At 41.4% G+C, this 144,179-nt stretch overlaps 4 protein-coding genes across 4 annotated transcripts; all 4 read left to right on the forward strand.

Moving 5' to 3' along the window:
• The first annotated feature begins 5,776 nt into the window (after nucleotides 1-5,776).
• LOC120545198 (olfactory receptor 11A1-like) lies at nucleotides 5,777-21,840 on the forward strand. Its single transcript, XM_039779327.1, has 4 exons — nucleotides 5,777-6,707; nucleotides 11,181-11,660; nucleotides 20,930-21,043; nucleotides 21,803-21,840. Exons 1-4 carry the CDS (start codon nucleotides 5,777-5,779, stop codon nucleotides 21,838-21,840), a joined length of 1,563 nt encoding a protein of 520 aa, XP_039635261.1.
• Nucleotides 21,841-25,186: 3,346 nt separating this feature from the next.
• On the forward strand, nucleotides 25,187-26,107 carry LOC120545205 (putative gustatory receptor clone PTE03). Its single transcript, XM_039779339.1, has one exon. It carries the CDS (start codon nucleotides 25,187-25,189, stop codon nucleotides 26,105-26,107), a length of 921 nt encoding a protein of 306 aa, XP_039635273.1.
• A 19,058-nt stretch (nucleotides 26,108-45,165) lies between these two features.
• On the forward strand, nucleotides 45,166-48,096 carry LOC120545214 (olfactory receptor 11A1-like). The gene is made up of 2 exons (XM_039779352.1): nucleotides 45,166-46,102; nucleotides 48,005-48,096. The coding sequence occupies exons 1-2, from the start codon at nucleotides 45,166-45,168 to the stop codon at nucleotides 48,094-48,096; spliced, it is 1,029 nt and encodes a 342-aa protein (XP_039635286.1).
• Nucleotides 48,097-52,938: 4,842 nt separating this feature from the next.
• LOC120545220 (olfactory receptor 1-like) lies at nucleotides 52,939-58,230 on the forward strand. The gene is made up of 3 exons (XM_039779365.1): nucleotides 52,939-53,559; nucleotides 53,710-53,816; nucleotides 58,164-58,230. Exons 1-3 carry the CDS (start codon nucleotides 52,939-52,941, stop codon nucleotides 58,228-58,230), a joined length of 795 nt encoding a protein of 264 aa, XP_039635299.1.
• The last annotated feature ends 85,949 nt before the right edge of the window (nucleotides 58,231-144,179 follow it).

A 144,179-nucleotide genomic window follows, 5' to 3' on the forward strand; every position in this document is an offset into this window, starting at 1 on the left:
ATAATATGACAGACTGCATCACAGAATACATCAAATTCTGTGAGAACATCACCATGCCTCCCGGACTGTACGTCAGCCCCAGGGTCCTGAAGACCTGCGCCAGTCAACTGTCTGGTGTTCTCCAGTACGTCTTCAACCTTAGCCTGAGCCTGCAGAGGGAACCGCTGCTGTGGAAGACGTCATCCCTTGTCCCGGTCCCCAAGAAGTCGACTCCATCTGGCCTCAAAGACTACCGCCCAGTGACTCTCACATCCCCGGTGATGAAGGTGCTGGAGAGGCTGGTCTTGGCCTACCTGAGGCCGCAGGTGAGATCTTCTCTGGACCCTCTACAGTTTGCCTACCAGCCTCGTCTGGGAGTGGACGATGCTGTCATCTATCTTCTGCAGGGAGTTCATTTGCACCTTGATGGCGGTGGCAGCACTATGAGAATCATATCTTTTGATGTCGCCAGTGCATTCAACACCATCCAGCTACTCCTACTTGGTGAGAAGCTGCGGATGATGGGTGTTGGTGTGTCCACGGTCTCCTGGATCACTGACTACCTGACAGACAGACCACAGTTTGTCCGTCTGGACCGTGTTCTGTCTGATGTGGTGGGGAGTGGTACGGGGGCTCCACAGGGAACTGTGCTGTCTCCCTTTCTGTTCACATTATACACCACAGACTTGCAGTACAACTCAGAGTCATGTCACCTACAGAAGTTCTCTGATGACTCTGCAGTTGTTGGATGTATAAGGGATGGACAGGAGGGAGAGTACAGAGCGCTGGTGGACAACTTTGTGGAGTGGTCTGGTAAGAATCACCTGCTGCTGAACGTGGATAAGACCAGAGAGATGGTTATTGACTTCAGGAGGAAGGGAACGGCTCCGCAGCCCCTTTGCATTCTGGGTGGAGATGTGGACATGGTTGAGGAGTACAGATACCTGGGTGTCAACATCGACAACAGGCTGAACTGGAAAATCAACAGCACTGCTGTTTACGAGAAGGGGATGAGCAGACTCTATTTCCTGAGGAAGCTGAGATCCTTCAACGTGTCAGCAAAATGTTGGATATGTTCTACCGGTCTGTTGTTACCAGCAGGATGTTGGAGATGTTCTACCAGTCTGTTGTGGTGTTGGCGATGGTGTACCGGTCTGTTGTGGCCAGCGCTCTGTTCTCCTCCGCCATCTGCTGGGGCAGCAGCATCGGAGCCAGCCACACAAACAGACTGTACAAACTCATCAGGAAGGCTGGCTCTGTGATTGGCTGCAAACAGGACACATTTGAAGCTGTGGTGGAGAGGAGGTCACTGAACAAACTGTTATCTATCATGGATAACCCCGACCACCCTCTCCACCCCCCACACTGGTCCAACAGAGGAGCACCTTCTCTAAGAGGCTCCAACAGCTTCGATGTCACACAGACTAGGGAAACAGTTATACATTTTTGCTCCCCAACTTGCACATTAAGTTTATCTATATCTATTTAAACAGTTGTACATTTTATTTCCAAATTTTATATATTTAAAATATTGCTTGTGTAGTATTCAATTATTATTTCATGTATATTGTTTCCTATTATTTAATGTATACTCTGTATGTATGCTGTGTGTCTGATATTTTGTTGCTACAAAACCGTTATTTCCCATTTTTTGGGATCAATAAAAATCTATCTATCTATCTATCTATCTAATCATTTTTTTAGTTAACATATTGTATTAAAAGGTAGGACATTTATCATGCAGATGTCCACACAAACTTGATCCAGTCAGTGAAAAGGTGATCTGCTCTGGTTCACATCGTTATGTTCTTATTAGGGCTGTCAATCAAATACATAATACGAAAATCAAATACAGAAATACATCATCGCAATTATTTGCAATGTTGTCCAAAGAAGAACCTTTAAAAATAATAGTTTACTAAGTGCTTTGACAGAGGAAACTAGAACATACAAATCAATACACATATACACCATAATTGTAAAAGTAAAAACAGAAGGGTCCGTGTACTTTTTCGTTCATTCGATTTTCATTTCATAAACAATTTGATTTTCGTTTTAAAATACAACATTTGAAATTGAAATACAAGGCGTTTTTTCTTTCTCATGGTCGAAATAAGATAGGAGAAAGTTTAAAAATGCTTTAATTTTCATTTTCTATAACAAAAATAAAATCACTCGAAAACAGAAACGAAAAAAGTCTTGTTTTTTCATATTCAGAGACCGGATGTTGTCATTTCCAAGGCAACAGCGCCAGCCTAGCCTACCAGTGTTGCTTTCACCCCAGGCTAAAATTACTTTGGAAACCTATACTCTTGATAATGCTTGGGGGGAATTTTATTTCATAATGTCACATGTATTTATTCCCCTCTCTCCCTGCCTCCCTCTGACTCTCTGTCTCTACCCGCCGCAGACAACTTCTCCCCAATCGAACCAGCTGAGGAAATAGACTTTCAGTTCACGGCTGTAACGTTACCGTTACGCCACCGTTAACAATCCCAGCAAACCTTCTGTTGCTGATCTGGCAGAGAGTCACCGGCGGTTCGGGATCAGATCATGGGAATCAGACCTCCGGTGCTGGGTCTAATATTCTAATATTAGCTGCTGCTGCAGCTAGCTAGCAGCTAGCCACCAGCCCTGTGACCTCGGTCCCCGCGGTTTGCTTCCCGGGACGACTGACTCGATCTGGTCCGTCTGCAGAGCTGCGTTACCCGCTCTAGCTGAGCTGGGAATCTGCCGCGCTCGTGATTTATTCATATTTTATTTTATTTGCAGATAGTGATATGCTATGATGCACTTATATGCACTAGCTGCTTTTAGTCTGAGTCTGTGAGATAACCAAACTTCCTTTAAATATAACGTGCATATAAATAGATGGAATAAATAAAAGTCCCTCGAAATAAATATGTAAAACATACATGTATTTAGGCTATTTAACTATTATGACTAATATGTTCATGTGTATTTAACAGTCTATGGTATTTCCTCGTATTTCATGATCTATTTCATAGCCATATGTATATTTATGTAAAGGGGGGCAAAAAGCTACAGATTCCCTCAGCTGCAGCAGGGACATTCTAAAACGCTTAACGTGAAAAAGCTTAACTTTAATGTACCTAAACAATGATCAATCAGATATCAGTCAGTTATCAGTCAGATAACGTCCATGACTTGGGTTAGATTTTTTGATCACTGTTTAGGTACATTAAGCTTTTTCCTTACAATATCCCTTAATGAAGCAGAAACCCTTAATGTCAGCTACGTCCATTGGGTTAGATTTTTGACAGTTTTCAGTGGTTATGAGAGAGAAATTTGGTAATCCTTGATCATTGCTCATTGATCATAGAGCGGGTAACGCCAGCTCTGCAGAGTCAGTCCCGGGGAGCGAACCGCGAGGACCGAGGTCACAGGGCTGGTGGCTAGCTGCTAGCTAGCTGCAGCAGCAGCTAATATTAGAATATTAGACCCAGCACCGGAGGTCTGATCCCCATGATCTGATCCCGAACCCCCGGTGACTCTCTGCCAGATCAGCAAGCTTAACGGCAGCAACAGAAGGTTTGCTGGGATTGTTAACGGTGGCGTAACGGTAACGTTACAGCCGTGAACTGAAAGTCTGTTTCCTCAGCTGGTTCGACTCTCTTGGGGCGAAGTTGTCTGCGGCGGGTAGAGACAGAGAGTCAGAGGGAGGCAGGGAGAGAGGGTAATAAATACATGTGACATTATGAAATAAAATTCCCCCAAGCATTATCAAGAGTATAGGTTTCCAAAGTAATTTTAGCCTGGGCTGAAAGCAACACTGGTAGACTAGGCTGGCGCTGTTGCCTTGGAAATGACAACATCCGGTCTCTGAATATGAAAAAATAAGACTTTTTTCGTTTCTGTTTGAGTGATTTTATTTTTGTTATATAAAATAGAAAATGAAAATCAAAGCATATTTAAACTTTCTCCTATCTTATTTCGACCATGAAAAAGAAAAAAAGCCTTTTATTTCAATTTCAAATGTTGTATTTTAAAACGAAAATCAAATAACCATTCGTTTTTTGTTTTTTAATACCTGTTTATGAAATGAAAATCGAATGAACGAAAAAGTACACGGACCCAGAAGACAGGGCAGCTTTTAAGGACAGAAAATTAATGAAAATTGAATAAACAAATAAATGCAACAGGTGATAGGGGAAAAAAGACAGCATCACATGAAACCAAATCTATAAAAATGTGTTTTAAGGAAGTGATTTAAAAGAAGTCACTGATTCAGTTTACCTGTTTAACAATTTTATTCATCTGTTGTGAATGTAGGCCATAGCACAAAATTCTGGGCCCTGTAGAAAGGTATTCTCTAAGGGCCCATCCCTGCATCAACAAGTATTTATTCTAGCATATTTTTGGGACCTCCTCACATGAGGGCCATGAGGGCCCTGGGTTCTCAGTCCCATTTCCACCCCCAGTCCGACGCCCCTGTGAGACTGGACGTACTGTGGTGGTAACTCAGTTCACATCGACAGTACATGCAAATAACTTAAGTCTTGTGGAGAGAACCATCTAGAAGGGCTTTGCAACTCACCTCACCATTCAGAAGAGCCTTTCCTTATCCATTTCTGCTCAAGGAGCTCTGTTTCTGCTAACCATCCACATTACTGCTGCATCAAATCCTGATTTCACAAACTGCGGCATGGCCTGAGTGCTGTTTGTGCATTTGCACCAAACAAAGGCTTGTGTATTCGGTCTTCTATGAGACCTTGAGTGGAGTCTTGCATGGGGCTCCAATGGGTGACTCCATAGTTCTGCTGAGGGACTTCATTGTGCACGTGGACGATGATAGAGACACATGGAGAGGCGTGATTGGGAGGAATGGCCTCCCTGATCTAAACCCGAGTGGTTGTTCATTGGACTTCTGTGGTAGTCATGGACTGTTTAAAACGAACACCATGTTTGAACATTAAAATGCTCACAAGTGTACTTGGTACCAGAGCACCCTAGGCCGAAGGTCAATGATCGATTTTATAATTGTTTCACCTGATCTGAGGCCATATGTTTTGGACTCTTGGGTGAAGATACGGGCGGAGCTGTCAACCGATCACCATCTGGTGATGAGTTGGGTCAGGGGGTGGGTGAAGACTCTGGACAGACCTGGTAAGCCCAAACAGGTAGTGCGGGTAATTTGGACCATCTGGAAGAGGCCCCTGTCCGATAGACTACTCCCTACTTTTGTCTCTCTACATAATACTTTGTCTCTCTTCATACTATATCATCTTACATCTTACTTTCTCTGAACATGTAACATTATGTTGAATGTATGACATACAAACTCGAATTTTAAGTGATTCCACCACTTTAAATATTTAAATATTTCTTTATATTGCTTTTAAATGAAATTGTTTTTAACCTCCAACAAATGAAAATTATTTTCTTACCATCAATTAGAAAATCATTAACTGGTTTCTTTGATGATGACGTCAGTCTGCCGCTGTGGGCGTCCCCTGACTCTAAACGTTTAGAAGAAGCAGAGTTACAGTTCAGTACGGAGGGACTCACAGTATCATTCACACAATGTCACAAACTGTTTGTAGTTTCTCTCCTAACCATTGTGTTGACTTTAAATCAGAGTGGTAAGTTGTAAGATGTTTGTCACACATGATTCCTCACTCATTTGTTGACTGTAAGAATACTGTTTGTGTTGATGCTTCAGCTGCACTCTGTGATACATGTTAACATTTAAAACTGTTGCACACTTGTAACAGACAACATGTGACATTATAATACTCATATTGCGATAAAGTACTTTGAACCAGAAAGGAGAATCATGATAAACTCTTCAAATGTTTCATATTTTACACTTGCTGCTTACTTTGACATTGAGTTGTTTACATTTTTATATTTCTTCCTCATTTTGTCTTTGTATGTTTTCATAGTTTGTGCCAATCTTTTGCTGATTGTGGTTATCTGTATGAACAGGAGCTTACATGAACCTATGTACCTTTTTCTGTGCAGCCTGTTTGTAAATGAACTGTATGGTAGTACAGGGTTGTTTCCATTCCTTCTGGTTCAGATCCTCTCTGACATTCACACTGTTTCTGCTCCCTTCTGTTTCCTGCAGATGTTCTGTGTGTATACTTATGGCAGTGTAGAGTTTATTAACTTAGCCCTCATGTCTTATGACAGATATCTTGCTATCTGTTATCCTCTGCAATATCACGTACATATGACATCTAATAAGGTTGTTGTGCTTATTGCTGTAACATGGTCTCTTCCTTTTTTTGCTGTTTTTGTCACAACATTATTGAGTGCCTCCTTACAGCTGTGTGGGAACATCATTAATAGTGTTTACTGTGACAACTATTCCATCATAAAATTGGCTTGCTATGAAACAAGAGTAAATAATGTGTATGAACTCGTTGCAGCTTCTCTAACAGTCTGTGTTCCTGTATCTATAATCTTTTACACTTACATGAAGATCTTTAAAGTGTGTTTTTCTGGTTCTAAACAGACCAGACAGAAAGCTGTCAGTACCTGCACACCTCACCTCGCTTCCCTGCTCAACTTTTCTTTTGGGGTTTCCTTTGAAATATTACAGAGCAGGTTTGATATGAGCAGTGTACCCATGATGTTACGAATATTGTTGTCATTGTATTTTCTGACGTGCCAACCGATCTTTAACCCTGTAATTTACGGCCTCAACATGTCCAAAATACGCATCATGTGTCAAAGTCTGTTTTCAATTTCTGTTTTGGGAGGTCGCTTAAATTTGTTTTTATTCAAAACTGGATTTTCTAAAATGTGGTTTAGAAAAAGTATCATGTAATGACATGATGAATATTGTCAAAGAACGAACGTTTCTTGTTATAACTTGATAAAGTTGTAGCCTATGTTGTAATAACTTGAAAATATCTTGTTGTAACGTAATAACATGATATTGATTCTGTAAAAATTCACAGTATCGGTAATTTGGTTTTGAATGATACTAATGAAAAATTAAATAAGTCAAGAAATTAGAATTTAAATTTGAAGTTAAAAGAAAGCTTAACCTTCTATTCATGAACTTCTATAGAGCAGATTTTGATTTAACATGTCCAAAATATGCATTGTGTTAAACTCTGCTTTAAAGTTATATTGGGAAGCGTAGTTTTGTTCAGCTTGAGTAAAACAAATTGAGAAAACAATAAATGTTTGCTTTTGGCTCAATAGTGTCAACAGTAATTATTTCTTTTGTTGACATATTGTATCAAAAGGTAGGACATTTATCATGCAGATGTCCACACAAAGTTGATCCAGTGAGAGAAAGGGGATTTACTCTAGTTCCCATCTTTATGTTTTTATTAGGTCTGTCAACGAAGATAACAAAGACCCGATCACACAAAAACAAGCCTATTAAAATGTGTTTTAAGAAGTGATTGCAAAGTGACATGCAAATAAGTTTAGTCTTCTGGAGAGAACCATCTAGAAGGGCTTTGAAACTCAACTTGCCATTCAAAAGAGCCTTTTTCTTTCTGCATTCCTGCTGTAGTGGGAAGTGTCCAAAAAGGCTCTAAGGTCACACAGATCTGACTCCAGTTAATTAATACCCACGTCTTCTTTTATTGAACTTACGTTCACCATAGACAATATAAGAGTTACAACACAGGTGTGGGTTCACAAAACAGAGACTAAGTTTCCCTAGCGACAGACATAAAGTCAGGGCTTGGTCCATCAAGTTCTCGTCAGAAAGTGAGCCCCCATCTATTCTCTCTCCCTCCCAGCAGGGTGTCTTCTTGTTTCTAGGCAGAAACTTGTATCTTCACACACGCACGCACACACACACACACACACACACACACACACACACACACACACACACAGTTATTTGAACAAACGATTGGGGAAATAAACGCAGCTTGTCCGCGAGTCCCATTGATAGAGCCTGAGCAGGATGTAACCCGTGATTTGTAGCTACAAATCACTGATAGTTAGCTTCATTTTCGGCGTCATTTGAGTATATTTACAGTTTGAATTTCATCACGCCACGTATACAACCTCTAGCTAAATGTCTTATAAAGCTAACAACAGTGTCCGATTTCAAATTAATGAATATTTGTGAAGAGTAGGGCTTTCGTTAGCTGCAACTGTCCCTTCAAGTCCGATTTCAAGTTAATGATTTTTTGTGAATTTTCAGAGGAATTCTAAGAGGAGGCTAGCTAGCTCTCATTGATAGAGCTCCATCCAGCAGCAGGCTCCATCAATGAGACTCGCAGACAAGCGTACCTCATAGCAGGCCGGGGTCTGTGAAGGAAGGCAGGCGGGGCGCGAGGCAGCAACACAGGCAGCACCGGCGCTGAACTCCGACACACAGCCGGACAAAATTTGCAATTAGACATCCATTTTCGTAAAGCGGCCGATTTCTCACATAAAAAAGTTTCAGAAGTGAATTTTGTAATGGAATAGAGATCTGCGTGACCTAGCTAGATTCAGAAGACTACCTGATCTCAGGTCAGTTGTGTAGCCTATGTAAATGTTGGGGCGTGACCGTTCTCTTAATACACCCATGGGCTGACAAAGATTCCGGTTTTTGGGAGGTTGACGTCAACTTCCAGCTTTGTTGAGATTCGCCCGTTTTCAGCGGCAGTTTCAAAATATGAGATTTTCATAGTAAAGGGGTGTCAGTGGGACTTTGAGCTTCTATGTATGTCCTATTTACCCACCAAACTGTCGTTATTCAACTATGACAGGGTAAAATCGGTTTTGCATTCTATCACCCCTTTCAGGTCTTTGTAGCCCTTCCAGAAGCTTGGTAATCTGGCAGAGAAGACGCTGACTTTTCAGAGACTTTGCACAATAATTCCAGAGCGATAGTAATTCCTTTTGTGGGAATTACTGGAATTGTTGGGTCTTTGTAAATTATAGAGTGTGGTCTAGACCTACTCTATCTGTAAAGTGTCCTGAGATAACTCTTGTTATAATTTTATACTATAAATAAAAGTGAATCGACCAGCTATTTACTGTATTTAGTCATCTTTTTGCAACAAAAAACAATGTCTTTGTGTTAGCCGACTGCCAACTTTGATAGGGGGCACTTCGACTGACAGCTGGCTTGTCCAATTACATCGAGTCATTTTGGGGATCAAGTTCAGCCAGAGAGCCAGAGAGGCCCTATAGGAGGCTTTATATACTATGTCTGTGTGTATTGGAAAGTGTGGCGCCAGGTTTATGAGGTTAATGTTAATATTGAATATATATTATATTCATAGGACCCACCCATACATTTTAGTTTTCTTGTCTATTCATTATTTTTGTTATTTTAAGTGTAGTTACAGCTAAGAAAGACAGTCTCCAGTGGTGTAAAAGTCACTTGCACTCCTTGCCACTAGGAGGCGACATTGACCAGTAAATGGCAGAGTGAACTCTGAGGGCAGAACCAACCTGAGTTCTCCTTAGTTGTGCAAGAGCTTCAGCCTTTACGTTAGTAGAAACTACAGTGCAACTAAATGTCCTTCTATTGAAAAGACATGATAATCCGTTAGTGAATAGTGAATAGTGTTCCTGACGCGTGTTTTTGTAGTAATCCACTGATAACATCACGCATAATAACGAGGGTTAAAACCGATCTCCATCCATCCATCTTCGTCCGCTTATCCGGTGTCGGGTCGCGGGGGGAGCAGCTCCAGCAGGGGACCCCAAACTTCCCTTTCCCGAGCAACATTAACCAGCTCCGACTGGGGGATCCCGAGGCGTTCCCAGGCCAGGTTGGAGATATAATCCCACCACCTAGTCCTGGGTCTTCCCCGAGGCCTCCTCCCAGTTGGACGTGCCTGGAACACCTCCCTAGGGAGGCGCCCAGGGGGCATCCTTACCAGATGCCCGAACCACCTCAACTGGCTCCTTTCAACGCGAAGGAGCAGCGGCTCTACTCCGAGCTCCTCACGGATGACTGAGCTTCTCACCCTATCTCTAAGGGAGACGCCAGCCACCCTCCTGAGGAAACCCATTTCGGCCGCTTGTACCCTGGATAAAACCGATCTGTGATTCTCTGATTCTCAGTTCTCTGTGAAGTTAGCAGCAAGTGATCTAATGTAGCGTTTTATGTGGAGTGAGCAATGCGCTGTACTCTGTTTAAAAAATAGCCTTGTAAATGCATAACAGGAGAAGCAGCTTTAAAAGTGACATATTAAATGAAACATATATAAGAGCTGTGTGGTGGATCCAATTCATGCCGATGTGAAGAGTGGTTCATAAGGATTTGACACTTTAAAGTGTTGTGAACGGGATTTGATGTGGCGTTGACAGCACCCCCACACCAACACCCTCCCCGCCAGGCTAAAGCAGTCAACCGAGCCTTCCTTGGATAACTATAACGTGGATGACTCAGAAGCTTCACAGATATGAAAAAAAAAAAAATCTCTTTAATTTTGAAAATACACAAAATGTTGCTGTGATCTTTCTCTCCAGCACTTTGATCAAACGGAGCGTGCCTATGTTCCCACAGCCCTATGTTCCTACATTTCTAAGATTTTTTTTTACTGAAAATCAGGCCCTATGTTCCCACAGCCCTATGTTCCCACATTTGTAAGATTTATTTTTCAAAATTAGGCCCTATGTTATCACATTTCCTTTTTCATAGATTTGTATCAGATTGTACCCTCCTTTCTCCCAATTTGGTAGACAATTACACCCAACCTATTATCCAGTAGTAATGGACTACACATGTAATGTAACGCTAACCCTAACCCTAACATAGGGCTGTGGGAACATAGGGCCTAATTTTCAGTGAAAAAAAATCTTAGAAATGTGGGCACCAGTCACACTCTGGCATGTCAAGAATGAAAGGTCTGGCTAGATCTTATGTATGGTGGCCAGGTATGGATCAGGATGTGGAAAGGGAAGTGCAGTCTTGTGAAGAGTGTCAAAAACACCAAAAGGCACCTCCCACTGCAGCATTGCACCCATGGGAGTGGCCAGAGTCACCATGGTCAAGAATTCATGTGGACTATGCAGGGCCTTTCCTAGGAGAGATGTTCTTGCTTATAGTGGATGCTCACTCAAAGTGGATGGACATCTACCCGATGAACTCATCCACATCCCAGGCTACCATAGAGAAACTGCGTTTCTGAGTTTCAGTGTGTTTGGTCTACCAAAAATGTTGGTATCGGACAATGGAGCCTGTTTCACAAGCTCAGAGTTTGAGTCATTCATGGAGCAGAATTTAGAATTTTCAGCTTTTGACCTGCTCATGCCAGATGTGAAATCAAAAGTGCAGCAAAAGCAACTGAAACAGAAACAGACTCATGATGCAAACAGAAAAGTGAGGAGTTTCTCGCCCGGGGATAATGTTTTTGTAAGGAACTATTCTTATGGTCCTAAGTGGATCCCTGCTGTCATCCAGAGCTCATCAGGCCCAGTGTCTTATACAGTGATCATTGGATGTGGTCAACCCATGAAGAGGCACATGGACCAAGTGAGAGCTAGACTGGCTGACACTGTTCCAAGTTCTGAGTCTGAGGATGAAGAGGAAACCTTGTCGGACATGGTTGGAGGTTGTGTGGGCCCCTTGCCTACAAGTTTGAATGACAGAGGAGAACCTCCACCTATTGAGCCACAAGATCTTCAGCTGGCTCCTGATACTCGGGTCCCACCGGACTTGCCCATTGCATCAGTGGTGCGACGCTCTGAGCGGGAGAGACGCTCGCCTGGGCACCTTAAAGACTTTGTTAGACAGAGTGAGATCTGTTTCCTGAATGGAGCAACAATGCACTCTGATCTCACTGGAAGGACGAACCTTCCTAGTTTAACACATATATATATATATATATATATATATATATATATATATATATATATATATATATATATATATATGGGAGATGTGGTATCCTAACTGTAATATCCTAACTGTAATATTAACTGTTAATTACAAGAATGCTTATCTGTAAGCTATATCAGTTACTTAGCTATGAAGAATGATAGTTCATTTTCTTATGTTTCTGAAGTTAGCTGCTAATAACTGATGCTCCAGAAGGAGGCGCTATTACATTGAGTTCTGAATCAGAGTGTGTTCAGCTGACCGAATGTTGACCCTAGTTAAGAAAGACCGAAGAAGTTGCTTGCTAGCTGGAGACAGGTGAAAGTAACCTGTAAAGAAGTAATGCTGCCCATTGCATTAAACTTGCAAACATATGTGGATGTTGTGGACATTCAGTTCTTCATTAGAAGATACAACATCTACAACGTGAGACTATTTTTGCAGTGACACATTAAAGACATTTAGGCTTTTGATTAAATGTCAGTTGCTCTAAACATTAGCATTTTTAATTAACTGTATATGAAGTGTCAAACAACACAGGACTTTCATCCAGGAGACTGGGGTTCATGTCCTGTTTTGTCCCATGTGTCACATGAAGTGCCCATATTGTGAAAAAAACACTTTTTCTGGGATTTGGGCTGTTATTTTGTGTCTCTGGTGCTTCCACACGCATACAAACTTCCATGCTGTTTTGAATGAGATACAGTTTCTGAATGTGTCCTGCCTTCAGTCTACTGGTGAGCTGTTCAAAATCTGCAGGGTTTTCTACGTCAGTAGCCGAGATGAGGTAGCTAACCGCTAGCATGCTACCGCTAGCATGCTACTGCTAGCATGCTACTGCTAGCATGCTACCGCTAGCATGGTACCTAAAACACACACAAGTTCACCACAATCTACAAAAGAACTACTTACATGTCCCTGTTCTGCAGGTATTCCACGCTAAGTTGGAAGTGCGCCCTCGTTTAGAAGAAGTCTCCCGGCTAATCCTCCCTTGTAACTGACCGAAGTTGTAGAAACAGCAAGCTAGCTGATGTGATCTTTACCTAGCTACTGAGCATGTGCGACTCCTAACAAAGATGGTAAAAAGAAAATCAGATGTCTCACTCTGTAGCTAAAACAGAGACCTGAACACAGGGTGAAAAGAGGAGCTGCAGCAATGTGCAGTACAACAAAAATATGGTGTTTTTTGAAAATTAAACCATATAAACCTGTTCTGGTACAACCTCAAAATACAATTATGAACCTGAAAATGAGCATAATATGTCTGCTTTAAATGCACATCTTTAACCCTGCCCACGATCCCTGCACCCTGCATGTTGAAAAAATTACGCTAAATCGGTCCCTACACAGAGTCAAAAGGTGATGCCAAGAGTCTCAACCCAGAGCGTTGAAAAATAGACTGCGTCTGATTGAGATGCTAAAGGAGACTTTTTGTGTCAGTAAAAACAGCCAAAACACACCTGACCAAGCATAGGTTTTTGACACGCTTGGAGTGAGACTGTGTTGTGTGTTCGCCGCGATGTGAAGGTGCATTTCTGTGGAGATGCATGTCAGGCTACGGTGTAGGGTCATTATCAGTGTGTACCTACATGTGTTCCTACGTGCGCAATGCGCAATCCAGATTTCATGGAACAACAACAAACTTGGAACTAGCAAGCTACTGGTAAGAGCCGAGACACACCAACCCGATAATCGGCCGTTGGACAGTCTGGCGAGGTCAGTGACTTGAGTCTGTTCGGTGTGTCCCGTCTAAGGGGGTGTCGGCCTTCATTTTGGCCGACCTGACATGTTCAGTCGGAGGCGGGGCAGTCGGGACTCACCCGGAAATGGCGAGCAGAATGAGCCTGACTAGAGTCTCTCAAAATCTTTTAAACTGACCTTTGTTGAGCTGAAATGAAGACAGATTCAGCAGCTGCATGGCCTATTTATCTCTTAAAATTTTTTCAAAAACATGTTTCAGTGAACTATTTTAGTACAATATGAGACCGTAATCTGAACAAGCCGCCATGACAGTCTGGCTTTGAATTTCTTGAGAAAACAAACCCATGTGACGCGTTCTTCCAATCAGCTGCCGGTTTTAATTTCTTGGGCAACAATACAGAGTAGCGCCGCCTGCTGCTATGGAGACGTATTACGTAAGATGATTGAGATTGGTTCATAGAAATGCAAACAACCCAGAGTATTTTCTTCTATCCCAGAATGCATCTGTGGTGTAGAGACCTTCCTCCACAGCACTGTGGAGATAGAGCCAGCTATGAGAGACTAGCAGTATACCTTCCAAATTAATATCTGAATAGACCAGCCCTACTTATTTTGATGCAAATAATTGGAGCAGGAACAAAGCACAACATGGAAATGAAAACACTGGTGTTTATTTAACCCTAGTATTGTCTTCCCATGGACATGCCCCTGTTGTCCTCTGGTTTGCCTGTTTATGAAGCATACCATTTTCACCCAGTGGGCCCTATCTTGCACCCAGCGCAATTGCCTTTGTACACCGACGCATGTATCATTCCTATTTTGCACCCGACGCACAGCGGACTTTTCCCTCCACAGACGCACATCGGTAAAATAAGAAATGTATTTGCGCTCCTGGGGCGGTTCAGCGAAAAGAGGAGGCGTGTTCCGGCACACACGTTCCCTGGTGCTATTTTGCAGTTTCAGAAAACAATTCCGCCACTGACCAGGAAAAACCTGGTCTAAAGTCAGTGGCGCTAGTCTAAAGTCAGTAGCGCGTTATTCAGATGCTATTTTAGGGGCGCATGCTTGGCCATAATGTAGCGTTTGCACAACGCGCATACACTTCTCTCATCTAAATGGATTTTTGCAAACCATACATAATTACAAAGGAAAATATTACTGAAAATGCACTTCAGGTGTTTGGATAGATCAGGAGGCACTTTACAGTACAGTCCTCAAAAAGTTGCAGCATTCTTTGTGGCTTGTTGTGATTTATACAACATTTCCATGAATCATGGATGTGTTGATGACATAAATGAGGAAATATTAGAGGACTTAAGGAGACGTGATGTTGAACTACGGCAGGATCTGTCCGGGAGTAATGCGGGATGCGCTCCTGGTGGAGCGGGTGGACTGAGATGGAGTGGGGGGAGGAGGAAGGGGCACAACAGGTGCAGGTGGTGCGTTTGGAGGCGCCGCCCGGTCCATGGCTGCAGCAATCCTCTCCAGACTTGAGGAGATGCGCCCGAGAGGCCGCCGCAACATCGCCACCCGGTCAAAACAGGCATTTATTACTTTGCCGCATCCCGGACAGCTCCCGCTGGTGTGTGCCAGGCAAATCTGCCGTCATAATAGCAATCCGCCATGGAACAAGCGCACCTGCTCTTAAAGGGAATGTGAGATGACGCTCTGATTGGTTATTTTCATGTTACGCCCAAACCACACTTAGCTACTTCAGACCAACCCATTTAAGATTTGCGTTGGGCGCAAGACTCATTTATCCCGCCGGTATCATAGCAACAGCAAGATCCGCCCACAACGATACTTGCGTTTGGCGTTTCATACTTGCGTTTCAGATCGTTAAAATAGGGCCCAATATGTGTTACACCTTCCTGGTTACCTTCATTAGTTTTGCACTTTGTTTAATTCATGTTAAATAAATGAAATCATACCTTAATTTATGAGTTTGACAAGCAGAAATCATTCATTATTTTGAGTAAAAGTTAAGATCAGAGGGGTGTATGTTGATGGATATCCGTCAAAGTTTAGTCAGGATTCTATTTTGAAACCTTTACATGTTTATTATCACACCCGTTGTCCTCTCGTTAATAATTACCGAAATCTGTGGTTATTTGTTTGAAAGAAATGTTTTATCCCTAAAATCAATGAATACTTGCAGTAAATAATCGTGGTTATCATTTCAAGGCTGTGGAATGAATTGCCTCTGCATGTCACCCTTCACATTTTCAAATCATGACTTAAAACTTACTTTTATTCATTGGCCTTTAAACCTGCTTGAGAGTTGTATTCTGCATATTCATTTTCCAGTTTGTTACTTGTTTTAAAATTTTCATTTTGTTACTCGTGTTTTTATAATCTGTCCTAAATCATGTCAATGTCCAGCACTTTGGTCAAACTGGTTGTTTTAAATGTGCTTTACAAATAAAGTTGGATTGGAAAGTTGGATTGGATTTTGGCCATAATCATGCAGCCACACTTTCTTCAGGAGTTTGTTAACTAATCATCCAGTATGTGTTGTGACAGAGCGGTCTCACTGGTCAACAGCTCTGATTGTAATTTGCTTCAGAGGGAATTAGTTGAAACTGTGGCTAATGTGAAGAGACCTCAGGACAAACATGTTGACAGGCTGAAATGACCTTTGACCTGAGAGACTTCATCACTGAGGTGCGGTGATGTAACTTCCCCTAACACCTTTGAGAGGTCACATCACTTACAGATCAAAGTAATGTTAGTTTTATTAAGAAGCATCACTTTAGATTGTTTGTCAGAAGTTTAAAGCTCCATATTATAGACTGCAACAATCACTTTCTGGGAACAAATGGCCATAGATTTAAAATGTGAAAACTTGTTTTTTTCTGTTGTCATTTTCAGCCGTAACTGTAACCTTTAAATAAATATGGTTTAACACGAAGGTTGTGACTAGAGGTGCAAAGATTATTCAAATAGTTGTCAAGTATTTAATTAATCGCCAACTATTTTGATAATGGATTAATCGATTTATGCTTTGAACACTGGTTCTTGGATTTAATTCCCCCGACCTCCACAGGGATGCCAAAAAAGATAAGTCAGACAGGGGCCTCCTTCAGACATTCTCAGGTCACCTGCACTACCCTTTTGGGCTCACTATGTCTGTCCAGAGTCTTACCCCATCCCCTGACCCAACTCACCACCAGATGGTGATCAGTTGACGGCTCTGACCCTTTCTTCACCCAAGGGTCCAAAACATGTGGCCTCAAATCAGACAATACAATTACAAAATCAATCATCAAGATTTGGCCTAGGCTGCTCTGGTACCACACACACTTATGAGCATTATGTTCAAACGGTGCAGTGTTCATTATAGACAATCCATTATTTATTTCCACAATTTTAGAAAAAGTTGCTGCCAAACAGCTTTTTACGGTCACAACATTCTAGACAAATTTCAATCTGGCTTCCGTCAGAAACACTCTACAGAAACCGCTCTTTTTAGAGTGTCCAATGATTTAATGATGTCTTCTGATGTGGGTAAATGTTCTGTTTTGGTGCTGCTGGACCTTTGCACAGCTGTTGATACCGTGGATCACGCCATCTTGCTTGAAAGACTTAAGCAATGGGTTGGTATTTCTGAGAGTGCCCTGGACTGGTTCTCCTCTTATCTTTCAGATATAACCTATTCTGTGTCACTTGTTCCCTATTTCTCTGAAACTGCTGCCCTTTCTTGTGGGGTGCCTCATGGATCTGTAGGTCCGATTTTATTGACGTTGTATATGCTTCCCCTAGGCCACATAATTAGGCAATTTGGAGATATCCATTATCATTACTATGCTGATGATATCCAACTGTGTGTTTCTTTTAATCCGGAACCGAAGTCTGGGACAAACACCAACTCTCTGCACGACTCGATTTTGCAAATCCATTTTCCAAGTGTAAACGGAAAACACAAATGAATACATGCAGAGCAGAATCAGGGCCATTAGGCTTGTGCCGGCTGCAATCACATCATTTCTTGATGATAGAAGCGATGACTGGTGTTTGGTTTTCCCTACACTGATATTAAAGCGATTCTAACCATCATATGATCAGAACTAAGAAAATAAAATATAATCTGCGCTTGAGTCTTCATTAAGTCTTGTTTCTGGTGAAGCGCCAATTCCTCCTGAGTATTGTGAATCTGTAACATTCTGTAAAAACTCTCAACAAAGCTTTTCTCATCTGTTTTAATTGATATCATGAATTTGTATCACAAGTTTTCCTTCTTGAAGATGTATCTGTGTAAACCTACTTTGAATCAATCCTCCTTTCCTCTGGTGCATCTTTCTTATCTTTCTACTCTCACGTCATCCAAGTGAACAGAGCGATTTTATTGAAATGTAAGCATCCTTCTGTTTCTCATTAAATCTTCAGAACATTATGAACTCTTGGGACGCCTGGGTAGCTCACTTGGTGGGTTCAATTCCGGCCTAGAGCCCTTTGCTGCATGTCATTCCCTCTCTCTCTCACCTTTCAGTCTAAGCTGTCCTGTCAAATAAATGCCTACAAATGCAGAAAAAGAGAACATTGTGAACTGAATCCTGCTTCGTGTCGCTTTGTTCCCTGAGATCTCGTAACTGCTTTCAGAGTCAACTCACAGTGGATGAAAGGATACAAACCACAAATGTTTAATAATGATTGAATTTTATATATTGTTAACGTTAATTGCAAACCAGTTCTCCATCTCTTTTCCATGGATCTGACACCTGATGGGCTATGCTTCTTTTGGACAGTCACTTAGCCTCCCTGGCTTCCAACCTGGTGCCATGGCTATCGGGAGCTACATTGGAACAGCACAGACTACGTGCTGTTATTTAAGGGAAAATTCAAATGTCTTTGACTGTATTGTTACATATCTCATATAGCTTTGTCTATTAAAGTTTGGTCCAAATTTCTGAGTCTCAAAGTAGTCAAATCTTCCAAATTCTGCTTTGAGTTTCGCGTAATTACAGTTTGAAAACAGTCTCCCATCTGTTTGGTTTGGCGCGCATTTAGGCCAGCCAAACTTCATTGTGAACCTAAATTAATAAACGGGCCGGATCAAAATCTGAGATGGACCAGGTTTGGCCTTGAGTTTGAGACATCTGCTCTACTACTACTATTGGAATTATAGTCAACTTTCGGAATGTGTTCCAACAGCCCTAGATCAAACTGTAAAGTTAGGTGTGAAAGGTGCTAAGAGTGTCATGGAACATTCACTGATTGTCTGGGCCAAACGCAATCTGTGTATTTCTTTTACAGTTTTCAGCAGTGATTCAGAATGAAAAGCTGAGGAATTTAGATGACTGGTTTTCTGCTTGTGGTGTGTTAACATTCTGAGCTTAATTTTAGTTTTTAATCTGTGTAAACACTGCAAAAAAATTCTGCAGAATTCTGCATCCACAGATTTCGTGTTGTCCTGCTGATTATAGAAATTCTTGTAAATGTCTGCAAGATTCAACCCAACAGCGACCTCTGATTCTACACTTAAAGAATCTGAAAATTACAATTCAAATCCAGGAAAACTAATATTTTCTAATGTGTGTCTGTCTATCCTGAAGTTTGTAACAAAGCGGTCTGATGGGAGGTCATTACCTGCCAGTCTCTGAGGGCCGTGCTGATTGGTCTCACTAATTTGCTTCAGAGGGAATTAGTGGAAACTGTGGCTAATGTGAAGAGACCTCAGGGACAAACATGTTGACAGGCTGAAATGACCTTTGACCTGAGGGACTTCAGCAGTGAGATGCAGTGATGTAACTTCTCCTAACACCTTTGAGAGGTTACATCACTTACAGATCAAAGTAAAGTTAGTTTTATTAAGAAGCATCACTTTAGATTGTTTGTCAGAAGTTTAAAGCTTCATATTATAAACCAAATAACCGTGACATCGCACTAACACAACAATCACTTCCATGTAGACAAATGGGCGTTCTTGTCTTTTAATGTTTTTAATTTGTTTATTAATGTTTTTAAATTGTTTTTAATTGTTTTCTTACTGCTCTTTAATGCTTTATGTAAAGCACTTTGAATTGCCCTGTTGCTGAAATGTGCTATGCAAATAAAGCTGCCTTGCCTTGCCTTGCCTATTTCTGTTGTCATTTTCAGCCGCAACGGTAACCTTTAAAGAAATATGGTTAAACACGGAGGATCTGACTAGAGCTGCAAAGTTTATTCAAATAGTTATTAACTGTTAAATTAACCGCCAACTATTTTGACAATCGATTAATCATTTTGAGTCATGTTTTATGGTTAAAAGATTCCCTATTCCCTTCATCTTAAATGTGAATATTTTCTAGTTTCTTCACTCCTCTGTGACCGTAAACTCAATATCTTTGACAAAACAAGACATTTGGGGACATCATCTTGGGCTTTTGAGCAACACTGATCACCTTTTATGTCTTTTTTTAGAGAAAACATCTAATCGGTTAATTAACAAAATAATCAACAGATTAATCCACAATGAAAATAATTGTTTAGTTGCAGCGTAGATCTGTGCCTATTTTCTTTGTTGTTTTGCTAGCCTCTATGATTAACCAAAACTACATCTACTAACATTTCTGTACCGGTTGGACTGACTAAAGCGAGCGGTATACCCGCCGTTCCCGACCTGTCACCCGACAATGTGACATTATGGGAGCGCGTAACTATTTATACTTGCACGTGGTGGTCGTGACACTAGTTGCTGTCTTCTCCTGAACTTGTAGTCACTCTGAGAGTCTTGGAATCCGGTTCCCCTCAAACTCGTCCATGCTTCCTGTTTCCGCTTTGTCGTGCGCCGCTGAAAAAAATAGAGACCTCTGGTCGCACACTTTAACTCCTGGCACGCCAGCGAGATCTACGTCATTTTGACATCACATTGGCATGCAACAGGTTAGGAACGGCGACTGCAAAGAGGCCTTAAGATAGATTTGGTTGGTGTAATTTTCTTTATTCTGTGGTAAATTAGGTGTCCAACATAATGTTAATAAACATGTTGACATTTGATCAAGATCAAGATTAACTTTATTGTCCCACATTGTGGGAAATTTGTCTTGGGCACTCAACCCATGCTGCAGCCATAGTAAAAACAAAGAAACAGACAGCATGTACAAACAACAATTACTGTACAATACTATACCACAGGCCATACTATGGTCCTGATGGTGTATAAAAACCCAACATGGTGTCATGCAATACAGTGGTTAAACATTACTCAAAATAAATACATGAAATTAAATTAAAAAGAGAGATCACAAATACAACAATTACATATCTCTATATATGAAAGCTTCAAACATGAACTTTAGATCAAGATGAGAGTATATCCAGCTGATCCTCGTCCCTGTTTGCTCACTGCCCAATTTCATCCTCAGTTGAGGTCAACTGTGTCCCCTTGTTCTTGAGTTATCACCCCTTGAAGCACCTAAGATCTTTAGACCACAGCTCTCGCTGCAGCTTCAGCAATGGAAGCTTTGAAGATTGCCTACTTGGGTTTAATCCCCCCAACCTCCACAGGCATGCCAGAAAAGATCTGTCAACAGGGGCCTCCTCCAGTTCACCCGCACTACCCGTTTGGGCTTACTGTCCAGAATTTTTTTCCCATGCCCCTGACCCAACTCACCCCAGAAGGTGATAAATTCACAGCTCCACCTCGTCTTCACCCAAAGGTCCAAAACACACAGCCTCGGATCAGACAATACAGACTCAATTCAGGGTTTCCAAGAAGACTGAATACTCCTAGCTGAAGAGAGGTTTGTGTGTATCTAATAAACCTCAAGGCTGTGTTGCATGGAGCCTGGTGCTCCTGGGAGGGTCTCCCATTGCAAAGTGGTCTCAGGCGAGGGGCCAGACTAAGATTAAGGTTCATAAAGACCCTTTGAGTCAACGAGGAAGAATGACCCGGTCCGGAAGATCCAAGCTCAGATCGAGGGTTCATCAGCAAGTGCCTGGCATTGAGCCCGACACCACGCACAGCACGAAGAAGCTATATCTCCATCACATGGGCCCACCACCTCAGAATCAGAATCAGTTTTATTGTCACTACCATAATACACACTCAACATACATGGAAGCGAGATATCGTTCTCCATATCATGGTATGTTACAGCTAAAAAAGAAAAGACACATAATACGCAGAGACTAATATAAAATTAACATACATTGAACCTGTTGGAAGAACTGCTGGGGTCAGTTGCGCTGCCACACGGGTGCTTGAGGTGGAGCACCACCAGTTAGATCTGGTGGGCCTTACATCTATGCACTAGCCAGACAAGCCAGACTGGCTGCAAATTACATTTGCTGCCGCTAGGGTGTGTCCAGATTTTGGCATTAGCACTTTTTCTGTAATTCTCCTGATACGGGTTGCTCTATTTTTCTGGAGTTGTACAGGGGTCACCCCCAGCGAGCCCAGCTACATTGGAGTTTAGATGAGAGGGTTGTCTCCCTACCCCTGTGGGTTGTTGGGGGGAATATTCTGACTGTTGTGCATGCATATGCACCACACCACAGCTAGGAGTAATTAGCCTTCTTTAAGACCCTGAATGGAGTACTGCATGGGGCTCCAGTAGGAACTCCATAGTTCTGCTGGGAGACTTCAACGCGCATGTGCGATCGGTCGTTGTCACACTTCTGTGCTGGTCATTGATAGCCTATAACAAACACTATGTTCTAACATAGGGATGCTCATAAGTGTATCTGGTACCAGAGAACCCTAGGCCAAAGATCGGTGACCGATGTTGTCATCGTATCATCTGATCTGAGGCCGCAAGTTTTGACGCCGATCACCATCAGTGGCGGTTTTTGGCACGGGCGAACCGGGCACCCGCCCGGGGCAGCATTTTTTCATGTCACATGGGTGGCGGCACAAGAACTTAAAAAAAAAATAAAAAATCCTCTGTGCCGTGAAGCGTATTTCTGTTATCTATAATTTCACTGTGTGGGGAATTGGCAGATCAGCGTCCCCAGCAGCTGCAGGCGCCCTGCTTGCTGAGAGAGGTCAACACCCCCCACTTTCACAATGAAATGGACTAGTCCGTAACAGTGCGCCGCAGCACGAAAGATAAACACACGGTGACAGGAGAAATGGCAAGTAGGCTACACAGAGACGGAGCAAGATGAGTCTAAACCTTGTGAAAATGAAACAAAATTACCCAAGCTGCTCAAATAAAAGAAAAAAGCGAAAAGACATGTTTTCGGCAGTAGCAGGACCTTCATCAGCTCCCGTGCCCGTGGCCGATGATAGTGGTGCTGGTGTCGGCTACAGTGACCTGCACAGTGAGGAGGAAACTCAGGAGGAGAGGGACAGAGATGAGGGAGTGAGGCTACAACCTGCGGTAAGCACAACTCCCCTTGATAAAACTGAGTGGTGGACAAACTGTTGATGATAACACTACAACAATAAAAAAGTGGAAATGCTGTACTGTATGATTGCATAGTAACCTATATAAAAGTTGCACATCATGCAAACATTCTTAACGAGGATTGATGCTTTTCTATCTGCATTGACAGACAAAAATTCATGATAGACCTCTTCAAATTATAGCATAGGGCCTCTTGAAATGATATATATATAGCTTGTTTTATGATTTATTAGGAGTATACAGTTTTAGTGTATTAATAAATGGCACTTTGTTGAAGTATTTAATATGTCAACTCTCACTGATTCTTGCTTACTCATTACATGGCGTTAGTAGTTTTAGGAGTAGGAGATGGTCTACATATTCAGGGGAGCGCAAGAACGGGTACAGCTTTATCAATACTAGTTAAACAGTTGTACAGTTTTATTCCCAACGTGTATATATTTTAAATTATTTGTTCTCATATTCTATCCTATTATTATTTCATGTATATTGTATCCTATTATTTCATTTATATTCTGTGTGTGCAGCGTGTCTGATATTGTGCTTCTGCAACACTGGTATTTTCCCATCCCATCCCATATCTATCTATCTATCTATTTATGTATTTATTTATTTGTGATCTTATGTGGTGGGCCAGTCTGGGCCAAAATACCAGGGCTGACTTTTGGTCCCAGTCCGTCCCTGTCAGTCACTGTGGCTCAAGCAGAGAGGAGCTTTTCCAAACTAAAGTTGATCAAGTCATACCGGAGATCATGTCCCAGGAATGGATCACTGGCCTCGCCGTCATCAATATCAATCACTCAATAGGGGAGCAGATTTCATACGATGACATCATTGATGATTTTGCATCAAGGAAGGCCAGAAAGGTCAGGTTTTAGTTGCAGTTTGGGTTTTCTGTTCTTAGTGCTATATTCTAATAATTACATTCTCTTTTAGTGTGTTTTCACATTTGTGTGATGAAGGATTTGCTATTTTGAATATTTATTCTATATTGTGTCTTTTGGCAGTGTTGGAGGTAGAGATTGTGCACCTTAAAAAGAAAAACAATTGTGTGTGTGTGTATGTGTGTGTGTGTGTGTGTGTGTGTGTGTGTGGGCTTCGGATGGGGGGTCTTGCCCGGGGTGTCATTCAATATAGAACTGCCCCTGATCGCCATCCACCATTTCTTGTTTTAATATTATTCAATTAAACATCCATTGTTGAAAATATGAATGTGTGACGTGTTCATCAGGAGGGGCGAGGCCTCAGCTTTGTTGCTGTGTACCTGTCTGTGGGCAGTTTTTAGGCGTATAAGAGCTGCTGCTCGCTGACTCTGTTCTCCAGCAGCTCGGCAGAGTTTCAGCTGCTCGTGTCGAAACAAATCAACAGTTTGTCTCTGTTGTTGATGTGGCTTACTTACTGTTTCTTAACTTGTCCTGTTGATGATGTTACATTTATTCAGGGGTCCAAAGTGAAAGACGAGTCCAATCTGCAGTAGGTAATGTTAACTGAAGTCAGTGTCGGCCTTCATGCATTAACACCTTTAAACTCCTTTTGTCTTGTACCACGTCAACATCATTGTGACTCAGTTTTTATGCTTCTGATTAGTTCACAGAGTGAAATGTTGAAGCACTTTTGGTGTCTTTCCTTGTGGTTTGTTCAGCTGAACTGTTTAATTGTTTAATTTAATGAAAACTGTGTCTGAGGGTTTAGTCTGTTTCTCTAAAGCTTTGATCAAACTGATGACTCATGTTTCCTGATCAGTAGTTTTTCATGTTAACCCCACTGATGTTTTCTTTACAGACATGGAGAAACTCAGATTTAATGAACTATTGAACATATTACAATAGTATCCTTCCTTTGTTGTTGATAGTTGATTCTTGTTTGATGAGTTTTCATCTGTTGACTTGATGCTTTTCTGTTTCCCACCAGAGAAACAACTGAATTTTAAATGAACATTTTTAAACAAACAGCATCAGAAAGAATGAATAACTCAGATTACATTGTTGTCTACTTAATCACTGTGTTGGAGTGCTGATGTTCTACTTGTTCAGTCATTTCTGATTCCAGCTCTACCCTGTGACGATTTGTTTACAGACTGTTTACAGAATCACTATGAACTAAAGATGGACATTTTTGGTGCTGCTTCAGACATTGTATTTGGTTTTGGAAACTAAAATATGTTTGAAATTAGAAAGTGTACATTTATAGCAGGGCTGGCTTATATTAATCAATTCTCCAACTAAAGTCCATATTTGTTTAAATGATCTGATATGTATTACTAACATCTTAGAATAGATCTTTTATCTTTTTTATCTAAGCTAAACTGGTATTTACCTGAAATATCAGAAATGTATCGAATCAGGAACTTGTGAATAAGAGTGAATCGATTGGGGAAACCATTGGTGCTATCCAGCCAGTTTTGTGAGTTGTGATGGAGAATAACTCTGAGGTGGTGTTTGTGCTTCAGGGTCTGAACGACTCTCTGACAAACCGTCAGATGTACTGTGCCTTCGCCCTGGTGTCATACCTCTTCACCATCTTCGTCAACCTGACGCTCATCGTCATCGTCTGCCTGGAGAGAACGCTCCATGAGCCGATCTACATCTTCCTGTGCAGCCTATGTTTTAACGGTATCTGCGGAGCGTCGAGTTTCTACCCAAAGCTGCTTCATAGCCTTTTGGCCGACTCTAACGTCATCACGTATGCCGGCTGTTTGACTCAGATATTTGTGGTTTACTGTTATGTTTTCTGTGATTTCACCAGTCTGACCGTCATGTCGTATGACCGCTACTTGGCCATCTGTAAGCCGCTGCAGTACCCGATGCTGATGTCGGTGCAGAGGGTGGCGCTGCTGCTGCTGCTCACCTGGTGCTTCTCGCTGCTGGAGGCGATTATTGGTATCACACTGACCGCCAGATTGCCGCTGTGTAGGCACCACATCAACCAGATCTTCTGCACCAACTGGGAGGTGGTAAAGCTGTCATGCTCAGACACAACTGGCAACAACATCTACAGCTTTGTGCTAATTTTTACGCACACTTTGCAGACTGGACTCATCCTGGTGTCCTACACACACCTGGTCCGAGCCTCGCTCAGGTTGGCATCCAACCGCAAGAAGTTTGTACAGACGTGTGTGCCGCACCTGGTCACGCTACTCATCTTTGCAAGCTCACTGGTGTTTGATTCCATCTACTCTCGCTATGGCGGCGGCAAGCTACAGGTGTTGCAGAACCTGCTGGCCGCAGAGTTCCTGGTGGTCCCGCCTCTCATCAACCCAATCATTTACGGCATCAACCTGCATCAGATCAGGTCCAGGATCATCCACAACTTCTCCCACAAACCAGGGTTATAAAACCAACATTAAAGGGGTGATAGAATGATTATATAAAGTATTTCACACTGTTCCTTATGGTCTCCTAATTGGATATGTAACATTTGTTGGGCTGAAAATGGTCTGGTTGATATTTTATTGGCCCTTATGCATCCCTGTGTTTTGGCTTTATTTGTAACAAGAGCTTTTCTTCCAAATATGGTATGCTCGTGAATATTTAGATGAACTGCGCACTGATTGGTTGAGCGAATTGCCATAGGCAGACCTTAGAGATGCGCACTGATTGGTTGAGCGAATCCCACACACATTAGAGAAGCGACAGAATCTCATATTCCAGACACTGCAATGTTTCATTACCAAATTCACTTCTGAGACTTTTTTATGTGAGAAATCAACTATATAAAGCTCAAATATGAGCCGTTTTACGAAAATTGATGGCTAATTGCAAATATGGTAAGACTGTGTGTCGGACTTCAGCGGCGGTGCTGCTGCCTCGCCGCATGGCATGCCTTCCTCCACAGACTCGGTCTGCTGTGAGCTCCGTTAGGCTGGCAGCCCTGTCAGAGCTCCAGGGCCTGCAGCTCCTCTGTTCCTGCTAGCTAAATGGCCCGTTGTGTGAGAGTGAGAGCGCGGGCAGAGAGCTTGTTGCACCAGCAATCTCTTACCACATGTTACACACAATGTCACGCCACTTAGCTATACAACATCTAAATGTCTTATAAAGCTTACAACGGTGTCCGATTTCAAGTTAATATTTGTGAAGTTTAGCTAGGTGTTTAGTTAGCTGCGACTGTCCCTTCAATCCTATCTATGTGTAGCTACAAATCACGGCTAGTTAGCTTCATTTTTGGTCGTAATTCGAGTATATTTACAGTTTGAATTTCGTCACGCCACTTACACATCTAACTAAATGTCTTATAAAGCTAACTACGATGTCCGATTTCAAGTTAATGAATATTTGTGAACAGTGGGGGTTTCGTTAGCTATGACTGTCCCTTCAATCCTAGCTATGTGTAGCTAGCTACAAATCACGGATAGTTAGCTTCATTTTTGGTGTAATTTCTGTATATTTACAGTTTGAATTTCATCACGCCACTTATACAAGATCTCCCTAAAGGTCTTATAAAGCTAACAACAGTGTCCGATTTCAAGTTAATGAATTTTTGTGAACAGTGGGGGTTTCGTTAGCTATGACCGTCCCTTCAATCCTAGCTAGCTATGTGTAGCTAGCTACAAATCACGGATAGTTAGCTTCATTTTTGGCGTAATTTCTGTATATGTACAGTTTGAATTTCATCACGCCACTTACACAAGATCTCCCTAAAGGTCTTATAAAGCTAACAATGGTGTCCGATTTCAAGTTGATGATTTTTTGTGAACAGTGGGGGTTTCGTTAGCTATGACTGTCCCCTTCAATCCTAGCTATGTGTAGCTAGCTACAAATCACGGATAGTTAACTTCATTTGTGGTGTAATTTCTGTATATTTACAGTTTGAATTTCATCACGCCACTTATAGAAGATCTCCCTAAAGGTCTTATAAAGCTAACAACAGTGTCCGATTTCAAGTTAATGGATTTTTGTGAACAGTGGGGGTTTCGTTAGCTATGACTGTCCCCTTCAATCCTAGCTATGTGTAGCTAGCTACAAATCACGGATAGTTAGCTTCATTTGTGGTGTAATTTCTGTATATTTACAGTTTGAATTTCATCACGCCACTTATAGAAGATCTCCCTAAAGGTCTTATATAGCTAACAGCGGTGTCCGATTTCAAGTTAATGAATATTTGTGAATTTCAGAAGAATTCTAGGAGCTAGCTCTCATTGATAGAGCTCCATCCAGCCGCAGGCTCTATCAATGAGACTCGCGGACAAGCGGCGTTTATTTCCCCAATCGTTTGTTTAAATAACTCAACACATTATAATTACAAACTTCAACAAATATTAACTTGAAATCGTACACCGTTGTAAGCTTTATAAGACATTTAGATGTTGTATAGCTAAGTGGCGTGACATTGTGTGTAACATGTGGTAAGAGATTGCTGGTGCAACAAGCTCGCTGACCGTGCTCTCACTCACACACACCGGGCATTTAGCTAGCAGGAAGAGGAGAGCTGCAGGCCCTGGAGCTCTGTCAGAGCACCAGCGTGTAGTAGTCCATTATCCAAAAAACTGTGACTTTGCACGGGTATGGAGTGCTGTCGGCTGCAAGCTGTAACGGAGCTCCAAATTCCTCAGAGCAGGCCGGGGTGTATGAAGGAAGGCAGGCTGGGCGGCGAGGCAACAACACAGAGAGCACCGGTGCTGAACTCCGACACACAGTCGGACAACATTTGCAATTAACCATCCATTTTCGTAAAGCGGCCCATATTTGAGCTTTACATAGTTGATTTCTCGCATAAAAAAGTTTCAGAAGATAATTTTGTAATGGAATAGCAGAGATCTGCGTGACCTAGCTAGATTCAGAAGACTACCTGATCTCAGGTCAGTTGTGTAGCCTATGTAAATGTTGGGGCGTGACCGTTCACTTAATACACCCATGGGCTGACAAAGGTTCCGGTTTTTGGGAGGTTGACGTCAACTTCCAGCTTTGTTGAGATTCGCCCGTTTTCAGCGGCAGTTTCAAAATATGAGATTTTCATAGTAAAGGGGTGTCAGTGGGATTTTGAGCTTCTATGTATGTCCTATTTACCCACCAAACTGTCGTTATTCAACTATGACAGGGTAAAATCGGTTTTGCATTCTATCACCCCTTTAATGAAACAAAAAGTACTCTTAACAAAACAAAAACCACAGAGTTTCTGTATGTGGCAGAAGTTGGCTTCAGATTGGTGAATGGCATCTCAGGTTTTTCTTAAACTTTACCAATTAAGACAAAAACAAATCTGGTTTCTTCTTTTGTTCCTCAAGTCTTTCATATTAATGATGAACCAGATTTAAGTTCCCTGTTAACGGCCGATACAAAGTTATAGAAATGAAGACATAATCAGGAAGTCATTTGAGTACAATCTGTGTAAATTAAAATAAAATAAAGCAGTTTAAGACTTGACCTGCTGTCTGTTTGTGTTCAAGAATTTTTTATATCATATACAGTGGGGAGAACAAGTATTTGATACACTGCCGATTTTGCAGGTTTTCCCACTTACAAAGTATGTAGAAGTCTGTAATTTTTATCATAGGTACACTTCAACTGTGAGAGACGGAATCTAAAACAAAAATCCAGAAAATCTTATTGTATTAATTTTAAGTAATTAATTTGCATTTTATTGCATGACTTAAGTATTTGCTACATCAGAAAAGCAGAACTTCGTATTTGTACAGAAACCTTTGTTTGCAATTACAGAGATCATACGTTTCCTGTAGTTGTTGACCAGATTTGAACACACTGCAGCAGGGATATTGGTCTACTCCTCCATACAGATCTTCTCCAGATGCTTCAGGTTTCGGGGCTGTCACTGGGCAATCCGGACTTTCAGCTCCCTCCAAAGATTTTCTATTGGGTTCAGGTCTGGAGACTGGCTAGGCCACTCCAGGACCTTGAGATGCGAGTGGAATTTAGCTCTATGTTTGTCTCATCAGACCACATTCCTCCTCTGCATCATCCAGATGGTCATTAGCAAACTGCAGACGGGCCTGGACATGCGCTGGCTTGAGCAGGGGGACCTTGCGTGCACTGCAGGATTTTAATCCATGACGGCATAGTGTGTTACCAATGGTTTTCTTTGAGACTGTGGTCCCAGCTCTCTTCAGGTCATTGACCAGGTCCTGCCGTGTAGTTCTGGGCTGATCTCTCACCTTCCTCATGATCATTGATGCCCCACGAGGTGAGATCTTGCATGGATCCCCAGACCGAGGGAGATTGACCATCATCATGAACTTCTTACATCCCAGCCTTGTGCAGGTCTACAATTTTATCCCGGTTGTCCTTACACAGCTCTCTGGTCTTGGCCATTGTGGAGAGGTTGGAGTCTGTTTGATTGAGTGTATGGACAGATGTCTTTTATACAGGTTACAAGTTCAAACAGGTGCAGTTAATACAGGTAATGAGTGGAGAACAGGAGGGCTTCTCAAAGAAAAACTAACAGGTCTGTGAGAGCCAGAATTCTTACTGGTTGGTAGGTGATCAAATACTTTTGTCATGCAATAAAATGCAAATTAATTATTAAAACAATTGTACAATGTGATTTTCTGGATTTTCATTTTAGATTCCGTCTCTCACAGTTGAAGTGTACCGTAGGAAACAATGCGACCAATTCTACTCTGGCTCAAAAGGCCAGTCTTTTAAGAACCACCGGTTTCCCCTTTAAATATTGTGTTTGTTGAAAGGCAGACCAGGAAATGAATACTCAGGATTTGTTCAGTTAAACTATAACAATCCTTAGTAAAATGATATTGCAAAGATATTTCATATGCATATGGATCAGCCGCTCCTTCGAGACTTTCTCTCCCTGACCATCAACAAAGTCTTTCCGGGTCTGACACCGGACCTTCCTTTAAATATTGTGTTCGTTGAAAGGCAGACCAGGAAATGAATACTCAGTATTTGTTCAGTTAAACTAGTAAAATGATATTGCAAAGATATTTCATATGCATATGGATCAGCCGCTCCTTCGAGACTTTCTCTCCCTAACCACCAACAAAGTCTCTCTCGGTCTGACCCCGGACCTTCCTTTTCCCTTTTCTTTTTATTCATCTTCAGGTTCCTTCTCCCGCCATTGCGTCTGGGCCGCCAATTGGTTGGATATCACTCAGACTTTCTGTCTCCAAGAAGATAGAGAAGTTGTGCGCTAGCCTTGGGATCGCTCTCATTCTCTTCTTCTCTCATGACCTAAAGATTGTCTGTTCCTTTAAGATATTTCGTTAGGTGCATTCTGTTCCAAATGTTTATTAAACGAGCACTTTTGTTCCACTAAATTTGAACCCGTCTTATCTTACACATGCCAGACAGGAGGAGACAGTGAGGCCATCCCAGGCTACAGGACATTCTTATTCTAAACCCAATATATTTCTACAGTACCTATGATAAAAAATACAGACCTCTACATGCTTTGTAAGTAGGAAAACCTGCAAAATCAGCAGTGTATCAAATACTTGTTCTCCTCACTGTATATATATATATATATATATATATATATATATATATATAGAGAGAGAGAGAGAGAGAGAGAGAGAGATAGATAAATAGATATATAGATATATACTTGATTTATTCAGAAGAATATTAGGTTTCATGCTTTGTAAAAACATGGAGCGACAGTTGATCACCATGTGATCAAATACAAAAATATTATTCATGATGCCTCAATTTATTTAAGATGAAAAACTTGTACAGTTACAACGTTGAATAAAATATTTTTTATGTTGTAGTCAACAAAAATGTATACATAATAAAAATGCATAATGCAATGCAAAAGTAAAATATGAACACATTTTAATTCGCTCCTGGGAGGGTCTCCCATTGAAAAGTGGTCTTAAGCTGCTGACACACCAAACTGATGGCCGACCATCGGCAGAAAAGGCAGTTGGATTGATCAGTCTCCCAGAGGTCCTAAAAGTTCCTCAGAACACACCGAAGCGACGCTGACTTGAGCTTGTAATACGTTTCCATAACAGCAGGCGGCGCTAATCTGTATTGTTGCCCCAAAAATGAAAACCGGCAGCTGATTGGACGAACGTGTCACATGGGTCTGGTTTCTCTGGAAATTCAAAGCCAGACTGTCATGGCAGCTCGTTCAGAATCCGATCTCATATTGTACTAAAATAGTTAACCGAAACGTGTTTCTTAAAACATTTTAAGAGAGAAATAGGCCGTGTAGCTGCTGAATCTGTCTTCATTTCAGATCAACAAAGGTCAGTTTAAAAGATTTTCGTCAGATTTTGAGAGGCTTAGTCACGCTCATCCCGCTCGTCATTTCTGGGTTAGCACTCCACCAAGCAGATTGGTCATGGAGTCCGACTGCCCGCCCTCCATCGTAACATGTCGGACGGATGACGGCACGTAAAACACACCGAACCGACTCAAGTCACTGACCTCGCCAGATTGTCCGACGGCCGATTATTGGGTTGGTCTGTCACTGCCTTCAGGCAAGGGGCCAGACTAAGAATGGTTCAAAGAGACACTATGCAACAACAAGGAAGCCAGGGAGGGCTCATCGGCAAGATTGCAACATTGAGCAAACTTCGTGGAGAACAATTAGCGCAAAACAGCATCACTGATCTGTTTTAACCTGATGTAACCCACTCGAAAATAGCCTACAAACAGGATTGGGTTATTTCTAGTTTAATATTATATTAATGTATTCTTGTTTACTTGTGGTTATATTTTCTTTGCACACCATATTTGTCCAGTAGGTGGCAGTGGTGGCGCTGCATAGTGGGGAAAAATTGCTACACTGATTCTTAGAGAGAAGAAGAAAAATAAGGAAAAAAAAACTACGGAACGATAGTGAGCTGAAGCCATGTTTAAACTTTTCCACACTGAATGAACAAAGTTAAAAATAGCATTTAAGAGCTAGTTAAAAACGTTTTTTCCCACGAAACCTACTTCTAGGGAAGGAAAAGCAGAGGAAAGAGGGTTGAATTTACAACAAGGATATTATTTTCTTGTATTCCTTTTCTCCGGTGAGTGTTTTACACGTGTTCGTCAGTTGTGTTACTAGTAGACATAGCGTGATAGATCTGTTTACTGAGTCAAGCACGCAAAGTTAGCTCTATTTTTCTGCTGTTAATTCAGTTGTTTAATGCATTGTGTGAAAATGTATTTATGTGTACTGCGTAAGTTAAAAAAACCAATCGGAGTTGAACATGATTTGAAGTGCTATTCCATGCTATGTTGAAGCTATGTTACTACGTGGTATGCTAGTGCTTGAGTTCCATGTGTGTAGTGAAAATAAGAATTTAAGTTACTACAATTCATGAATAAGAGATTCCCAGATCTGGTAGTTATTGAGAAAGTAATTGAATATTGCCCTGCCCTGCAGGTTGTTTTTTTTTAATACATGATTTGAGAGAGACGAGAGAGAGAGAGAGAGAGAGGGAGTTCTATTGGACGTGTTCGCCATTGGACACACAAGGCAGAGGAGCAGAGGGCGTGGATGATCATCTTGTCTGCAACACGGACTGCTTCTACTCACCATTTCTTCTTTGCATTGCACAGATAAGCGCGAGATCTCACCACACGTTACAAAAAAAACATACTACCCGGGTAGATGGACTTTGGTTTATTATTTTGGGGTTATTTCATCAGAGCTCTGAGGTCATTTTATTTTTGTATTGTTTTTTTACTTATGTGGGAAAAAAAGTTGAAAACTAAGAGAAATACTGATTTTCACAACTAAAAGGACATTACAAAAGAAAAGAGAAACAAGGTCATACTGTTGGATAATTGATGTCTAATAAATGCCGGCTATATGTTCTGAGTAAACTATTTTGGTATCTTCTCCTCTTTTGAAAAGTTCCTTAGAAAGGCAGCACTTCCCTCTACATTATAAGTGTCCCTTACACTGATATTTTCTGGTCTAGTTCAGCTTCAAATGCACAATCCATCAACAGGATAACATGTTGTTAACTAGTGAGCCTGTTTGAAACCGGTAAGCTATCTTCACTTCACCTGTTCAACTGACTTTATCAGTTTAGATAACAGCCACTCGACTTTCCTTCTGTTTTTACAGACGTGAACTAACCACATTTGCCTCATTCACAAATTCACAGCAACACCGCTGCATAATGAATATAGGTCAAACACTGGAATTGATATTTGCAGGGGGGGCTAAACCCGAGCTAGTGCCAGTGTGCTAGTCATGGTATTGTCTATAATGAACACCATGTTCAAACTTAATGCTCAGAAGTGTACCTGGTACTAGAGCACCCTGGCTGAATTGTCCATGATTGATTTCATGACCAATTGTCTAAGCCGAGGCCACATGTTGTGGACACTTGGGTGAAGAGAGGGTGGAATTGTCAGCCGATCACCATCTGGTGGTGAATTGGGTCAGGGGATGAGGGAAGACTCTGGACAGACCTGGTAAGCCCAAACTGGTAGTGTGGATGAACTGGGAACGTCTGTTCAAGAGATCTTCAACTCACACCTCCAGCGGAGCTTTTTCGGGCAATCCTGTGGAGGTTGGGGGCATTGAACCAGACTGGGCAATGTTCAAAGTTGCATTGCTGATGCTGCAGTGGGGAGCTGTGGTCTCAATGTCTTAGGTTCCTCAAACACCTTGGTTGACAAGAGGGGGAAACGGAGAACCACCCAAGCTATGTGCAGTAAGGATGGGATGCTGTTACCTGATTTTGAGTTGAGCGTGCCCTCTTTGGTAGAGGCAGAGCTGGAGGATGATTTCATTCAGGTCATTTTCACTGGTGGAAGCCACTGGACGACTCCACAGTGGCAAAGCCCCTGGAGTTCTGTCCAGAAATGCTGTAAGCTTTGAATGTGGAGGGGCTGTCTTGGATGACACGCCTCCTCAACCTTGCTTGGAAGTCTGGGACAGTGCCAAAGGAGTGGCAGACAGGGGTGGTGGTTCCTCTGTTCAAAAAGGGGAACCAGAGGGTGTGTGCCAATTGTGATGTGATACAGGGGTATCACACTTCTCAACCTCCCTGGTAAAGGCTACTCCAAAGAAAGGAGGGAAGACGATAGTCAAACCTCAAATTGAAGCGGAACAATGCGGATTCAGTCCTGGTCATTGAACAATGGACCAGATCTTCACTCTCGCAAGGATCCTCGAGGGAGCCTGGGACTATAACTATCCGGTTTACATGTGTTTTGTGGATCTAGAGAATGGCGTATGACCGAGTCCCCCTGGGAGTTACTGTGGGAGCTGCTGCGAGAGTATGGGGTCAGGGGGTCCTTTTTCAGGGTCAACCAATCTTTGTATGTCCAAAGTGAGATCTGTGTCCAGGTTCTCGGCAGTACGTCAGACTTGTTCCAGGTGGGGGTTGGTCTCCGCCAAGGCTTCACTTTGTCACCAATCCTGTTTGTGATATTCATGGACAGGATATCGAGGCGTAGTCCTGGTGGGGAGGAAGCAGTTCGGTGGGCTGAGGATGTTATCACTGCATTTTTACAGATGATGCGGTCCTGATGGCATCATTGGTCCGTGACCTTCAGCACTCACAGCCAAGTGTGAAGCAGCTGGAATGAATCACCTGACTAGCACCTCTTAGTCTGAATATCGTCCTTTTCAGAATAAGGGCAAAAAACTGATTATGTGCACATAAACATAGTCACTGAGAAGTTGGAGGAAAGAGCTGGCTAATGATGACTATTGATCAAGCCTGATCAATAAATGTTGAAAGGAAAAACCCCTGTCTAACAGCATGTCAATCACTGCTCAGGCACATGCAAATCATAGCTTCCTCCCCTCCCCCTTCCCCATGCACGAGCTGCACATAGGTGCAGCTTCGCCCCATTTTCACACATGTGCTATTGTGCACAGCTCTCCCTTGTGGGGGGAAGGGCTTAGGAGACCAGTATGGGCTTTAGCAAAAAGGAGGGAGGGACTGAGAAGTTGTCAATGGCTAAGTCCTGGATTTTCATAATCCTACCTTGAGCTATCCACTAAGAGCTGGTTTTGCTGCTGTTTTTGACACCTACAGGAAGGGTGCGGAGAGATGGTCCAGACTGTTCTAGCTCCACACCTGGCTGGAACCACTCTGCACCTCCCTGAGCATTCCTTATGTCGACAACTTCAACCTGTTCTGGGAGATGCCCAACCTGCTGAAGCGTGATGGTCTCCACCCAAACCGACACGGAGCCAGGATGCTATCTGACAACATAACGACCACACTGAAAGGCAAGTATTGACATTATGTTGAAAATATCACAGACTCATGTCCCCCAGGCATTGATCCTGATAGCACTATACAAGTGGATGAATCTGAAAATGTTTTCTGCAGGATAACATGTAGTACTGGTATTATTCCAGTAACGTGTAGTACTAGTACTATTCCAGTAACATGTAGTACTAGTACTATTCCTATTATAATCAACAACAGACCACACAAAGTGGTGAATAGAGGGGCAATACTTAACAACCTAATTGGAATTAAAACTACCACTGCAATGATAAAAAAGGATAGGAAAATTAGATGTGGATTACTAAATATCAGATCTCTGTCTTCTAAAGCAGCACTAGTAAATGAATTGATATCTGATAATCAAATTGATCTATTCTGTATTACTGAAACATGGCTGGGCCATGAAGAATATGTTAGTCTAAATGAAGCGACTCCTCCCAGTCATATTAATACTCAAATTCCTAGAGGCTCCGGCCGAGGAGGGGGAGTTGCAGCCATATTTGATTCAAGCCTGTTAATTAACCCTAAACCCAAACTGAATTATAACTCTTTTGAAAGCCTTGTTCTTAATCTTCAACATCCAACACGGAAATCAGAACAGCCAATTATATTTGTTGTTGTCTACCGAGCTCCAGGTCCGTATTCTGAATTTTTATCTGAATTCTCAGAGTTTTTATCATGTGTAGTCCTTAAATCAGACAAAGTACTTTTTGTAGGTGATTTTAACATCCATGTGGACGTTGACAGCAATAGCCTTACTACTGCTTTCAACACATTACTGGATTCAATCGGTTTCAGTCAGAGTGTGCACAAGGCGACGCACTGTTTTAACCACACCCTCGACCTTGTGCTGGCATATGGTATTGAAATTGAGGATTTAATAATATTTCCGCAGAATTTGGTATTATCAGATCATTTTTTAATTACTTTTGAATTCTTGCTACCTGACCATACTAAACTAGATAATAGCTTCTACACTAGATGCCTATCTGACAGTGCTATAGCGAAATTTAAGGAAGATATTACAACAGCATTTGACTCTATGTCATGCCTTAACATAACAGAGGACCTCTATGTTAACCTCAGTCCCTCTCAAATTGATACATTTGTAGACCGTGCTACGACTTGCCCTTAGGACGGCCCTTTGTAGACTCGCTCTCAAAAAAAGAAGACGATAAAGCAAAGGAAAACAGCTCCTTGGTATAACTCTCAAACTCGCAAATTAAAACAAATCTCGCGAAACCTCGAAAGTAAATGGCGTTCCACCAAAGTGGAAGAATCCCGTTTGGATTGGCAAGAAAGTCTCAAAACCTATAGGAAGGCCCTAAGAAAGGCCAGATCAGACTATTACTCATCACTAATAGAAGAAAATAAGAACAACCCAAGGTTTCTTTTCAGCACTGTAGCCAGGCTGACAGAGAGTCAGAGCTCTGCTGAGCCATCTATTCCTCTAGCACTGAGTAGTGATGACTTCATGAGCTTCTTTAATGATAAAATTATAACAATTAGAGACAAAATTAATCACCTTTTGCCCTTAACTTCTAACAGTTCATCTTTAAATACAGGACCGCTAGAACAAATGACTAGTCCAGACATATACTTAGACTGCTTTTATCCTATAGACCTTCAACAATTAATGTTAAAGATATCCTCAGCTAAGCCATATACCTGTCTCTTGGACCCCATCCCAACGAGGCTACTCAAAGAAGCGTTACCCGTGGTAAACACTTCACTACTAGATATGATCAATATGTCCTTATTAACAGGTTATGTACCGCAGTCATTTAAATAGCTGTGATAAAACCTCTTCTGAAAAAACCGACCCTGGATCCTGGTCTTAGCAAACTATAGACCTATATCTAACCTTCCCTTTCTATCCAAGATCCTTGAGAAGGTGGTTGCTAATCAGTTATGTGATTTTCTACATAGCAACAGTTTATTTGATGATTTTCAATCTGGATTTAGAAAGAATCATAGCACAGAGACGGCACTGGTGAAAATTACTAACAACCTTCTAACAGCTGCAGACAAAGGACTTGTCTCCATTCTTGTTTTACTAGATCTTAGTGCTGCATTTGACACTATTGACCATGCAATCCTGTTACACAGATTAGAACACTTAGTCAGAATTAAAGAATTGCAGGAATCTTAGCTGGTTTAAGTCCTATTTCTCTGAGCGATCCCAATTTGTTAACATTTACGATAAACCCTCCAAGCCGCCAAAGTTAGCCATGGCGTTCCTCAAGGCTCAGTGCTTGGACCAATTCTATTTTCCTTATATACGCTTCCTACTAGGCCATATTATATTGAAACACTCAATTAACTATCACTGTTGCACGTAGCCGATACCCAATTATATCTGTCAATTAAGCCAGATGAAAGTGGTCAGTCAGCAAGACTTCAAACGTGTATTGAGGATATAAAATGCTGGATGACCCACAACTTCCTGATGTTAAACTCAGACAAAACGGAAGTTATTGTGATAGGACCAACGCACCGCCGAACTTCGTTTGAAAGATAAAGCTACTCTGGATGGTATTGCCCTGGCCTCCAGCACTGCTGTCAGAAATTTGGGAGTTACTTTTGATCAGGATTTATCCTTCAACGCCCACTTAAAACAAACCTCAAGAACAGCCTTTTTCCATCTTCGTAACATTGCCAAAATTAGGAATATCCTGTCTCAAAACGATGCTGAAAAACTAGTCCATGCATTCGTTACTTCTAGACTAGATTACTGCAATTCCTTATTATCAGGTTGCCCAAATAAGTCCCTTAAGACGCTCCAGCTGATCCAGAATGCTGCAGCACGTGTTCTGACGAGAACTAAGAGAAGAGATCATATTTCTCCTGTATTAGCTTCTCTGCATTGGCTTCCTGGGAAGTCTAGGATCGAATTTAAAACCCTCCTCCTGACTTACAAAGCTCTAAATGGTCAAGCACCATCATACCTAGAAGAGTTCTTAGTACCTTATTGTCCCACTAGAGCACTGCGCTCCCGGAATGCGGGGCTACTTGTGGTTCCCAGAGTCTCTGGAAGTAGACTGGGGGCCAGGGCCTTCAGCTATCAGGCTCCGCTTCTGTGGAACCAGCTTCCAGTCTGGGTTCGAGGGGCAGACACCATCGCCTCATTTAAGAGTAAACTGAAAACCCTCCTCTTTGACAAAGCTTATAGTTAGGGAGTGAGGAGTCGCAGCGTCCACCTAACCCGGCCTACCTGCTTCTCCTCGTAGTCATCAGTTTTATATACTGTATAATTAATAATATAGCGAGAGTAGAGGGAGGCAGGCCAGTACAGCCCGATCCGGTTGGGGAGAGTTCTAGCCCGACCAGGCACCTCTCTTTAACCTGCCTCTCTTAGTTATGCTATTACAATTCTAGACTGCAGGGGAGGCTGTTTCCTTCCTATGACACACTGAGCTACTCTCTCATCTCTACTTGTTACTTTTGTATGCATCCAGTCCCAGAATTGCTTGTTACTAATCTAGCTCTGGGGAGTTTACTCCCCGGAGTCCTTATGTTTCTTCTTCGCAGAGCTATGCTCTGCGATTCTCTGCAATTCCCGGCCGCGTCCAGCTGCGACCTGCTGCATCCGCCGCATCCACCCATGCTCTGCAGCGCCACGCTACATCCCGCAACGTCCTGCTGTGATGTTCCTATGCACAGAGTAGTCTGGATCCGGTATAGGGGACTGCACTACTCAGTATGACACGATGTGCGCTGCTATGACATGAACTTCCACGATAACCTTCGAAGTCACTGTGACCTTTAATGTGACTATTATTGGCACTGTTCATCACACCCCCAACTGGCCCGTCAGACACCGCCTACCAAGAGTCTGGGTCTGCCGAGGTTTCTTCCTAAAAGGGAGTTTTTCCTTGCCACTGTCGCGACAGCCACTGCTAATGCTAGCTCTTGATGGAATTACTGTAATTGTTGGGGTTTTGGAAATTATAGAGTGTGGTCTAGACCTACTCTATCTGTAAAGTGTCTCGAGATAACTTTTGTTATGATTTGATACTATAATTAAAATTCAATTGAATTGAATTGAATTGAATTAAAGCAAGAGTCTGAAGTGCTGAATCGTGACTTTGTGAATCTGCTGAACACAGTCAGCTCCCTAAACACAAAGGTGTTTATCAGTGGCCCTATACCGCCAGTCAGAAGAGGAGCTGAGAGATTCGGCAGACTGTTGGCACTGAACAGATGGCTTTCAACTGCATGTACCAACAACCATTCTCTGCAGTTCATTGACAATTTTTTCAAAACATTTTCTGGGACAGCAGACATCTTTTTAAAGCAGATGGACTTTTCCTTAACAAGCCAGGAGTAAATCTGTTCACCTCTAGCCTACTTTACTTACTGCGCCACACATCTGGTCCCTCGGCCAAGGACACAAGACAAGATGAATCAAAACAAGACGAAGACACAACAAAGTGCGGCAGTGATCCACCACAGCCCCCACCTGAGCAAAGATTTGACCAAGGGAGACAACAGAGCGGAGACGAGAAACCTCAACCCCCCCTTTCACCCGTCCAACACTTCTCAAACCCCCTTACCAACCCTGACGCCTTTGAGAAGCCATCGCTCTCCCCATTCACCTTTTCCCCTGTTTCCCCCTGCCACATGTTGGGGTTCACTGACCGGATGGAGCAGCTGGTAGATGTTGGAATCAAGTTTGCCCCACTGCCTTCTCCCATCATTCACCCCCAGCATCAAACTGACCCTGTTTTGACTCAACTACTGAAAGTAAAACGCCAGGCACCTCTGCCCCCTCAAGGACTGCAGCCAACTCCTTCTCCCCAGACTGATAAGTATGCTTGTGTACAAAATGCAACAAGCTTTAACTGATATGTGCTGGGTCCAGGCTGCACGTCTAGTGGCACTCATGACTCTTTTTAGGACAAGCCTGGGCCCTGTGTATTAAATTCTCTTTCAATCTATGTTGTGATAGGTAATAGAAAAAGAATGGCTATGTAAGAAAAAGAAGCACTCAACTATCAACTTAGCAAATTTAGCATCCATTCCTCATCTGCAACAGCCTGTCCAAAAAAAAAATTAAAAAAAAAAAAAATAACTTTTAATTTTTTTTTTTTTTTTTAAATTAATTTTTTTTTATTCAATGATTTTATTATTAAGCACAATCTTGATTTTATGATTTTAACTGAAACCTGGTAAGACCATAATAACAGTGATGCTGTTCTTGGCATTTCTGGCTCAGTACTAAAGTGGTTTGAGTCTTATTTAAAGAATAGGGACTACTTTGTGTCTATAGGAAATTATACATCTGAGCATACAAATATGACGTGTGGAGTTCCCCAAGGCTCAGTTCTGGGGCCTCTCCTGTTTAACATCTACATGCTTCCACTGGCTGAAATTATGGAAAACAATAAAATAAGTTACCATAGTTATGCGGATGACACACAAATTTATATAACCTTATCGCCAGGGGACTATAAACTATAGTGCTATAGTATAGACTATTGCACTATAGTGCATTGAACAAATTAACGACTAGATGTGCCAGAATTTTCTTAAATTAAATGACGAAAAAACTGAAGTCAGGTTTTTGGAGCAAAAGAGGAATGATTGAAAGTCAGCACTCAGCTTCAAATGACAATGTTAAAAACAACATACAAAGCCAGAAATCTTGGTGTAGTCATGAACTCAGATCTGAATTTTAACAGAAACATTAAGACAATTACAAGGTCAGCCTATTACCTCCTTAAAAATATATCAAGGGTTAAAGGACTTATGTCTCAGCAGGATCTGGAAAAACTTGTCCATGTTTTTATCTTCAGTAGACTTGACTACTGTAACGGTGTCTTTACAGGTCTGCCTAAAAAGTCAATCAGACAGCTGCAGCTGATTCAGAACGCTGCTGCTCGAGTCCTCACTAAGACCAAGAAAGTGGATCACATCACTCCAGTACTGAAGTCTTTACACTGGCTTCCAGTGCCTCAAAGAATTGATTTCAAAATACTTTTGCTGGTTTATAAATCACTAAACGGTTTAGGGCCAAAATACATTTCTGATCTGCTGCTACACTAAGACCCACCCAGACTTCTCAGGTCACCTGGGACAGGTCTACTTGTTATCCCCAGAGTCAAAACTAAACAGGGGAAAGCAGCGTTCAGTTTTTATGCTCCACATATCTGCAACAAACTCCCAGAAAACTGCAGATCCGCAGCAACTCTCAGTTCTTTTAAATCAAAGCTAAAGACCTATCTTTTTGATGTTGCTTTTCTTTAAATAACTGTTCATTTCTTATACTGAAGTTGCACTGATGACACTGTATGACACTCAATAACTGCTCTTTAATGTTTAATTTCTTATACTGCACTGTAACTATTTTTTGTGTATTTTATCTCTCAGTTCTTTAATTTCTTATACTGCACTGTCAATTGTATTCTTGTCTTTTATCTAGTGGTATTTTTGAACAGATAACAGACATATTTCTGAGAATTTCTCCAACGCAGGTGTGACGTAGATTAGAACTCAAAAAACACGGGTGTGACAATAGATTATCCATACAAGGACCACGTCTGTGAACTGGTCAGATTTAGTCTGTGAACTAGGTCAGTAAGAAAGACAACGTCTGTGAACTTATCAAGAGACAGACTGTGACTGTCCCAGATTTAGCAAGGTTTACCACAATTAAACTAAGCTTTGTAGCGATGTCTACATCGTAGTGAAAAGTAGAACTACTGCAATCTTGTAATGGGTAACGAAAACACCAAGTAACTGAAGCCAAAAGGACCTGTGGTCGGAGAAATTCTTTTTATTATATATTTTTGTAATCATTTTTACCTGCTCTTTAATGTTTTATGTAAAGCACTTTGAATTGCCCTGTTGCTGAAATGTGCTATACAAATAAAGCTGCCTTGCCTACTGTTGTCATCTTACAGCACCATGGTTTCAGGCAGGGGCGTGCAGAGACCTTTGGAGGGGCAGGTGCTCAAAGTATAAAAGGGGCACATGGAACAAGGCTTTAAATAGGGCTGTGCTCAAAATATCAATACATCAATATATTGTGACGCATTCCTTTCTGATACGTGTATCGATATGGTTAATTCTGTATTTATATGGCAGCAAATGTTATGCAGTTTTGAAAAAGAATCAGAATAGAAAAGACCATTTTAAGGTCAAAAGTTTAAAAAAACTATTTTCTTTGCACCTATCAATAACTCTGGAATTACAAACTGAAGTGTCTTAAGTTGTCCCAATCTGAAGGCTTTTTCTTCTCTGTTATATAGAATAGTAAAGAATAGCTGTTATAGTAAACTCTGTCTAGGACATCGTCATTATTCAAAATCAACGTGGCCCGTTTCGTACAGTACGGTATAATTTTATTTAATGCCTTATCAGCATATGTGGCTATTTTCATGGCAAAAACTGAATTACAAATAAAAGAGTTACATTTACACAATAAAAATATAAAGCTATTGTCTTTTTCTGGTAAAATCCTAATTCTGGACTATTAAAAGGTTGTACGGTTCCGTGACACGCGGGAAGAACGGGACGGTTGGGTTTAGGAAAGGGTCGTGGGTGGGCGTACGGTTCTGTGACACGCGGGAGGAAAGAAAAAAGTGACTCTAGCCAGCGTAACAAGCAGGACGCGAACCCGGGTCTCCTGGGTGAAAGTCCTGTGTTTGACCCATCCGCCACCCCAACAAACTTCCTTCTGCAGTAATTTCCGCAGTAAGTCTCGCTTACATACTACTCGCTAAATCCTATCTAACTGCAGCTCTCCCCCGGTGCGTTACACAAACATACTGAAGGGCGCCTTTTTCGTTGCATCAGACGCTGACAGCCACTGTCCAAACGTCCGTATTTTACGAGTTCGGAATAAGAACGGGTTGGAAAATCAGTATAGGCCTTTACCAGGGTTGTGATAATTATTTTTACCTTTTTTAAATAAATACTGGAATATTAATAATAGTTCAAAGTATAAATAGTTTTTAGTCAAATAACATAAAAAGACAAGACCCCTCTACGAAACTTTTCTCCCTCAAAAAACAGCAAACTAAACGTAACTTCTAGGCTACACACACACACACACACACACACACACACACACACACACATACAGCAATATAAACAACAGCTCCATGCTTTATTCACATCGTTCTTGTAAAATAATAATAATAATAATCAGTAAACACAATGCATCGCTGAGAACAGCACTTACCAGCAGCTGCGGTATTGAAGATCCTCTCCTTCTGGTAGTAGTGCTCGTGCGCGGTATTGAAAAACGCGCGTGCGGCAAATCCTCCCGGTCTGGATGAGGTTGTCAGGTGAAAGGTCATCATGTGGTTCATTTTATTTACAAATAAATTATTATTCTTTAATTTACTAATAATTTGGGCAGGCCTTCACAAAAGGCCCTTTTGCCTTGACAAAAGGGCACTTTAGGCATCAAGGGGCAAAGGGGCAGGTGCTCAAGCACCCGCCCCCCATCTGCACGTGCCTGCTGCCCGGTGCATTCCATACAGATGCTAAAGGGTGATGTTTGCGTCGGTATCTGACGCTGAGACCCTGACCAAGCGTCAGTATTTTACGAGTTGGGAGTGAGAACGGGTTGACAGAACAGGAGGTGAAAACAACAGCTCGGTCTCATGGCAGTACGTGAAATGATCACGTATTTTTAATCTATTGATACATGTTCACAGGGACGTTTTTGTCGTTTCTTTCGTGGTGGTCAGCACGAAATGAAAACTATGGTACACATCTATGGTAGCGAGTAGTATGAAATACCGTCCCGTGTTTGAATATATGACTTGACTTGAATTTGAGGTGATACCACCACTTTTAATATTTTAATATTACTTTAGATCGCTTTTAAATGATTTTCTTTTAACTACCGACAAATTCAAATGATTGTCTGATCATCAGTTAGAAAATCAGTAATTGGTTTCTTTGACGATGACGTCAGTCTGCTGCTGTGGGCGTCCACTGACTCTAAACGTTTAGAAGAAGAAGAAGCAGAGTTACAGTTCAGTACGGAGGGACTCACAGTATCATTCACACAATGTCACAAACTGTTTGTAGTTTCTCTCCTAACCATTGTGTTGACTTTAAATAAGAGTGGTAAGTTGTAAGATGTTTGTCACACATGACTCCTCACTCATTTGTTGACTGTAAGAATACTGTTTGTGTTGATGCTTCAGCTGCACTCTGTGCTACATGTTAATATTTAAAACTGTTGCACACTTATAACAGACAACATGTTACATCATAATACTCATATTGTAATACAGTACTTTGAACCAGAAAGGAGAATAATGATAAACTCTTCATATGTTTCATATTTCACACTTGCTGCTTACTTTGACACTGATGTGTTTAAATATTTATATTTCTTGCTCATTTTTTCTTTGTATGTTTTCATAGTTTGTGCCAATCTTTTGCTGATTGTGGTTATCTGTATGAACAGAAGCTTACATGAACCTATGTACATTTTTCTGTGCAGCCTGTTTGTAAATGAACTGTATGGTAGTACAGGGTTGTTTCCATTCCTTCTGGTTCAGATCCTCTCTGACATTCACACTGTTTCTGCTCCCTTCTGTTTCCTGCAGATTTTCTGTGTGTATACTTATGGTGGTGTAGAGTATACTAACTTAGCCGTCATGTCTTATGACAGATATCTTGCTATCTGTTATCCTCTGCAATATCACGTACATATGACATCTAATAAGGTAGTTTTGCTTATTGCTGTAACATGGTCTGTTCCTTTTTTTGCTGTTTTTGTCACAACATTATTGAGTGCCTCCTTACAGCTGTGTGGGAACATCATTAATAGTGTTTACTGTGACAACTATTCCATTATAAAGTTGGCTTGCTATGACACAAGAGTAAATAATGTCTATGAACTTGTTGCTGCTTATCTAATATTCTGTGTTCCTGTATCTATAATATTTTACACTTACATTAAGATCCTTAAAGTGTGTTTTTCTGGTTCTAAACAGACCAGACAGAAAGCTGTCAGTACCTGCACACCTCACCTCGCTTCTCTGCTCAACTTTTTCTTTGGTTCTTTCTTTGAAATATTACAGAGCAGGTTTGATATGAGCAGCGTACCCAACGTGTTACAAACATTGTTGCCATTGTATTTTCTGACATGCCAACCGATCTTTAACCCTGTAATGTACGGCCTCAACATGTCCAAAATACGCATCATGTGTCAAAGTCTGCTTTCAAATTCTGTGTTGAGGGGATGCTGTAATTTTTTTTTGTTCAAAACTGGATTTTCTAAAATGTGGTTTAGAAAAAGTATCATGTAATAAAGTGATCCATATTGTTATAGAAAGAACATTTCTTGTTATAACTTGAAAATATCTTGTTGTAATGTAATAACATGATATTGATAGCATTTTTTTTAACGATACTACCAAAAAGTTAAATGAGTTGAGTGAGTAGAATTTAAATTTGAAGTTAGAAGAAAGCTTAACCTTTTAGTCACGAACTTCTATAGAGCAGATTTTGATTTAATATGTCCAAAATATGCATTGTGTTAAACTCTGCTTTAAAGTTATATTGGGAAGTGTAGATTTGTTCAGCTTGAGTTAAATTGAGAAAACAATAAATGTTTGCCCTTGGCTCAACAGTGTTGTCATAATCATTTTTTTAGTGAGCATATTGTATCAACATGTGTAGGACATTTATCATGCAGATGTCCACACAAAGTTGATCCTGCATGTGAAAGGTGATCTACTCTAGTTCACATCGTTATGTTTTTATTAGGGCTGTCAAAGATGATAAAAAAACCAATCACACAAAAACAAGCCTATTAAAATGTGTTTTAAGAAGTGATTGCAAACTGACATGCAAATAACTTTAGTCTTGAAGAGAGAACCATCTGGAAGGACTTTGAAACTCAACTTGACTTTACTGAGACCAGCATAAGAGTACAACACAGCTGTGTAAATGTAATTTGCACTCCTTGCCACTAGGAGGCGACATTAACCAGTAAATGGCAGAGTGAACTCTGAGGGCAGAACCAACCTGAGTTCTCCTTAGTTTTGCAAGAGCTTCAGCCATTACGCTAGTAGAAACTACAGTGCAACTAAATGTCCTTCTTCTGTTGAAAAGACATGATAATCCGTTAGTGAATAGTGTTCCTGACACGTGTTTTTGTAGTAATTCCCTGATAACATCACGCATAATAATGAGGGTTAAAACAGATCTGTGATGTTGTTTTGCCCTCAAAGTTCTCTGTGAAGTTAGATCTGAAGTGAAGAGATCTAATATCGTGTTTCATGTGGAGTGAGCACCGCGCCGTACTCAGTTTAAAAACTAGTCTTTAAAATACGTCACAGGAGAACCAGCTTTAAAGTGCCCATATTATGAAAAAATCACATTTTCTGTGATTTGGGGTGTTATTTTGTGGTGCTTCCACACGCATACAAACTTTGAAAAAAATCCATCCATGGTGTTTTGAGTGAGATACGGTTTCTGAATGTGTCCTGCCTTCAGTCTCCTGGTGAGCTGTTCAATATCTGCACGGCTTGTGACGTCACAAGCCGAAACGAGCTGGCTAACCGCAACGGTTAGCATGCTAGCGACTAACACTAGCATGTTACCTCGTTCTCAATAGCAAAGCACTGCTACAACACACATAAGTTCACCATAATCTCCAAAAGAACTACTTCCATGTGCTCCCTGGTTTAGAAGAAGTCTCCCAGCTAATCCTGCCTTGGAACTGACTAAAGTTGGAGAAACAGGCTTTTTACTGTCTATGGAGCTAGCTGTCATGATCTACATCTGAGCTACTGAGCATGTGCGAGTGCAATCAAAGATAGTACAGAAGAAAAGAGGTCTCACTCTGTAGCTAAAACAGAGACCTGGTGAAAAGAGGAGCTGCAGCAGTGAGAGAGAGAGCTGTGCAGTACAACAAAAATATGGTGTTTTTTGAAAATTAAACCATGTAAACCTATTCTGGTACAACCTTAAAATACAATTATGAACCTGAAAATGAGCAGAATATGGGCGCTTTAAAAGTGACGTATTTTCTTTTTAAATAAGAACTGTGTGGTGGATCCAATTCATGCCGATGTGAAGAGTGGTTCATGGGGATTTGACACTTTAATGTGTTGCGAACGGGATTTGATGTGGTGTTGACAGCACCCCCACACCAACACACTCCCAGTGAGGCTAAAGCAGTCAACCTAGAGGAAACACTGAACCAGGTCCAGTTGCAAACCTTCCTTGGATAACTATAACTTGGATGACTCAGAAGCTTCACAGACATGTTAAAAATGACTAACCCTCTCTACATACTATTCTCTACTGTTGTCTCTTCATACTACTCTCTACTGCTGTCTCTCTACATACTACTCTCTACTGATGTCTCTCTACATACTACTCTCTACTGTTGTCTCTACATACTACTCTCTACTGATGTCTCTCTACATACTACTCTCTACTGATGTCTCTCTACATACTACTCTCTACTGATGTCTCTCTACATACTACTCTCTACTGTAGTCTCTCTACATACTACTCTCTACTGTTGTCTCTCTAAATAATATTCTCTACTGTTGTCTCTTGTAATAGATGCAATACACAGTAGATCATCCTTGCGGCATGAATCAACTTTCTCAATGCTGGGATTTTCAATAAAGTCTTGAATATTGAATCCCATTGCTACTAATGTCACAAGCACAATGACTCACCAACATTGATTGTCTTAGCTCAGGAAAATGATATCCCGGACGAGCCCCCACTTGTGTTACGACCCCTCTGAGGGATTCAGGGACTGTAACACGACAATCAATAAAATGTGAAAGTCCGTGTAGAAGTGAAACATTTGGTCTTTATTCCAAACATGGAAATAGTTCACAACAGGAGGGTGGAGGATGGGACCTGGAGGTTGTGCCAAACAAATGAAATCAATATAACAAAACAGGGCCTAACTCACCACTAGCTCTACAAGCAAAACAAAATCAAACCAAATACCTAGCCTGCTTCTCTACAAAAAGATTAAGAGAACGTTAAACAGGCGGCAACAACCACTAAGCCTGGTGTATCTATACAATGATCAACTATGTGCAAAAATGTACAGGGTACCCCAACTTACCTACGGTCCTCAACCTCCACCTCACAAAACTCTTAAGTTTAATAACAAAGCAGCCTCAGCATAAAGGACAGGAACACTGGCAACCAGCCAGCAATGCAGAGCAAGACTGAGCTCCTGCTTCTCAGGAGTCCTTTTTATGGACTTCCACCTCGCATGCTGATTGGTCCACTCCAAACACAGGTGGAAAGCAATCATCTCAATCACCTGGAGAGAAAGCAGAGTAAGCAAGAGAAGGAACAACAAGAGAGAGACCCATGCCGACAGGTGCTTTGTCTGACATGTAACATCTCTCTACATATTCCTATCTACTGTTGTCTCTCTTCATACTTCTTTCTACTGTTGTCTCTCAACATACTACTCTCTACTGTAGTCTCTCAACATACTACTCTCTACTGTAGTCTCTCTACATACTACTCTCTACTGTAGTCTCTCTACATAATACTCTCTACTGTTGTCTCTCTACATACTACTCTCTACTGTTGTCTCTCTACATACTACTCTCTACTGTTGTCTCTCTACATACTACTCTCTACTGTTGTCTCTCTACATACTACTCTACTGTTGTCTCTCTACATACTACTCTCTACTGTTGTCTCTCTACATACTACTCTCTACTGTTGTCTCTCTACATACTACTCTCTACTGTTGTCTCTCTAAATAATATTCTCTACTGTTGTCTCTTGTAATAGATGCAATACACAGTAGATCATCCTTGCGGCATGAATCAACTTTCTCAATGCTGGGATTTTCAATAAAGTCTTGAATATTGAATCCCATTGCTACTAATGTCACAAGCACAATGACTCACCAACATTGATTGTCTTAGCTCAGGAAAATGATATCCCGGACGAGCCCCCACTTGTGTTACGACCCCTCTGAGGGATTCAGGGACTGTAACACGACAATCAATAAAATGTGAAAGTCCGTGTAGAAGTGAAACATTTGGTCTTTATTCCAAACATGGAAATAGTTCACAACAGGAGGGTGGAGGATGGGACCTGGAGGTTGTGCCAAACAAATGAAATCAATATAACAAAACAGGGCCTAACTCACCACTAGCTCTACAAGCAAAACAAAATCAAATCAAATACCTAGCCTGCTTCTCTACAAAAAGATTAAGAGAACGTTAAACAGGCGGCAACAACCACTAAGCCTGGTGTATCTATACAATGATCAACTATGTGCAAAATGTACAGGGTACCCCCAACTTACCTACGGGTCCTCAACCTCCACCTCACAAAACTCTTAAGTTTAATAACAAAGCAGCCTCAGCATAAAGGACAGGAACACTGGCAACCAGCCAGCAATGCAGAGCAAGACTGAGCTCACTGCTTCTCAGGAGTCCTTTTATGGACTTCCACCTCGCATGCTGATTGGTCCACTCCAAACACAGGTGGAAAGCAATCATCTCAATCACCTGGAGAGAAGCAGAGTAAGCAAGAGAAGGAACAACAGAGAGACCCATGCCGGGGTGCTTTTGTCTGACATGTAACATCTCTCTACATATTCCTATCTACTGTTGTCTCTCAACATACTACTCTCTACTGTTGTCTCTCAACATACTACTCTCTACTGTAGTCTCTCTACATACTACTCTCTACTGTAGTCTCTCTACATACTACTCTCTACTGTAGTCTCTCTACATACTACTCTCTACTGTTGTCTCTCTACATACTACTCTCTACTGTTGTCTCTCTACATACTACTCTCTACTGTTGTCTCTCTACATACTACTCTCTACTGTAGTCTCTTACATAATACTCTCTACTGTAGTCTCTCACCATAATACTCTCTACTGTTGTCTCTCTCATACTACTCTCTACTGTTGTCTCTACAATACATACTCTCTACTGTTGTCTCTACGTACTACTCTCTACTGTTGTCTCTACATACTACTCTCTACTGTTGTCTCTCTACGTACTACTCTCTACTGTTGTCTCTCTACGTACTACTCTCTACTGTTGTCTCTACGTACTACTCTCTACTGTTGTCTCTACGTACTACTCTATACTGTTGTCTCTACGTACTACTCTATACTGTTGTCTCTACGTACTACTCTATACTGTTGTCTCTACATACTACTCTCTACTGTTGTCTCTTCATACTACTTTCTACAGTTGTCTCGCTACATACTACTCTCTACTGCTGTCTCTCTCCATACTACTCTCTACTGTTGTCTCGCTACTGTGGTGGCAAATTTTATTTTAACCATTTGTTTAATGATATTAACCATTGGTTTAATGATTGTTTTATAACGTCACAAGATTTAGCTTCTTCATGTGTAGATTCAAAAGGCTCCAAGTGAAATAGTTGGTAACCGTGAACTATAGCCCAGTAGAATTATTTAGTTTTACTAGTTTGAACCTTCTCACATTGTTGACTTTTTAGCAGACGAAGTCGAGAAGGCCACAAACCGTGTCTCCTTCTGCCTCCTGAGATAAACTGATGTTTAGGCTAATGAAAAGAACAGGAGCAGAGGGGAAGGTGAGACAATTGTGTGACTGTTAATGATGTCTCTTTTCAACTATGGCCATACTAAAAGATACATTTAGAGGGGTGGCTTAACGGAGTTTCTTCACTATATGATGTTTGGATGTTTAGACTTTAGGTTAGAAAGACATTTTCAGTTGTGCCTTTGAAAGTGTGTTTTCTCCATTTGCAAATGTAAATAAATACTCAAAGACCAAACTTTGGTTTAATTCTCAAACAGTCGTTATTCGTTTTGATTTTATCATGAATATCACTAACGCTGCTGCTTCAAGGAAAACTTCCACGACACTACATACTACTCTCTACTGTTGTCTCTCTGTTGTCTCTCTACATACTACTCTCTACTGTTGTCTCGCTACATACTACTCTCTACTGTTGTCTCGCTACATACTACTCTCTACTGTTGTCTCGCTACATACTACTCTCTACTGTTGTCTCGCTACATACTACTCTCTACTGTTGTCTCTCTACATACTACTCTCTACTGTTGTCTCTCTACTAGGGGTGGGGGGAAAAATCAATACAGCATAGTATCACAATATTTTCTGTGGCAATACTGTATCGATACACAGACGCCAAGTATCGATCTTTTATTATATATGTGTTAGTCAGTTTGTTTGCTTGACAATCTGATTTTGCAGCAATACAATTGAAGTGAGATGAACAAACAGAGAAATGTTTAATTTTAGATAAAACAGATGTTTTAAGCCCATTTTGGGGACATAATTTGAAATTGGGAAAAATTTGAAGTTGGAAAAAAGTTAATGAATTGCAATATATCACAGAATATTGCAATATGTTTAAAATCGCAATATCGTATCGTGACATAAGTATCGTGATTATATCGTATCGTAAGGCCTCTGGTGATTCCCACCCCTACTCTCTACATACTACTCTCTACTGTTGTCTCTCTACATACTACTCTCATTCTACTCTCTACTGTTGTCTCTCTACATACTACGTCTTCTTACATCTTACTTTCTCTGAACATGTAACATTATGTTGAAAATATGACTTATAAACTTGACTTTGAAATGATTCCAACACTTTAAATATTTTAATATTTCTTTAGATGCTTTCAAATGAAATTGTCTTTAACTACCAACAAATTAAAATGATTTTCTGAGCATCAGCTAGAAAATCAGTAATTGGTTTCTTTGACGATGACGTCAGTCGGCTGCTGTGGGCGTCCCCTGACTCTAAACGTTTAGAAGAAGCAGAAGCAGAGTTACAGTTCAGTATGGAGGGACTCACAGTATCATTCACACAATGTCACAAACTGTTTGTAGTTTCTCTCCTAACCATTGTGTTGACTTTAAATTAGAGTGGTAAGTTGTAAGATGTTTGTCACACATGAGGTTTGTGTTGATGCTTTAGCTGCACTCTGTGATACATGTTAACATTTAAAACTGTTGCACACTTGTAACAACAACATATGACATCATAATACTCATATTGTAATACAGTACTTTGAACCAAAAGGAGAATCATGATAAACTCTTCATATGTTTCATATTTCACACTTGCTGCTTACTTTGACACGGAGATGTTTAAATACTTATATTTCTTGCTCATTTTGTCTTTATATATGTTAATAGTTTGTGCCAATCTTTTGCTGATTGTAGTTATCTGTAAGAACAGAAGCTTACATGAACCTATGTACCTTTTTCTGTGCAGCCTGTTTGTAAATGAACTGTATGGTAGTACAGGGTTGTTTCCATTCCTTCTGGTTCAGATCCTCTCTGACATTCACACTGTTTCTGCTCCCTTCTGTTTCCTGCAGATTTTCTGTCTGTATACTTATGGCAGTGTAGAGTTTACTAACTTAGCCGTCATGTCTTATGACAGATATCTTGCTATCTGTTATCCTCTGCAATATCACATACATATGACATCTAATAAGGTCGTTGTGCTTATTGCTGTAACATGGTCTCTTCCTTTTTTTGCTGTTTTTGTCACAACATTATTGAGTGCCTCCTTACAGCTGTGTGGGAACATCATTAATAAAGTTTACTGTGACAACTATTACATCATAAAATTGGCTTGCTATGAAACAAGAGTTAATAATGTCTATGAACTCGTTGCTGTTTCTCTATCAGTCTGTGTTCCTGTAACTGTAATCTTTTACACTTACATTAAGATCCTTAAAGTGTGTTTTTCTGGTTCTAAACAGACCAGACAGAAAGCTGTCAGTACCTGCACACCCCACCTCGCTTCTCTGATCAACTTTTTCTTAGGTTCTTTCTTTGAAATATTACAGAGCAGGTTTGATATGAGCAGCGTACCCAACGTGTTACGAATATTGTTGTCATTGTATTTTCTGACGTGCCAACCGATATTTAACCCTTTAATGTACGGCCTCAACATGTCCAAAATACGCATCATGTGTCAAAGTCTGTTTTCTGTGTTGGGAGGTTGCTATAATTAGTTTTATAGTTCAGGAACTGGCACGGTATCGGGATTGACATTTTTTTAACGATACCCAGCCAAACTGAAGAGGTACATGAGTCACGACATTCAAATTTAATTGGAAGTTGTCCTTGAAAGTAAATGTTTGCTTTGTTTGTTACGTTTGTATCGTTTTCACTTGATCTGAGAGACATGGTGTAGATGTTTTAGTTATTAAGTGGAATAGCAGCTAGAAGCAATAGCAAACTAGAAACGCAAAAAAGAATATGGTCTCTTCGTTAAAGACATTTTAGATTCAGTAACTGTGCATGGGCAGTTCGCTTGACTCCTAATGAAGTACACACTTAACCTTGTAGTCTTGAACATATATTGAGCAGGTTTAATTTGAACAGTGGGCCTCAACATGTCCAAAATATGCATTGTGTGTAAAAGTATGCTTTCAAATTATGTTGGGAAGTTAAACAAATAAAAGAAAAACAATAAATGTTTGCTCTTGGCTCAATAGTGTTGACAGTAATCATTTCTTTAGTTAACATATTGTATTAAAAGGTAGGACATTTATCATGTAGATGCCCACACAAAGTTGATCCAGTCCGTGAAAGGGGATCTCCTTATGCCCATTATTGTTGTATGCTCACATTGTTATGTTTTAATTTGGGCTGTCAATCGAATAAAATATAAAATAAAATGCCTTGAAAGAGGAAACTAAATCACATACAAATCAATATACACATCATTGTAAAAGTGAAAACAGAATATAGGGCAGATTTTAGGTACAGGACAAAATGGTAATTCAATCAGATCACAGAACATGCTTTGATTAATTGCGCATCAAAAGGAAATGAGTGGTACTGAGAGGAATTTGTGCTATTATAGCATTCATTTTCACAGTCCTAGTTTTAATCATAAGAAGCAAAGGCACCTGAGCTAAAACTTTAGCATTCTCAGCCAAAAATTTATTATTTGATATTTTGAAAGTTATTTGAAATTGTCCATTGAGCATGAATTAACCAGCCAGTAGTCTTGCTGTTAGGGCCAATTAAATCTTAAGTTTATTTTATTGAAATTTACCTTCCCCTGCTGGCACTTTTACTTAGCCTTATGACACCACCAGGAACTCTTTATAGGTAGATAGGAAGTGAGGCCTGGAAGGTGACCTCATTACAGGAGAAGCGCTAGCCACATTCGGGAGCGATATCGTTTTTTGACCACGAAACCACGAATACTGAACTGAATAAGATTGAAGCTTTTCATGTACATTTACACATACACCACTGGATAGAATATTTAAATTGTATTTAGTATAGTAGATCATATTTTCGTTGGAATTAAGTTTAAGTTTGTTTGAACGTGCGTCCTAAATGCCCCTCGCCTTGCTCGCACGGCGGCTTCATAGAACGTAAGACAAGTTGCCGAAACAAAGTAAAAAAACTTCGTTAAGGATTAGGAAAGCATTCCATCTTGGATTATCGACACCAGAGGATAAACCACGTGGATTCAATGCTGTTATCAGGACACATGCTGCATTGGAGAAAGCTGCTGATGGTGAAAACTTTCGTTGGGTCGTGAGTAACGAGATAACACAACTGAACTCTGACTGTTTTATGTGGACAAGCATAACGTTGACTGTTTGAGTGCTTGATAAACGGCGGAAAAGTTTGATACAGTGTAGCGTGCTATGAACCTCGCTGGCCGGCCGTCACACACACGCACACACACACACGTCCACAGTGCAGCAGCCAGAGGCGGGGGAGAGAGAGATACCCATTTCTCTTCGGGAGACTTGCTTAAATTATGACAAATAGACATTAGATTTCATACTTTTTTTGTTGTATTTGTTTTTCGATTTTAATGAAAAGACTGTTGTCGTGCTTGCATCACTCCCTTACCCCTCATAGTCCCTATGGCCACTTGGCCAGTGCGAATGCAAATAGAAAAAACTTTGTGGGAGAGTAGTTAGTAGATCTGCTTAGAAGTGGACTTTTCCTATAACTACGTTCCTGTAACTCCTTGGTCGGTAAACAGCTGTGGATGAGCATATTAAGGAACTAAAGAAGGTCATAAAATGGAAATTAGCAACATGTACACGCAAAATGAATGTACTTCAAAAGGAAGATGCAAGAAAAAGATATTGATGCTGTGAAACAACATTTTATCACTTCCCAATCACTTTGTGAAGAATTTAAGAATGCTCATGATGCTGTGCAAAATGTATTACCAGAACAGAAAAAGCAAATAGACAAAGTTGAATGGTATGAACCTAGGATAAAACCATTTGAAGATTTCCTGGAAGAGGTACAGGATTGGGAGTAATTAATAGCACAGCAAGGTGAATTAGAGGAACAGGAATTTCCTGCAGAAGAACAGGAGTCTGATGAACCAGTGGCTGCATCAGAGCAGCAAGAGGGTGCATTAGATCCACCAGAGTCAACAGATCTACAGGATTTAATACATCCAAATGATAGCATTTCTAATGTTAGTAAATCTAAATCATCTTCAGTGATATCTGCACATAGGAAGGCTCTTGCTGAGCAAGCGGCACTGTTGTCATGTAGGAAAGCATTGAATGCTAAGCATGCAAGCTTGAGCAAATGAGATTGATTTTAAACTCAAAGATTGAAGACACAGAACTCGAAGCAGAGATTGCTGCATCAGATGCCAAGATTAAGGCCGTAAGACTGAGATTCTCCTACGGACGATGGGGCAGATCAAGACTGTCTCAAGTTATGAGCTTTCTGGACTGGAAGTAGGAAACCTGGATGGAAACACCTTCATAGAACTCCCTAAGGTCTACACGCAAGATGCCATCCCACTGACCAAAGAGCATGTTACAACTCAGAATGACATCTCAAACTAACCATACTTCAAAGAAGAGAAGCTAAATGAGATTGATGCGGACATTGATCTTCTAATAGGAGCCAATGCCCCAAGAGCCCTTGAACCATGGCAGATTATCAATGCCGAAGACAGCGGCCCTTATGCAGTCAAGACTGTTTGGATGGGTGATCAATGGACCACTCAACTCTTGCACTGCTGAGGAGTCGTCAAGATTGCCAACTTTAACCGCAAACCACATTTCTGTGACAGAGTTGAAAGATCTACTGGTACAACAGTACAATCATGACTTTTTTTCCTGAGAGGAAATATGATGAAAAGAAAGATGTCTGCTGAAGATCGCAAGTTCATGCAGAGTGCCAAAAGCTTAGTAATGCTCAAGAACAGACATTGCTATATGTCACTTCAACTGCGAGACCGAGACGTGATGATGCTGAACAACCGTGACATTGCCAAGCAACGAGCCCTGAACCTGATCAGAAAGTTCAAATCAGATCCAACTTATGCTCTGGAATACAGGAACTTCATGACGGATGTCATACAGAAAGGCTATGCTGAGCTGGTGCCACAGGACAGGCTTCAGAGGCAAGATGGAAAAGTGTGGTACATCTCACATCATGCAGTGTATCACAAAAGGATACACTTACATCCCTTAATGATAAACTACTTCAAGGACCTGACCTGACAAACCCTCGCCGTTCTGCTAAGGTTCGGCCAAGAACCCATTGCTATGATGGCAGACATAAAAGAAATGAGACCAGAAGATTCAAAACCTAAGTGGCTAATAGGATTTCAGACATCCATGAGCTTTCAGCCAAAGACCAGTGGCGGCACATCAGCTCTAAGGAAAATCTGGCTGAAGACGTTTCACGTGGTCTGAACATTGAAGCTTTCCTGAAGTCCAAAAGATGGTTCCAAGGACCAGAGTTTCTTGCTAAACCAGACACTGAATGGCTAAATGCGTTAAAAGATTTTCCACCCATCGAGTCAAACGATCCTGAGGTAAAAAAACATAATGATAGTTAGTCTGATTGTAGAAGCAAAGAGCCCACTAAACAAGGTGAGTATTACTCACACTACACTAGAACAGACTCAAAAGAGCTGTAGCTTGGATGCTGAAGTTTCGGGCACTTCTGCAAGAAGAGAAACTACGTAGAGTCACTAGAAACACTCAGACTGAGCTAAAGTTCAAAGCAAAAGTAGAACTTACTGTAGAAGACCTGCAGGAGGTGGAACATTGTATTATCCACTTTGAACAAAGAAAAGCTTTCCAGCAGGAGATTAACTCACTCAAGCGAGGACATCTATGTGCCAAAACAAGCACTCTCCGCAAGCTGAACCCAATCCTGGACCAGGATATCTTGAGAGTAGGAGGTAGACTTAACAAAATTGCCTTACCAAGTGAAATGAAGAACCCAGTAATTCTGCTAAAGAATTCTAGACTGATCCTACAGCAAATCCATCTGCAAGTAGGGCACTCCGGAAGAAGTCACATGCTAGCCAAGCTGCAAGAAAGATTCTGGCTACTTTGTGCTAATGCCATGGCTAGGAAAACCATAAAAAGGTACATCTTCTGCTGAAGATATCAAGCCAAGTTGGAACAGCAGAAGATGGCAGATTTGCCACAGGACCGCATAATCCCAGATGAACCTCCATTCACCCATGTTGGGGTAGAATATGAAGAACACAAACATGGTTTTACAGGCAAAATGCAGGAAGGATCACCATTAATCAATCTACCCTTCTTTGATTAAGCACAGTTTAGTTATAGGTCTCTCAATAATGTTTTTTGTCTGTAGCTTGACAGAATGTACCAGACCTCTTTTTTCAGGATGAACTTCAAGCACTTTGCCAAGAAGCCAAGATCCACGTGGAGCTGTGGAGTCCATGATGACTACGACATCTCCAACAACTAGGCTCCTCTTCCTTTGGTTCCACTTCTGTCTTTCCTGGAGTAACGGCAAATACTCCCTGATCCATCTCCTCCAAACCAAATCCGCGAGATATTGAACCTGTTTCCATCGCCGCTTCATGTACATGTCAAAAGGTTCAAAAAGACCTGGGGTCTCATTTATAAACGTGGCATACGCACAAAACGGGGATGAAAACGTGCGTACGCCACTTCCCACGCAAAGGTTGTGATTTATAAAAAACAAACTTGACGGGAGAATGTGCGGTCCTCCACACAAACTCTGACCCATGCGTATGTACATTTTGGAGACAAAATAGGAATTGGCGACGAAGATGGTGAGGTGGTGAACTGAAGTCAGACTGCAGAAAGTACATGTGGGAATAAGGGTTAGGCTACTCTTAATATGTTTAAGTATTAAAAAATAATGCCTCGCACATTTCTTCACACCATATGAAGATTAAATCCAGCAGTGTTATTTGCGCTTTTACTGAGTGATAATTGTTCCATAAACACCTCAAACTCAAATCCTAAATAAAATCTCATTCTTAATATTTAATCAGCGCTGTCTCGCCGTCACATTGTCCGCTACGGAGCGCAGGAGGACGAGATGGCCCGACTGCATGGAATACAGGATAGCATCAAATACCCTATCATTAGATAACTGCACAACACAGTGTAAATAACTAAATATCTGTCTTTAAAACTGTGCATATATCATCAAATGTCAAAGTCTGGAAATACAGCCGTTAAGCTCTCGCGCAATCGTTACGCTCTATGTCCTTGTTATCGGTCTAAAATTTAATACCGTTTATAACAAACCCTGCATGAAGAAAAGTGTGTTTGCTTATTACATTTCGATTTCAAATTGTATCTCGGGGTGGGGGATACTGCGGTGAACCCGTGCGTAATGCTGCATGATGGCACTGCTGGCCCTACAGGAGGACTGCAATGGAAGAATCAGGAGAAAAAGAGACTTCAGAGACCATGATGATGACTGGCTCATATGCAGATTTAAATTCCCTAATATAGCTGTAATAGTAATATAGCTGCGCTCTTGGATCTATGTACTGAATTGGGTCCAGTAGAGAGGGCAACGCGCCGGAACCGTGCCATCCCGGTCCAAATACAGGTCCTCGCCACTCTGGGTGAAACTGGCTGTTTCCAGAGGGAAATGGCTGACAGCTAAGTGTTTTTTTAAATAAATATTATATATAATCTTCAACTTCATCACTAAGGCTTGTTTAGATATAATATATAGTTCTGTTAAATCTTATTATATACGTCTGGTATATCGAAGCTGTCCCCCAGTACCGTAATGCCTGCTGATTTGGAAGATTTTATGAATAAAGGTAGTCTATAGATCCGGTTTCCATATGCTGTCGACAACAGGCCGAAATTATAATTCAATTGGCAGCAATTCCCGTGCGTCTGAGAGGATTTTTTTTGTTTGTTTGTTTTCTCCGCCAGTCGTCATGATTCAGCATGTTTAGGTGTAACAAAGAACAACTGCCAGGGTCATTAACATACTGATCAGCATTGACGAGGTGCTTTACGTTGACTATTTATGGTTAAAAATGGGCGTGTACAGGGCGGGATAAGAGGCTGATCCACGTACGCACACTTGTAGTCAATCTGTGATTTATAAAGGGAACATTGCTTACAGCTGTGCGTACGCACGGTTTTATAAATCTGACTTTTTTTCGGCGTACGGCAATTTGGGCTTTTGGGCGCACGTACACTTATAGTAAGGATCCTACGCACAGTTTTATAAATGAGACCCAGGTGCCAATGCTGGTTTTCCCTTTAGTAACAGAAGATGATTTGGTGTGAGAGGTTCCAGATCGTTTGGATCGTCAGATAGCCTTGTAATAGGACGATCGTTAAGAATAGCTTCCACTTCACACAGAATAGTGTGGAGTCCATCATCATCCAAGGTCTGCTGGTGCAAGATTCATCTCAGAATACGGCGCACCAGTCGTATCATGCGCTCCCAAACACCACCATGATGAGATCCCGCCGGTGGATTGAAACTCCATTCAACTCCAGCTGGAATGAGAGCTCTTTGAATTTGCTCCTGATTTAATGCAGCCAGAGCCTCTCTCAACTCTCTCTCCGCTCCAACAAAGTTGGTCCCATTGTCAGACTTGATATGGACAACTTGACCTCTCCTGCTGATGAACCGTCGTAATGCATTTATGCAGGCATCAGTCTCAAGTGAGTTTGCCACCTCTAGATGAACTGCTCTACAAGCCATGCATGTAAATATTACTCCATATCGTTTGCAAGTTGTTCTTCCTTTCTTTATTTCAACAGGACCAAAATAGTCCACTCCCACATTGGTAAATGGAGGTAGATCTGGGACTATTCTCTCCTTTGGAAGGTCTGCCATCTTTTGCTCCATAGCTCTCCCATTGTTGTGTCTGCAAACGGTGCATTCAGCAATGACTTTCCTCACTGCAGAGTTTGCTTTAGTTATCCAATATTTCCTTCTCGATGCAGACAGTGAATGATTTCGACCACTGTGACCCAATAGTTGGTGAATGTCCTTAAGAATAAGCATGGAAATATGCTGCTCCTTGGCAAGAATTAGTGGATGTTTTATTCCCAAAGGCATTGCGCCCTTGCTTAATCTCCCTCCAACCCGTAGGAGTCCATCCTCCAAGATCGGATCCAGTTTATAGATGGAACTTTGTCTGCTTACTGTTCCATTTCCGGACAACAGTGAGGTGATTTCGTCCTGAAACCTTTGCTGTTGACAATAGCGAATGATAGCCAACTCCGCTTCCTCCAGAGCCTTTGGTGTCAGGATGTCAAAACTCCTTGAAATGTTTGTGGGCTTTACCTTTTCCATTTGAGTAGCCTGTACACTTCCAGCAGCCTCCAAAGCTTTTCTCTTATGACTAAGCTTCAACAGAACTGCTTTCAGCTTGAGAAACCAAGCCACTGCAACTTTGAGCCTCCTCCAGTCTGAAAAATAGCTCACAAGATCTGTAGCTTTAAGGGAATCATCCACCACAAAGTTCACCAATGTCTCTCTTTTGACATCCGGATCATCAGAGTCCACTCTGATATCACCATCATACATTGCTGGCCAATCTGTCTCCAACTTCCAAAGAAACCTTGGACCCTCCAGCCAACTGCTGTTCTTTAGGAAGTCAGCCACCTTCATTCCTCTGGATGCAGCATCAGCAGGGTTTTCTTTAGAGCTGATGTGCCTCCATTGGGAAGGATTTGATATCTCTCTTATGGCAGAAATCCTGTTTGCCACAAAGGTTTGGAATCGCTTGTCCTCGTTATTAATATACTTTAGTACTGAAGTACTGTCCGTCCAAAACACAGAGTCGTCCAACTGAAGTTGCAGCTCCGTTTTTAGCATCACATCCACTCTAGCAGCCAAGACAGCAGCTGTCAATTCCAATCGTGGAATAGTTATGGACTTTATCGGCGTTACTCTGGCCTTACCCAACAGGAAAGCAACATGAACCTTGTTTCTAGAGTTCTGCAGCCTGACGTAAGATACAGTTCCGTAGCCACCATTACTGGCATCAGCAAAGTGATGTAACTGCCTTTGTATGGGTACTCCAAAGTCCTTCGGCTTTATACATCTGTCCACTTTAAATGAAGTCAACGACTCAATATCCACCAACCACTGTTTCCACTCAGCCAAGATATCTGGTGGTACAGTATCGTCCCATCCACACTTTCTCCTGCAAAGCTCCTGTTGCATCATCTTTGCAGACAAAGTGACTGGTGCCAAGATACCCAAAGGATCATACACAGAGCTTGTGATGGATAGCATGCCCCGTCTGGTTAGCGATTGCTGTTTTACTTCCAACTTGAATTTAAAGGAGTCCGATTCGACACACCAAGGCAGACCTAAAGCTCTTTCTATTGGAAGATCATCTCTATCCAGATTCAGCTCCTTTAGCTCCTTGGCCCGCTGGTCTTCTGGAATAGTCTGTAAAACTGCCCGGCTATTACTGATCCATTTTTCCAGTATGAATCCACCTCTTTTACAGAGAGTATTGAGCTCTTTAACCATCTGAATGGCCTCCATTTCTGAGCTCAAGCTCATTAAACAGTCATCCACATAAACGTTTTGGTATACAGCTTTTACAGTCTCATCAGAAAAGTCGGTTCTGTTGTCATTAGCAGTTTTCCTAAGTGCATAGCTCGCACAACTAGGTGACGAAACTGCTCCAAACAAATGTACCGTCATCCTGTAGTCCTTGAGTTCCTTACTCAAGTCCCCTTCTGGCCACCAGAGAAAACAAAGAAGATTTCTATCTTGCTCCACCACCTTCACTTGATGAAACCTAGCCTGTATGTCTCCCATAACTGCTACAGGCTCCTGCCTGAATCGAGTGAGAACTCCTAAGAGTGAGCTGGTGAGATTCGGTCCTTGCAATAACTGGCTGTTTAATGATGTTCCTTTGTAGGTAGCTCCACAATCAAACACAACTCGCAGAGAGCCCTTTCTGGGATGGTAGACACTGTGGTGTGGGATGTACCACAATTTACCACCTCCACATCGCAACTGCTCCGAAGGTACTTGCTCTGCATAACCTTTGTCAATAACTTTATTGAGATAGCTGGAATATTCTTTGTGCAACGTTGGACTATTCACAAACTTTCTCCGTAACCCAAGTATTCGTTGTTTAGCCACTGCAAAGTTATTTGATAGAAAGATCTCTGTTTTCTTATGAGGTAACTTCAACCAGTACCTCTCTTCCTGTAATGTTGCAGAAGAGTCCATGATTTCCATGAATCTGCAGTCTTCCCTAGACATCTCTTTGTTTTCTGAAGTCTTTCCATTAAAATCATGATTGTACTGATTGTTCAGCATGAGCTCCAAGTTGGATACCGAAATCCTATTTACCAGTACAGAAGGAAGCTCCATGTCGACACTGTTGCCATTTCCATTTAAAGGACCATTGATGACCCATCCCAACACCGTTCTTATAGCGTATGGGCCACCTCCACAGCTGTTGACAATTTCCCATGGTTCCAATAACTTGGGAGCGTTGGTTCCTATCAACATGTCAACATTGGCCTTTAAGCTGGGAATATAAACCTTTGACAAATGAGGCCACCTTTTAACATCTGCAGCAGTAGCAATGTTGTCTGTAGTGACTGGCATTTTCTTCTGTGTAAGGACTTCTGGGAGAAGATAAAAGTTGTTTTCCTCCAAACCAGACACCTCCAATCCATGTACCGAGTATGCTAGAACAACCTTTTCTTGTCCCATCGTTTTCAAGAGAAAATTAGTCATTTTTCCCGTAATGCTCAATCTTTCCATAAGCTCCTCTGAACAAAACGTAGCTGAGCTTCCAGGATCCAAAAACGCATACGTCTGTATGACTTTATTTCCTTTAGTGGACTTGACCTGTACCGGAACAATAGAAAGAATACAGCTATCCTTTCCGGCCCCTGTATGTCCACATGTCTGAGAGGTAGTTGATTGTTTAACTCCAAGTGGCTCAGAAGACTGTTCTGACTCCACATTATTTCTCCAGATATGGAGCACAGTAGGATGTTGTTTATCACAAACTTCACAGATCAGGCGATTACCACAATCCTTACTTATGTGTCCCATACATAAGCATCCAAAGCAAATGCCTTTTTCTTTCAGAAAATGGATTTTGTCTCTTTGCTTCTTACCTTTAAATTGTTGACATTTATCTAAAGGATGTGTACGTGTACAGTAATGACAAGACAAGCTCTCTTTCTTAAGGCAATTTGCTTGAGTTTTGCTCTCAATTGGAGTGACTGTAGTAGCAAAACTGCTTCCTTTCATTCTGCTCGTTGACTGTGGTTTAACCCTTGTGTTGCCCTTCGGGTCCCAGTGACCCGAAGGACAACACAAGGATTAAGTACTTCCGTTTACTTTGTTGAGAATTGCTCTCTAAACAAGGGTTAATACAGCACCTTAGTTCTTGTTTGTACAGCATTTTGGTCAGCTTAAACTGTGTTTAAATGTGTTCTAGAAATAAACTTTACTTACTTTACTTTGTTGAGAATTGCTCTCTAAACCCTGTTTCTTGTAAAGGGAAGTACATAATCCTTGTGTTGTCCTTCGGGTCACTGGGACCCGAAGGACCACACAAGGGTTAAACTTGTTGGAAGTGTTTAAGCCAACAGGCTTCTGTGGTAGGCTTACACCCTCAATATCTCCAAAAATTGGATCTGACAAGATTCTTACATGTCTCTCAAGGAATGCAACCATGTTCGTGAAATGAGCTCTGTCATTTGAAGCTTCCCAAATATCATGAGCTTTGCTTCTCCATCGTTCTCTAAGCTTGAAGGGCAACTTGGAAATAACAACCTTCATGTTAGTTGGTATATCTAACTCTTCCATAAACTGAAGTTCTTCCATCACATTACAACATCCCCGCAGGAATAATGCATAAGCTTGGAGGGCTTTGACATCCTCCGACTTAATTGTTGGCCAAAGTAAAGCTTTTTCTATGTATGCAGTAGCAATCTTGTACTAGTTCCCAAAATGCTCTTTAAGAAGACCCTTTGCCACTATGTAGCCACGTTCAGGAGCCATGTGTTGACAGCTACGAACCAATTCCTTTGGCTGTCCTCTTGTGAATTGTTCCAAGTAGTACAAGCAGTCAGCTCCACTAGCTTTATCCTCCACTCCTTGCTCAAATGCCCTTATGAAAGCCTTATATTGAAATGGATCTCCTTCAAATATGGGAATGTCTCTTGTTGGCAAAGACAGCAAGCACTGCTGGTGAACAAGTGCCGCTGTTATCTCATTCTGCTTCTGCATAATAGCAACATCTCCTGATGCTATTTGTCCATTGTGTTGATGCATTAGATGCATTTGCCCATTTTCCTGCTTTTCCAAAGTAATTCTGGCATCAGTTTGCAAAACTTGTGCTTTTTCCTTATCCTGATGATCCTTTGCCGCCAATTTTGATAAAACTTGCACTTCCTTTTGCATTGGTTTACAATCCTTTTCAAGCGGTTTGTTTTGTGACAATAGCCACTCCTTTTGCTGTGGTTTTTTATACTCATATTCCTTTGCCATAGGGTTAAGAATGTTTAATTGTTCCAGTTTCCCTTTTTCCTTTTCAAAATAAGAGTTCATTCCATTTGATGATGCATGAGAGGAACGTTGACCGTCCGTTGCCTGCAAAACTGCCAGCTTAGCAGTAGATGCGGCTAACTCAGTTTCCAGCTCCAATTGCATTTTTCTCCTCTTTATTTGAAACTCCTTTTCTTCCAACACCTGTAGCTCCCTTTCAGCTGCATTTTTACAAACATGTTTTTCAACCCACTTTTGCATGTTGGCAATAAACTCCTCATTGAACATCATTTTGGCTTTAAACCATGTTTCATGTTTCTCTTTCTCCTCCTGTGGTAATAAACCCAAAATAGAGTCATGCATACATCTTATTTCTTCACACAGTTCAATATAACCGTCACAAGCATTTTGCACAGCTGAATGTTTACCAATTTCCATTAAACCTTGTATCGTCTTTCTTAACCCATGAGCTTTATTTAGCTTTGATTTTCTGCCAGCTTGTAACCTGTCCAACCTATCAGCAAGTGCTTTAACAGATAGTTCTGCTGCACGCGTGCTTCTTTGTCTTTCACCACTGCTGACCATTATGTCCACTTTGTCAGCTAGCACGCTAGCAGCTGGGATTTTTTTCCGTGTCCGCATTGCACTCCGACATATTTAATAGTCTGACAGTCAACAGGTTGCAACAAACCAACCGACGCAAAGTTTATTGTTTATCCACTTCAGCAACCAATGCATTGGAATTACGCGGCGTAACTTATGTGTGCACAAACTTATGAATGGCCATCTAAACCGGTGGTAGCGCTACCTTACCTCATCTCAGATGAACAGCTGATGTGATCCAATCTGGTACAGCCCCCACAACGTCCCTCGTAGCGTTGCTCATCTCTGACGCCCGGTGCAGCAGATGAGCGGTGTCCGTAGCCTAGCGGTCCCCTCTCCGCCCTATTGATCAGCCGATTAACAGATGAGCCACAGCAGTGGCGAAGCACTCCACACTTTACATCGCCGTCTTTTCCACGCCGTCTGCTCCTGTCTTGTCGCCTTTACCAAACGTGCGGAAACACGTTTCCAAACCACGTCCTCACACACGTCTCCAAACTCCACCAAGCAAAAAGTTTTTGACTTGAATGTTGAGGCTAAACCCAAGCTTTAAGCCCCTGAGGTGCTCGTCTACGGGTAGAGTAATTGACGCACTTTTTACCTTTTTGATCAATGAAAGTCCAAGTCATATTTGCAGTTAACGCCATTGGTTCAATTTATTTCCATGAGATATTCGTTGGTTTTCCAGACAAATTACTGCTTGTGTGGCGTTGGGGTGTGTGCGTGTGCGTGGTCAAAAACTGTATGTGCTTCCCGGTTACACCTGAGGAACCAAAGATTGGTTCCTATTTATACCAAGAGCACTAATTGGCTCTTACAGGCTGAATAAAGGTATTCTTACCGTAAATTGGTGCATTAAAGTGTATCGGAATGCAGGAAATTAAGTCGTTGATGCTTAACACTTCCCTGGGGGAGGACACCCAGGCCCCCCCACTATGATATGCCCCCCTCCTCCCCCAAAGGCAGATTCTGGCCAATATACAGTAGGCTACAGTACACCCACTATAATAGCCTACATTAGACTACACTGGTCACTTCCCCATCAGTCAGGCACAAGATCTGACCATAATTACACTTTTGCTTTCCATGAACTGTGGTTGCTTTATCCTTTAATTTCAGTTGAAACCCTGGCAGTGGTACCCCACTAACACAGAACGTTTAGGGAACGTTGGGGAACGTTAGTTTTTGGTTCTCTAAAGGTTAGTTCGAACCAAACCAAAAACTAGCGTTTAGGGAACGTTCCCTCATGGTTATAACGTTCCCTAAACGTTAGGGGAACCAACCAATGGGAACGTTCTCCTGTGGTTGCACTGTTACCTCCACACAACATTCCCGTTTGGTTGTTTTTGGTTGTTTTTGGTTGTTCTGAGTGCGGTTTTGAAATGTTTATTTAAACCAGCTCCATTTAAGTTTTTGAAGTAGCATATAAAAGGTTTGCAGTCACTTGATTTAGATTCACTCAAAAATTATTGGTCTTATAAAATCTAAGTAAGATAAACAACATAGCAAGATAATATATTTACTTTTAGGCTGAAATCAATTTCGCTAAAAACTGTACTTTTGTGCTTGATTTCGTTGTTTTAACTGTATTAGGTGAAAATACTTAAAACAAGAATCTATCGATTTTCACAACTAAGACAATTCACTTCTTCCATTTCACTTCTAACAAGTGGCTCAATCAGTGTTTAAATCCAACTGTTACACCCCCCCCGCCAGTAGGGGCAGACCGTGCCTCTGCTCTCAGGTGACCGATTCAAGTCCTGTCCTCCGGACTTCCGTTTGCGTTTGATACGCTACACCAACGGACAAAGAAAGAAGATTTGATTTGCTTCGCCAAACGGTCTCACGAAAAAGTAAGTGAAATACGTTACAGTTTCATGATGTTATGGTTTGTATGCAACGGTTTGGGGTCTAACCGTAAGCCCTTTCCCTCGTAGTGCTTTGTTATATTCCAGTTTTAATCAGGTTGACCAAAAAAGGTTCAACAACTCACTTCAGCATTTGTTTTTCCCCACGTCGCCATCTTGCCAGTCAAGCAGCGACTTGTTCAAAAATTTTTATTTTTGGTAAACTCTGTTGTGCACAAACAAAGTTCTCAATGCTGGAGTTCATGTGTAAATCCTCTGGTGAGACGTCGTGCAAAGTTTCATGTTGTGTCGAGCCTTCTTAGTGTTTTACATATAGTGATTTTGATGCGATAAAAGTAGCCTCTAGTTCTCCCATTCAAAAGGCCGTTTGACCAGAAAACGACAATACGATCAATCTTAAAAGTGGCGTTTCCGTCCCTAATTATGCTTTTAAAACGAAGTTTGACTCTGGTACATTCACAAAAGATCCTAGGTTGCATTGTCGGCGAGTTACGCTTTAAATGGATTGCATATATATTGCGCTTTGTTTGCTGCTGTGCACGACATGTATGCTTTGCCGCATTGTATGTTTTGTGTCATCGTGTTAACCTGCTTGCGTTGTTGTTGTTACAAATAAGACATACCAGTTCTTTCAATTAGTTTTAGTGTACAGTACATACACGATAGCCAATACAATCAGTCATTTTAGGCAAGTCACTCGGCGGCCACCTTGCAACGTACTTTGGGCAGTTATCGGCGAGCTATTTTCCTATTTAAGTGAATGGGGAAGCATACAGGAATAGAGGGAATATGTTTAGGCTACACAGCTGCCATACTGGCTTTACAAACTAACCCCATGCATTTCTATGGATGCTGTGTCTCCCCATTAGAAAGTCTCTGGGCTACAATGCAAAAGTCCTGAGAAATACCGTCACATACAATGTTTATGTTGTAATGTTTGTTTACACTGTATACATTCAAATATTATTTTTGCAATCAGTACAAATTGTATGGTCTTTTATTTCAGATGACTCCAGTCCACAAGCAAGAAAGCGTTCCAGGACGGAGCGTGTGTGTGGAAGCCCTGTCTGGAAGTTAACCTTTATACATGCATTTAAGAAACCAGAGTCATATTCCTACCATGGAACTACTGACACTCAACCTGGTGCTTATCATGTGACTGTTCTGATATGTTTGTCTCTTCCTGCCTTTTTTCAGGTCAGTAGACATCACTGCCTCCACCACCTGCATGTAATTGTTTTTTTTTTTGCAATTGTCTAATGTAACAGAGTAGTTATGCAATGGCATTTGCAAGAAACCTACCATAAATGAACTGACCAATATTCATATCTACTTTCTTTTTAGATGAGTCAACACCACACAGGAAACCAGTCGGTCGCCCAGAGCTGGATGGGTGTATTATAACGCAAGCTCGGCCTGCCACTTCATCTTGGGACCCAGTTGAAGGTACAGTGGCTTTTACATAACTTAAACGGAGTGTCTATTTGCACCCCCGGTACGAAATAGCCTCGGCCACACAGCTGAGCTATTTACACCCTGTGACGTAACAACAAAAAAACATTGGTCGCGTGCACCGAAATCATGGCGGACGTTCATCTTCCATGACCGCAGAAACTGGCATATTAGGGAAGTTTTGTCTCTAAAGTTTATAACAATTGAATTTCTAGCGGAAAATGGATACTACAGTTGCGCTTTCTGTCTTCAGTGAAAGCATACAACCGTTAGTTTGTTAGTTAGTACCTATTTTTTTGTATACAGTATGGTTACCTAGCAACCGAGGCTTGAAGAAACCAAGTGGTAAAAAGTTGTTCAACTTCCTGAAAGAACTGCTCGGTGAGTGGTTAGTGCGCTTGCCTTTGGTATGGGAGTTTGGTGTTCGATTCCCCTGTGTGGTGATCTTATTTTTTTAAATTTGGATTGGATAATTTGCATGCAATTGCGCAAGTCAGGACCCGCGAACGCGTATTTTTTATTTTTTTGCAGGGTGGTAGGGGAAGACTCATGAATATGCCTGCTCTGGTTGGGTTGGTTAGGTTTAGGCAAGAGGAGTGGGATGGTTATGGTTAGGGTAAGAATGTCAGGGCGATAATATTCCAAAAAGGTGTAATACATGAGTAGTATGGATAACTGTGTGTAAATATATGCCAAGGTACTGTAAATGCACAGGGGTGCAAATAGCATACATTGATATTTGTACCAGGGGTGCAAATAGCATACACTTCTAATTGTACCAGGGGTGCAAATAGCATACACTTCTAATTGTACCAGGGTACAAATAGCCTCACCATAACTTAAATTAGAACAGAACTGACTTCTCTTACAAAATAAGATTGTACAAGCTCTCCACTTTGTTCCACGTGTATAATTTGTCTTTCTATATGTTTTACAGCAACTTTTCCTGACGAGCCCGGAGGTTCGACCGGAGGTACTGCCATGCGTCGCATGCTACGGCGAGTCGCAACCAATGATGTTCTAAAACTGTATATCCTGCGGGGCAGAAAGGGAAAGAAGGCCTTCCAGGACCTGACTATCTGCAGGGTTATAACAGGCAGGTGTTACTTTATTATTCACATCATATATGCTTAGCTTGGCTAATAAGAGGTTTTAATTTGACTTGTAACGTTGCTTCATTTTGACTTCTACTCTAGCGGTCTCCCAGAAAAACTTCCCCGCGCTGACTGCAGCAGACGCAGAGGACTTGATTGGTGCTGAAGTTTGCCCCACACAGACGGTAAATTGAAATTCTTCTGTGATGTTAATAATAATCATAATAATCAAAAACTATCAATATTTGTGATCAGAATAAAAACAGGGTTGTTAGTCAGGCAATTTGTCTTGCTTTTGTTAATGTGTTTATTCTTAGTATGACATATCAAACTTTTGTTTCTTTCTTTTTAGGTCAGCTGAGAAGGACTGAGCCTTCAAAACCATGGAGCTCTATTTTTTTTTTTTGCGGAAGCAAGAGCTGTTGGCCATCTTCTACACTGCTGCCATCCTCCTGCCTCCTCCCCTCTGCCAGGCGCTACAGATCCCTGCACACAAAAACAACCAGACACAAGAACAGCTTCTTTCCCTCTGCCATCACTCTCCTGAACTGCTGATAAGTGGGCTCATCCCCACTTTGGCCATTCACCTACACATTACATACTTTATCATTCCAATATGCATTTTGCACAATACATTTGCACTATTACTTTGCACTCTACATCCTTATCTATTTTGTATTTTTTTATTATTCTTTGTATATTAATTAAAGTTTTAAATCCAATCAAGTTTGCCTGTTCATTCATTCCTGCTAATATATAATAATTAATTCCTGCTCATGCAGACGGTTTAAAGTAATAATAAAATTAGTATCATTGTTATTAAAGTTTGTTAAAGGTTAGAGGAATGTAAAAAAGAACGTTAGGGGAACGTTCCCTGAAGGTTGCAACGTTAGGGGAACGTTAGGGGAACGTTCCATAAAGGTTACAACATTAGGGGAGAATCTCTAAAGGTTGCAACCTTCAGGGAACGTTAGGGGAACGTTCCCTGAAGGTTGCAACGTTAGGGGAACGTTCCATAAAGGTTACAACGTTAGGGGAAGGTTCTCTAAAGGTTGCAACCTTCAGGGAACGTTAGGGGAACGTTCCCTGAAGGTTGCAACGTTAGGGGAACGTTAGGGGAACGTTCCATAAAGGTTACAACGTTAGGGGAAGGTTCCCTGAAGGTTCCAACGTTAGGGGAACGTTAGGGGAACGTTCCATAAAGGTTACAACGTTAGGGGAAGGATCTCTAAAGGTTGCAACCTTCAGGGAACGTTAGGGGAACGTTCCCTGAAGGTTGCAACGTTAGGGGAACGTTCCATAAAGGTTACAACGTTAGGGGAAGGTTCTCTAAAGGTTGCAACCTTCAGGGAACGTTAGGGGAACGTTCCCTGAAGGTTGCAACGTTAGGAGAACGTTAGGGGAACGTTCCATAAAGGTTACAACGTTAGGGGAAGGTTCCCTGAAGGTTCCAACGTTAGGGGAACGTTAGGGGAACGTTCCATAAAGGTTACAACATTAGGGGAAGGTTCTCTAAAGGTTGCAACGTAAGGGGAACGTTAGGGGAACGTTCTCTAAGGGTTCGGAGAACGTTCGATGTAACCAAAAACTTTCCATAATAACGAAAACACAACCAAAACACAACCAAATCTAACCTTCAGGGAACGTTCGCGCAACCAAAAACGAACGTTCCCAGAACGTTCTGGGAACCAAAAATTGTTAGCTGGGTAAGCGATCGTGAGAGAAAATAAATAAATATCAAAACATAATTCTAACCGATGCGCGTATTGGCAACACACGGCTGAAGAAGCCGACAAATAGCCTATATGTAATTCCCTCCTCTTAAAATCTATATCTTTCATAAAGATACCCATCAGTGTCTGTCTCTAAATATTTTACTTTTATGAGCGCACCTCTCTCTCTCTCCCCCCCCCCCTCTCTCTCTCTCTCTCCCTCTCTCTCTCCGCGCACCGAGCTCCGCCTGATCTTCTAAGAACGGTGACGCTGTTATCAATCGAGTATTGATTGGTCAGTAGGCGGTGCTTTAACACCGGTTGATCTCTAATCTCCAAATTAACCTGCTCCCGACCAGGTTAGGCGTTCAGCATGAGTTACCACGGCGATTGAACCCGATAACAAGTGATCCACCTTCGTGATACAGAAAATCCTGGGTTGAACCTGAAGTTAGCTCGTTAACGCCAAATCCTGCTTTGTAGTACAGGCCTGAGGGATGTAACCAAACACTGGATTACAAAATAAAACAGGAAGTCCATGAAAACAAACAGAAAACATGAAACCAACTAACACACAGAAACTTGACACAAGGACAACCCGCAATAACCCTCCCACAAGGGACAGATCCCAGATGTCCCAAACTAAAAAAGCAAAAAGTCAACCCAGGGAGGGCGGAGGGGATACGGAGAAGGGACGAACCAAAAGTCAAACCCCTGGAGGGATGAAGGGGGAAACTAAAAGTCAAACAGGGCTAGGGAACTGAGACTGGTGGAACTCGGGAACCAGGGACAGTAGGCAATGGGGGCTGGAAAGCTGTGGCCAGCAGGACTGCGAATAGCAGTGAAGACAAAACCCCTTTGACGGCTGAACAGGACACCCAGGAGGCTGGTGGCGTAGGCAAAACCCCTCCGGCGGTCAAATAGGACGTTGAGGATTCTCAGGCGGCCGAACAGGACGTAGAAGGCAAAACCCCTCAGGCAGCCGAACAGGATGACGAGGATTCTCAGACGGCCGGCGGCGAAGGTGAAACCCCTCTGGTGGCCAAACGTTTCGGCGAATGCGGATCCCCTCTGGAGACCGAGAATGTCGGCGAAGGTGGAAACCCTCTGTAGACCGAGCAGGATGGCGAAGGCTGAGTCCCTCGGGAGGACGGACTGGACAGGACTGCGAAGAGTCTATGGAGGTCTGCGGTGAAGATGAAAACCCTCTGGAGGCCGGCGATGAGGACAGGACCCCTCTAGTTAAAACAGATCGATGACGTACGCTTAACTGACACGCGGCACAACAACAGGACAGTTAGGTTTAGGAAAAGAATGTGGCTGGGGTTAAAAATATTTGGTTTCAGTGACGTGTGACAAGAACAGGGACATTAACCCCGGTCTCCTGGGTGAAGGTCGTGTGTTGTTTGACCCATCCACACCCCAACCAACCTCCCTATGCGAATCTTCGCTTTTTCATACTACTCTCTACTGATGTCTCTACATACTACTCTCTACTGATGTCTCTACATACTACTCTCTACTGATGTCTCTACATACTACTCTCTACTGTGTCTCTACATACTACTCTCTACCGCTGTCTCTCTACATACTACTCTCTACTGTTGTCTCTCTACATACTACTCTCTACTGATGTCTCTACATACTACTCTCTACTGATGTCTCTACAAACTACTCTCTACCGCTGTCTCTCTACATACTACTCTCTACTGCTGTCTCTCTACATACTACTCTCTACTGATGTCTCTACAAACTACTCTCTCGCTGTCTCTCTACATACTACTCTCTACTGTTGTCTCTCTACATACTACTCTCTACTGTTGTCTCTCTACATACTACTCTCTACTGTTGTCTCTGTTCATACTACTTTCTACTGATGTCTCTTTACATACTACTCTCTACTGTTGTCTCTCTACATTCTACTTTCTATTGATGTCTCTCTACATACTACTCTCTACTGTTGTCTCTGTTCATACTACTCTCTACTGATGTCTCTCTACATACTACTCTCTACTGTTGTCTCTCTACATACTACTCCCTACTTTTGTCTCTCTACATAGTACTCTCTACTGTTGTCTCTCTACATACTACTCTCTACTATTGTCTCTCTATATACTACGGTCTCTGTTCATACTACTATCTACAGTTGTCTCTACATACTACTCTGTTATCTCTCTTCATACTATTTCATCTTACATATTACTTTCTCTGAACACATTATGTTGAATATATGACTTATAAACTTGAATTTGAAGTGATTCCACGACCTTTACATATTTGATATGTTGAATATATGAACATGATATGCTGAATATATGACTTATAAACTTGAATATGAAGTGATTCCACGACCTTTACATATTTTAATATTTCTTTAGATCACTTTCAAATGAAATAGTTTTTAAACTACCAACAAATTAAAATGATTTTCTGAGCATCAGTTAAAAAATCATTAACTGGTTTCTTTGACGATGACGTCAGTCTGCTGCTGTGGGTGTCCACTGACTCTAAACGTTTAGAAGAAGCAGAGTTACAGTTCAGTACGGAGAGACTCACAGTATCATTCACACAATGTCACAAACTGTTTGTAGTTTCTCCCCTAACCATTGTGTTGACTTTAAATAAGAGCTGTAAGTTGTAAGATGTTTGTCACACATGATTCCTCACTCATTTGTTGACTGTAAGAATACTGTTTGTGTTGATGCTTTAGCTGCACTCTGTGATACTTGTTAACATTTAAAGAGTTGCACACTTGTAACAGACAACATTTTACATTATAATACTCATATTGCGATACAGTACTTTGAACCAAAAGGAGAATCATGATAAACTCTTTATATGTTTCATATTTCACACTTGCTGCTTACTTTGACACTGAGATGTTTAAATATTTATATTTCTTGCTCATTTTGTCTTTGTATATTTTCATAGTTTGTGCCAATCTTTTGCTGATTGTGGTTATCTGTAAGAACAGAATCTTACATGAACCTATGTACCTTTTTCTGTGCAGCCTGTTTGTAAATGAACTGTATGGTAGTACAGGGTTGTTTCCATTCCTTCTGGTTCAGATCCTCTCTGACATTCACACTGTTTCTGCTCCCTTCTGTTTCATACAGATTTTCTGTCTGTATACTTATGGCAGTGTAGAGTTTACTAACTTAGCCGTCATGTCTTATGACAGATATCTTGCTATCTGTTATCCTCTGCAATATCACGTACATATGACATCTAATAAGGTAGTTTTGCTTATTGCTGTAACATGGTCTCTTCCTTTTTTTTGCTGTTTTTGTCACAACATTATTGAGTGCCTCCTTACAGCTGTGTGGGAACATCATTAATAAAGTTTACTGTGACAACTATTCCATCATAAAATTGGCTTGCTTTGAAACAAGAGTTAATAATGTCTATGAACTCGTTGCTACTTCTCTAACAGTCTGTGTTCCTGTAACTGTAATTTTTTACACTTACATTAAGATCCTTAAAGTGTGTTTTTCAGGTTCTAAACAGACCAGACAGAAAGCTGTCAGTAGCATATACTCTGCTCTTCTGCTCATTTTTTTTTTTTTTTTTTTTTTTTTTAAATATTATTATTTTTTTTTTTTTTTTTTTTTTGAAATATTATTAAATACAGAGCAGGTTTGATATGAGCAGTGTACCCAAAATGTTACGAATATTGTTGTCATTGTATTTCCTGACGTGCCAACCGATCTTTAACCCTGTAATGTACGGCCTCAACATGTCCAAAATACGCATCATGTGTCAAAGTCTTTCAAGATCTTTGTTGAGGGGATGCTGTAATGTCTTTTTGTTCAAAACTGGATTTTCTAAAATGTGGTTTAGAAAAAGGATCATGTAATAACGTGATAAATATTGTAATAGGAATAACATTTGTTGTTATAACTTGATACATTTGTATGTTGTAATAAGTTGAAAAGATCTTGTTGTAACATAATAACATGATATTGATAGCTTTTTGGCTGAATAGTGTCTTCAGTAATCATTTCTTTAGTTAACATGTTGTGTCAACAGGTAGGACATTTATCATGTAGATGTCCACACAAAGTTGATCCAGTCAGTGAAAGGGGATCTACTCTACTTCACATCGTTATGTTCTTGTTAGGGCTGTCAACGATGATAGAAAGACCTGATCGCACAAAAACAAGCCTATAAAAATGTGTTTTAAGAAGTAATTGCAAAGTGACATGAAAATAACTTTAGTCTTGTGGAAAGAACCATCTGGAAGGGCTTTGAAACTCAACTTGCCATTCAAAAGACCCTTTTCCTTTCTCCATTCCTGCTGTTGAATTGTCTCAAAAAAGGCTCTAAGGACAGTCAGATCTGACTGCAGTTAATTAATTCCTGCGCCTTCTTTTATTGGACTTACGTTCACCATACACAAGGATCAATCTGAGATGATGAGTTCAGTCAGCCAAGTTTACTGAGTCCAGCATAAGAGTTACAACACAGCTGTGGGTTCACAGAACAGAGTCTAAGTTTCCCTAGCGACAGACATGAAGTCAGGGCTTGGTCCACCAAGTTCTCGTCAGAAAGTGAGCCCCTATCTATTCTCTCCCTTAAGGCAAGGCAAGGCAGCTTTATTTATATAGCACATTTCAGCAACAGGGAAATTCAAAGTGCTTTACATAAAACACGAAAGAGAAGTTAGAAAACAATTTAAAACAATTTAAAAGACAAGACATTTTTTTTACAGTGCAGTATAATAATTTAAAGAACTGAGAGATAAAATACGTGAATAAAGAGCAGTTAAAACAGTTAAACATATAAAAGCAGATAAAATAGGTTAATTAAAGAAAGGACCAATATGTCAGACATCTCAAGCAGTTCGGTCCATATCTCTGGTTCATCTCACCAACAATGGGTCCAGATGCTTCACATGGAGGTTTCATTCCCCATAGTTACAGAAGCTTTAGTATACTCTCTTCACCAAATAATCAGAAATATGTCAGTTTCTGCAACATCTCACTGGAATAATCATAAATTCAATTCTATTAATTGATCTAAGCTTTTATCCTCCCCTCAAAGGTGGGTGTCTTCTTGTGTCTAGAAAGAAAATGTTATCTTCACACACACACGCATGCCAGGGTTGGGGCCTCTGTGTGGTGCAACTTTCTCTTCAGTTCTCATAACTTTAACTGTCTTTCCTGTTTTTCTGCTTGTCTGTCTGGTACACAATGCACTTTCATGCCATGTAAGGCCTAAACTAACTTCCTCTTCCTTAATGACTGCATACAGCTCTTTTGCCATGAGCACGAAACAATTTTAACTATCAAGATTCTACACTTCTCAAGGACCTCTGTTTCTGCTCGCTACCCACAACGTCACTGCTGCATCACTTCCTGATTTCACAAACTACGGAGTGGCCCGAGACCCAAATCACAGAACGCACGTGCATTACTTGCGCATCAAAGAAAATGCGTGGTGCTGTAATGAATTTGCACTATTATTGCATTCATTTTGACAATCCTAGTTTTAGTCATATGAAGCACAGGCTAATGATCTAAAATCCTAAAACTTTAGCTTTCCAGCACTTGGAGCATTACAGCATATTTGATGAAGCTGATGTACTGGCATCATTCTTGCAAGTTTGGGTTGTATCCACATGGTTGAATGCACTTATTGTAAGTCACTTTGGATAAACGCATCAGCAAAGTAAATGTAATGCAGTTTCCCCTATGGGAACACCTGCCAAGACAGAAAAAATTGTTTTTGTTATGCCAAAAATGTCTCTCTAAATACTACTCTCTACTGTTGTCTCTCTACATACTACTCTATACTGATGTCTCTCTTCATACTACGTCATCTTACATCTTACGTTCTCTGAACATGTAACGATATGTTGAATATATGACTTATAAACTTAAATTTTAAGTGATTCCACCACTTTAAATATTTTAACATTTCTTTAGATCTCTTTTAAATTAAATTGTTTTTAATTACCAACAAATTAAAATGATTTTCTGAGCATCAGCTAGAAAATCAGTAACTGGTTTCTTTGACGATGACGTCAGTCTGCTGCTGTGGGTGTCCACTGACTCTAAACGTTTAGAAGAAGCAGAGTTACAGTTCAGTATAGAGGGACTCACAGTATCATTCACACAATGTCACAAACTGTTTGTAGTTTCTCCCCTAACCATTGTGTTGACTTTAAATAAGAGTGGTAAGTTGTAAGATGTTCGTCACACATGACTCCTCACTCATTTGTTGACTGTAAGAATACTGTTTGTGTTGATGCTTTAGCTGCACTCTGTGATACATGTTAACATTTAAAACTGTTGCACACTTGTAACCGACAACATGTTACATTATAATACTCATATTGTGATACATTATTTTGAACCAGAAAGGAGAATCATGATAAACACTTCATGTTTCATATTTCATACTTGCTGCTTACTTTGACACTGAGTTGTTTAAATATTTATATTTCTTGCTCATTTTGTCTTTGTATGTTTTCATAGTATGTGCCAATCTTTTGCTGATTGTGGTTATCTGTATGAATAGAATCTTACATGAACCTATGTACCTTTTTCTGTGCAGCCTGTTTGTAAATGAACTGTATGGTAGTACAGGGTTGTGTCCATTCCTTCTGGTTCAGATCCTCTCTGACATTCACACTGTTTCTGCTCCCTTCTGTTTCCTGCAGATGTTCTGTGTGTATACTTATGGCGGTGTAGAGTTTACTAACTTAGCCGTCATGTCTTATGACAGATATCTTGCTATCTGTTATCCTCTGCAATATCACGTACATATGACATCTAATAAGGTAGTTGTGCTTATTGCTGTAACATGGTCTCTTCCTTTTTTTTGCTGTTTTTGTCACAACATTATTGAGTGCCTCCTTACAGCTGTGTGGGAACATCATTAATAAAGTTTACTGTGACAACTATTCCATTATAAAGTTGGCTTGCTATGACACAAGAGTAAATAATGTCGGAGCCTCCGTGTGGCGCAACTTCGTCTTCCGTTCTCGCAACCTTCAAACAATGCACCTCTATGCCATGAAAGCCTATTTTTATGACTTAAGCTTAACTTTCTGTGTATCAGAGGTCACCCAAAGTACTTTTAACCACTTCCTCAATGACTAACACAGCTCTTTTGCAACAAGCTGTTAATAAAACATTGAGCACCATGCTAACGTGTTTTTGTGTTTTAATCTGAGCTGGACCAGAGAACATTCAGTTAACTCTAGCACATGTAGGTCAGCGCTGTTGCCTGCGACAGGAGAAACATACTTCATCTTGCTTTTTTAAATTAGACACAGAGAAATTTGGCATTTCAACAAGGTCCTCTGACAATTGTAAATCCAGAAGCTTTTTTATTCCATCATGAAATTACAGTGTCTCTGTAACATAAATAAATGATAATGAATCCAAAAATCAACTTGCGTATGTTCTGTACCCTTTGGACCCATCGTCTCCCCGGAGCTGTACCTCTTCAGCCGACAGCTAGACCGTTCTAAAGAGTCCTTTGTGTCTTTGTAGCCCTTCCAGAAGTTTAGTAATCTGGCCGAGAAGACGGTAACTTTTCGGAGACTTTGCGCAATAACTCCAGAGCGATAGTAATTCCTCTTGTGGGAATTACTGGAATTGTTAGGTCTTTGTTAATTAAAGAGTGTGATCTAGACCTACTCTATCTGTAAAGTGTCTCGAGATAACTCTTGTTATGAGTTGATACTATGAATAAAATTGAATTGAATTGACTGGCTATTTACTGTATTTAGTCATCTTTTTGTAACAAAAACTGATGTCTTCATGTTAGCCGGCTGCCATCTTTGATAGGGGGCACTTTGACTGACAGCTAGCTTGTGCAACCACATCGAGTCATTTGGGGGATTGAGTTCAGCCAGAGAGCCACATAGGCCCTACAGGAGGGCTTTATTTACTATGTCTGTGTGTATTGGAAGGTGTGGCACCAGGTTTATGAGGTTAATGTTAATATTGAATATATATGATATTCAAAGGACTCACCCATACACTTTAGTTTCTTGTCTATTCATTATTTGTGTTAAGATGCGTATATGTAGTTACAGATAAGAAAGACAGCCTCCAGCAGTGTAAAAGTAATTTGCACTCCTCGCCACTAGGAGGCGACATTGACCAGTAAATGGCAGAGTGAACTCTGAGGGCAGAACTAACCTGAGTTCCCTTTAGTTTTGCAAGACTTTCAGACAAGTAGAAACTACAGTGTAACTAAATGTCCTTTTTCTGTTAATTACATTATGAATCAAAACATGATAATCTGTTAGTGAATAGTGTATAGTGTTCCATTCTTTTTAAATAAGAGCTGTGTGGTGGATCCAATTCATGCTGATGTGAAGAGTGGTTCATGGGGATTTGTAACTTTAAAGTGATGCGAACGGGATTTGATGTGGTGTTGACAGCCCCCCCATGCTGACACCCTCCCCACCAGGCTAAAGTAGTACAACGTAGAGGAAACACTGAACCAGATCCAGTTGCAAACCTTCCTTGGATAACTACTGTCTAACGTGGATGACTCAGAAGCTTCAGACATGTTAAAAATGAATCCAATTAATTTTGAAAACACACAAAATGTTGCTGTGATGTTTCTCTGCAGCACTTTAATCAAACATCAGTTCCTTGAAAGACCTCTGCACTTAAACACCAACTACAGTAGACAACAGATTTGATTAAATAAGACTAACATAGCTAAGGTCAGTTTCCAATGGATTATAAATTATTCTTTATTTTGTTCTTTCAAGGAAATTAGAATTAACTGATTTAATTCCAGGAAACATTAATGTATGGTAATTTTCATACAAAAAGATAGATGTCGACACTCGTGAAGCCAGAGGCATCTCTTTATTTGTGTCAGTTAACCTGATCACATCTCTCTCCTGATCTACACTTGAACAACAGACGTTTACATATGACATAGATTTTGGACATTTTCAGTCCGTACATCACAGGGTTAAAGAGCGGCTGGCATGTCAGATAGTACAATGATAAAACAGTTTTCAGCACACTGTGCACACTATTTGTATCATATCTGCTCTGTAATATTTCAAAGCAAACACCAAAAGAAAAGTTGAGCAGAGAAGTGAGGTGAGGTGTGCAGGTACTGACAGCTTTCTGTCTGGATTGTTTGGAACCAGAAAAACAAACTTTAAGGATCTTAATGTAAGTGTAAAAGATTACAGTTACAGGAACTCAGACTGTTAGAGAAACAGCAACAAGTTCATACACATTATTAACTCTTGTGTCATAGCAAGCCAATTTTATGATGGAATAGTTGTCACAGTAAACTATATTAATGATGTTCCCACACAGCTGTAAGGAGGCACTCAATAATATTGTGACAAAAACAGCAAAAAAAGGAACAGACCATGTTACAGCAATAAGCGCAACGACCTTATTAGATGTCACATGTACGTGATATTGCAGAGGATAACAGATAGCAAGATGTCTGTCATAAGAAATAACGGCTAAGTTAGTAAACTCTACACTGCCATAAGTATACACACAGAAAATCTGCAGGAAACAGAAGGGAGCAGAAACAGTGTGAATGTCAGAGAGGATCTGAACCAGAAGGAATGGAAACAACCCTGTACTACCATACAGTTCATTTACAAACAGGCTGCACAGAAAAAGGTACATAGGTTCATGTAAGCTTCTGTTCACACAGATAACCACAATCAGCAAAAGATTGGCACAAACTATGAAAACATACAAAGACAAAATAAGCAAGAAATATAAATATTTGAAAACCCCGGTGTCAAAGTAAGCAGCAAGTGTGAAATATGAAACCTGTGTAGAGTTTATCATGATTCTCATTTGTGCTTGTAAAGCAATCAATAACCCAAATATTCAACGCACAAACTGATAAACATTGTGTGATAGAAATTTGGAAAAGTTTAACTTTTCTTTTGGATGCTAAGTATGTCCTACCAAAACATCAACCACAGAAACAGGTACTTTGTTCCTCACTTGGTTGAATCTACACAAATAAAAGAATAACTCAATGAGCCTCAGTTGTACTTACTTAAATGGAAATAAGTTCATTACATTATAAATCAGATCAGAAGAGCTTCAGACACAGTACATGCACATGGACAAAGATATACCAATGTTTTCGAGTAACAATGCATCAATCAGCCTTCCACAGTGGGTCACACAAAATCACCTATAATCATGCCACCTTGGAGTCCAAACAGTCAACCATTAACAATCAGTCAGTCATCTCAAATATTACTTGCCAAGAGTGAAGAACTCTGAGGCCTCTAACAAGGTTACAATGTCTTTCTCTACCACAATTTTGTAAAGATTTAACAAGTTAAACAGAATATCTTCTTACCGTAAATAAATGTATTATAGAAAACACAGTTGTTACAAATTCACTAAACTTAACAGTAGCTTATTTAAAGTCAAAATAAAGCTTAGGCAAGAAACTCCAAAACAGTTTAAGACTATTAGGTGAATCCCTACTGAGCTGAGTTGAAACGCTGCTTCTCTTTTTAAACATTTACGACAGAGCTGACTGAAGTCATTCTCAACAGACCCTCTGGTTCTGCTCATTAATGATCAACGGTAAAAAGAAATGTTAATACAGGAAAATGTTTCACACATCTACAACGTGAGACTATTTTTGCAGTGACGCATTAAAGACATTTAGGCTTTTGGTTAAACGTCAGTTGCTCTAAACATTTGCATTTTTAATTAAATGTTTATGAAGGGTCAAACAACACAGGACTTTCATCCAGGAGACTGGGTTTCATGTCCTGTTCTGTCCCATGTGTCACTTAAAGTGCCCATATTATGAAAAAATCACTTTTTCTGGGATTTGGGGTGTTATTTTGTGTCTCTGGTGCTTGCACGCGCATACAAACTTGGAAAAAAATCCATCCATGCTGTTTTGAGTGAGATACGGTTTCTGAATGTGTCCTGCCTTCAGTCTCCAGGTGAGCTGTTCAAAATCTGCGTGGCTTTCTACGTCTGTAGCCGAGACGAGTTGGCTAACCGCTAGCATGCTACCGCTAGCATGCTACCGCTAGCATGCTACCGCTAGCATGCTACCGCTAACACACACAAGTTCACCACAATCTACAAAAGAACTACTTCCATGTCCCTGTTCTGCAGGTATTCCACGCTAAGTTCAAAGTGCTCTCTCGTTTAGAAGAAGTCTCCCGGCTAATCCTGCCTTGTGCTGACTGAAGTTGTTTAAACATCTAGCTGATGTAGTCCTTAGCTAGCTAATGAGCATGTGCAACTCCTAAAAAAGATGGTAAAAAAAAGCTGAAACAGAGACCTGAACACAGGGTGAAAAGAGGAGCTGCAGCAATGTGCAGTACAACAAAAATATGGTGTTTTTTGAAAATGAAACCATGTAAACCTATTCTGGTACAACCTCAAAATACAATTATGAACCTGAAAATTAGAATAATATGAGCGCTTTAAATGCACATCTTTAACCCTGCCCACGATTCCTGCACCCTTCACATTGAAAAAATTACGCTAAATCGATTCCTACACAGAGTCAAAAGGTGACGCCAAGAGTCCCGACTCCAGAGCGTTGAAAAATAGGCTGCGTCTGACTGAGATGCTAAAGGAGACTTTTTGTGTCAGTAAAAACTGCCAAAAGGCACCTGACCAAGCATAGGTTTTTGTCAGGCTTGGAGTGAGACTGTGTTGCGTGTTCACCGCGATGTGAAGGTGCATTTCTGTGAAGGTGCGTGTCAGGCTACGGTATAGGGTCAGTATCAGTGCATACCTACATGCGTTCCTACGTGCGCAATGCACAATCCAAATTTCATGGAACAACAACAAACTTGGAGCTAGCAACTGTATCCAGCTAATGTAATCGGCTTACGTTACTGTATTGTGTCAGTTAACCACATTTAATATTAGATGTGTTTTCTTTTGCGGGGTGCAAATGTTCCACCAAAACAAGTTCCTTCCCCGAGACTTTTGCAGAGCCACCGTCGCTGTGTCCAGGGCTGAGCACCGCTAAAGATGAATGAGATTGGTTCATAGAAATGCAAACAACCCAGAGTATTTTCTTCTATCCCAGAATACATCTTTGGTGTAGAGACCTTCCTCCACAGCACTGTGGAGATAGAGCCAGCTAAGAGAGACTAGCAGTATACCTTCCAAATTAATATCTGAATAGCCCAGCCCTACTTATTTTGATGCAAATAATTGGAACAGGAACATAGCACAACATGGAAATGAAAACACTGCTCTGTTTATTTAACCCTAGTATTGTCTTCCCATGGACATGCCCCTGTTGTCCTCTCATTTGCCTGTTTATGAAGCATACCATTTTCACCCAATATGTGTTACACCTTCCTGGCTACCTTCATTAGTTTTGCACTTTGTTTAATTCATGGTAAATGAAATCATACCTTAATTTATGAGTTAGACAAGCAGAAATCATTCATTATTTTGAGTAAAAGTTAAGATCAGAGCAGGGACGGACTGACAATCTGTGCGTTCTGGAAAAGTCCAGAATGGCCGTCCAACCGACGGCCGTCAGCACAAAAAAGTCTATTAAGGCGATATTAACAGCCAACAGCAGGGGGCGCAAATACAATCACTTATATGCTACGTGTTAAAATAAAACTGAAGAAGAAGAGTCGGCCTACATCATTAGACGTGAGTTAATTTCACATTAGCAATACTGGTAAGTGCCAGGAGCAGGAAACATTATAGGCTGCCTTTATCCTTAGCTTAGCGAATTGCATAGTCAGCTCAACATGAGTGTGCATCATGATTATGAAAATGATCGTGCCATTTAGTGCTGTCAAACTTAAAGGGGTGATAGAATGCAAAACCGATTTTACCCTGTCATAGTTGAATAACGACAGTTCGGTGGGTAAATAGGACATACATAGAAGCTCAAAATCCCATTGACACCCCTTTACTATGAAAATCTCATATTTTGAAACTGCCGCTGAAAACGGGCGAATCCCAACAAAGCTGGAAGTTGACGTCAACCTCCCAAAAACCGGATCCTTTGTCAGCCCATGGGTGTATTAAGAGAACGGTCACGCCCCAACATTTACATAGGCTACACAACTGACCTGAGATCAGGTAGTTTTCTGAATCTAGCTAGGTCACGCAGATCTCTGCTATTCCATTACAAAATTCAATTCTGAAACTTTTTTATGCGAGAAATCAACCATATAAAGCTCAAATATGGGCCGCTTTACGAAAATGGATGGCTATTTGCAAATTTTCTCCGACTATGTGTCGGAGTTTAACGCCGGTGTTGGTGCTGCCTGGGTTGCTACATCGCCGCCCTGACCGCAGTGTCAACGAGCTTGTTACGCCCGCAATCTTTTACCGCAGCCCGCAGGATCCAGTTAATCTTATAATGGGTATGTGTGTTGAGTTATTTAAACAAACAATCGGGAAATAAAGCCTCTTTGGCTGTGAGTCTCATTGTTAGAGCCGCGGTGAGATGGAGTCCATCAATGAGAGCTAGCTAGCCTCCTCCTAACTCTGACATTCACAAAAATACATTCAATTGTGTGTGTGTTAGCTAAGCTTTGTAAGACCTTGAGGAACCTATAATATTCATGCCGTGACGAAATTCAAACTGTAAATATACTTTAGTTATGCGAAAGTGAGCTAGCTGCGATATTTCCCCATTGTAATGAATGGGACATATAGCAAGCAGCTGCTCGTCCTACAAAGACGCCTCGCGTTCATAAAAATGCCTTAAAATCAAATCGGACACAACGGTTAGCTTTATAAGACATTGGGGAATGATGTTGTATAAGTGGCGTGACGAAATTCAAACTGTAAATATAATTTAGTTATGGCGACAGTGTAGCTAGCTAGCTGCGGTATTTCCCCATTGTAATGAATGGGACATATAGCAAGCAGCTGCTCGTCCTACAAAGACGCCTCGCGTCCGTAAAAATGCCTTAAAATCAAATCGGACACAACGGTTAGCTTTATAAGACATTGGGGAATGATGTTATATAAGTGGTGTGACGAAATTCAAACCGTAAATATATTAGTTATGCCGGCAGCTGGCCGCGGAGCCCCGTAGTGCAGTATCCACAAAGGGTGACTTTGCGCTGGGTATGGAGCCCAGCAGGCTGCCGCTTTCTCGTCAGACTGTGTGGAGCTCCTAAAGTCCGACACGTCTTACCAAATTTGCAATTAGCCATCAATTTTTGTAAAACGGCCCATATTTCAGCTTTATATAGTTGATTTCTCGCTTAAAAAAGTCTCAGAAGTGAATTTGGTAATGAAACATTGCAGTGTCTGGAATATGAGATTCTGTCGCTTCTCTAATGTATGTGTATTGGGGATTCGCTCAACCAATCAGCGCGCGTCTCTAATGTCTGCGTATGGCAAGTCGCTCAACCAATCAGCGCGCAGATCATCTAAATATTCATGACCATACCATATTTGGAAGAAAAGCTCTTGTTACAAATAGGGCCAAAACACAGGGATGCATAAGGGCCAGTAAAATATCAACCAGGCCATTTTCAGCCCAACCAATGTTACATACCCCATTAGGAGACCATAAGGAACAGTGTGAAATACCCTATGTAATCATTCTATCACCCCTTTAACGTATTTAATAATTTCGGTTAACTTGAAATATTAAACGCGTTAGAAATTAATCGCGGGTTGACCGCGATTTAAATAGGTTGTATATGAGAGGTTGTAGTGAGCTCAGTTTTGCTGCTAGGATAAAGACTATGGTATTAAATTAAACGGGAAAACATCAGGCATGCATCGGTACCACTCTAAACGTGCTAACAAACAGGGAAGGGGCCTTAATAATTCACCAAATGTAACCAAAAGTTTAACCAAAAAATCCTAGCTTGCACTTTCTGTCTGTCTTCCATCAGAGTGCAGTTGTCTTTCATATTTGCGTTTACTATTGTGAAACTGGCAAAGACCTGGGGGTTGGTTGTGAAAGCTTCACAGACAACATTGATAGGGACTAGTCATTTTCATCATTCCACAGCCTTATATACTTGGCGTCTGTGTATCGATACAGTATTGCCACATAAAATATTGCGAGACTATGCTGTATCGATTTTTTCCCCCACCCCTATATTCTACACGGTTTACACTAATTTGTGTGCTTGCATTAAGTTTTAGTGACGTTAAGCCGAGAAAGAGTGGCTTCCAGTCAGGTCAGAAGACCGCAAGGTCTCTGTCTTCTTCACAGTTGTTGCAAGCATGCGTTAATCGCACATCAAAGAAAATGAGTGGAAAGGATTTAGCGTTAATCCGTTATTATTGCGTTAATTTTGACAGCTGAGCCTGTTTTAATTTCAATGGTCGAAATCGAGAGCTCAGGCAAGCAGCCTCCCTATCTCTGCAGCTCTTAGTTATGCGGTTATAGTTTTAGACTATTTTTTTTTTAGGGTACCTCCTTTGACACACTGAGCTTCTCTCTCCTCTCTCTTTCCAACTGTGTGTATCCATGTCCCAGAAATGCTTGGTACTAACCTAGCTCTTGTTCCCCGGAGACCTAATGTTTTTCTTTCGCCCAGCATGTTTCCTTGGATCAAGATGGCACCTAAATCATGGTGGCCTGAGGACATATACAGGCCAATATTGACTTTTGGTTATAGTCATGGTTCATAACATTGGAACCATTTAAGGTAGAGTCTTCAGTGAGGTGTCATTAAACTCAGCAGAGAGTTCCTTATTCATTGGTGATGGTTTGGCCCGCCCCCTATGTTTCAGCCACGCCCCCTTTTATAACTAATGACCCGTTTGATGTAGACTATTGTGTGAGGTATCATTGAACTCAGCAAAGACTTACTTGTTAATTGGTGACGGTTTGCCCAGCCCAATATGATCAAGCCACACCACTTTGAATAACTGTTGACCCGTTTCTTGTACATTATTTTGTGAGGTATCATTGATCTGAACAGAGTTCTGTTTTCATTGGTCATGGTTTGGCCCACCCCCTATGCTTTAGCCACACACCCTTTCACAGCTAATGAACTGTATGACGTAGAGTCTTGTGTGAGGTATCTAACCAGGACTAACCACAGACAGCTGCCTAGTTCACGGATGGGCAACCCACGGCACCACATCGCTGAATGAATAAAAAAGGGGAAAGGGGAAATTAAAATGAATGTTGTTATTTTTGGCATAACAAAAAAGGGGAAACACTGCATTACATTTACTTTGCTGATGTGTTTATCCAAAGTGACTTACAATAAGTACAACCAAACTTGCAAGGATGATGCAAGTACATCAGCTTCATCAAATAAGCTGAGATTTTTCATGTGCAATATTCACTTTCTGTCTGAGCAGCTCCACTGTAGTGGTTTAAAGCACTGCTCTTTCACCTTCCCCAAACAGATTTTATCCTGCTGCTCTGGGTATTGAACCGGCAACCTCTCAGTCCCAAGCTCACTTCTCTAACCTCTAGCAACCATTGCCCCGTCTTCTCTTTTCACTTTTACAGTGATTTGTATATGTGTATTGATTTGTCTGTGCTTTTGTTTCCTCTTTCAAGACACTTTTTCAACTATTGTTTTAATATATGGACAGTGTGCGATTCATCACGATTAGATATTTTATTCGATTCACAGTCCAAATTAAAACATAACAATGTGAGCATAAACAATAATAGGCATAGGGATATCCCCTTTCACTGACTGGATCAACTGTGTGTGGACATCTGCATGATAAATATCCTACCTTATGATACAATATGTTAACTAAAGAAATTATTACTATCGACACTATTGAGCCAAGGGCAAACAGTTATTGTTTTTTGAATTTGTTTATTTGAAAGCCTACTTTTACACACAATGCATATTTTTGACACGTTCAGGCCCACTGTACGAATTAAATCATCTGCATAATAATAATAATTTATACTTTATTCTTTATCTTTAAGGGAAATTACAATGTTTTCACTCACTTATTACACACAGGCCCATGGACAGGCACCCCAAGCAGTTGGTGGTTCAATGCCTTGCTCAAGAGCACCTTGGCAGTGCCCAGGAGGTAAACTGGCTCCAGCTACCAGTCCACCACCATACTTTGTTTTTTTTAATTTGTTTAACTTTCCAACATAACTTGAAAGCATACATTTACACACAATGCATATTTTGGACATGTGGAGGACCACTGTAGAAATTAAACCTGCTCAATATGTTCAAGACTACAAGGTTAAGTGTGTACCTCATTAGTATTCACCTGAACTGCCCATGCACAGTTAGTGATGCTAACATGTCTTTAACAAATGCAGTTACTGGCTCTAAAATGTCTTTATAGAAGATGTCTTTTGCATTTCTGGTTTGCTCTTAGTTGTTTGCATCTAGCTGGTATTCCACTTAATAACAAAAACATCTACACCATGTCTCTCAGATGAAGTGAAGACAATATAAATGTAACAAATAAAGCAAACATTTAAAAAAAAGCATTTTAAAGACAACTTCAATTTTTTTTTTTTAAGATAATTTTTCTGGGGCTTTTCCCTTTATTCAAAAGTGGACAGATATGAAAGGGAGAGAGAGATGTGGGATGACACGCAGCAAAGGGTTGCAGGTTGGATTCGAACCCTGCGCCGCTGCAGGACTCAGCCAACATAGGGGGAAGGATCTTACTGGGTGAGCTAGAGGTCACCCCTAAATTACGTTCTAATGTCGTGACTCATGTACTTCTTCAGTTGGGCTGGGTCTCGTTAAAAATTTTTCGATCACGATACCGTGCCAGTTCCTGAATGATAAAAGAAATTACAGCAACCTCCCAACACAGAACTTGAAAACAGACTTTGACACATGATGCGTATTTTGGACATGTTGAGGCCGTAAATTAAAGGGTTAAAGATCGGTTGGCACATCAGAAAATACAATGACAACAATATTCGTAACACGTTGGGTACGCTGCTCATATCAAACCTGCTCTGTAATATTTCAAAGAAAGAACCTAAGAAAAAGTTGATCAGAGAAGCGAGGTGAGGTGTGCAGGTACTGACAGCTTTCTGTCTGGTCTGTTTGGAACCAGAAAAACACACTTTAAGGATCTTAATGTAAGTGTAAAAGATTACAGATACAGGAACACAGACTGTTAGAGAAGCAGCAACAAGCTCATACACATTATTTACTCTTGTTTCATAGCAAGCCAATTTTATGATGGAATAGTTGTCACAGTAAACTATATTAATGATGTTCCCACACAGCTGTAAGGAGGCACTCAATAATGTTGTGACAAAAACAGCAAAAAAAGGAACAGACCATGTTACAGCAATAAGCACAACGACCTTATTAGATGTCATATGTGTGTGATATTGCAGAGGATAACAGATAGCAAGATATCTGTCATAAGACATGACGGCTAAGTTAGTAAACTCTACACTGCCATAAGTATACACACAGAACATCTGCAGTAAACAGAAGGGAGCAGAAACAGTGTGAATGTCAGAGAGGATCTGAACCAGAAGGAATGGAAACAACCCTGTACTACCATACAGTTCATTTACAAACAGGCTGCACAGAAAAAGGTACATAGGTTCATGTAAGCTCCTGTTCACACAGATAACCACAATCAGCAAAATATTAGCACAAACTATGAAAACATATAAAGACAAAATAAGCAAGAAATATAAATATTTGAAAACCCCGGTGTCAAAGTAGGTATCAAGTGTGAAATATGAAACCTGTGTAGAGTTTATCATGATCCTCATTTGTGCTTGCAAAGCAATCAATAACCCAAATATTCAACGCACAAACTGATAAACATTGTGTGATAGAAATTTGGAAAGGTTTAACTTTTCTTTTGGATGCTATGTCCTACCAAAACATCAACCACAGAAACAGGTACTTTGTTCTTCACTTGGTTGAATCTACACAAATAAAAGAATAACTCAATGAGCCTCAGTTGTACTTACTTAAATAGAAATAAGTTCATTACATTATAAATCAGATCAGAAGAGCTTCAGACACAGTACATGCACATGGACAAAGATATACCAATGTTTTCGAGTAACAATGCATCAATCAGCCTTCCACAGTGGGTCACACAAAATCACCTATAATCATGCCACCTTGGAGTCCAAACAGTCAACCATTAACAATCAGTCAGTCATCTCAAATATTACTTGCCAAGAGTGAAGAACTCTGAGGCCTCTAACAAGGTTACAATGTCTTTCTCTACCACAATTTTGTAAAGATTTAACAAGTTAAACAGAATATCTTCTTACCGTAAATAAATGTATTATAGAAAACACAGTTGTTACAAATTCACTAAACTTAACAGTATCTTATTTAAAGTCAAAATAAAGCTTAGGCAAGAAACTCCAAAACAGTTTAAGACTATTAGGTGAATCCCTACTGAGCTGAGTTGAAACGCTGCTTCTCTTTTTAAACGTTTACGACAGAGCTGACTGAAGTCATTCTCAACGGACCCTCTGGTTCTGCTCATTAATGATCAACGGTAAAAAGAAATGTTAATACAGGAAAATGTTTCACACATCTACAACGTGAGACTATTTTTGCAGTGACGCATTAAAGACATTTAGGCTTTTGGTTAAATGTCAGTTGCTCTAAACATTTACATTTTCAATTAACTGTATATGAAGGGTCAAACAACACAGGACTTTCATCCAGGAGACTGGGGTTCATGTCCTGTTTTGTCCCATGTGTCACTTAAAGTGCCCATATTATGAAAAAATCACTTTTTCTGGGATTTGGGGTGTTATTTTGTGTCTCTGGTGCTTCCACGCGCATACAAACTTTGAAAAAAATCCATCCATGCTGTTTTGAGTGAGATACGGTTTCTGAATGTGTCCTGCCTTCAGTCTCCTGGTGAGCTGTTTACAATCTGCGCGGCTTTCTACATCTGTAGCCGAGACGAGGTGGCTAACCGCTAGCATGCTACCTAAAACACACACAAGTTCACCACAATCTACAAAAGAACTACTTCCATGTCCCTGTTCTGCAGGTATTCCACACTAAGTTGGAAGTGCGCCCTCATTTAGAAGAAGTCTCCCGGCTAACCCTGCCTTGAACTTAAGTTGTTTAAACAGCTAGCTGATTTAGTCCTTACCTACAGGTAGAAAATAAGACGAATCTAATGTAGTCTTATTTAATAACTTGAATTTAAACCAGAGTTTAATAACAAAGTGAAGTTTGAAAAAAGGGGGCTACGCCAACACCCACTCTGTGAGCAGAGAAGGGAGGAACCATGCTCTTCTTCAGCAGACAAAGATGGTTAAAATTGATGGAAAAGGAGGGAGCCAAATACGCCAGAGAAAACCGGGAGTAAAGACCTAACGGGGAATGCAACTCGCCTAGCTACTGAGCATGTGCAACTCCTAAAAAAGATGTTAAAAAAAATCAGATGTCTTACTCTGTAGCTAAAAAAGAGACCTGAACACAGGGTGAAAAGAGGAGCTGCAGCAATGTGCAGTACAACAAAAATATAGTGTTTTTTGAAAATTAAACCATGTAGGCCTAAACCTATTCTGGTACAACCTCAAAATACAATTATGAACCTGAAAATTAGCATAATATGAGCGCTTTAAATGCACATCTTTAACCCTGCCCACGATCCCTGCACCCTGCACCAAATTATGTAAATCGGTCCCTACGCAGAGTCACAAAGTGAAGCCAAGAGTCCCGACTCCAGAGCGTTGAAAAATAGGCTGCGTCTGACTGAGATGCTAAAGGAGACTTTTTGTGTCAGTAAAAACAGCCAAAAGGCACCTGACCAAGCATAGGTTTTTGTCAGGCTTGGAGTGAGACTGTGTTGCGTGTTCGACCGCGATGTGAAGGTGCATTTCTGTGAAGGTGCGTGTCAGGCTACGGTATAGGGTCAGTATCAGTGCGTACCTACATGCGTTCCTACGTGCGCAATGCACAATCCAGATTTCGTGGAACAACAACAAACTTGGAGCTAGCAAGCTACTGGTAAGAGCTAATGGCGTTAAACACTGTATCCAGCTAATGTAATTGGCTTACGTTACTGTATTGTGTCAGTTAACCTGATTTAATATTAGATGTGTTTTCTTTTGCGGGGTGCAAATGTTCCACCAAAACAAGTTCCTTCATTATCATAATCCAACATTATAGGCTGCCTTTATCCCTAGCTTAGCGAATTGCATAGTCAGCTCAACATGTGCATCATGATTATGAAAATGATCGTGCCATTTAGTGCTGTCAAACTTAACGTATTTAATAATTTCTGTTAGGTTAATTTGAAATATTAAACACGTTAGAAATTAATCGCGGGTTGACCGCAATTTCACTCCGTTGTATATGAGAGGTTGTAGCGAGCTCAGTTTTGCTGCTAGGATGAAGACTATGGTATTAAATTAAACGGGAAAACATCAGCCATGCATTGGTACCACTCTAAACATGCTAACAAACAGGGAAGGGGCCTTAATAATTCACCAAATGTAACCAAAAGTTTAACCAAAAAATCCTAGCTTGCACTTTCTATCTGTCTTCCATCAGAGTGCAGGTTTTCCTGGTCTTTCATATTTGTGTTTACTATTGTGGAACTGGCAAAGACCTGGTGGTTGTTTGTAAAAGCTTCACAGACAACATTGATAGGGCCTAGTCATTTTCATCATTTCACAGCCTTAATATGAATCAAAAGTGTAATATGACATTGAGAAAATATTAAATAGGTTATTCAATACTAATTCTTTAACACAAAGCAACACATGTTATATACATTTATATTTGAATAGTTATAGTATATAGTAACTAATACTCTCAGTGTAGTTTTGGTATAGGCCTACAGAATATCTAATCCCCATGTTCAGGTAAAGCCAGTAGCCTACTTTATCTCTGAAAGTGTTGTCAGTAATACTCTGTACTGTTTTATAATTACAAGTTTGTGTAAATTGTTTCTGTAGCCAGTGACATTTCATTATTTGTATTTTATTTTCAATGCAGATGTAATAGCATTATACATTTTTAGTCTTTATTTGAAGGCTGAGGCTTGTGTTGATTTCGGGTCATATTGAACCGTTTTCAATTTTTGTTTTATATCATGAAATATGGGACGAAGAAATAGGCGCTGAAAATGTAAAGAAGAGAAATTTTACAATTTAAAATGTTGGAAAAAGCAAAAACAAACTGTGAAAAAAAGGCTTTTTTTCAAGGTTGTTGGAAAGACAACACAAACAACCCCAATTCTCATCATTGGTTTTGAGATGTTACTTGCTGTGAATACCTTGTCTGATAGGCTACAGTATTGTGGCATAGTATCAGGACATTCTGGCTAGTGTCTGTCGCGCACGGCTAGGGGCGAATGGCCGGATGATAGGCCTATTTGGGAGAAAGTCTAGGGCAGTTTTTAGCCCCAGTCTGTCCCTGGATCAGAGGGGTGTATGTTGATTGATATCCGTCAAAGTTTTATCAGGATTCTATTTTGAAACCGTTACATATTTATTATGACACCTGTTGTCCTCTCGTTTGCCTTTTTTGAAAGGAAATAAATGATTACCCAAATCTATGTTACACCTAGGCTTCTAGTCAACTTTGTTCAGTTATTTGTTTGAAAGAAACATTTCATCCCTAAAATCAATGAATACTTGCGGTAGATAATCGTGGTTATCATTTCAAGGCTGTGGAATGAATTGCCTCTGCATGTCATATTGGCCCCCAGCCTTCACATTTTTAAATCACGACTTAAAACTTACTTTTATTCATTGGCCTTTAAACCTGCTTGAGAGTTGTATTCTGCATTTTCATTTTCCAGTTTGTTTTAAAATGTTCGTTTTGTTAGTCGTGTGTTTATAATCTGTCCTAAATCATGTCAATGTCCAGCACTTTGGTCAAACTGGTTGTTTTAAATGTGCTTTACAAATACAGTTGGATTGGAAAGTTGGATTGGATCTCAGCAATAATCATGCAGCCACACTTTCTTCAGGAGTTTGTTAACTAATCATCCAGTATGTGTTGTGACAGAGCGGTCTGATGGGAGGTCATTACCAGCCAGTCTCTGAGGAGTGTGCTGATTGGTCTCACTGGTCAACAGCTCTGATTGTAATTTGCTTCAGAGGGATTAGTGGAAACTGTGGCTAATGTGAAGAGACCTCAGGACAAACATGTTGACAGGCTGAAATGACCTTTGACCTGAGGGACTTCAGCAGTGAGATGCAGTGATGTAACTTCTCCTAACACCTTTGAGAGGTTACATCACTTACAGATCAAAGTAAAGTTAGTTTTATTAAGAAGCATCACTTTAGATTGTTTGTCAGAAGTTTAAAGCTTCATACTATAGACCGAATAACCGTGACACAACAATCACTTCCACATAGACAAATGGGCGTAGAGTTGAAATGCGGAGATATGAAATCTGCAAACTTGTTTATTTCTGGTGTCATTTTCAGCCGCAACGGTAACCTTTAAAGAAATATGGTTAAACACGGAGGATCTGACTAGAGTTGCAAAGTTTATTCAAATAGTTGTTAACTGTTAAATAAACCGCCAACTATTTTGACAATCGATTAATCATGTTAATTATGGTTAAAAGATTCCCTATTCCCTGCATCTTAAATATGAATATTTTCTAGTTTCTTCACTCCTCTGTGACAGGAAACTCAATATCTTTGACAAAACAACACATTTGGGGACATCATCTTGGGCTTTTGAGCAACATTGATCACCTTTTATGACTTTTTTTAGAGAAAACATCTAACCGGTTAATTAAAGGGGTGATAGAATGATTATATAGGGTATTTTACACTGTTCCTTAAGGTCTCCTAATGGGGTATGTAACATTGGTTGGGCTGAAAATTGTCCGAATGCTATTTTATTAGGCCCTTAACTACCCTGTGAATATGGCTCTATTTGGAACAAGAGCTTTTCTTCCAAATATGGTATGCTCATGAATATTGAGAATGAGCTACGTGCTGATTGGTTTGAGCAAACTACATAGAAACACATGGGAGACTTGACAGCAGGTCTCACTGCAAAGTTATATTGCAGTGAGTTATATATTGTTTGTCGGGCTATTACGTTATTAAATTCACTTCTGAGACTTTTTTAAGCGAGAATTCAACTATATAAAGCTCAAATATGGGACGTTTTACGAAAATTGATGGCTTATTGCAAATTTGGTACGACTGTGTGTCGGAGTTCAGCTGCCGGTGCTGCCTGTGTTGCTGCCTCGCTGCCCGGCCTGCCTTCCTCCACAGACCCCGGTAGCTGGAGCTCCGTCACGCCTGGCAGCCCACAGCACTTCATACCCGCGCAAAGTCACCGTTTTGGGATTAATGGACCAAACGCTGCTGCACTGACAAAGCTCCAGGGCCTGCAGCTCCCCTCTTCCTGCTAGCTAAATGGCCCGTGTGTGTGAGTGATAGTGCGGTCAGCGAGCTTGTTACACCAGCGATCTCTTACAACAGTTCCAGTTAATCTTGGCTGGCTGTCAGCATAACTAGAGTATAATTATTTAGGGCCCGAGCGCCGACAGTGGCGAAGGCCCTATTGAAACTGAAGGAATTATTCTTTCTTTCTTTCTTTCTTTCTTTCTTTCTTTCTTCTATTATTTTCCCGTCAAATGAATTGGCTTTTTGAGGGGCTTAATATATTCAAAAACTCACCAAATTTGGCGGTCGCATCAAGTCTGGTGAAAATTTACGTATTTTAAGGGTTTCGGAATAGGCGCACAAAATGTGGCGCTAGCGCCCCTAGAAAGTTAAGAAAATTGAGCCCCTGCAGTGCGTTAACGTAGACTCACGAAACTTGGTACACATATGGATCATGTCATGATGTACAAAAAACTTCATTAGAGCCATACCCTATACCCAACAGGAAGTCCGCCATTTTGATTTCAAAGTTCGAAATTAGTGCGATTTTGGCCATTTCCACATGTCGTACTTTAACGAACTCCTCCTAGAGATTTCATCCGATCAACTTCAAACTCGGTCTCAGGAAGTAGGCCTAAAAGTCAAGGTGCTATACTTTAACAAACTCCTCCTGGAGATTTCATCCGATGGACTTCAAACTTGGTCTGTACCATCCCAACACCTTAACGATGAAAAGTTATTAAAAGAAAAACTTTTCGTCAGACGGTGTGGGCGTGGCGTGGCGGCCATTTTGAGTGTTTAGCGATGAACAAAGAAGTTGTTGTAACTTGAGTGTACGTTGTCGTATCTGCCCGAAATTTCTCACGATTGACAAGGGTCCAGGCCTGAGGACACCTACAGGCCAAAATTGACTTTTGGTCATAGCGCCCCCACCTGGCCACAGGAAATGCGCCTTTATGACAAACATGAAACTCAGAATGTGTGGTCTACATGTGATACTGAGCCGCCCCCTATAATATGGCCACGCCCCCTTTCATAACATTTGAACCGTTTAAGGTAGAGTCTTGTGTGAGGTGTCATTGAACTCAGCAGAGAGTTCCTTCTTTATTGGTGATGGTTTGGCCCGCCCCCTATGCATAAGCCACGCCCCCTTTAATAACATTTGAACCATTTAAGGTATACCCTTGTGTGAGGTATCATTGAACTCGGCAGAGACTTCCTTCTTCATTGGTGATGGTTTGGCCCGCCCCCTATGTTTAAGCCACGCCCCCTTTCATACATGCCGACCCATTTAAGGTAGAGTCTTGTGTGAGGTATCATTCATCTCAGCAGAGGCTTCATTTTTAATTGGTGATGGTTGGACCCGCCCCCTACGCTTTAGCCACGCCCCCTTTCACAGCTAATTCAATTTCAATTCAATTCAATTCAATTTTATTTATAGTATCAAATCATAACATAAGTTATCTCGAGACACTTTACAGATAGAGTAGGTCTAGACCACACTCTATATTTTACAAAGCCCCAACAATTCCAACAATTCCAGTAATTCCCTCAAGAGCAAGCAGTGCGACAGTGGCGAGGAAAAACTCCCTCTTGGGAAGAAACCTCGGACAGACCCAGGCTCTTGGTAGGCGGTGTCTGACGAGCCGGTTGGGGGTGTGATGAACAGTGGCGATAGTAGTCACATTAATAATGGAACAGTGACTGGATGTAGCGCGGAAGCTGCAGGGTTCAGCAGGACGCGCATGACATTGCAGGGCATCGCTGAGCTCAGCAGGGAGTGCAGCAGGACCACCGCGGACAGCTGCAACCAGGGTCTTGGTGCAAAAGCGTTCTCCAAGGAAATACGCTGGGAAAAAAGCATAAGGACTCGGGGAGTAAACTCCCCAGAAGCTAGGATTAGTAACAAGCATTTCTGGACGGGCTGCACACAAATAGTAATAGTAATAGTAACAGTAATAGAAACAGTAATAGAAAGGGAGAAGAGAGAGCAGCTCAGTGTGTCAAAGGAAGGAAGTCCCCGGCAGTCTAGGACTATAACAGCGTAACTATAACAGGTAACTAAGAGAGACAGGTCATAAGGAGAGGTAGCTTTTTCGGGCTTAGAACTCTCCCCCTGCCGGATCTGGCTTGGCTGGCCTGCCTCCCTCTACTTTGTTATGTATTATTAATCTAACAATTATGAAGAGAAGCAGTTGGGCCAGTTAGGTGAACACTGCAACTCCTCACTCCCTAACTATAAGCTTTATCAAATAGGAGAGTTTTAAGTTCATTCTTGAATGAGGTGACAGTTTCTGCCCCCCAAACCCAGATCGGGAGCTGGTTCCATAGGAGAGGAGCCTGATAACTGAAGGCTCTAGCTCCCATTCTACTTTTAGAGACTCTAGGTACCACCAGTAACTCTGCATTCTGGGAGCGCAGTGCTCTAGTAGGACAATAGGGTATTAGGAGCTCTTCTAAATATGATGGTGCTAGACCATTTAGAGCTTTGTAGGTCAAGAGAAGGACTTTAAACTCAATCCTGGATTCAACAGGAAGCCAATGCAGAGAAGCTAATACAGGAGAAATATGATCTCTTTTCTTAGTTCTTGTGAGAACACGCGCTGCAGCATTCTGGATCAGCTGGAGAGTCTTAAGAGACTTATTTGAGCAACCTGACAGTAGGGAATTACAATAGTCCAGCCTGGAAGTAACAAATGCATGGACTAGTTTTTCAGCGTCGTTTTGAGACAGGATATTCCTAATTTTGGCAATGTTACGAAGATGAAAAAAGGCTGTTCTTGAGGTTTGTTTTAGATTGGCATTAAAGGATATATCCTGATCAAAGATAACTCCTAAATTTCTAACAGTGGTGCTGGAGGCCAGGGCAACACCATCCAGAGTAGCTATATCTCTAGATAATGAAGTTCGGAGGTGTTTAGGGCCCAGCACAATAACTTCAGTTTTGTTAGGGTTTAACATCAGAAAATTATAGGTCATCCAGGATTTTATATCCTTAATGCACTCTTGAAATTTTGCTAGCTGACTGGTTTCGTCTGGTTTGATTGACAAGTATAATTGGGTGTCATCCGCGCAACAGTGAAAGTTAATTGAGTGTTTTCTACTAATATTGCCTAGAGGAAGCATATATAAGGGAGAATAGAATTGGTCCAAGCACTGAGCCTTGAGGAACCCCATGGCTAACTTTAAGCGTGCTTGGAGGATTTATCATTAACATTCACAAATTGAGATCGATCAGAGAAATAGGACCTAAACCAACTCAGAGCAATTCCTTTAATGCCAACCAAGTGTTCCAATCTCTGTAACAGGATTGAATGGTCAATTGTGTCAAATGCAGCACTAAGATCTAGTAAAACAAGAATGGAGACAAGACCTTTGTCTGCAGCAGTTAAAAGGTCGTTAGTAATTTTCACCAGTGCCGTCTCTGTGCTATGATTCTTTCTAAATCCTGATTGAAAGTCATCAAATAAACTGTTGCTATGTAGAAAATCACATAACTGATTAGCAACCACCTTCTCAAGGATCTTGGATAGAAAAGGAAGGTTAGATATAGGTCTATAGTTTGCTAAGACCTCAGGATCCAGGGTGGGTTTTTTCAGAAGAGGTTTTATCACAGCTACTTTAAATGACTGTGGTACATAACCTGTTAATAGAGACATATTGATCATATCTAGTAATGAGGTGTTAACCACAGGTAATGCTTCTTTGAGTAGTCTCGTTGGGATGGGGTCCAAGAGACAGGTAGATGGCTTAGCTGAGGATATCTTTAACAATAATTGTTGAAGATCTATAGGATAAAAGCAGTCTAAGTATATGTCGAGACTAATCTTTATTTCTAACGACTCTGCGTTTAAAGGTGAGCCGTTAGAAGTTGAGTGTAAAAGGTGATGAATTTTATCTCTAATTGTTGTAAACTCGGCGGGGAGTTCCCTTTTCATTGGTGACGGTTTGCGGCGTCCGAGTGCCGCGCAAATGTACGGTCGCACAGAGCGGCGTCCGCCGGTAACCCCGACGCGCGCAGAAGCGCGAGGGCCCATCCATCGCTGCTCGCAGCTTTAATTACAGTTTGAATTTTGTCACGCCACTTATACAACATATCTCTAAAGGTCTTATAAAGCTAACAATGGTGTCCGATTTCAAGTTAATGAATTTTTTTGAAGATTAGGGGTTTCGTTATCTATGACTGTCCCTTCAATCCTAGCTATGTGTAGCTACAAATCACGGATAGTTAGCTTCATTTTAGGCATAAATAAAGTATATTTACAGTTTGAATTTCGTCACGCCACTTATACAACATCTCCCTAAATGTCTTATAAAGCTAACAATGGTATCCGATTTCAAATAAATGAATGTTTGTGAACAGTGGGGGTTTCGTTAGCTATGACTGTCCCTTCAATCCTAGCTATGTGTAGCTAGCTAGCTAACGAATAGTTAGCTTCACTTTTGGCATAATTTGTGTATATTTAGGGCCCGAGCGCCGACAGCGGCGAAGGCCCTATTGAAACTGAAGGAATTATTATTATTCTTTCTTTCTTTCTTTCTTCTATTATTTTCCCGTCAAATGAATTGGCTTTTTGAGGGGCTTAACATATTCAAAAACTCACCAAATTTGGCGGTCGCATCAAGTCTGGTGAAAATTTACGTATTTTAAGGGTTTCGGGAATAGGCGCACAAAAATGGCTCGCTAGCGCCCCCTAGAAAGTTAAGAAAATTGAGCCCCTGCAGTGCGTTTAACGTAGACTCACGAAACTTGGTACACATATGTAACATGTCAAGATGTACAAAAAACGTCATTAGAGCCATACCCTGAACCCAACAGGAAGTCCGCCATTTTTATTTCAAAGTTCGAAATTAGTGCAATTTTGGCCATTTCCACATGTCGTACTTTAACGAACTCCTCCTAGAGATTTCATGCGATCAACTTCAAACTCGGTCTGTGCCATCTTAAGATGTTAAAGATGAAAAGTTATTAAAAGAAAAACTTTTCGTCATAGGACGTGGCCGTGGCGGGGCGGCCATTTTGTGTGTTTCGCCGCCGAAACAGGAAGTGGGTGTAACTCGAGCGTACGTTGTCCGATTACCTCGAAACTTTTCACGATTCATAAGAGTCCAACCCTGAGGACAAATAAAGGCCGATATTTACTTAAAGTCATAGCGCCCCCTGGTGGCAACAGGAAGTATGCCTAAAAGTCAAGGTGCTATACTTTAACGAACTCCTCCTAGAGATTTCATCCGATGGACTTCAAACTTGGTCTGCACCATCCCAACACCTTAACGATGAAAAGTTATTAGAAGAAAAACTTTTCGTCAGACGGTGTGGGCGTGGCGTGGTGGCCATTTTGAGTGTTTAGCGATGAACAAAGAAGTTGTTGTAACTTGAGTGTACGTTGTCGTATCTGCCTGAAATTTCTCACGATGGACAAGGGTCCAGGCCTGAGGACACCTACAGGCCAAAATTGACTTTTGGTCATAGCGCCCCACCCTGGCCACAGGAAATGCGCCTTATATGACAAACATCATCCGATTTACATGAAACTTAGAATGTGTGGTCTACATGTGATACTGAGCCGCCTCCTATAATATGACCACGCCCACTTACTCAGGCCACGCCCCCTTTCATAACATTTGAACCGTTTAAGGTAGAGTCTTGTGTGAGGTGTCATTGAACTCAGCAGAGAGTTCCTTCTTCATTGGTGATGGTTTGACCCGCCCCTTATGCTTAAGCCCCGCCCCTTTCTTAAAATTTGAACCATTTAAGATAGACCCTTGTGTGAGGTATCAATGAACTCAGCAGAGACTTCCTTATTCATTGGTGATGGTTTGGCCCGCCCCCTATGTTGAAGCCACGCCCTTTTTAATAAATGCTGACCCATCTAAGGTAGAGTCTTGTGTGAGGTATCATTGAACTCAGGAGAGACTTCCTTCTTCATCGGTGATGGTTTGATCCGCCCCCCTATGCATTAGCCACGCCCCTTTTCACAGCTAATGAACCGTATGACGTAAAGTCTTGTGTGAGGTATCGTTGAACTCGGCGGGGAGTTCCCTTTTCATTGGTGACAATTTGCAGCGTCTGAATGCCGCGCAAATGCACGGTCGCAAGGAGCGGAGTCCGCCGGTAACCCCGACGCGCACCGAGGCGCGAGGGCCCGTCCATCGCTGCTCGCAGCTTTAATTACAGTTTGAATTTCATCACGCCACTTATACAACATCTCCCTAAAGGTCTTATAAAGCTAACAACGCTGTCCGATTTCAAGTTAATGAATTTTTGTGAACAGTGGGGGTTTCGTTAGCTATGACTGTCCCTTCAATCCTAGCTATGTGTAGCTAGCTGCAAATCAGGGATAGTTAGCTTCATTTACCGCATAATGTGTGTATATTTACAGTTTGAATTTCGTCACGCCACTTATACAACATCTCCCTAAATGTCTTATAAAGCTAACAACGGTGTCCGATTTCAAGTTAATGAATATTTGTGAATTTCAGATGAATTCTAGGAGGAGCTAGCTCTCATTGATAGAGCTACATCCAGCCGCAGGCTCTATCAATGAGACTCGCGGACAAGCGGCGTTTATTTCCCCAACCGTTTGTTTAAATAACTCAACACATTATAATTACACACATTAAAAGATTAACTGGAACCTGTGGTAACAGATTGCTGGTGTAACAAGCTCGCTGACCGCGCTCTTACTCACACACATTTAGCTAGCAGGAAGAGGGGAGCTGCAGGCCCTGGAGCTCTGTCAGAGCACCAGCGTGTAGTAGTCCATTAGCCAAAAACCAGTGACTTTGCAGTATGGAGTGCTGTGGGCTGCAAGCCGTAACGGAGCTCAATCGAGCTCAGAGCAGGCCGGGGTGTGTGAAGGAAGGCAGGCCGGGCAGCGAGGCAACAACACAGGCAGCACCGGCTGCTGAATTCCGACACACAATCGGACTATGGAGTTATATTCCTATCTTTAATCAAGAGCGCATTCTTTCAATTTGAGAGCATTTCTCACTGATATTACGTTCAGATTTTGTAATAAGTTCCCTCAAAACCTTGCTCTCACACTCAAATACTCACTGCTCGCGCTTGGATTTGCTCTGCTTGTGCTCAAAGTTTGTGCTCGTGCTTGGATTTGCTCTGCTTGCACTCAAACTTTCTGCTTGGACTCAGATATGTTGTTGTTTGGACAGATTTTCTGCTCTCAGCTTTGAACCTTCTCCTCGCACTCAGGCTGATTCTGCACACTTGCAAAGTTTCTGCTCTCGGATTTCTCCTGCGCGCTTGGATTTGTTTGTGTTATAACCCTGTCAAAAGTCAACAACCAATAGAATGCCAGCTGTAGTGTTGACCAATGAAATGATCCCAACCCCGTTGAGGGTGCGTTCACTTTACTTTAGAACGTCTGTTGAGGGCGGCTGCTCTGTAACCTGACTGTAACCAAGTTTATATATCCCCGCGCCGTTTATAGCTTTATTATAAGTATATGTCAACAATGTGCACAGAATGGTCGACGCACTTTCACCTGCACCCGTCAGGAAACGGGAGAAAGCTTTGAAGTGGGACGTATGAAGTTATGTCCACAACTACGAGGGTGGGTAACATAACTTAAGCACCTAGCTAGCTAGCTAGCATATGGCGCAAGCATATAGCCTAGCTTGATGTCCAGAAACAAATATATGTTCTTTATTGTATAGCTAGCTAGATTGAACGACATATGACGGACAGTATGTGTATATGTGATGACCCTACTTTGTATTTTTTCCTCGTTTGGTTAACCATGTTCCTGGGATTTGGCTGATTTCATGTTAGAGCCAGTAGTAAAACCTAAACTGTAGGGCTTCCGGTTATGACGAGTTGGGCTCGCAGCTAAATACTTACAAAAATCCTCAGAAAGACCACCAGAACTCGTATAAAAGTATTAAAAAATCACTTAAAAGTTTTGCGAGACGAGATGCCACCAAAAACGAATTTAATGCGGCTACAAACGATGACATCCTCAGCACAATCCGGTCTCTGAAAGCTGACTTTACAAAACATTCTGCTGACACGCTCGATGCAATAAATGGCATTAAAACAGACTTACTGTCACAGTCGCAAAGAATAGGAGAGGCAGAAGAGAGAATCGCACAAACGGAAGAAGATGTCTCAGCCCTTCAACACAAAGTTAAAAAACTTGAAGAAACAACTGATTTTCTACGGAACAAAGTGCAAGATCTGGAGGACCGCGGAAGGCGTTCTAACCTGAGATTAGTAGGCCTGCCCGAGAAATCAGAAGGATCTAACGTGCGCTTTCATGGAAGGCCTGCTCTACAAGGTTCTGAACGACACGTTCAGTTCCACACCAGTCATCAAAAGAGCGCATCGGGTTGGACAAGTTAACCCAAATCGCCCGACAACTTCAAGAGCGATCGTGATGAAGTTCTTGAACTACCAGGATAAGGAGAAAGCTTTGAGAGCAGCTAGGAAAATGAAGGAATTACGATATGAAGGACAACGGATCAGCTTGTTCCCGGATCTATCAGCTGAAACGCGTCAGCGCCAGCGGCAGTTTGATGGAGTGAAGGCTCAACTTAGGAGCATGGAAATCCGCTACAGTATGCTCTACCCAGCGCACCTGATAGTTACGCACTCCGACCAACGCCACATTTTTAAATCGGTCTCGGAGGCAGAGGACTTCATTCGGTCATTGCGTAGGCCTACCACAGCTTAAACGCTGTAGAAAAGAGGGGACTTGTTAACAGGACTCAATTCCTGTGTTTATTAAACAAAGGTAAAGTTTTGAGTTTTCCTAATTTATTTGACAACATGATCCATAGTAGCACATTGTCCACTTCATTAGGCCTATATGTTCGTGAGTAGCCTACTTAAGTTTAAAAATAACTGGACATGTGTCAAACTTAGGTTTTGCCTATGTTCTATTAGGGTTGAAATTATATTTGAATAATGTTAGTGGTCCATTTTTGTTCAGTATCTGGTTGTGAGCCCTGAGTGGTGAATAATGATAGAGAGCTTGCAAAATGTTGCTCCATGTTATATGGATCAAACGTGTTTCATAACTGAAGTTGGTGATTGGGGGGTATTCTCATGCTTTCCGTTTGGGGGAATGCATGGTGGGTGGGGGTGGAAATGGGAGGTTGTTAAAGAATCACTCCCCCCTTTTTTTCTCCTTTTTTATTTTTTTATTTTTTTATGGTTTTCTTGGACACAGCAATGTCTACATGGTAGCACAAGATAGTAAATGATCAATAAGTCAGAGATAAATATCTGTAGCTGGAATATAAGGGGACTAAATAGTTTGGTAAAACTTAAACAAGTATTGGGTCGACTGAAACAAATGGGATCAAGTATAATTTTTCTACAGGAAACCCATTTAATAAAAGAAGATACTAGCAGGGTCACGAAGAGATGGCCGGTTCAGGTTTTTGATGCCTCCTTCACCTCTCGAGCTAGAGGAGTCATGATCCTCATACACAAATCTGTTCCATTTCAGTTAAAAAAGCAACATATAGATCCATTAGGAAGTTACATAGTTCTTAATGGTACGATCTTGACAACACAAATTAATCTAATAAGTATATACGCTCCTAATATAGACGACCCTTCCTTTTACCAGAACTTCTTTCTTACAATATCATCATATTCCAGACATTATGTAATTGGAGGAGATTTTAATTGTGTATTAAACCCAGTGCACGATCGCTCTTCAGGAATAGATAATACCCATCAAAAGTCTAAAAAAATTATCGTTAAGTATATAACTGATCTGAATTTAATAGAGATTTGGAGGTATCTTAACCCAAGCAAAAAAGAATATTCATGCTTTTCAAGCACACACAAAACATATTGTAGAATTGATTATTTTTTAATCTCTAATAGCCTAGTTTCAAAAGTAGGTAAATGCTGGTATGACGGTATACTACTATCTGATCATGCCTCTATTACGTTTACACTCCAAATGGACAATCTTGTATTTTCCCCTCCCAGATTTCGATTCCAAGCAAGATGGCTTATGGACCCTGACTTTGTTAAATTTCTGGATAACAAAATAGACCTATATTTTCTGTTTAATACAAATCAGACAAGCGCTTCAGTTAAATGGGAGGCCTTCAAAGCCTATATTAGGGGGGAGATATTAAGTTATACAAGATATAGATCCAAAACATATCAGACACAATTAAAAGATCTGGAAAAACAAATCAAGATATTAGAGCAACACCTCTTTAGCAACAATGACCCTGTAAAGCAAAAAGAACTTCTTGTACTAAAAGCCCAATATAATGAATTAATCAGTAGTAAGATAGCTAAGAACTTAATGTGGCTAAAACAATCCTATTACGATCAGGGAGAAAAACCAGGGAAGTTGCTTGCATGGAGAATTAAAAAAATACAAACGGATAGAGCCATCAATTCATTAGCTCTAGAAAATGGGGTCAATATTGTAGACCCATTGGAAATAAATAATACTTTTAAATTATATTTTGAAAATCTGTACGAATCTGAATTCACCAACGATCTAGAAAAGCAATACAACTTTCTTGATAAACTTAAGTTTCCTGAAGTATCGGGGGGGACAAGAAGTGAACTTGAGAGGAATTTAAGCTTAAAAGAGCTTTCAGATGCATTACAGAGCATGAGTAGTGGAAAAGCCCCTGGGCCTGATGGCCTCCCAACGAAAATTTATAAAACGTTTGCAGGGAAACTTTTACCACACTTGCTTGAAATGTTCAATGAAGCATTTGAAAAAGGAATATTACCTTCATCATTGAGATCTGCACTAATTACCCTCATATTAAAACCTGGCAAACCCGCCAATGAAAAATCATCTTATAGGCCCATATCTTTAATGTCATGCGATACAAAAATTCTCTGTAAGGTCTTAGCTAAGAGAATTGAAGGATTTATACCGAACCTTATTATGAATGATCAAAATGGGTTTGTGCTTGGAAGACAAGCCCTCCATAACATACGTAGAGTCCTAAATATATTATATAAAAAACAAAATGCCAAGGACCATGCAGTCCTATCCTTGGATGCAGAAAATGCCTTTGACAGGATTGAATGGGCATACCTTTTTGAGGTTCTTAAGAGATTTGGCCTGGGCGATGGGTATATTAAATGGATTAGGCTACTTTATAATGATCCACTGGCAGAAATAATAACAAATAACCAAATATCAAAACCCTTTCATTTAAGTAGAGGTACACGACAAGGATGTCCATTGTCCCCTCTGCTATTTCTATTCGCAGTAGAACCTCTTGCAATGGCAATCCGGAGTAGTCCTGAAATCAAGGGCATAACAATAGGTGAGAGGGAACATCGCTTATCTTTGTTTGCAGATGATATTGTGGCGTTTATTACAAATCTAGACCCTTCTATTCAAGCACTCAATAATATATTAACTGTATTTGGAGAGTTTTCAGGTTACAAAGTTAATAATAATAAAAGTGCCTTGCTATTATTGAATGGGGATGAAAGGAGAAACTGTCTGACCTCCAGGTAATTCGCCAGCTCCCCTGAAGGTTTTACATATTTAGGAATTAAGATAACCCCAAATATAAAAGAAATTATTCTAATTAATTACGACCCATTAATAAAGAAAGTTATAGACTCACTTGAGAGATGGAATGCATTGCCAATTTCTACTATAGGACGTATAAATATTTAAAAAATGTCAATTCTACCAAAATTTGTATACCTTTTCCAATCAATTCCACTTCCTCTTCCAGCTACCTTCTTCTCTATACTCAAGAAAACATTCACAAGATTTATATGGAACAACAAACGTCCTCGATTACGTCTGTCCTTACTCTATCTACCATACGAACGGGGAGGGCTTAAAGTACCAAATATAAAACTTTACTATTGGGCAGCTCAACTTTGTTCTGCTATGTACTACTTCATAGATACAGACACTCCAGCGTGGATAGATATAGAAAAAAATGGAATAACAATTCCATTACAGATGTATCTTTACTCATCTTCAATTAAAATGCTCAAAAAAGCGACGCATAATCCTTTAATTAGGAATACAATTTCTGTATTGTATGATGCCCATACGTTTTTAGATGAAGAAATTACATTGTCAGGTTTGTCACCTATTTGGGGTAATACAAATTTTGTGCCGGGGAGAAGTGATCAGGGGTTTAAAAACTGGATGTATAAGGGAATAAGACAAGTAAAAGATTTATACGAGGAAGGTATAATGTTGTCTTTCCAGAAACTGATGAGAAAATATGATATCCCTCAGAAACATTTTTTAAAATATTTACAAATAAGAAGTTTTATACACTCTAAAATAAAAAATTATTCAGAACCCCCTTTGTCAATTATAGAAAATCACACTTTAAAACATTTAAAGGATAAAGGCAATCTGTCGTTCTTTTATAATATACTTTTAGAGGGATCAAAAGAGAGTTCGTTGTCCTATTTAACAGCATAGAAGAATGATCTTCAGGAAGACATTTCTAAAGAAGAATGGATGGAATCTTGTTTATTTGCCCAAAATCACAGCATCAATACTAGGTGTAAATTGCTGCATTATAAATGGCTTATGCGGACCTACATTACCCCAGTCAAACTACATAAATTTAATCCAAATATTCAAGTATATAACTGTTTACAATGCAAACAAGAAATTGGTACCCTTTATCACTGTATATGGGAGTGTAATGAGATTCAAGGATTTTGGAAGGAGATTATTTTTATGATTGGTAAATTGGTTGAAGAAAATGTCCCTCTTGCACCTAAATTGTGTTTGTTTCATTTATACCCAGTAAATCTTGAGGTGAATCAAGAAAGCGAACTAATTGATTTTAGTTTGCTTCAGGCCAGCGCTATTGCTTTAAAATGGAAAGAGACCCAAGGACCCACCCCTAGTCAGTGGTTTAAAGAAAAGACCAGCAACCTTGCCTTGGAAAAACTGACTTATGTTCTTAAAGGGAAATTAAAAGACTTTTACAAAATTTGGACTCCCTTTTTGCACTACTGTAACCAAATTGATCAGACAACATCGGATGACTGAAATAGCAAATTAAACTACACAATGTATGGCTATGAACTGTGATATCAAAATGTGTAATTTACTTATTTTATGGTTTAGTTTTGTTCTGGATGTTCTCTAATGTTTTTATTTATTTTTTATTATTTTATTTTTTGTCTATTTGTTTATATTATTATTATATATTTCTTTTTGATGTTCAAACAAAAGCCAATAAACATTTTATTGAAAAAAAAACCTAAACTGTCATATAACTGAAACAACACAAGAAACTGGATTGTTTGTGTCAGTTTTTGCATCACTGTTGTGTGTTGTTCATCAGAATTTAGTCTTCATTCCTTCATATAACATTAGTTTGAAAACAGATTCATAGCAATCTGAATAAAACGTTGTAATGTTAAGTTCAATTTTATCACTATAATAAAAACAGATCTAGAAATGATATGGTTTCTTATTTGCTCCTGAAATAGCAGTTATTTGTTTAATTAATACAAAGCAAACTGAACTGAAAAAACAAGTATTTTGTTTTACTTTTTTTTCATCCAGGTGGGGCTGAGGGGTTTGACCCCTGTTGATCTGTGTGTGTCATATCACCAACCCATGATAGCTAGAATTCACCCTGCTACTCCAGATCTACCTGCTGTATGGCTGGCTACAGACTACACCCATCTGCTCCAGATCTACCTGCTGTATGGCTGGCTACAGACTACAACCATCTGCTCCAGATCTACCTACTGTACGGCTGGCTACAGACTACAACCATCTGCTCCAGATCTACCTACTGTACGGCTGGCTACAGACTACAACCATCTGCTCCAGATCTACCTACTGTATGGCTGACTACAGACTACAACCATCTGCTCCAGATCTACCTACTATATGACTGGCTACAGACTACAACCATACCAAACAAAGTTTTGTTTGTAGTGAACATCATCAACAGCTGCACTTAAAGTCTCTTGGGTTCATATGGGACTTGGTTGTTCTCCATACTGCATCAAACGCTATATTATTTTTTTGTGTTGTTATATTAGTACAGACAACAGTAAGTATCATTACTTAATCACAGTATATATTATTCTGGTGTACACTGTTGACTTGACTCCATGCTATTGACTATACTTTAGCTTGCCACCTCATAACTTTACCTTAATTGCTCTTGTATAGTTAATTTATCTTCTACTAGTTGTACATACCTCCTATTTAATTTAATTATTCTTAATTTGTGTTGCCCTTCTCCGTGAACCATCACCTTATCGTGGTGGAGAGGTTTGTGTGTCTCTGTGAACCTGAGGGCTGTGTTGTCTGGAGCTTTGTGCTCCTGGTAGGGTCTCCCAAGGCAAAGTGGTCTCAGGTGAGGGGCCAGACAAAGAATGGTTCAAAAACCCCAATGGAAAAACAAGGTAGAAATGGAGTGACCCTGCCCGGAGGAAAGCCGGGGGCCCTGTCTGGAGCCAGGCCCAGACGGCGGGCTCGTCGGCGAGCGCCTGGTGGCCGGGTTTGCCACGGAGCCCGGCCGGGCACAGCCCGAACAAGCTACGTGGCTCCCATCTCTCCAGCCCATGGGCCCACCACCTGTGGGAGGAACCGCTGGGGTCGGGTGCGCTGCCACATGGGTGGCAGTGAAGGTCAGGGGCCTCGACGGACCAGACCCGGGCAGCAGACGCTGGCTCTGGGGACGTGGAACGTCACTTCTCTGTGGGGGAAGGAGCCGGAACTGGTGCGGGAGGTGGAGCGCTACCGGTTAGATCTGGTGGGGCTTACCTCTCGCACACAGTCTCGGTTCTGGAACCGTACTCCTGGATAGGGTTGGACTCTTTCTTCTCCGGAGTTGCTCAGGGTGTCGGCGCCGGGCGGTGTGGGGATACTAACAAGCCCCCCGGCTGAGCGCCGCTACGTTGGAGTTTACCCCGGTGGACGAGGGCCGCCTCCCTACGCCTGCGGGTTGTGGGGGAAAACTCTGACTGTTGTTTGTGCATATGCACCAAACAGGAGTTCGGAGTATTCGGCCTTCTTGGAGACCTTGAGTGGAGTCCTGCATGGGGCGCCAGTGGGGACTCCATTGTTCTGCTGGGGGACTTCAACGCACACGTGGGGCAATGATGGAGACACCTGGAGAGGCGTGATTGGGAGGAACGGCCTCCCTGATCTAAACCAGAGTGGTTGTTTGTTGTTGGACTTCTGTGCTAGTCATGGATTGTCAATATCTATAACAAGTACACCATTAGTGATGCTCGTTAGCGTGTACCTGGTACCAGAGCACCCTAGGCCAAGGAAGGTCAATGATCGATTTTATAATCCGTTTCATCTGATCTGAGGCCGTATGTTTTGGACACTCGGGTGAAGAGAGGGGCAGAGCTGTCAACCGATCACCATCTGGTGGTGAGTTGGGTCAGGGGTGGGGAAGACTCTGGACAGACCTGGTAAGCCCAAACGTGTAGTGCGGGTAAATTGGGAACGTCTGGAGGAGGCCCCTGTCCAACGGACTTTCAACTCGCACCCTCGGCGGAGCTTTCGCGCATCCCTGTGGAGGCTGGGGGCATTGAACCCGCAAGTGGACAATGTTCAAAGTTTCCATTGGTGAAGCCCGGCGAGGAGCTGTGGTCTTAGGGTCTTAGGTGCCTCAAGGGCGTTAACCCACGAACACCGGGTGGCGGACACTGGTGGTCAGGGAAGCCGTCCGACTGAAGAAGGAGTCTTTCCGGGATATGCTATCCCAGAGGACTCGAGGCAGTTGCAGGGGCCGACCGGGGCGGGCAGGGCTGCAGCCTCTGCCGTGAAAGAGGCAAAGCAGCGGGTGTGGGAGAAGTTTGGAGAAGACATGGAGAAGGACTTTCGGTCGGCACCAAAGTGCTTCTGGAAAACTGTTCGCCACCTCGCAAAAGGGGAGGGGCGGGGAGACCATCCAAGCTGTGTACAGTAAGGATGGGACACTGTTGACCTCAACTGAGGAGGTAAGAAGGCGGTGGAAGGAGCATTTTGAGGAACTCCTGAATCCGACTAATACACCTCTGTGTTAGAGGCAGAGCTGGAGGATGACGGGGATTGTCGGCGTTCTCGGGCGGAAGTCACTGATGTAGTCAAACAACTCCACAGTGGCAAAGCCCCGGGGATTGATGAGATCCGTCCGGAAATGCTCAAGGCTCTGGGTGTGGAGGGGCTGTCCTGGTTGACACGTCTCTTCAACATTGCGTGGAAGTCTGGAACAGTGCCAAAGGAGTGGCAGACTGGGGTTGGTTCCCCTTTTAAAAAGGGGACCAGAGGGTGTGTGCCAATTACAGGGTATCACACTTCTCAGCCTCCCTGGTAAAGTCTACTCCAAGGTGCTGGAAAGGAGGGTTCGGCCGATAGTCGAACCTCAGGTTGAGGAGGAACAATGCGGATTCCGTCCTGGTCGTGGAACAACGGACCAGCTCTTCACTCTCGCAAGGATCCTGGAGGGGGCCTGGGAGTATGCCCAACCGGTCTACATGTGTTTTGTGGATTTGGAGAAGGCGTATGACCGGGTCCCCCGGGAGATACTGTGGGAGGTGCCCGAGTGGGGTAAGGGGGGGGTTTCTACTCAGGGCCATCCAATCTCTGTAACGACCAAAGTGAGAGCTGTGTCCGGCTTTCGCGGTAAGTCGGACTCGTTTCAGGTGAGGGTTGGCCTCCGCCAGGGCTGCGCTTTGTCACCAATCCTGTTTGTAATATTTATGGACAGGATATCGAGGCGTAGTCGGGGAGGGGTTGCAGTTCGGTGGGCTGGGGATCTCATCGCTGCTTTTTGCAGATGATGTGGTCCTGATGGCATCATCGGCCTGCGACCTTCAGCACTCACTGGATCAGTTCGCAGCCGAGTGTGAAGCGGTTGGGATGAGGATCAGCACCTCTAAATCGGAGGCCATGGTTCTCAGCAGGAAACCGATGGAATGCATTCTCCGGGTAGGGAATGAGTCCTTACCCCAAGTGAAGGAGTTCAAGTACCTTGGGGTTTTGTTCGCGAGTGAGGGGACAATGGAGCGGGAGATTGGTCGGAGAATCGGCGAGCGGGGCGGTATTACATTCCATCTATCGCACCGTTGTGACGAAAAGAGAGCTGAGCCAGAAGGCAAAGCTCTCGATCTACCGGTCAGTTTTCGTTCCTACCCTCACCTATGGTCATGAAGGCTGGGTCATGACCGAAAGAACGAGATCCAGGGTACAAGCGGCCGAAATGGGTTTCCTCAGGAGGGTGGCTGGCGTCTCCCTTAGAGATAGGGTGAGAAGCTCAGTCATCCGTGAGGAGCTCGGAGTAGAGCCGCTGCTCCTTTGCGTCGAAAGGAGCCAGTTGATGTGGTTCGGGCATCTGGTAAGGATGCCCCCTGGGCGCCTCCCTAGGGAGGTGTTCCAGGCACGTCCAGCTGGGAGGAGGCCTCGGGGAAGAACCAGGACTAGGTGGAGGGATTATATCTCCAACCTGGCCTGGGAACGCCTCGGGATCCCCCAGTTGGAGCTGGTTAATGTTGCTCGGGAAAGGGAAGTTTGGGGTCCCCTGCTGGAGCTGCTCCCCCCGTGACCCGACACCGGATAAGCGGACGAAGATGGATGGATGGATGGAATTTGTGTTGCCATACCTGTAAGGTACACAAAAAAATAGGTAGTTAATGATTAGTTACTGTTTTTGAAAGGGTAGTTACCCTTTTTCAGAAGGGTAACGAATGGTTAGTTACCCTTTTTCAGAAGGGTAGTTACCCTTTTTGAAAAGGGTAGTTACCCTTTTTCAGAAGTGTAACCATGGGGGTCATGGAGCATGTTAACCCGGACTTAGAGCCACCTACTGGGGCTTATGGTGGACCATGGGGGTCATGGAGCATGTTAACCCGGACTTAGAGCCACCTACTGGGGCTTATGGTGGACCATGGGGACGTGGAGCATGTTAACCCGGACTTAGAGCCACCTACTTGGGCTTATGGTGGACCATGGGGGTCATGGAGCATGTTAACCCGGACTTAGAGCCACCTACTGGGGCTTATGGTGGACCATGGGGGTCATGGAGCATGTTAAACCAGTCTTAGAGTCACTTACCTGGGCTTATGGTGGACCATGGGCGTCATGGAGCAAGTTACCCCAGACTTAAAGCCACTCACTGGTGCCTGGAGGTGAGGCCGAGGGCCCTGGAGGTCAACACCCAGCAAGAGGGGCCTGGAGCCTGTTTAAAGGGTAACTACCCTTCTGAAAAAGGGTAACTACCCTTTTGAAAAAGGGTAACTACCATTTTCAAAAAGGGTAACTAACCATTCATTACCCTTCTGAACAAGGGTAACTACCATTTTCAAAAAGGGTAACTAACCATTCATTACCCTTCTGAAAAAGGGTAACTACCCTTTTCAAAAAGGGTAACTAACCATTCGTTACCCTTCTGAAAAAGGGTAACTACCCTTTTGAAAAGGGTAACTACCATTCTGAAAAAGGATAACTACCCTTCTGAAAAAGGGTAACTACCCTTTTCAAAAAGGGTAACTAACCATTCGTTACCCTTCTGAAAAAGGGTAACTACCCTTTTGAAAAAGGGTAACTACCCTTCTGAAAAGGGTACCTACCCTTTTTAAAAAGGGTAACTAACCATTCAAGTACACCCTTCTGAAAAGGGTAACTAACGGGCTTTGAAAAAGGGTAACTACCCTTCTGAAAAGAGTTACCTACCCTTCTCAAAAAGGGTAACTAACCATTTGCTATACCCTTCTGGAAAAAAAAAGGGTAACTACCGCTTGAAAAGGGTAACTACCCTTCTGAAAAGGGTAACTACCCCTTCTCAAAAAGGGTAACTAATTCTCCTTCTGAAAAGGGTAACTACCCTTTTCAAAAGGGTTAACCATCCCTTCTGAAAAAGGGTAATTCACCCTTCTCAAAAGGGTAATCTCAAATTCTTTCAAAAAAGAAAAAAAAAATAACTAATCATTAACTACCTATTTTTTTGTGTACCTTATTGTAAAGTGTTACCAATTTAATTGTACTGTTTTTTTTTATAAATGTTATGGAACATGAAAAAACAATTTGCCTTGATCAGGGTTTTAATTTGTTGCAAATGTGAACATGGTTTTAATAATCTGTATCTTATTGCTCTGAGAAACTACAATGATTTAAGAAATATCAGTGGTACTTATCAACATTTATTGAATTGATTGAATATATGGGCAGACATTACAGGCACCTATTCATGTAAACAGAGAAAACAATAATTTGTTGTCTCTTTTATCACTTTGATTATACACTGATGGTGCAGAAAAGGGTGAAGTCCTTGTAGATCTCTGGCACTTTGAGGACAGACCGATCCAGGAACTCTCCACTGTTGTCTTTGTATAGTATGCTCCTATTAAAGACAGATTCATAGACATCAACACGTAATATATTAGGTGTACATAGCTTGCTTTAACATCATTACTATCTTACCTTACCTTCTCTGATTTGGTTTTGTGGACATCAGTAATTTTCTCTCCCAGGCCTGGTTGTGCACCCTGTGAATTTAAGCAAGAAACATAAATGATAAGTGTATGTAACATGATTTTACTATTATATTATTATTATTTTTACAATTGCATTATTATCAGACTTGCCAACCTTATTGGTTTGTGCTACTGCTGCCTGTCCTCTGCACACAGGTGAGTGATGTGCTGACTGGCACAGGTCCATGCACATAGTGCAGCTGTGATGCAGCTCAACAGGGGTACTTCAGTCACACCTGGAAGAAGAGAAACAAACCAACAAAATACTTGTTCTTTCTGCTCAGTTTGCTTTGTATTAATTAAAAAAATAACATTTAAGTTGCAAATAAAGCATATCATTTCTAGATCTGTTTTATTAGTGGTGAAATTGTACTTAACAGACTGGGTCCGTGTACTTTTTCGTTCATTTGATTTTCATTTCATAAACAGGTATTAAAAAACAAATGGTTATTTGATTTTCGTTTTAAATCATGGGGATCAGACCTCCGGTGCTGGGTCTAATATTCTAATATTAGCTGCTGCAGCTAGCTAGCAGTTAGCTACCAGCCCTGTGACTCGGTCCCCGCGGTTCGCCCTCCCGGTGCTGACTGACTCTGGTCCGTCTGCAGAGCTGGCGTACCCCGCTAGCTGACCTGGGAATCTACCGCGCTCGAGATTTATTCATATTTTATTTACTTTGCAGTGATATGCTATGCACTGATGTCAGGCAGGCTTGCTGCTGCTTTTAGTCTGAGCCTGTGAGATAACTAAACTTCCTTTGAATATAACGTGCGTATAAATAGACGGAATAAATAAAAGTCCCCGGAAATAAATATAAGTAAAACATATGTATTTAGGCTATTGAACTATAATGACTAATGCCTATATATGTATTGCCTCATTTATGTATTTCATGTTCCATTTCATAGCCATATTTATTATGTAAAGGGGGAAAAAACGGACGATCAGTCACTCAGGAAGTTATAGACTACAGTTTCACTCAACAGCAGCCGGGACATTCTAACGCTTAACGTGAAAAAGCTTAACGTGGTAACTTAATGTACCTAAACAATGATCAATCAGATATCAATCAGTTATCAGTCACATAACGTCCATAATAATTGGACTTTGGGTTAGATTTTTTTGACAGTTTTCAGTGGTTATGAGGAGCAATATGAGAGAGAAATTTGGTAATCATTAATCAGTTGTGGACATAACTTCATACGTCCCACTTCAAAGCTTTCTCCCGTTTCCTGACGGGTGCAGGTGAAAGTGCGTCGACCATTCTGGGCACATTGTTGACATATACTTATAATAAAGCTATAAACAGCGCGGGGATATATAAACTTGGGTACAGTCAGGTTACAGTGCAGCCGCCCTCAACAGACGTTCTAAAGTAAAGTGAACGCACCCTCAACAGACGTTCTAAAGTAAAGTGAACGCACCCTCAACGGGGTTGGGATCATTTCATTGGTCAACACTACAGCTGGCATTCTATTGGTTGTTGACTTTTGACAGGGTTATAACACAAAAAAATCCAAGCGCGCAGGAGAAATCCGAGAGCAGAAACTTTGCAAGTGAGCAGAATCAGCCTGAGTGCGATGAGAAGGTTCAAAGCTGAGAGCAGGAAATCTGTCCAAACAACAACATATCTGAGTCAAAGCAGAAAGTTTGAGTAAATCCAAGCACGAGCAGTGACTATTTGAGTGTGAGAGCAAGTTTTTGAGGGAAATTATTACAAAATCTGAACGTAATATCAGTGAGAAATGCTCTCAAATTGAAAGAATGTGCTCTTGATTAAAGATAGGAATATAACTCCATATCGGACAAAATTTGCAATTAGCCATCCATTTTCGTAAAAAACGGCCCATATTTGAGCTTTACGTAGTTGATTTCTCGCATAAAAAAGTATTAGAAGTGAATTTTGTAATGGAATAGCAGAGATCTAAGTGACCTAGATTCAGAAGACTACCTGATCTCAGGTCAGTTGTGTAGCCTATGTAAATGTTGGGGCGTGACTGTTCTCTTAAGGTTCCGGATTTTGAGATGCTTACGTAAGCTTCAAGCTTTGTTGAGATTCGCCCGTTTTCAGCGGCAGTTTCAAAATATGAGATTTTCATAGTAAAGGGGTGTCAATGGGACTTTGAGCTTCTATGTATGTCCTATTTACCCACCGAACTGTCGTTATTCAACTATGACAGGGTAAAATCGGTTTTGCATTCTATCACCCCTTTAAGAAAATAATCAACAGATTAATCCACAATGAAAATAATCGTTTAGTTGCAGCCTAGATCTGTCTTTGCTGCTGTGCCTATTTTCTTTGTTGTTTTGCTAGCCTCTATGATTAACCAAATCTACATCTACTAACATTTCTGTACCGGTTGGACAGACTAAAGTGAGCGGTATACCCGCCGTTCACGACCTGTCACACGACCTGTCACACGACAATGTGACATCATGGGAGCGTCGTAACTATTTATACTTGCGCGAGGTGGTCGCGACACTAGTTGCAGTCTTCTCCTGAACTTGCAGTCACTCTGAGAGTTCTGGAATCCGGTTCCCCTCAAACTCGTCCATGATTCCTGTTTCCGCTTTGTCGTGCGCTGCTGAAAAAAGTAGAGACCTCTGGTCGCACACTTTAACTCCTGGCACGCCAGCGAGATCTACGTCATTTTGGCCTGCAACAGGTCGGGAACCGTAACTGTAAAGAGGCCTTAAGATAGATTTGGTTGGTGTAATTTTCTTTATTCTGTGGTAAATTAGGTGTCCAAGCTTATGTTAGTCAAAGTGTTGACATATGATCAAGATCAAGATTAACTTTATTGTCCCACATTGTGGGAAATTTGTCTTGGGCACTCAAACCCATGCTGCAGCCATAGTAAAAAACAAATAAACACAGACAGCATGTACAAACAACAAATACTGTACAATACTATACCACAGGCTGTACTATGGTCCTGATGATGTATAAAAACCCAACATGGTGTCATGCAATACAGTGGTTAAACATTACTCAAATTACTTAAATTAGTTAAAAAAGAGAGATCACAAATACAACAATTACATATCTCTATATATGAAAGCTTCAAACATGAATTTTAGATCAGGATGAGAGTATATCCAGCTGATCCTCGCCCCTGTTTGCTCAGTGCCCAATTTCATCCTCAGTTGAGGTCAACTGTTTCCCCTTGTTCTTGAGTTATCACCCCTTGAAGCACCTTAGATCTTTGGACCACAGCTCCTCGCTGCAGCTTCAGCAATGGAAGCTTTGAACATTGCCTACTTGGGTTTAATTCCCCCAACCTCCACAGGCATGCCAGAAAAGATCTGTCAACAGGGGCCTTCTCCAGTTCACCCGCACTACCCGTTTGGGCTTACTGTCCAGACATCTTCCTGTGCAACCTGTGTTTTAATGGTATCTGCGGAGAGTAGAGTTTCTACCCGAAGATGCTTCACGGCTCTAACGTCATCACATATGCCAGCTGTTTGACTCAGATGTTTGTGGTGTTGAACGGAGGTTCAGTTGAAAACCACAAAAAACAGCAAAATCTATATTACTGCTTTAGAAGTGTATTAACCCCAAAACAGCTAAAACTATATTATTGCTCAAAATATATTAATCTGTGTGGGTGCTTTGAAAACATATTAATCTGTATTGAATTTATAACAGGACAGATGATGTGCTTTAGAGAAATGCAGTTGGTTAAGTAAGACCTCGCTCTTGCTTTTTGGGGCATTTTGTGCTTAAAAGCCTTTTGAGAAAGTCTGTTAGGGACTTAGAGCATTTTTAATTTTATTTCTGTTTAGCTTATTTGCCTTTTTGTTAACTTTTTGCTTCAACTAAAATAAAATTACCTGTGTCCGTGTTGAACAAGGGAACCAAAAAACCTTGTAAATCTTTTGTGCCCTTTTAGAAGATTTTTTTCTTTTTTCTCTTTTTCTTCCAACTTGTCTGTACGAGAGGGAGACACCACTACGGGGGCAGTTTTGGACTCCTCTTTAACAGCCCGTGGTGAGTCATGACCCGTGGCCAATCAGGGCCACAGGGGGGTTCTATCTGCCTGTCAATCACTGCTCATGCACGCACATGCATATAAGAGCGTTCTCCCCTCCCCTTCAGGGACTGAGAAGTTGTCGATGTTCAAATTTGTTGGCAAAGTCCTGGATCTTCACAATCTTTCCTACAGCAGCTTTAATTAAAATTATTTGGTTGTAAAGATTCCCTCAGGGCGGCATTTTGCATACACAGAAGGTTAAACGCCCGTGAGTAGGGGATGTCTAGGGTAGTATCTGAAATAACTCAGCTGACAGTAACTGGTGTTGCTGTACAGCAGAAGAGGACATAGAAGCGAGGGTTATCGAGGGGAAGGCATAAGGGCAGTTGGCTTTAAAAGAAAAAGTGATACGAAGCCTCGATAACTGTCACATCGCTCAACAGTGGTTTATTGTTACGTTTTCTGTGAGTTCACCAGTCTGACCGTCATGGCGTATGACCGCTACTTGGCCATCTGTAAGCTGCTGCAGTACCCGATGCTGATGTCGGTGCAGAGGGTGGTGCAGATGCTGCTGATCACCTGGTGCGTCTCATTGCTGGAGATGGTTATCAGTATCACACTGACTGCCAGATTGCCGCTGTGTAGGCGCCACATCAACAGGCTCTTCTGCACCAACTGGGAGGTGGTGAGGCTGTCGTGCTCCGACACAACCGGTAACAACATCTACGGCTTCATGCTAATTATTACGCACACTTCGCAGACTGGACTCATCCTGGTGTCCTACTCCCACTTGGTCGGAGCCTCGCTCAGGTTGCCGTCCAACTGCAGGAAGTTCATACAGACGTGTGCCGCACCTGGCCACACTGCTCATCTTCGTCAGCTCGCAGGTGTTTGATTTCATCTACTCTCGCTATGGCGGCGGCACGCTACAGGTGCTGCAGAACCTGCTGGCCACAGAGTTGCTGGTGGTACCGCTCCTCATCAACCCCATCATTTACGGCAACAACCTGCATCAGATCAGGTCCAGGATCATCCTCAACTTCTCCCACAAACCAGAGATCTAAAACCAAAATTCATGAAAAACTAATAAACATAAATTACATTGACCAAAGAACCCACTTAATAAGCAAAACCTTCACATTAAAACCAGATACTATAATGTTGATTTAAAGGGGAACTAATGTATAGCATTTTCAGGTTTATACTTCTATTTTGTGTTTGTACTAGAACATGTTTACAGGCTTTAATGATCAAAAAACACTTTTTCTCATACTGCCCATGGCTGCTCTACCTGGATTCACCCTGTGAATGAGATGCTCTCTAAGAGCGCCTGTCTCTTTAAGCACCCCCTCTCAAAAAAGCCCAGTCTGCTCTGATCGGCCAGCGTGTTTCTGCAACACTAAAGGCCTCTTTACAGTCGCCGTTCCCGAACTGTCACACAACAATGACGTCACATTGTCTTGCGCCAGGATTTAAAGTGTGCAAGCAGCTAGTCCGTAGAAATAGCAAAGTCGGTAGCCCTTCCTCAGTTGCGACACCTGTGTTCAGGAGAAGACTGAAACTATTGTCACGACCACCACGCGCAAGTATAAATAGTTACAGCGCTCCCATGACATCACATTGGCGTGCGATAGGTTGGGGACAGCGGGTATACTGCTTACTTAAGTCTCAGCAGCTTCCACTGTTGTTGCATTCCAGAGCCTGACTTCAACAGAGTGTATAGCAGGACTTTGTACCATGAAAAATCACCAATAAAGGCTTCCTAACCAAATACTACACAACCGGACATGTTCCAGCAGTAAAGTGACCCGAAATTGGGAACAAATGATCACGATGACAGCGATCTCTAGTTAGTATGCAGATACTTAATGTTTAGCAGTATGCCAACGTTAGATTGTAGTGGAATGAAGCCAGGCCCAGATGGAGGGGTCGTCAGCGAGCGTCTGGTGGCCAGGTTTGCCACAGAGCCCGGCCGGGCACAGCCTGAAAAAGCTACGTGGCACGTATCTCTCCATCCCATGGGCCCACCACCTGTGGGAGGAACCGCTGGGGTCGGGTGCGCTGCTACACGGGTGGCAGTGAAGGTCAGGGGCCTCGACGGACCAGACCCGGGCAGCAGACGCTGGCTCTGGGGACGTGGAGCCAGAACTGGTGTGGGAGGTGGAGCGCTACCAGTTAGATCTGGTGGGGCTTACCTCTACGCACAGTCTCGGTTCTGGCACCATACTCCTGGATAGGGGTTGGGCTCTTTTCTTCTCCGGAGTTGTCCAGGGTGTGAGGCGCCGGGCGGGTGTGGGGATACTCACAAGCCCCCTGCTGAGTGCTGGAGTTCACTCCGGTGGAGTTCACGCCGGTGGACGAGAGGGTCACCTCCCTATGCCTGCGGGTTTTGGGGGGGAAAACTCTGACTGTTGTTTGTGCATATGCACCAAACAAGAGTTCGAAGAATTCAGCCTTCTTGGAGACCTTGAGTGGAGTCCTGCATGGGGCCCCAGTGGGGGACTCCACAGTTCTGCTGGGGGACTTCAACGCGCACGTGGGCAATGATGGAGACACATGGAGAGGCATGATTGGGAGGAACGGCCTCCCTGATCTAAACCAGAGTGGTTGTTTGTTGTTGGACTTCTGTGTTAGTAATGGATTGTCTATAACGAACACCATGTTCGAACGTAGGGATGCTCATAAGTGTACTTGGTACCAGAGCACCCTAGGCCAAAGGTCAATGATCGATTTTATAATCGCTTCATCTGATCAGAGACCATATGTTTTGGTACACTCGGCTGTAGAGAGGGAGCTGTCAACCGATCACCATGTGGTGGTGAGTTAGGTCAGGGGGTGGGGGAAGACTCTGGCAGACCTAGTAAGCCCAAACGGTGCGGGTAAATTGGGAACGTCTGGAGGAGGGCCCTGTCCGACAGACTTTCAACTCACACCTCCGGTGGAGCTTTTCGTACATCCCTGTGGAAGCTGGGGGCATTGAACCCGAGTGGACAATGTTCAAAGTTTCCATTGCTGAAGCTGCGGGGAGGAGCTGTGGTCTTAGGGTCTTAGGTGCCTAAAGGGGCGGTAACCCACGAACACCATGGTGGACACCGGTGGTCAGGGAAGCCATCCGACTGAAGGAGTCTTTCCGGGATATGCTATCCCAGAGGACTCACTCTGGAGGCAGTTGGAGGGTACCCAAGGGCCCGAAGGGCTGCAGCCTCTGCCATGAAAGAGGCAAAGCAGCGGGTGTGGGAGAAGTTTGGAGAAGACATTGAGAAGGACTGCACCAAGGTGCTTCTGGAAAACCGTTCGCCACCTAAGGAGGGGGAAGCAGGGAACCATCCAAGCTGTGTACAGTAAGGAGGGGACACTGTTGACCTCAACTGAGGAGGTAATAGGGTGGTGGAAGGAGCACTTTGAGGAACTCCTGAATCCGACTAATACGCCCTCTATGTTAGAGGCAGAGCTGGAGGATGATGGGGGATTGTTGTGAATTTCCCAGGCGGTAGTCAATGATGTAGTCAAACAACTCCACAGTGGCAAAGCCCCTGGGATTGATGAGATCCGTCCAGAAATGCTCAAGGCTCTGGGTGTGGAGGGGCTGTCTTCAACATTGTGTGGAAGTCTGGGACAGGGCCAAAGGAGTGGCAGACTGGGGTGGTGGTTCCCCTTTTCAAAAAGGGGGACCAGAGGGTGTGTGCCAATTACAGGGGTATCACACTTCTCAGCCTCCCTGGTAAAGTCTACTCCAAGGTGCTGGAACGGATGATTCAGCCGAAACCGAACCTCAGGTTGAAGAGGATAAATGCGGATTCCATCCTGGTCGTGGAACAACAGACCAGCTCTTCACTCTTGCATAAGGATTCTGGAGGGAGCCTGGGAGTATGCCCATCCAGGTCTACATGTGTTGTTTTGTGGATCTGGAGAAGGCATATGACCGGGCCCCCCGGTAGATACTGTGGGAGGTGCTGCGGGAGTATGGGGTGAGGGGGTCTCTTCTCAGGAACATCCAATCTCTGTATGACCAAAGTGAGAGTAGTATTAGTAGTAAGTCGGACTCGTTTCAGGTGAGGGTTGGCCTCCGTCAGGGCTGCGCTTTGTCACCAATCCTGTTTATGATACATATGGACAGGATATTGAGGCATAGTCGGGGTGGGGAGGGGTTGCAGTTTGGTGGGCTACCGACACTTTCAAAGTAGTTCCCATTCACCTTCCACTCAGCAGCATCTCTTCGGCGTCAGGTGGGAGAGGAAATAATACTTTGCGGCGTGCTTGACTTTCCGGTGCAGAAGTAACCCAAGCTTATTCAATTTAGTTTCCGAGGAGTTTTGCAGGATCCAGTTAAACAGAGTCAGAATTCCTTCCATTCTTCAACTACTAGATGATTCCCTCCTCATAGATACCCCACACGACAGCTCAGGTTCAGCTTTGTTCAAACTCTGCGTCACCCTGAGCAAAAAAACTATTGGTCCAGACACACGCCTGAAATTCCTCAGAATACCACTAGAGATATGAAAGCATAGCTTCCAACAGGACAGTGCAATGTCCCTATGCGAATCTTCGCTTTTTCATACTACTCGTTACTGTTGTCTCTCTACATACTACTTTCTACTGTTGTCTCTCTTTATGCTACTCTCTACTGTTGTCTCTCTACATAATTCTCTCTGTTGTCTCTCTACATACTACTCTCTACTGTTGTCTCTCTACATACTACTTTCTACTGTTGTCTCTCTTTATGCTACTCTCTACTGTTGTCTCTCTACATAATTCTCTCTGTTTTCTCTCTAGATACTACTCTCTACTGTTTTCTCTCTTCATACTACGTCATCTTACATCTTACGTTCTCTGAACACGTAATGATATGTTGAATACATGACTTTTATAAATTTGAAGTGATTCCACCACTATTTTAATATTTCTTTAGATTGTTTTTTAAATTAAATTGTTTTTAACCACCAACAAATTAAAATGATTTTCTGAGCATCAGTTAGAAAATCAGTAATTGGTTTCTTTGCAATGACGTCAGTCTGCTGCTGTGGGCGTCCACTGACTCTAAACGTTTAGAAGAAGCAGAGTTACAGTTCAGTACGGACGGACTCAGTATCATTCACACAATGTCACAAACTGTTTGTAGTTTCTCCCCTAACCATTGTGTTGACTTTAAATAAGAGTGGTAAGTTGTAAGATGTTTATCATACATGATTCCTCACTCATTTGTTGACTGTAAGAATACTGTTTGTGTTGATGCTTTAGCTGCACTCTGTGATACATGTCAACATTTAAAACTGTTGAACACTTGTAACAGACAACATGTGACATTATAATACTCATATTGTGATACATTACTTTGAACCGAAAAGGAGAATCATGATAAACACTTCATATGTTTCATATTTCATACTTGCTGCTTACTTTGACACTGAGTCATTTAAATATTTATATTTCTTGCTCATTTTGTCTTTGTATGTTTTCATAATTTGTGCCAATCTATTGCTGATTGTGGTTATCTGTATGAACAGAATCTTACATGCACCTATGTACCTTTTTCTGTGCAGCCTGTTTGTAAATGAACTGTATGGTAGTACAGGGTTGTTTCCATTCCTTCTGGTTCAGATCCTCTCTGACATTCACACTGTTTCTGCTCCCTTCTGTTTCCTGCAGATGTTCTGTGTGTATACTTATGGCGGTGTAGAGTTTACTAACTTAGCCGTCATTTCATATGACAGATATCTTGCTATCTGTTATCCTCTGCAATATCATGTACATATGACATCTAATAAGGTAGTTTTGCTTATTGCTGTAACATGGTCTCTTCCTTTTTTTGCTGTTTTTGTCACAACATTATTGAGTGCCTCCTTACAGCTGTGTGGGAACATCATTAATATAGTTTACTGTGACAACTATTCCATAATAAAATTGTCTTGCTATGACACAAGAGTAAATAATGTGTATGAACTTGTTGCTGCTTCTCTAATATTATGTGTTCCTGTAACTGTAATCTTTTACACTTACATTAAGATCCTTAAAGTTAGTTTTTCTGGTTCCAAACAGACCAGACAGAAAGCTGTCAGTACCTGCACACCCCACCTCGCTTCTCTGCTCAACTTTTTCTTAGGTTCTTTCTTTGAAATATTACAGAGCAGGTTTGATATGAGCAGTGTACCCAACGTGTTACGAATATTGTTGTCATTGTATTTTCTGACGTGCCAACCGATCTTTAACCCTGTAATGTACGGCCTCAACATGTCCAAAATACGGATAATGTGTCAAAGTTTTCTTTCAAGTTCTGTGTTGGGAGGTTGCTGCAATTTCTTTTATCGTTCAGGAACTGGCACGGTATCGGGATCGAAAATTTTGTAACGATACCCAGCCCAACTGAAGAGGTACTTGAGTCACAACATTAGAATTTAATTTGAAGTTGTCCTTGAAGTGCTTTTTTTTAATATGTTGCTTTGTTTGTTATGTTTATATCAACCCGGCCTCACGCAAGGTCGTGAAATAGTCACGTTATATAGATTTATTAATTTGTTCCGATTTTGACGTTTATTTCGTGTACACACCACGAATTTTGAACGTGTACAGGTCACGATTTTTGAACCTGTTCTGGGGGACGCAACAACGGGGAAATGAGGCGACACACGCCGACCACAACAACGGGATGGGCCGCCACATGTGGGATGCGATCCCCGGGCGCAGGGGCACACAACAACAGGGAAATGAAACGCCACAACAACGGGACGGTTGTAGTTAGGAAAAGAAGAACGGGGAAAGGAACCGTCACACGCGGGACACACCGACAACAGCAGGACGGTTGTGGTTAGGAAGAGAATAATGAGGAAAGGAACTGCAACACACGGGATGCGATCCCCGGTCTCCGGGGTGAAAGTCCTGTGTTGTTTGACCCATCCACCACCCTGACCAACCTCCCTGTGTGGACTTTCGCTTTATCAATACTACTCGCTACCGTCATTGTTCTGAGATTACGAAATATGCTTTCCATTGAAATACATTGCTTTAAAATTTGTAATCGCCACACGGAAAAAAACGACATTTACATGTCCTGTCCACGACTCAATAGATTCAATAACGTGACCATATCACAAACTGCCATGAGACCGGGCTATTTATATCGTTTTCACTTCATCTGAGAGACATGGTCTAGATGTTTTTGTTATTAATTGAAATAGCAGCTAGATGCAAGAAACTAAGTGCAAACTTGAAATGCAAAAGAATATGGTCCCTTCGTTAAAGACATTTTAGAGTCAGTAACTGCATTTGTTAGACATTTTAGAGGCAGTGACTGCATTTGTTAAAGACATTTTAGAGTCAGTAACTGCATTTGTTAGACATTTTAGCCCTCTACACCTCCTTTTCAGTAAGTAACTGCATTTATTAAAGACATTTTAGAGTAAGTAACTGCATTTGTTAAAGACATTTTAGAGTAAGTAACTGCATTTGTTAAATATATTTTAGATTCAGTAACTGTGCTGGCAGTTCAGGTGAATACTATTGAGGTACACATATAACCTTACAGTCTTGAACATATATTGAGCATGTTTATTTTGTACAGTGGACCTCAACCTGTCCAAAATACACATTGTTTGTAAAAGTATGCTTTCAAGTTAGGTTGGGAAGTGAAAGAAACAAATAAAAAAAAACAATAAATGTTTTGCCCTTGGCTCAATAGTGTCGATAGTAATCATTTCTTTAGTTAACTTATTGTATTAAAAGGTAGGACATTCATCATGCAGAAGTCCACACAAATTTGATCTAGTCAGTGAAAGGGGATCTCCTTTTGTTGTATGCTTACATTGTTATGTTTTAGTTTGGGATGTCAATCGAATAAAATATATAATCGTGATGAATCGCATGATGTCCATATATTAAAGAAAATGTTTAAAAAGTGCCTTGAAAGAGGAAACAAAAGCACATACACATCAATACACATCATTGTAAAAGTGAAAACAAGATAGGGCAGCAGAACATGCGTGCATTAATTGCGCATGAAAGGAAATTAGTGGTGCTGAGAGGAATTTGTGCTATTATAGCATTCATTTTCACAGTCCTAGTTTTAATCATACTAGTGCAGTGCCCATTGAAAATGTGCCTGTTTGGAACGGGCGATTGCTTGGCCTGTGGTATTGCTGCTTGTAGAATTCATCAAAACCATATCGTAGCCGACCCCAAAATTACTTAGAGAGGACCCCAAACCACTTCAAATGCAACTCTCCTGTATACTCTACTACCAAGGGCGTAAATCCCAGGGGGGTTGTCCTCCCCTAGAAATATCATTAAAACAAGGCTGTTTATTGTAAATAACATAATGATGTATACTTAAAATATCTGTGTAATTAGTAAAACAATACAAACCCCAAAAAATTCTTTTTGAGTCCCCCCTCCTTTGCCTCACAGTGTTTTGGTCCACTGCCTGCTGTACTTAGGAGGATCTGCACTTGACTCACAGTCACATCGGGTATTGACAAGAATGTACTAAGTAAGCGGTTCAAGGCTATTTTATTTACATTAAACATCAGATGAAGTTTTTTCTTTTCTCAAATAAATATGATGCTGAGTAATTAATGAATTAGTCATTACAAAAAAGTTTGCTATGTTAGTGTAATATAATGTAACGCTACCTAGCTTGTTTAATAGTTTGTTGGATAGAAATGCACCCACTACAACTAACGTTACCATGGCGATAAGCCTAACATTATGTGTGTGAACTGATATTAGGGTTAATATTGAAGATCTACAGTTGTGTTTTGCTCAATATGAAGATAAGTGGCTGATCAGTTAAATATATATCCTCTGTCCCAGACGAAACCTAATATTTATGTGGACGCAAGATTTTATAATTATAATATGACCGCGTGGTGAACCTATGAAACTATAACTCATATTTAGACATCTGACGTTAAAGATTTATGTTGTTGTTGCCCAGATAAAATGACAGAGGAAAAGAAAAACAGACATAAGATCCTTTTTCAGTAGGCCTACACCAAAACGCCAAGTAAGTACAATAAGTCCTCACATCAAGACAATTTGGTAACATCTTTATAAGAATGGGTGCTTATGGAAATACTAAGGTCACTATGTCACAGGCAAAGGAGACAGAAACAACTGAGGAACAGGGAGACCAGGGACAGTCAGGTGGAGAGTCTCAGGGAGACCAGGGACAGTCAGGTAAGTGTGTTGAGCTTAGTTAATATTGTTGGAGGTTGTCAGGGTGAGCAGATGAGCTTTACCAGTGGCTCACTAATTTACATTATGATCAGCTAATTCACCAAGTGTACAAAAGTATTGTATTTATTTTATATGGGGACACTTTTTCAAAATAAGTCATTATGTTTTAAGGTATTTTTGTGGCTTGATTGTAAACCACTTAAAAATAAATACATGGTTTTAAAGAAAAATATTTTGGTCAATTTAGTCAGCTTTTTCATTGAATCAAGAGAAACAGTGAAAAGAAGGATAATGGTCCAGTCTCCATGCTACACTAATGATAGTATTAAGGCTTTCCTCTGTGTACACATGTCCTCTAACAGTATAATTCTGGCTGTATTATTTATAATCCATCGGACCAACAGGTCGAGAGATATGCGCATAACACCCACACAGACTGTTGAAGGTTGAGTTGAGTGTGCACCCTCATTTCAATCCAACAAACATCTAGAGAATCCTGTTGGAAATCTTAGCAGTGACTTACCTGTCGAAGCAAATTCCATCTATGCTTCAGTTTTTTATGTCTAGTGGAGTATAATAACTCTGCACAAGGAGCGCGGTGTTAAACTAAGTCGGCTCGACTCGGCTGGAGGTGGGCCTGGACATCAGTATTTTTGACATCATTCAACTATCCTTTTGTACATCTTGGTAAGATCAACTATCCTTTTGTACATCTTAGTAAGATCATGCCTCCTAAGCAAACTAAAGCTGCAGTGTGTGAGGAAGAGTCTGTTGTTACCATGAGTGTACTCTCCCAAATGCTGGAGCAGCAGAGAGATTTTTATAAATTCAATTCAATTCAATTCAATTTTATTTATAGTATAAAATCATAACAAAAGTTATCTCGAGACACTTTACAGATAGAGTAGGTCTAGACCACACTCTATAATTTCCAAAACCCCAACAATTACAGTAATTCCATCAAGAGCAAGCATTAGCAGTGGCTATCGCGACAGTGGCAAGTGGAAAAACTCCCTTTTAGGAAGAAACCTCGGCAGACCCAGACTCTCGGTAGGCGGTGTCTGACGGGCTGGTTGGGGGTGTGATGAACAGTGGCGATAATAGTCACATTAAAGGTCACAGTGACTTTGAAGGTTATCGTGGAAGTTCATGTCATAGCAGGGCACATCGTGTCATACTGAGTAGTGCAGTCCCCTATACCGGATCCAGACTACTCTGTGCATAGGAACATCACAGCAGGGCGTTGCGGGATGTAGCGTGGCGCTGCAGAGCATGGGTGGATGCGGCGGATGCAGCAGGACGCAGCAGGATGCGGCCGGGAATTGCAGAGAAAGAAACATAAGGACTCCGGAGAATAAACTCCCCAGAGCTAGATTAGTAACAAGCAGTTCTGGGACAGGATGCATACAAAAGTAACAAGTAGAGATGAGAGAGCAGCTCAGTGTGTCATAGGAAGGAAACAGCCTCCCCTGCAGTCTAGAATTGTAATAGCATAACTAAGAGAGGCAGTTTAAAGAGAGGTGCCTGGTTGGGCTAGAACTCTCCCCAACCGGATCGGGCTGTACTGGCCTGCCTCCCTCTACTCTTGCTATATTATTAATTATACAGTATATAAAATTGATGACTACGAGGAGAAGCAGGTGGGCCGGGTTAGGTGGACGCGTACCCCTCACTCCTCAACTATAAGCTTGGTCAAAGAGGAGGGTTTTCAGTTTACTCTTAAATGTGGCGACGGTGTCTGCCCCCCGAACCCATACTGGAAGCTGGTTCCACAGAAGCGAGCCTTATAGCTGAAGGCCCTGGCCCCCAGTCTACTTCCAGAGACTCTAGGAACCACGAGTAGCCCCGCATTCCGGGAGCGCAGCGTCCCTAGTGGGACAATAAGGTACTAAGAGCTCTTCTAGGTATGATGGTGCTTGACCATTTAGAGCTTTGTAAGTCAGGAGGAGGATTTTAAATTTGATCCTAGATTTCACAGGAAGCCAATGCAGAGAAGCTAATACAGGAGAAATATGATCTCTTCTCTTAGTTCTCGTCAGAACACGTGCTGCAGCATTCTGGATCAGCTGGAGAGTCTTAAGGGACTTATTTGGGCAACCTGATAATAAGGAATTGCAGTAATCTAGTCTAGAAGTAACGAATGCATGGACTAGTTTTTCAGCATCGTTTTGAGACAGGATATTCCTAATTTTGGCAATGTTACGAAGATGGAAAAAGGCTATTCTTGAGGTTTGTTTTAAGTGGGCGTTGAAGGATATATCCTGATCAAAAATAACTCCCAAATTTCTGACAGCAGTGCTGGAGGCCAGGGCAATACCATCCAGAGTAGCTATATCTTTCGAAAACGAAGTTCGGCGGTGCGTTGGTCCTATCACAATAACTTCCGTTTTGTCTGAGTTTAACATCAGGAAGTTGTGGGTCATCCAGGATTTTATATCCTCAATACACGTTTGAAGTCTTGCTAACTGACCACTTTCATCTGGCTTAATTGACAGATATAATTGGGTATCGTCTGCATAACAGTGATAGTTAATTGAGTGTTTCCTAATAATATGACCTAGAGGAAGCATATATAAGGAAAATAGAATTGGACCAAGCACTGAGCCTTTAGGAACGCCATGGCTAACTTTGGCGTGCTTGGAGGGTTTATCGTTAATGTTAACAAATTGGGATCGCTCAGAGAAATAAGACTTAAACCAGCTTAGTGCAATTCCTTTAATTCCGACTAAGTGTTCTAATCTCTGTAACAGGATTGTATGGTCAATAGTGTCAAATGCAGCACTAAGATCTAGTAAAACAAGAATGGAGACAAGTCCTTTGTCTGCAGCTGTTAGAAGGTCGTTAGTAATTTTCACCAGTGCCGTCTCTGTGCTATGATTCTTTCTAAATCCTGATTGAAAATCATCAAATAAACTGTTGCTATGTAGAAAATCACATAACTGATTAGCAACCACCTTCTCAAGGATCTTGGATAGAAAGGGAAGGTTAGATATAGGTCTATAGTTTGCTAAGACCTCAGGATCTAGGGTGGGTTTTTTCAGAAGAGGTTTTATCACAGCTATTTTAAATGACTGCGGTACATAACCTGTTAATAAGGACATATTGATGATATCTAGTAGTGAAGTGTTTACCACGGGTAACGCTTCTTTGAGTAGCCTCATTGGGATGGGGTCCAAGAGACAGGTAGATGGCTTAGCTGAGGATATCTTTAACATTAATTGTTGAAGGTCTATAGGATAAAAGCAGTCTAAGTATATGTCGGGACTAGTCGTTCGTTCTAGCGGTCCTGTATTTAAAGATGAACTGTTAGAAGTTAAGGGCAAAAGGTGATTAATTTTATCTCTAATTGTTATACTTTTATCATTAAAGAAGCTCATGAAGTCATCACTACTCAGTGCTAGAGGAATAGATGGCTCAGTAAAGCTGTGACTGTCTGTCAGCCTGGCTACAGTGCTGAAAAGAAACCTTGGGTTGTTCTTATTTTCTTCTATTAGTGAAGAGTAATAGTCTGATCTGGCTTTTCTTAAGGCCTTCCTATAGGTTTTGAGACTTTCTTGCCAATCCAAACGGGATTCTTCCACTTTGGTGGAGCGCCACTTACTTTCGAGGTTTCGCGAGATTTGTTTTAATTTGCGAGTTTGGGAGTTATACCAAGGAGCTGTTTTCCTTTGTTTTATCGTCTTCTTTTTGAGAGGAGCGACAGAGTCTAAGGTCGTCCGTAGGCAAGTCGTAGCACCGTCTACAAATGTATCAATTTGAGAGGGACTGAGGTTAACATAGAGGTCCTCTGTTATGTTAAGGCATGACATATAGGCATCTAGTGTAGAAGCTATTATCTAGTTTAGTATGGTCAGGTAGCAAGAATTCAAAAGTAATTAAAAAATGATCTGATAATACCAAATTCTGCGGAAATATTATTAAATCCTCAATTTCAATACCATATGCCAGCACAAGGTCGAGGGTGTGGTTAAAACAGTGCGTCGCCTTGTGCACACTCTGACTGAAACCGATTGAATCCAGTAATGAGTTGAAAGCAGTAGTAAGGCTATTGCTGTCAACGTCCACATGGATATTAAAATCACCTACAATAAGTACTTTGTCTGATTTAAGGACTACACATGATAAAAACTCTGAGAATTCAGATAAAAATTCAGAATACGGACCTGGAGCTCGGTATAAAGACATGCTAACTCAGCAGCAAGACAACTTTAAATGTTTCATACAAGTGTTTATGGAGGGAACAAATAAGAGATTGGATGGTGTTATACGCAATGTACAAGAGTTGAAGACAAGCCTGGAATTCACACAACAAATGATGGAGGAGATGAAATCAGGATATAAAGAATCTGAAGCCAAAATAAAATCTTCTAGAAACGACTTAATGAATTTAAAATGAGACATTGGTGAAATGTTCACTAAGCTTGACCACATTGAAAATCAACATAAAAGGAAAAATGTAGTCATTGATGGTATAATAGATGATAAGGAAGAGAGTTGGAGTGGTTTGGAGCAGAAGATACAACACATGTTCTCCAATAATCTGGGACTGGATGGGAAGATTGAAATTGAGCGTGTCCAGAGGATGGGTCAGTACCAGGAGGGCGGAAGGCCAAGGAGAATTATGGTGAATCTACTGCGTTTGAAGGATAAACAACGCATTCTTTCCTCCACTTGAAAGCTTTAGGGGACTAACACTTACATAAACGAAGATTTCTCTGGGGCTGTGCTTCAAAGAAGAAAGGAACTGTGGCCAAAGCTTAAAGCTGCTAGAGCCCAAGGCGAAAAGGCAATACTAAGGTATGATAAATTGGTGATTTTGCCTAGAGATGAAAGGACTCAGGACTGAGATACATTTTAGGGTAAAAGGATTATGTTTTTGATGGGTTTTGTAATTGTATTCCTTATATCACATTAATGTGTACAACTAAAACTAGTAAAGGTTTGGTCTTGGCACATTTAAATATTTGTAGCATAAGGAATAAAATTCAAGACATTAATGATTTAGTGCACAAGTATTGAATTAATATATTAGCCCTATCTGAGACACATCTCAAAAATTCTATTCAAAACTCTGAATTATTAGTTAAAGGTTTTAATATATTTAGAAGGGACAGAAATAGATTTGGTGGTGGTGTGGCCATTCTTGTGCAAAGCAACTTTCCTTGTAAGTTAAAACATAATTTAACATGTAATGACATTGAAGCTATATGGGTAGAAATCCATGTACCTTATATGAAACCAGTGCATGTGGGCTGCTGTTATAGACCTCCTAATGCACACGTGGACTATCTGACACGCTTAGGTGAAATGCTTGATAAAGTCTCTGATGTCAATTGTGAATTATATTTGTTTGGAGATATGAAAATTGATTGGAATGGATAAATGCACAAAGAAAAATAAATTACTTTCCTATATAAGTGTTTGTAATTTACATCAAATTGTTAATGTGCCAACAAGATTCTCTATCACAACAGCAACATGTATTGATCACATCTATACTAATGTACCAGAATTATGTAATGATGTTGTGTCAATACCAGTAGGGTTCAGTGATCATAATCTCATTGCTGTTAATAAGAAAGCTAAGGTCCCTAAAGCTAAAGCAATTTTTAGTACTTATAAAAGGTCTTATAAAGTATCCGCTATCGAAAAGATTGTGGGAGAGGTAACAAATGTTGACTTGAAAGATGTGTATTGTGGACACAACCTAGGAGATTCTTTAAATGCTTTCATGAGTATACTTTTGAATATTGTTGATAAATATGCACCGATGAAAAATAGGAAAATAAAATCACATGCTGGGAGGTGGATTGATTCAACATTGAAAAATATGATGAAGCAAAGAGATGAAGCTAAACAAGTGGCTGTGAAAACGAGAGTATTGGAGGACAGATTAATATACTGTAAATTAAGGAACCGAGTTACTAAAATTAATAAAAGGAAAAAGAAAGAGTACTACAAAAATAGAATTGACAATGTTAAGCATGATGGCAAAAAGCTTTGGCGTATTCTAAATGAAATTATGGGGAGAAATAAAAATGCATCTCCTTCTTTTGTAGAGTCTGACGGAGGTTTTATAACAGATTCTAAAAAAAAATTTTTTTTTTTTTTTTTTTTTTTTTTTTTTTTTTTTTTTTTTTTTTTTATAAAGAATTTAGAACAGAAGAATTGAATTACTGTGAATTAATTTTTTGATCAAAAATGAAATCATGGCGGATAAAGTGTGTTTTTTTTCTTTTCCACCCACAAACAACTTAGACAGCATAGTATTGAACAAAACTGCTGAATATATTGCTGCTCCGTTGTGTTATATATTTAATCAGTGTATAGCGAGTGGGATTTATCCATCTTTGTGGAAGGAAGGAAAAATTATTCCATTAATAAAAGACAATCGATTACCTTATAATGGGCATAACTGTAGACCTATAAGTATTCTGCCTGCACTCAGTAAAATATTGGAAAAGATCATTCATACACAAATTTGTAATTATTTCCAGAATAATAATTTGATGACTAATTTTCAGCACGCATATAGAAAGGCACATTCGATCAGTACAGCTCTCACACAAATTACTGATGGATGGCTTAGAAGTATGGATAATTCTGAAATAGTTGGTGTGGTTATGTTGGACTTCAGTGCTGCTTTTGATGTAACTGATCATCGTATTTTAATTGAGAAATTAAAGAGCTACGGATTTTCTCCCTCTGCTGTTACATTAATGAAAAGTTATCTTTCATATAGAACTCAGCGGGTTTTTTATAATGGTTCTTTATCTAATTACAAAAGTTTAGTTTGTGGTTTACCACAAGGAAGTTGCTTGGGTCCTCTTTTGTTTTCGGTTTTTATTAACAATTTGCCCTTAACTGTTAAAAAAGCATCAATGACAATGTTTGCAGATGACTCAACTGTTTACTATGCTTCAGATTCATGTGATAAAATTAATCACGTTCTGTCTAGAGAATTAGATTTGGTGTATAAGTGGGTTAGTGGAAACAAATAAGCATTAAATATATCCAAAACAAATAGTATGATCATCGGATCAAAACAAAAATTGATGCTAGGATCGGAATTAAAGTTACAAATAGCCGGACAAAGAATACAACAAGTAGAAAAGGCTAAACTGTTAGGTTTGGTTATTGATAGTAGTCTCTCATGGACAGAACACATAAATACAATTGTTAACAGAATAGGATGTGGCGTTGCGATAACAAAAAAATGTTGTCAATATCTAAATCAGGAAACTTTAAAAATAGTAACAGAGTCATTAATATTATGTAATTTGTCATCCTGCACCGAGGTGTGGTCGTCTGCAACTAAAAAGGACTTAACTAAAATTCAGGTCGCGCAAAATAAAGCAGCGAGACTTGTACTGGGCTGCTCAATTAAAACAAGTAGAGATCAGATGTATTCTACTCTTTCTTGGCTCACTTTACACCAAAGAATAACAGTTACTTTAGGTACTATGATATATAACACATTGACAATGAAAATGCCTATTTCTCAGTTTAATCAATTAGTGTATTGCAACTCCGTGCATAATCATAACACCAGAAAGGCAAATACTGGTCACATAACAATCCCCTATCCAAAAACAAATTTTATGAAGAAAACTGTCCTGTATAGAGCTATTGTCATCTGGAATAACATTCCTATTGAAGTGCGTCAGCTTTGTAATAAGCAGTCATTTAAAAGAAATCTTAGATGTTTTGTGTTGATGTGGGTTTTATATGTTTTGATTAAAGTAATTATATTAATATTGTATTAACATTTAGTCCTACTATGAATGGAAATTAGATTGTTTTTATGTATGTGTTTGTGTATGTATGTATAGATATGAAATGTGTATATGTGATTTTGTTATGATTGAAATGTGTATATTGTTATTGTAATGTAATGTAATTTTTTTTAGAATGGACCCCAGGGAGACTAGCTGATTACACAGACTTTCAGCTAATGGGATCCTCAATAAATAAACAAATAAACAGACAGACAGACGTTCCTTCAATTTATAGATATATACAGTGGGGAGAACAAGTATTTGATACGTTGCCAATTTTGCAGGTTTTCCTACTTACAAAGCATGTAGACATCTGAGCTAGCTTAACAACAACAAAATATAATGTGTAATTTTGCGAAAAATAACACAAAAATACAAACAGGTAGTTACTAAAAATATCTCTTGTACATCAGCAGAGAAAAGTTACTGACATAAAACCAACATGAACAGGTGCTTCCAAGAATGTCAAAATATGTGATAAAAGATGAAAATACAACACTAAATACCATTTACACAAGCACCAATGCTTCAACAACCCAATATGAATACATCCATATGAAGTTGACAATAAACTAGTCTTACATTATAGCTACACCACAGATGCATTCTAGGATAGGAGAAAAAAAAGTCTGGGTTGTGTTCATTTCTTTAAACCAATGACAATGGTCTTGGGTGGCACTAAGCTCCAGACGCAGCACGGTGCCCTTTTTAAATAGTCTCAGGAAGGAATTTGTTCTGGTGGAACATTTGCACCCCGCAAAAGAAAACGCCATATAATATTAAATTAAGTTAACTGTCAACACAATACAGTAACATTAACTATTTAAATTAGCTGATACATGGTTAAACCTCATTGGCTCTTACCAGTGTATCTCCGTGTGAAAAGGATTATGGGTGATGAGGGAAGTAGTTCTAATTTCCGGCAGCAACCACTACAGGGTGTCCAGTCAGAACACAAACACCAGGCTTGCCAAGGTCGTTCAAAGATTTATTACACATTAAATCTTCACACCCACAACACAGAACAGAGATGATCAGGTGAATGAAAACTTGGGAGCTTGGGTGTGGTTCATTAGATGCACGCACACCAAATCATACTACAATCTGAGGATTCAACCTGATGCACAATCTTGCCCTGCACATGTGTGAATGACTCTGAAAAGGAAGGTCCTGACTGTTACTTCAGGCTTCGTACCGCTAGGTGGCCGACTGAGTGCCTGATCAAAATACTAGGACCTATTCACAGGAATGGAATAGCATTGCCTGACTAGAATACAAGAACGAGGAATGAAATAAACAAAACTGGCTAAATACACAGCACAGCTGATGGGCTTTTGTACAGCCGCCCCCAAATCTGTTGTACAGATTTGTTACTGAAAGTCCATCTATCCAGGGTTGTTTGGAAGCGCGGGAAGACTGATCAGTCTGGCCACTGGTCGGAGATAGGTACGGTCTTTGACCAGTACTTCAGCTGCCCTCACTCTTCCTTCAGAGCCGGGATGGACTGCCTTGACGGTTCCAACAAGCCAGAGGGCTCTCGGTGCCTGAAGGTCCACGATCATCACCACTGTGCCATTAGTCAGGTTCTCTTTCTCCTTTTGCCATTTCTGACGTGTCTGTAGCGTTGGCAGGTACTGGCAGACAAATCTGGCCCAAAACTGGTCAGCCAGGACTTGACTGTGCCTCCATCGTTTGCGTGTTAGCAACTCAGACTCTGGGTAGATCACTTGGGGCAGAGAGGTATCAGGCCGCCCCATGAGAAGAGAGTTTGGAGTCACAGGATCTGGATCTGAGACATCCGAGGACACGTAACCCAAAGGTTTGGAATTAAGTATGCCTTCAATCTCTACCAAGACTGTCCTGAGCACCTCTTCTGGCACAGTCTGTGCTCCAAGGACTGTGTACAGTGCTGCCTTAATGGATCGTATTTCCCTTTCCCATGAGCCGCCAAAGTGGGGAGCACATGGTGGGTTGTAGCGGAAATCGATCTGTTGGGTGATCAGCTGCTCTTTCAGGGCTGGCTGGAGGACCTGGAATGCCTCTTTGAGCTCCCTGTCACCTCCCTTGAAGTTTGTTCCTCTGTCACAAAGTATCTCGTGTGGCTTTCCTCTTCTGGACATGAAACGACGGAGTGTCATTAGGAAGGAATCAGAGTCAATGATTGAAAGAAGGTCTATGTAGACTGCTCTGGTTGTAAGGCACTTGTACAATATGCCCCAGCGCTTTTCGTTGCGCCTCCCCACTCTGATCTGAATTGGGCCAAAACAGTCTATTCCGGTGGAGTAAAAGGCTGGCTTATAGAGCCTTAGACTGGAGGGGGGCACTTGCGGCACTCAGGGCAACTGTGTTGGAACTTGCGAATTGCCTGCCGGCCTCTCAGGATCCAAAAGCGCCGCCTGATTTCTGCGAATACCCTTTCTGGACCAGGGTGGTGTAGGTTGTTGTCATAGCGTTTGATGATCAACTTGGTAATAAAATGGGCAGGATCAAGCACGATTGGATGTTGCACTCCCTGATCTAGTTGGTCACATCTACGTAGGCGGCCTCCAACCCGAATGAGCTGGGTATCGGTGTCAAGCTCAGGGGCAAGTGTGACTAGTCTACTATTCGTGGAGACAGGATTTGCTGCTTGCAACTGGGCCATGTCATCTGGAAAACCCTCAATCTGAGCTTGACGAAGAATAGTCAATTCAGCTTTCCTGAGGTTGTCTGCTGACAGACTGTGGGTCCCCAAAGCCGCCCCGTGTAGTTGACAGGCTACAGCTTCGAGGAGCTCCTGGAATGTGCTGTACTGACTGACATCAAGCTGCGATGGACCACTGTCGACAGCTGTAGCTCCACAAAAGGTTTGCTTCCGCAGTTCCTCAGGAGAATCTGCTGAACTTTTGGATGGCTTCTCCGGCCAATAGGTCTCAGGCTGCCAAAGGAAGGCTGGGCCTTGGAACCAATGAGTGTGTTCAGCTAGCTTTGTCAGAATCTTCCCCCTGGTGATGTCGCATTGTGGGCTGAGTATCAGTCTCCAATTGGCCATGCTTGTAACCGAGTATGTCCGACTGCCAGTGCCAAGTAAATACAAGTCAAGCTCTCGTCTTGTGTGTCAGTTTGTTAAACCAGAGTTCGCTACTTTGAGACCTGAACTTCTGAGGCCATATTTGCTATACGCAATCCACCTTCAGCAAGGAGGTTGCGAAGATCATCCATCAGTTGTCTTGCTTCATCAGCGTAACGTAGACTCTGTAGACAATTTTGTAAACACTTAGAAAATGTTCAACTGAAGTGCACAACTTGTCTCCAGCCTCCGTATGGTAGGCCACATGTTTCTGGAGAGCAAAGGTGGCACAGCAGGGGCTTGAGGTTGTGCCGAAAGGCAGGACTTGCCACTGATAGATGTCAGGGGGGTCATTTCTCCTCATCTCTCTGCAAAGGAACCTCAAAAGTGGTTTGTCCTTTGGGAGAAGGCGAACCTGATGGAACATGCCCTTTATATCTGAACTGATCACAAAGGGATGTTCACGGAAGGGAAGGAGAACACCGAGCAGTGTAGCACCCAATACAGGTCCAGGAAGGGGGTAATCGTTTAAACTGATGTCCTTGTAGGAGAAGGAACAGTTGAAAACAATTCTATTCTTCCCATTATGGTGGACCATATGATGTGGAATGTACCACCCAGAACTCGTGGCTACTTCCTCCATGGGGATCTTCTTAACGTAACCAGCTTCAACCAGCTTGCTTATCTCCATGTTGTAAGAGGCAGCTTTCTCAGGATCTCTAGCAAGCCTCTTCTCAGTACCACGCAGTTGGGCCATGACCGATTCCTTCGGGGCAACCAGTGGGGGTAGGTCTCTTTTCCACAGCAATGGAGTAGCATACCGTAGAACTCCATCCACTTCCATGCGGAGTGTCTTCTCCTCCAGAATCCGAAAGGCCTCTGTGTCTTGCCTGGATCGTGTCACAAGTTTCTCGCTTCGGTAGGGCAGAATATCCAATTGCCACAACTTTTCTACGTGCCTGAGTAACTCGGAAGTCACAGGAGCAATGGATGTCAGAAGGCATTGCTGGGTGGTCATGGTTTTGTTTCAGCATTTTCGAGGGACCCTGAAGTGACCATCCCAACCGCGTCTTGACCGCAGGTGAATGCCCTTTGAATGAGGAAGGTCTGATTAGGTTGGTTGGCAGGTGAAACTGAGAGTGACACTGTGGCTCCATGGATAACTCGCACATCTTGGCGCACTGTGCGCAATGATAGCTCTTCAGGTGCTCCTTGGAGGCCGAGCTGTTGAGCAGCTTCATGCAGTAAGATGGTGCGCTCTGCACCGTCATCTAGTAGAGCATATGTGTCCAAAGAGTTGTCACCGTACCTCAAGATGACCCGGCTCATCTTCAGTAGCACCTTGCTGCTGCCAGTGGGCCTATCTACATAGAGGGTTTCAGCAGTGGAGCTGGTTGGTTTGGCACTCACTGGGAACCTGGTAATGCTCTTCATGGAAGTGGCAGTCTGACATCCACCTGTGTTCACCTCATGAAGGATCTCCAGGTGCCGCTTGTCACATCTCTTACATTTGGCCCTCAACGTGCATTCGGCTGACAAGTGTTCCCTTCCGCACTTCCAGCATCTCTGGTTGGACCGGATCCACTTTCCAATCTGCTCAATAGTGAGGATCCGGAAGTTCACACACTGATTCAAATAGTGTTGTGTGGTGTTGCAAAAGGGGCAGTATTTCTTGGGCTCACTGGGCCGATCTGACCCACTTGGTTTTAGTGCCAGCTGGGGTGCTTGTGGCTCACTGCTGTGAAAAACTGCTGTGGACCTGGACTTTGACTGTCGGTCCTTGCGTTGATCGTTGGAGCACTGGCATTCCTTGCTGTGGTCAACATTGAACTGTGAACCATCGACCTGCACCTTCACCTCATACTCTAGCCAGTCGGCTAGATCAAGAAGAGTGGGAATGGGAGTTCTTATGGGATTCACATACCTCCTGAAGTTAGCTCTTAAATCATGAGGCAACTTTCCTAGGAGTCGTGAAACATGGGATCCACACCACAGCTCAGTTTGTCCACTATTGCCAAGTTGCTCTAACATGCCCACCAAGGCGCGCACTTTAAGAGCAAATTGTCGAAAGGACTTTGTATCCCCTGGCCTGATGTTTGGCTCCTCCATTAGCTTTGAGATGCGTTGAAGTGCCAGTTGGTGAGGTTGGCCATATATCTCTGTCAAAGCCTCCATGGTATCAGTATATGGATATCTGCTGTGACTGTAGGAGTCAGCGATGAGTAATGCTTCTTCCACTTTCAGGTGATCCAGTAGAATCTGGAATTTGAAGCGCTCTGTGGCGTCGGGAGGAACTCCTTGCTCCTTGCTCCTTCATTTCCTCTAGGCTGCGCCTTAATACTGTGTTCTCTTCAGCGAGGATAAGGAGACACCTCTCAAGGCCTGTGGCGTCTGATCGTCCTCCTTCTGTTTCTTCGTGTGTTGTGGGTGACTGACTTTCCTCTTTGGCCGCCATGGTGAAGCTGTAGAACTTGCTGTTCCGGCTCGAAGGACCATGAAAAGGATTATTGGTGATGAGGGAAGTAGTTCTTAATTTCCGGCAGCAACCACTACAGGGTGTCCAGTCAGAACACAAACACCAGGCTTGCCAAGGTCATTCAAAGATTTATTACACATTAAATCTTCACACCCACAACACAGAACAGAGATGATCAGGTGAATGAAAGCTTGGGTGTGGTTCATTAGATGCACGCACACCAAATAATACTACAATCTGAGGATTCAACCTGATGCACAATCTTGCCCTGCACATGTGTGAATGACTCTGAAAAGGAGGGTCCTGACTGTTACTTCAGGCTTCGTACCGCTAGGTGGCCGACTGAGTGCCTGATCAAAATACTAGGACCTATTGACAGGAATGGAATAGCATTGCCTGACTAGAATACAAGAACGAGGAATGAAATAAACAAAACTGGCTAAATACACAGCACAGCTGATGGGCTTTTGTACACCGTGTGTCTTCGTCCACAGCAAAGCAGAAATCCATCGAAATGATGGCTATCGAAATCAAAAGCAGGAACGACGATTCCTCCAGTATTTTTTCTCTCTCGAAGCCTGCCTACTTTCGCACGTCTGGTAGCATGCAGCTAAAGACAGGGTAAAATTAGCTTAGCAGCTGGTTGGTCTAGATCGACGATATTTCGTTTCTGGGAATGCCGGATATCCCTCATTTTGGCCGGATGTTCCTCTTTCTTTGTGTTGGCGTTCCAAACTCTGGTGGATTCATGAGGACCATGGTTAATGGCTCCTCAGATCTTTGCAGGGTAAATCTAAATCCAGACAGCTAGCTAGACTATCTGTCCAATCTGAGTTTAATGTTGCACGACTAAAACTACCTTTGAACGTACACATGTTCCACAAAAACAAGTTCCTTCCCGAGACTTATTTTTGGGATTGTTGCGGGCAAAAATCCTTGATTATGCGGCACATTTTCTTAAAAAATGCGATGGAATATGCGGGATATTTATGCAATTTTATGCGATGAAATTGCGGGAACTTGCAAAAATTGTGGGAACTTGCACTCATGCGGTTTGATGAAAAAGAGAAAAAAAGTGATTCCCTCAACACCCTGCTTTTTTTAAACTTTATTTAAAAAATTTTTTTACAGATATTTAGTTATTGCAATACGTAAACAAATAAGATACAAAAATATATACAAATAATATAATATGAAAGTAAAAATAAAAGTAATAGTCTAAACAGAGGGAAATAAAAGATACAAAAGAGACAGATTCAAAAATCGTTTATAATATAGACAGCAGAAACAAACAAAGAGATCTGAGTAGACATCAGATATTAAGATAGCTTTCTCATTGGATACCAGCTTAAGAGACTCAAAGTACACGTCAAATTCAACCTCTGACACCCTGCTTTTCGATGATGTTCACGTTGCGTAATTACGTCACTTCATAACGTTCCCATGGCAAGAGGGGAAAATCGCTGCTCTTGTGTGAAGTAAACGCAACATTTTTCAACTTTCTGCTAAGATATATGTGACTTTTTTGCAACGAAAATGCGGGGATTATGAAATCATGCAAGCCCTGCATATTTTGCGCGGAAATCGGCAATTTTTGCGGCGAAAGTGCGGCGCATTTGAAAAAATGTGGCCGCCGCATGAATATGCAGACTTTGGCTGATTATGCATTGAATTATC

Source organism: Perca fluviatilis, chromosome 2 (genome assembly GCF_010015445.1).
Source record: "Perca fluviatilis chromosome 2, GENO_Pfluv_1.0, whole genome shotgun sequence".
NCBI lineage: Eukaryota > Metazoa > Chordata > Actinopteri > Perciformes > Percidae > Perca > Perca fluviatilis.

Bases quoted from the DNA above. Each gene is read 5' to 3' on its own strand.
- LOC120545198 (XM_039779327.1), top strand. From the start codon at position 5,777: ATGATAAACTCTTCAAATGTTTCATATTTTACACTTGCTGCTTACTTT. The intron at 6,708-11,180 runs GTCGCTTAAATT...TGCTCATGCCAG, and splicing joins TTCAATTTCTGTTTTGGGAG to ATGTGAAATCAAAAGTGCAG. The intron at 21,044-21,802 runs GTGATAAATTCA...GGAGTTGTACAG, and splicing joins GACCCAACTCACCCCAGAAG to GGGTCACCCCCAGCGAGCCC.
- LOC120545205 (XM_039779339.1), top strand. From the start codon at position 25,187: ATGGAGAATAACTCTGAGGTGGTGTTTGTGCTTCAGGGTCTGAACGAC.
- LOC120545214 (XM_039779352.1), top strand. From the start codon at position 45,166: ATGATAAACTCTTCATATGTTTCATATTTCACACTTGCTGCTTACTTT. The intron at 46,103-48,004 runs GTAATTTTTTTT...TGGTGTTGACAG, and splicing joins TTCTGTGTTGAGGGGATGCT to CACCCCCACACCAACACACT.
- LOC120545220 (XM_039779365.1), top strand. From the start codon at position 52,939: ATGATAAACTCTTCATATGTTTCATATTTCACACTTGCTGCTTACTTT. The intron at 53,560-53,709 runs GTAACTGTAATC...GAAATATTACAG, and splicing joins CTCTATCAGTCTGTGTTCCT to AGCAGGTTTGATATGAGCAG. The intron at 53,817-58,163 runs GTCCAAAATACG...TCCATCTGCAAG, and splicing joins TTAATGTACGGCCTCAACAT to TAGGGCACTCCGGAAGAAGT.